Genomic DNA, 116,692 nt, shown 5'->3' on the forward strand with positions numbered 1-116,692 from the left:
AGCTGTTAGATGTTGGATTGGTGGTATAGAAGACGCTTTTCGGGTATTGTAGCCATAGTCAGGTTGCGTTGGGGAGTCCAAGCTTATCCACATATACTATGGATAATTACTAAGATCAAACTATTGATTTGATTTGATTTGACTATAAATTCTTGGATATACACTGCTATAACAGTCTTTGTTTTCAGTAATTTAAAAGCTGATCTGCAGCTACCCCTGGAATCTAGATTGGCTACATTTTAGTATCTTCAGCACTCGTTTCAGGTTTGCTGCTGAAGTGCTGCCCCATACAATGACTCTGTACCTCAAGTGGGTCTCCATAACGTGTGGAATGCGATTTTTGCTGCTTCTGTGCTATACACTTTTTATTCTTTTTACTACATATGAAGCAGTGTTTAACTTTTACAAAAGGGTGTCAATATGTGGATTCCTAGTAAGTTTAGAGCCTAAAATTAGTCCCTTTCTTCTTCCAAATGTAATCTGTTTTGTCTTCGAGGGGTTTACTGCAATATCGTTCAAAGAGCAGTCCTATCATTCGTGAATGATCATGTATAGCGCTATATAAGCTTTAGTGCTAAGGTTTTTGCACTGTTTCACTATGAAGCAAGAGGTGGTGTCTGGTCTAGCACCGGAAACTAATGTAATGGGAATATCTGGCAATTTCAACAGTGGACTAAATAAAATAGACACTATTGGTTTTTGAACGTATTTATTTTATCATTCGTGAAAAATGTCTGACAACATTTTGGTCCAGATGTAAAGTACGAAAAGCAAAATTACATTCAGCTTGGTTAAGATACAAATAGGCCACACAACTACATCAAAACAACAACACATTGGTCTCTTAGTAGTTACTGATACAAACAAAACAAATAATAGTCAAATTTTAAACAAAACATTTTGGTTTAATATTATTTTTGGAAATTAATTGTTAGAAGAACACCTACTACAAGAAAGTTTAATAGCCTGTATTGCAACAATCCTAAGTTTTGTCTCATAAGAACAATGTTATACCTGAAACCATTTTCCTCTCTTAATTCAGCAAGATCACACTGTGGTACAGCTTACACACATCTAAGTGGCTTATGATTTAGCATTATTCTTATGGGATAAAACAAAGGTGGCAACCAGTACAGTTGGTCCTTGATACACTGACTCCTCCAAGAAAACTGGATTCCTTCGCAAATTCAAAAGCATCTGCTGGCAGCTAAAAGAATGATTACGTAATAAACTACAAATTTTTGTTCTCTATACAATTTTACAGTTTTTACTATTTCAATATAAAATTTTCAACTTTATAACACTACACCTGTTTGAGGCAATGGCGGACCTTATTTACTCTCATATAATGAAATATGGTGTACGGCCTACACCATAATAACTTTCCGGGGATAGAAAGGAAATTATAAAACCAAACCGTTATTTTCCAACCGACGGTATGGTATTACCTTAAAGTTCAGTGGAAGAGATTATTTCACTGAGGGTACATCTTAGTACGGTTTTTTTTGTTCTCTTAGAACAATAAGCTTAGGAATTGCACCTAATCCTATAAGGACCTTTGTGCTGCTTCCGGAGTGACAGGATGTTCTGGATGGGTAAGGTTGGGGGTAGGCACTGCCTCCTATCGAGATTCTTGAGGAAGAAATTAGGGCACTAATCTTAAGTCATGTCCCCTCGGATGAAGGGGAGGTCAGCTCTGAACCAGCCTCTCCGGTCAAAGCAGGCAGGGAGTGGCACACCAATTCCAACAATCATCTCCCGCAGTAGACTAGACCTACCGAATTACCCTTGTACACCAGAATCTCGACATTTGGTGGTCCAGATTTAAGTGATACATCAGTTTTTGCTGTGCCCAGTGTTAGGTTCAACTGGAAGGTATAAACCGGCCAGAAGCGATCCCTGCTGGGTGAATAGTGTCTGTTACCTACAGGTTTATTTTAATCAGCTCCTAGATTAAGTAATATACAATGCGCAAACGCTTTTGTGGATCACTTACATTTTATTAAGAGCTTGGTATTGGATAAAACTGAAATTACAATACGATAATAAGTTTTGAATTGAAGGCCCTATGTTACTACAATTCAGGAATATCAGTGACAAAGACTAAGTCTTTTAATTGTGCAGGTCATGGAACCAGGTCTTCCGACTCTATGAACCTGCAAGAATCCCACAGGATGCAATCCACATCTCCAGCATATTGGAGCCTATTGGAGACACTTCCGCCTTCTTGGTGATTGGATTTCCGTCACATAGATTATTTAATGTTTTTAACATGTTCCTTTTGAAAACAACATTATTGTAATTGATACATAATTTATTTTGATTATTTTATTTAGTTATTTTATTTTTGATTAGTTTATTACTTAAAGTAGAATCCAAGGCAGCTTTATAGACCCTGGTGGTTGCCTTACAGAGAACAAATTGTGCACACACAACTTGTTTAACTTATATTTTGACAAGAGATCATGTCAAATAAACTAGCTTTTATTGCTCAGCACAGTAATATTTGAACAAACCAGTTTTATTGCCTCTTTTTTTCTTGTATTACCAATACTCCCAACAAGAAAAACTATTTATCTGTAGTGTGTTAATCTGTCAATAAAGGAATTTTCGATAAAATGATATTCATAAAGAGAATGAGTTAAGCAATCCAACTTTAGAAATATATGTATTGCTGAATACATTACCATATTATCGTTTAAGATAGGACACACAATAAGCAATAAAAATTCAAAATCACAGACATCTCTTTGTGTATGTGTAAAAACCAATACAAAACTATATTTTACTACACATACAACATATACAAGTACATTATCCAAAATACAGCAATGTAAATTACTTAGAAATATATGATTCTTGCAAGAAGCAACTCAATCTATTACCTAACTCATCACAGTGCATTAATAACGCAACAAAATAACCTAAATTCTTGACTGGAATAACATACTGACTACGGTGTAGATAAAATAAAATCTTTTAATGTCTTATCAAAAATCAACACCTATATCAATATATTTGAAATGTTACCACACAATAACCTAATGACTTTTATGTGTTTACTATCACCCTAAATTAATAACTATTACTTGTAATGCGACAAACTTAAGGTAATTTCTTTATAAACCTAAGTCATGCTATTTTGAAAATGTAAATCTGATAAATTCAACATATGTTGTTCATTATACTGTCTTACATACTATGAGTAAAAATATAGAAATGTTTATGGCAGCATTGTGTTTAAAAATAGTTAAAGTTAAAAAATAATGTCATATGAATTGTTTGAGTAAATTTATAAAATTTTAAAATGTAGTTATTCTGTTATTAGCTACTTTGGAAATTCTTTCCTGAGATGAGCTTTTTAAAAATATAAGGCTCCGTCTAAGTTTATTTCAAGAAATATTGACAAAATAAAATAAAAACAGTAAAAAATAATTTATTTCACAATAATTTCATTCATGTATATGTTAACCCATCGAGAAAAGTACAGTGTTGTGATACCTCATTTATTGATATAGTTTGACTATTTTTTAATGTAATGAATGCTAATTTTATGGTCATATTTTAGTAGTACCAAAAAAGTAAGTGCCAGGAGCAGGGATCAATCGCTTGCTGCTCTTAGCCATTACTCCCCACAACCTTGGGGTAACCTTTAGACCATTTCACTACTCTGACACCGTATCTTAGTTATATAAACTAACACTTGACATATCTGAATTTCAGAGAAAATTTACATCAGTGGTGTTTATAAAAAATTATTTGGATGAGGCTGACTCATACAAATTTGGAATACCTACCCCCAACTGCAACATAAATATCCTAGGATCATTTCCCAGAAAAATGTAAGCTGTTTTTTAAGCATCTTGAGCTGGTTTTTAACTCAAGGGTATATCAATGTTTGCACCTATAAATGTTGCATGTAGGGCAAAAATTAGGCACATTGTCATAAATAATTCAATACATTACAAACCTACAAGTTTAAATCTTCTGAAGTACTTTAATGTTAATCCCTAATATTCAAGCTTTTTGCAAAGTAATTTTGAGATAATTCTTTGAACTGAAATGATCACTGAGTACTCCTGCAATTATAAAGCTAAAGTAATTAAAATCATAACCTTTAATAATTGATGGTTTTTGGTATTAAAATTAAAAAAACTATTGTAAATAACCAATATTTTTAATGGAAATATCAGTTATTGATTGAAATGAGAGTCTGTTAGCAGAAACACTGAGTAGCAAGAGCAAAGTTCACTGTTATAGCTAATTTACAATAAAAACTTCAATAGAAATTTGAATATTTGCTCTTATAAATTTGGAGTAGGGACTTAAAGCCCCTTGAGCTTACTTTATATATAAACCGTTGGTTGATAATTTCATATATGAGATATCACTACAATATAATTCAGAACTTCTTTAAGTCGATAAGAAAATATCAAATAAAAATAATTAGTTAAGCATTGTATTTATCTAGAAAGTTTTAATGAGATAGTAGTTTTCCATTGGTATACCTCAAAATGGTAATACACCCATTTAAGAAGAAAGCAGAAGGTTTTCACTGATATAATAAAATTTAATGATTCAAATAACAGTCTTAATCTTGTGAAAGCTTTAAAGAACATTTCTACTTTTGTAATTTTAATATACATTTATTAATTAGATTAGGTTTTATAGTTAAAAGAGTTCTGAATTAGGAACCCTAATTGCGACTTTTATGGAACTGAAATTTAACAAAATTAAATAGTTTGACAGCACGATATAATATTAATATCAACAATAAATTATTATGAATATTTAATTGGCTACTTTAAAATCTCTTAAAAGAACAACACAGTGTTTAAATATAAACATTGGAACTTATTGCTACATTAACTTTGATAACCGTTAATATTGTTACAATGAGTAAGACTAATAAACCACAATGTTATTTATTCCTTACTTGTCACCAAATGATATGTTTAATTAATCATTATGATAATTGTTGATGATTCATCAGATGACTAATTGAAACAGACATGGCTTCATAAATGCATGACTGCCCTTATGCTAAAATAAAGGGAGATTAAATTTGTGTAATCCGTCATTTCAAATCACAAAATATTACTTATTTTACTATTCTAGTTTGTTAAGTTGTTCAGATTATTAAAACAAACTTTTTGGTATGATTATGTAATAAATGAAATTTTATTAAATGGACAAACTAATGGGTTACACTGTTCTACTCGACATTTTATGCCAATTCAGCTTCTCCTCTGTACCATGAATTTCCAAAGATACGAAAAATATTTTTGTAAAAAGAGAAAATTTTATACACCAAACTTATTATTTCAATCAGGAAAATAGATGAAAAGAAGGAAATACCTGTAGATAAAAAAATATATTACCAGTACATGGGGATTGAAATTTCAAGAATATAAAAATCTACAAACATTAAAAGAAGGAATAACGGAATTTTATAGGAAGATATTTCAAATCATATTATGTGCTAAGTATATATATAAATTTGTTTTATTGAAAAAATATACACCAATTTGAGCTCTCCGATGAGTGGACCCTCTCCAGATCCACCAAAACCACATTGTACGGAACTGATTTTGAAATGTGTGTAAAATTAAATAATTATAGAATTAATTATTCTGTGTATATTTATACTTTCTAAATCCACCAATATTTGTGAAGTAAAATATTTATAAATTAAAATTGGCAGAATTAGTTTTTGATTGTCAATGTATAGCCTATACACTGATAGATTTGAAGGAACTTTAACTTTCCATTCCTGGTGAACTAAGGAGGTTGTCTGGCTGTCGGATTTTGACATTGCATTTCATTTTAGATTTTTCCACTGTAGATCCACTGTTCAGAGATTCCGTTTCAATCTTCATGTAGATAATTTTCAATACGTTATTATTCTAATGACGTATGACTTCCCTTAAATAAAAAAACTTAAAATATGTGGGGTTCTAATAATTAAATGAAGCCTTACATAATTTATTATAATTGAATAAATTACTGAAAAATTATAAATCATCCCTAAGATTATAATGTTTTTGGGTAAGAAATCAAGAATTGAAAGGCTACCCAGGTCATTAATTAAACAGTTCTTGCAATTAATTAACTCCAGAGGTTATGAAATTCATGCAAATTAAAACATTCTCCAGTGAAGCCATGTCGATTTCTTAATCTTCTGATCTGAGCCATTCAATGGATGAAAAATTTACACCTGAAATGATTTCTGCTTTATTAATATGTTATTACACCTTTCAAAGGAACTAAAACTACCTAAATCAAAATTCTTTAAATTTAACAATACAAATATACAAAAATATACAACACTATATACAGCTATACAGACTGTTCACGTGATGAATATTACAAAATACAAATACACAAAAAATTGGTTGTAAACCATAGACAACACACATATGAAACAAGAGAGCGTAATACAGCCACGAGTACAGTTTACATATAACGATCACTCAGTTGTTCAGGAACGAAGAAAGATGTGACAATATAGTACGGAACTTAGGAATCAGGAAACAAATGGTAAGTGGCAAGCTGTGGGGTAGAGTTTACAATGACTTTGGCAAGACCACTTTGTATAAAGGCAAGAGTTGTATCAAATTTGGCATACTACAGTATGACAAAGTTAATTGAAAAACTTAAAGTGAGGAATACAACAAAACTTGTAAAACAAGTGCTTTTATAACACAATAACATAATTCACTAAAAACTTCTAATTTTATTCATTGCTTAAATGATGAACATTGGCTGTGAGCACAGACAGCAGAGGCAGAACGTTCAAATTTCTTGCAGTTAATTCTTTGTAATAATTATATTTTACATCCAAGCACTTTCCAAGGCTTTATAATTACATAACAAGTATAAATTATAATTACATATAATTTTTATACAGTACAAATACATAAAATTACTTTATAAATATATCAAACCCGTATTGGAATGTATACAACTGTACATTATTAGTCCTTCGAAAATGTTACGTTTAGATTCAAGATTTCATTCACTTGTTTAATTAGATCGGTACAGAAAAGTTTGATCAGTTTTGGAATTTCAACTCAGTATTTAGTTGACTGCTTCTGCAATAAGAATCAGTGAACTCAAAATCTGTGAATCTCTTTCTACATTTATTAATGTAGTTTACTATGGTTATAAATTCAACATTGTTAAATTTTCATATACATTTGTATGCACTTTCTGTAAGTAAAATGTGTAAAATAAAAATGTCAGTGAAGAATGTAAATGATCCTAATAATATGATGGAAATGTAAATTTACTTTTCAAAATATTTTAAAGCTCTTGTCAACCAAATATGAGATTGAAGTTATGGAACAATCTTTCTTACGGATTAATATTTTCTATGTTTTAAAACGCTCTGTTTGCCATAATCTAATACAGTACAAATAAACAAGGCAATAGCCAGTACTATAATAAGACTTTTTAATATCTTTAATTTGCAAGGAACCAATCCAATATCTCAGTGCCAATGTGACAGCAGGAACTTTCTCCAATTTCCCTGAAGCCCCATTATTAGAATAGGGTGCTATAAAAAATATAGCAGATGAAAAGAAATGATTGCCTAGATTAGACAAATACAAAAACAACAGTATGTAAATAAATATTTTAAAAAGTTGTCGGAACAATTCCGAAATATCAAATACGGTGGGAGGTTTACAAGTGCTTCTCGTCCATGGCATAATTGATGTCCTCGACCATCTTATCGAGGATCTCCTTGTACTCCGAGTTGCGCTGGAAAACCGCATCCAGAAAATTTGGATTGGTAAAGAACAAGAACACAGAGTCTATTCGCTGTAGCGATTTCTCCTTCAAGTGGTTCTGGACGAGTTGGCGAAGGTTGGCGTGGGCCTCTTGCAGGGCAGATAGAAGATATTGTCGGTCGTACGTGAAATCCACCTCGTGGAAACTAAGAACTGCCATGGCGGCCGCATGGAATTTGTTCTTGAATCTTTCGGCACATGCCATATCGGCGGCATTCAGCTCATCATTCCGGTAGAGCACGCCGATCTTGATCACTGTCTTGATGATGTGCTTCACCAGCTTTTCCGCCTCCTTCTTGTTATCAGTCTGGAACAAGTAAGGATTAATCAAATTGTGTTTCAGGCAAAGAGAATAAGAGATAATTAGACAAATCTATCTAGATTTGTAAAGTGTACAGATTTTTAGGTTATGTTATCAGCTAAGATTCATTTTATTTATTATAAACTCGAAATACAGCGCTTTTGGTTGAACAATAATGGTGGAACGTGTCCAAATAACTAGTGGGACACCTAGATTATTCTTTTGTTGTTGTGTTTCTTATTTATTACTTTATTAATATAAGTGGACTATACTGAACTGCAACTACGATTTAAATAATGACAGAATCCAACTAAGTAAGGCATCCAAAATATGAAAGTACACAACTAAATAATGAAGTGCTACAACCAATTATTCTATTACATCTTGTCACAATAAGACAGGGTAAAAGCTTTTCATGGTAGATTTAATTTTTGAGGGTTAGAGACATCTCAGACTTTGTAAAAGAAATTTTTACAGAGGAAAAATACATATAATTAAAAATAAATTACAAGAAAAAAAAAGAAAACGAAGTGTTTAAGATTCTAACATAAACTCTTTTAAAATTTTATTGTATGAAGGTAAAAATCTCTTGTTTTGATTATATAATAATTAAAAAAGGGTATGCTATTTAAGAAGGGGGTTAATTTTAATAAGTAAAATAACATTATATTATTATATAATTCTGATTTCTTAAAAATATTATTCCACAAAGCAATTTATTATTTACTTTGATACAAATATATTAGTAAATATTTTTAAGCATAAACGGATATTAAAAATTATTTAAGGAACATATTTAACTCTTTTTTAAATTCCAACAGTAAAAAATTATAGATTTTTATTCTATTAAATTCTGTCCATGATAGTTGGCGAGTGAGTTCTTAGAGTTAGTATTAACTGTTCATGACTGCTGGAAGAGGGTGAACAGCTCCTTGTACCTTAAGTTAATTATCTTCACATTTACTTAAAATTAATTTGATCCTAAAACAAATTTAAATTCAAAACACAAAGCGATTCATAACTAAACTATTCACTGCCAGGTCATTGGATGAATTAACAATGACCTTATCTCAGCTTCCAAAGAGGAGAAGATATCAAGTGTGTTTGTTAGTGATGGGCGAGGGGTGAGGGGTGAGGGAGGCGGTAGATTAACTCTAGCTTTACGCCACATTTACTCCACGGTTGGGGTTTGACCTACTGCCTCAGAAACTGGCAACAACCCATTCAGCAACGTAAACGTAGGACCTATCACAGGATTGAAAACTCCTGCAATCAATCATCAAGTCTGACACTTAGATTCTGTTATTAGCTAGATGAGTTTGGTACAGTATTGGGGTGATAAATTGTTGAGAGATTATACTACTCTTACTACCGCTAACTAATTTATAATCAGTCTAATATATAAACTTAAAAATATTTTCCAAGATGATCTTCTGTGCCAAAAAATTGTATACCCTTAAATTAACACACAGGCTTCAACTTTAATTTTAAAACCGACGGAATATTTCTTATTCATTTCAGAAAACTTCCATTTTTAGATTGTATGTATAGCACCAAAAATCAAAATCTACAAAGAACTTCAATATTGAAAAAGCAAACAATTTAAATAGTTTTATATATAAAATTGCAAAAACTTTAAAATTATTGTTTTAACTAATTGTTAACAGCATATATAAATTTTTGAGACTCCATTCACAAGGCAACAATTCTGTAGTCTTCAAAAATTATGAATTAAATATAATAATTATATAAGAAATAATTGAAAAGATGTACTTAATTGCACTTAACCCTAAAAGGACCTTTGAACTTTCTAAATTATTTTAATTTTTAGTGATAATATCCTCTAAACACTGTTATTCTTGTAGTTCTTGAGAAAAACTGATGCTTTTTAAGATGTTCTAAGTTTAAAAGTTTTAATGGCTTTAAGTTTTTAAATTTTCAGTAATTGGCTTTGTTATATAAGTATATAAACATTTGAACTAAATTTGATATAATTGAACTTATTAGTTTTTAATTTTTTTTTCTTCTTCTAAAAGACACATACATACAGACAGATGGGAAACTAAGCATCAGAAACCCATGTTAATGGTGAAATATGTTTGCCTTGACCTGAACAATAACGTGGTATAACTTTGTCCAGAGAGTTAAGGGAGATCCTATATATAAATGACAAAACAATCACTCACTCGCTCATCACTAACTTTCTGATATCCAAGAAAGTTGAAATTTGGCACACGCACACCTCATGACTTAAATAGAAAACTAAAGCATTTTCATAAAGATCAACCACCAATAGGGATTCTCAGACCTACATACTATTTAGTTTCTTGGTTGGGGCAACAATGCAAACGCTACTACAGCACCGAAAACACCTTGGAATGGAAGTAGATTACAATAGCCGGAAGTAGACGCTTTTTGACTAAAGTAGATTTTTTAAACAAACGTAGTTTTCTTGATCGGGACAACAATTCAAAGTTACTAGGGCTGAAGGGATAACTTAGAGAGAAGATTACGAGGGCTGGAAGTAGACACTTTTGGTTAAAGTATTTAGTTTACCTTTTGAACCTCTATACAATGAAATAGTACATACTATAAATATGTCTACTTCAGGTGGTTGTCTACAAAATTATAATAGAGGCCCATCTTACTAAATCAAATATGCTTCCACTAAGATTACTATAGACAGTATCCCTCAATTCTGGCTTCTTATGAAATTCTTGGGAGTTAATGACTTAATATTATGGAATTTGTAGGTAGATTTGTATATGTCATTGGCACTCATAAAATGTTTTCACTCTCCGACTTCAGGGCCCCAAAACATTGCTCTTTGCTCTTTAAACTTTAATTTTGGTTTATCATGAAATTGATCAGAATATGAGAATATCTTCCAGTGACAATTGCTCATTTTCAGGAGAGTTTCTCATGCCTATGACTTACCTGTTATTCAATGGGAAATTGCGTGCAAAGCCACGGGTAATTGCTATTCATTTTCCCATAAGAAACTCTATTTTAAATATAAATTACAAGACGTTGGTAATCGCAAGATACATAATCGTATTTTTAACTCATTAACTTGAGACTAAGATTTAAGTTTCTGAATGAAAAATTTAAAGATTTGAGACAAGTTCCTATTTATAACGCAGTTTTAAAAATTTATCCTCACGTTAAAATCGGAAAGATGCCCGGCCGGCAGATAACTAATCCTCTCCGATAGTATGAATGGACACTACTATTTCATTCATATTTGGCTCAATCTGGTTCTCAATCCTTCATGTCCAATATACTTACATATAACCGAATCATTTTGAATAGGTTGTCCAGGAGGCTGGCAGTGTTGTCGTCAATGAAAATCTTGCGGGTGTTCTTGTTGGCCGCCATACGCCCAAGGATCTTCTTTTGCGCACGAAGCCCGATGTCACGTGCTTTGAAGCTTTCGGACATGACTGAAACATGACAAACCACGCTTATAAGTTTATTTTGAAGAATAAAGTTGTACTATGGTAAAATATATTTGTTTTAAAATTATACCATATAATTTCTTTCAATAAAACTTAATATTTTATAGAGATTTATAGATGTTTTATTACATTTAAATCTTTAGGGTAAATTCAAATCTGTTCATAAAAAAAAACCATCGTCAAGGTGGTCGTTCAGTTCAACGATACTATATGGCGGGGAACAAGTACATTTTTAGTGAATTAATAAATCCAACATCACTACATGCATTTACACACTGAACGTGACTAATTCGAAAAATAGTATTACACTTTGCTGTCATATGGTGAGAAGTCTAATCTCTATATAAAAAAAAAACAGCTCGTATTACAATAGGTTTTGCAAATAAATAATCTTAAAATTGCATTTTAGAATACATGGTTCCTGCAAAAGGATTAAAGATTTTTCATTTGTAGTAACTCTCGAATAGCTATCTTTCTTCATCCCAACCATAAATATAATTATAACAACACCAAAATTGTAATTTAGTTATTTCATGCTGTGCGATTACCTAAATTAAGCTAAATTAAGTTTTTCAGAAAACAATTTTCCTTGCATGTAATTTTTAATCGTGGTATAAATAAAAAAATATTTTACATTTTCACTGTAATGGAAACCAGAGTTTAAAATCTCAATGTCATACGTCAAAAAAGGCACAAGGTGGTCTTAAGTCACATCCAGTTTGAAAAATCCAATTTTCAACTACAATTCGATTATTCTAAATCCAACAGTGGTCTGCAGACATTTAAAAGACTCCAGTTCCGAACGCAAACAAAATCTCTGAATCACACAAATAATTGTGGTGATAAACTTTTTATTCTATTCTCTGATCGCGGCACAGCCACCAACTGTTTATACCACTCAGAATTCAGAAAATTCAAACTGTATTTTATACTCGCTGACGTATTTGTGGGTAAACCTTAAGTAAATCAAGTGACAAAAGCGATTTATCCGAAATTCGTTGTGCTCTCAACCCAACTGACGACACTCACACTCTGCAATATAAAGCAGACAAATGATGAGGCGAAATCCACTAAAGATAAACAGAGAAACTAATTGAAAAAGTCACCGCACAATGGTAACGTAATTTGGCTAAAGTAAAGAAAATAGCCGAGACGACGTCAGTGAATAACAGAAAGTTTACAGAGACGCAGGATGAAAAGCGACAGGCCGCCCGAGCTCCCTCTCATCGCCGGCGGACAATCATGAGAGCGTAAACAGCAATTCCCCGTCCTTCCTGGACTCTCAGTCCGCCGCGTCTTCCTTCACCTTCACCTTCACTTACAACAATAGCCGAGAATATAACGGTAATGCACACGCACACGCTACTTTCACATCAACTGTGTGCAACTCTCGCAGTGAAATGTGGAATTTACAAAATATCAAAATAAAATTTTACAAAATAAATTAAGAGTCGGCTGTACCGAAACGAACTTAGGATGTTCCTCATAACCTCATGCATTTTATGCCCGTATTTTTATCGTTGCATTGTGAGATATCTCATTTTATTAAACACGCATCCAAAAGTTTTTAGTTTTTCTTGAACCGAAAATATATATAAACTAAAACAGAGGTTTAGAGGTGTATTAATTATATCTTAAAATGAGCCATCCCCCATTATTCTACTGCTAAAATTAAGGCCGTAAAAGTCCATGAATTTAAGATTTTTGAATGGAGTTGAAATTATTTCATGCTTTTATTACACTCTAATGTGAGCAATGTCTACAAAATTTATCCCAAATTTCAGGAGAATAATTTTTGTCTACACGTTATAACATTGGGTTTTAGGCGACAAAAATTGACAAAAATTGGGTTTTAGGCGACGTAACCCTTAATACACGAACAATATTTCGTGTAATCACATGATGTGTGCATTTACCACAATGTTACCAAACACATGTGACAGAAGTTCTTTTGTGAGAATATTAGTAGATCGGTCGAGTATTCTTTACTTCGTCTTATTTACTTTACCAATAGGGAGGGATTTTCGGATTTCAAAAATGTAATAACGTAATTATTTAACCAAAGAAAAATCTTATTTTCCGAGTGTAGATCAGTCAACATGGTATTATCTACTCCAATATAAAGTAATTCTACAAATTACCGTTCTCGAAATCCAGCTGTAGACTTTTACGTAAACATTTAAAGAGATTTTCGAGCAAATCGGCATAATAAGCCGTACTATACAATAAACAACTCTTTCATCTACTACAAGTTATTAGTAATTGGCGTAACATTGTAACCTTCCTTAAATAAATGGTAACGAGTTTACTATACTTGTAAGTGTTTTAGTAGGACCAGAGATACAAAAACTGGGACCAAGGTTGATTTTACAGGCAGTGTAGAGAGTGTGTAGAACGAGAGCAAAGTCACTGATAAAGAGCCAGAAGGTTTATGAAGGGTCAGTAGATTTTTGAAGAGCTAGCAGGTTGTTTAAGAACCAGTAGGTTGTTGAAGATCCAGCAGGTTGTTAAAGAACCAGTAGGTTGTTGAAGATCCAGCAGGTTGTTGTACAACCAATAGGTTGTTTAAGAACCAGTACGTCAATGAAGATCCAGCAGGTTGTTAAAGAACCAGTAGGTTGTTGAAGAGTCAGTAGGTTAATGAAGAACCAGTAGGTTATTACATATCTAGCACGTCGTTGAAAAACCAGTAAGTTGCACGGAAGCATCTGACTCTCAACACAGAAAATATCTATTTTGAAGAGTTTTTAACGTTGACGAGGTGAACTATTAGACAGAGTCTTCACAGTTTCAATGGTTTCTCCAGACATATAAGACAATGATGAAGAGGAAGATGATGATCCCATCCAAGAACCTGAGAATGGACCTGAGAAGGTGCTGTCATAGAACTTCGTCGGCAAGGACGTAGCCAGCGAGGGGGTCCAAGGGGTCCAGAACCTAGCCAAATTTTAAATTGCCTTTTTAGTAAACGATTTTTTATTTAAATAATGTCAGTATGACATCTACTGGTGGAAGATCGTTCTCAAAAAAGAAACGGGCCAAGAACTTTTTAAGAAACAAAGTGGGGCCTTACTCTCTCTGTCCACTACGGGAAAATATCAGTTGTCTCGACAACCCCCCCCCCAAATTGTTTCCTGGCTACGTTCTTGTTCGTTGGTATTTGGTAAAAAAAAAATGCCTGCCGTGAGTTACAATGTTCCTAAAAACTAATTCGTAATCCTAATTTAATTTTAATTTCTATTCAGGTTTGGGTTATGTCGATAAAAAAATGTTATAACTATTTAAGAATGTTAATACTGATATAGTACTGACTTCTAACGTAGACTAGATGCTGTAGATTCCTGTAGACTATTACTCCCAAGAGAGCTAGCAAGGGCACGGTAGAACTCGCTTACATACGTCCCCTATCCGCAATCCACCACTCTCACCACTTATTAAACATGTAAACTTTGCTCAATATATCTCATAAGACATATTGAAACTATGCTCATTCTCATTAGACGCAAAACAAAAAAATCCTCTCGTGAATTTAGACGAAAAAATCCGGTGACATTTTTTAGCTTTTTGGAATAAATACGGATTAGGGTATAAAAATCACTACACCGTACAGCCTAGAAGCGGAAGTGGCTGCCACATCCGAAGAGCGTACACAGTGTTCTGACGAGAGGAGGAAAGGTTATGTTAGGTTAGGTATGACGCAGTTGTTATCAATTGCTGTCGCCAGCTGGCGGTCAGCTGATATTTATAGTCCACTTGGCTACAGCTGATTGACTTCACCGTCGAGTGTCAACTGGAGTCAATAGCTTATAGTTCCATTACCATTTCCATGGTCTAGATTGAGACTGATCTCATTCAATACCTTGAGTTTGTGCGAAGGAAGAACTCCAGATCTGATTGGACTGATTTAAAAAGTACGAACTAATGATAAGGCACAAACAGATTTTTTTGTTTACCGGGTAGTTTTTCTTCAATCTCGGTTACTGTTAAATCGTTCTCATTTAAAGTTTCACGACGGGGACAATAAAATGTATTGTTATTTTACAGTGAATTAATTTCTTTTTTTTAGATACCATGCCTAATGTTATGGCTTTCCCTATGCCACGAAATTTATTACATATTATTTCTGTGTAAAAAACTACGCAAATTAAGTAACAATAAAATATTAGTGAGCATTTGGAGTTTAAATTGGGTAAGATATTTGACAGGTCAAAGTTAAATTGGTTTAGGAGGATATGCATTGGGGGAAAACACTAACGACTTTGAAAACATCTAAACGCAATGTAATGAATTGTTAAATTTATATGACTGACGAGTTTCAAAAACGAATAAAACACCGTGATAACACGATGACGTCACAATCTCGATACTGAAGTTCGGCATGTTCGAGCAGGGTTATCACAAGAATGTAATTTTCATCCCACAATGTATCCCTGGCGGCTGGGCGGTGAACGAATTCGCTAATGAGATCTGTGGTTGTCGGGGGAGGGTGACTGATAATGACTTGTGGCGGGGAGGGGAGGGGGAGACAGGCCTAGTGACTGATAAAAAAGTCGGGGGAAGACATTGGGGGGGAGGGGGGCTGGTAAAAACCGCATGATCGATTTGACGTTGCTCCCTGCCTGCACAGGTGTATCTCGTATCACGTTTGTGCCGCCCGTGCCACCCCACGTCCGGCGGGAAAACTGTGGCCTCACACGTGTCACTCGTGCATGCGCACACGCACGCACAAACCGACCGCACGAGAGTGAACGTCTACTGTGGATATACTCGGGCACTCATTTACATTTTACACCCGCTCGGACACCTGCGTGCAATCACTATCTAGCGAACTAGTAACGAGTAAAATACTGTAAATGAATATATTAATTTTATTTCTCTTAATAAAAAAAAACATGGCAATACATACATATATACGGTTGAGAAATTAAACTGGCCACTTTAACGAGTTGTGTGACCAGTGTTGTAAAAAATATAGAAATCACAAAAAAGAATCATTACAGTCTAGTATTATTTTAAAGTCTTTGTATCCGCCCGCTGCAACATCTGATGGTAAATAATGCTGTTTAAAAAGTATAATACACAATTTAAAGTATAGAAAACATAATTGTGTAAAAATGTAAAGATATATGTATAGTATAAAAATATAAACTGTTATGCTAAGAAGCTTATGAGGTAGGCTATGTCCTGTTAAAAATAAAGCCAAGTGATTGCCATCCTGGAAAAAATATTTCTCATTTGTTGCATTTTTTATGTGAAGTTGATTAAACAATTTCGGACCCAAGTACTTCAAGGAATGACGGAAAATGGATTTATTTACTTTGGATAGTTTAAATATTTACTTTCAAAGCTTCTTGTACTGTAAAGATGATTGTAGCATGATATTTTCTGTATTGCCGCTCCGAATAAAAACAATCTCAGGACATTAAAAATGAAAATATGCTGGATCGGTAAAATACGCAAGAAAACGTTTTGAGTAGTTCTTAACTTAGCTATTAATGTTTTGTAAGTACCCCCCCCCCCAGCATGGCAAAGCATACTGTAATTTTGAACTAATTAAAACAAAATAAAGGGTTTCCAAGAGAGATGAATTACAAACATTCTTTAAAAAATAAAATGTTCTTATTTGTGATCTTAATAAATTGTGAGTGTAGGTATGTGAGGTTCAAAAGTACGTTTCTCATCAAGCAAAACTCCCAGATATGTAATAGATTTTACTTTTTCTAAAGGTTGAAAAGTGCATTGGTTATTATTGCAGGTTGATTAATTTAAAATTATACGAGAAGGAATGTCAAAGCCAAAGAAATCAAAATTAATTAATTTGGTTTAACTAACATTTACTTGCATTTTGTTTATTCATCACATTTTTTTAAGTATCAGAAGATCATCGTTAAATGAATTTTGAACAATTAAAATAATGCTTAATTTATGAACAAACACTCCAATAAATGAGAATTTGTTATTTTTGTGAGGCCTTTCGTGTTCAATGAACACATCGTCAGACCACATAACTGAAATCTGGTTAGTTAGTCAGACCCATATTTCAGTTACGTGGGTCTGATGATGTGTTCATCGAACACTAAAGGCCTCACAAAAATAAAAATTTCTCATTTATTGGATTGTTTGTTCATAAATTAAGCATTTGGTTTCCAATAAGAAGAAGCTGGTAAAATGTAATTTAAATAATTGAAATAAAATAGTAACATTTGTTGAGCTTGCAGTACCATTTCTTTACTACCTGATTATTTACGTTTGCAATAAAACAGTTAAAACTGTCAACGTACAAGAATATTTAAATTTGAATCTCAATAATTGTTACAATACTATGAAATACAATTCGCCCTGCCAATACACAGTTACATTCATAACAGACATGCTAATTAATCACTTTGACTCAAACCTGATAAATGGAAATGAAACCATATTACAGAACAGAAACAAAGGAAACGTTAGGGATGTGCGCTATTTGCCAAATACTGTCTGTTGATGAGTCATTATTAACTGTGTACATTACCCTGTTAGCAAATTGAACGTTGTCAGTTTCATTTCACTTTGGAACGAACTAGAACTTTCATCGCCAGGAGCAAGAAATGTTTACACGCTTTAACCTCCTCGCCGCTTAAATAAGTATTTGAGTTGGAAGGGAAGTGGGGGATGGTGAGGTGGGAATAAAACGGAAGATCTTTCTTTTTCGTGGCTTAATTACTGTTTCTTTTTTGCCGTTATGTTTCTTGCACTCACAACGTTTAGCATTAGTATTTGACATGCAAATATGTTTGTATTAACTTTTAAAACTGTCTAGCTTATTTTTCTCTACTGTTCTTTTTAGCAATAGTGTTTTTCTGAATGCACAAATTATTATGAACGCTATATTATATTTTGCCATAACAGTATTGATATGTTTATATTGTATACGTTTAATTAAATACCCTTTAAATGCCATTTTTTTCTTTCCACAACTTGGCGGTTCTGCAGACGTTTTCTTAGCAATTTGAAAACATATATTATTAAAAAAATACTTGATTTTTGTATGGTGATTTCAAGCATCTAAAACTATAATTTTATATATATATATATATATATATATATATATATATATATATATACATTTGGCATCGATCGAAAACTCTTACATCTGCTCAACGGGTTTCCAAATTTCCAACGTTAGTTGTTGCTTTTTTATCTTGTGCCTCAGCTCTTGGCTATGCTGAATTGTCTAGGTCACTTTAGCTGTTATTCCTGTCTGATGAACTTCCCCGGAATTTGAAACCCGTGATCTCTCAATTAGAGAGCCGTGACTATATCCATTAGTCTACGGAGGAGGACAATGTTAGTCTTATGAGAGCATTTTTTGTTGTTTAAAAAAGGTGATTAATGAACCACACTTGTTGTTCAGGCATCAATCTCAAGGGGCGTCCGGGGGCCATATGCTGCGCATGTTAAATTAGTCATTTTAAGGTACACATATCTCTAAAACCTTACAACGTAACCTACTCTATTTTTTTTATTTTGTTATGTATGTCTTTTAGAGTATTTATGGCACAGGAATTTTTAAAATAACTTTATTTAGGTATTTTAACCAATTTTTCTAAAATTTACTTTTTTTATTCGAAAATTTTGACTTTGCAACCATGTAGAATTAGTGTTAGGTTTTAAAACCAAATTTCCTGTGCTGTAAATAAACCCCATGAAATTGTGAACAAAACAAAACAAAAACTATACTAATACCTCGAGTAATTTGGAAGATATGGGTACCGAAGTTTAAAAAAACAAGTTTTTCGGGAATTCCATTTATTCTAGGCTATAACCTAAACAATAGTGACTCATGCACCCTGAGTGCATTCCTGCTGCATAGGCTGGGTTTTCTGGATCCTCCTGCTCATATATATCCTCCAGACGTCTTTTAGCTGCCTCCCGCTTCAGGCGACACTTCTCTTCCACCGCCTTTTGCGCCTTCCTTATGCTCGTCTTGTCGAATCGCTTCATAACCTCAACACAGTTTTTGCCTGGCATTATGCCTACTTTCTTGAGTACTTCACATTTTAACAATGTTTCCTTTGTTGAAAGAGGCACTGACTTCATAAACACCCTGGCATTATGCCTACTTTCTTGAGTACTTCACATTTTAACAATGTTTCCTTTGTTGAAAGAGGCACTGACTTCATAAACACCAAACTCAAGGGTCTTTTTCATAACTAAAGTCGATTTTTGAATACGCAACCACACCACATTGTTTAGCGACTCGCTCGGATTTTGGGTCTGTCCATGAAGACATTTCGCCAGCAGCGTGAGGTTAGCCAAGTCCTTGAAAATTTGTTTAACCTGTTCCATTACTACAGGGGCAATGTGGAAGTGTTCAATGTGGTCATAGGCTTCTTTCTTCTGGATAGCTGGTTGGTATTTGCACCACGTATCAGCAGTTTTCGGACACAAACTGTGCGCTGGTTCTTCATTTGTTGAAATGAGATGGAAATACTCCGCCCAAACAGCCCTCTTCATATTTTCCAGACTGTCAACATTTATTCTAATGGCTAGCCCGTAGTATAATTGAATTTCATTTATAGCCTCAAGAGTCAACCTACCTTTCCCCCTAATAGTTTTATCATCGGGAATTGTAAACAACACAATTAATTCTCAAAGAAAATAACACAGAAACTTTGGTTATAACAGATGACAACAAATGAGAAAGAACCATATGACAGTACAGAACAAACAGTGTTACCAACATAACAAGTATGTGTAGCTTATATTGTTACAACTGTAGTATGTATAAACACACGTCCCTCGCCCTGACGCCCCTGCCAGCGAGAAACACAGTGCAGACCATTACAAATAAATTAATTACAAAAGGTTGCACTCGTCCAAATTGTATGAATGATATGTCAAATTACTCGTAAGATTCCAAAGAATACAAAAATGTCAAAAAATAAAAATTGATATTTTGACCCAAAATGGACCCCGGACGCCCCTTCCACTAACCAACTTAATATCAGCTTATTTCGTTATAGTCCAAGAGCAGAAAGCAAATTTGGATTGTATAAGAACAAAACCTGCTCTTTCTTGAAATCGATAGATAAATTTCCCGTATAAAATAAATCGATCACCAGGCGCTCTAGTTTTGGTGAAGGACGAAGTGTTAGAGCATCAAAAGGGCTAAGAGCATGAAATACCAGATCATATTTTTCTGAGCTTGGTACATTTAAATTAACCGTAAAATAAGTATATAAATTTTAAATCAGCGTCAGCTAAAGTATACGCAGCTTGACGACTTTCAGTCGCTTTACAGATCTGATGTCTGACGATGATATAAGTATTACTATTTATATGTATGACGGTAGACTTTAATTTTATTAAACTAGGACAAATATAACCTGAGACAAAATATTATCGTTTCATACTATTAACCCTCTCGACACCGTCCCATTTACGACCTCTACCAAAATTAGAGCGGTTGATTACCAATGGGATTAATTTCTCTTTAGATTCCATGAAAAACCAATTAGTGTGCTTGTAACACTCGTTTTATTAAAAGGCTAAATTGAAATCCATCATGATATCTTGCTTATAGATTGGTACAAGCTGAACTTTAGATGGCCAAAGTATGTTTAAGTGTAACAACAGGTAAGTACCACAAATATAAATAACCTAATCATTTAAAACCAATAAAAATGTGGATCTTTTTAAGTGTTGACATTTTTTTTCCAACCGATCTATCACTATCCATTAAATCTTAGTACAGACAGAATAAACACCTACATAAAACATATGAAAGGTTAAGCGTAGGCCCAGATACACTGTTACAAAATGGTCTTACATTAACAATACAGATATGTGCTCTTCACTAATAAACGGAACTTATCAATGTAAGAATTGAAAATTAAAACATATGATGGTTTCATTATAGTGGCGGATTAGAAAGTAGTTTTCTTCCTCCCACCCAACCAGATTACTGGAAAAATAATTAATTTAAAAGGAGTAAATTTATACTAATTTCTAATTTTTAATTGTGCATTTCAATCCAACTTAGGTTTGGGAAGAAAGTCCCGGAGATTGTTTTAGTCGCTCCTGTGTTGAGGTCCTTAAAAGAAATTACATATACTTAGTTTACGTTATTACAGTATTGTGCGTTACTACAAGATTTGATTGTATTAGTTATACATGAGAGATCCGGGGGATTATTTTAGTTAGTTCTAAAGTCAGCCGCTAGGGCTGCGCCAGGTAACTTTGATTTTTACCGTTTAAATATAAACTACCTGGGCTAATTGAACCTGTCACTCGACAGAGGGTAGTCCAAGCGCTCACTTTTCTGTGCCTCAATTTATAGCACTGGGTGAGTTATCTTTAGTGTAACTAATACAATCATACCTAAAAGCAATTAATTGGCTAGAAGGATATGTTATGGTAGAAGATATAAACCCATGATTGGATTAAAACCATCTAACCACATTTTCGAGTCCACATTTGGTCAAACACTTTTAAGCATCCTGGGCCTAAACACAAAATTTAAAAATATGGTCAACCCCAACTCATCATGAAATTTAAAAATGTAAAATGGATTTTCCCTCTTTCCAAGCTCAAATTTGGTATATTCCAAGATTAGTTCATGATATAATACAATAACCATTCGAAAATCTATTAATTCTCTATTAACGGATTAACCGTTTTCGTATTAACGAGAACCGCCTGTTATTGCCTTCATCACACCTTAACTAAGATCTAATTCTCCGACTGATCCTCCTCCAAGTTTATCGTTATAAAAGTGAGTCTGTTATATTTCCAATACGCAGTATCTAGGATTGTCCTATGTTATTTTGTACAACTTTTGTTATTTCTGCAAGGTCTATGTGCGTTTAAGACTGATGCAGATAGAGTTTTACGACCCCTACTGATCTCAAACGATCCCTTGAAGTTTTACGACATTTTTAAATCTGCTATTCGGTGCGAAGACGAAGCCAACAAATCAGAGATCATTAAATCCTGTACAGATATTGTTGAGTTTTAAATGGTGTAACTAACCCAACTTTGTTTTATTTATATAGGTAAAAACACGTTCGATTTAATTTCATCACACCAAGGGTGGGGGTGCGGAATAAACCAAAATTTGAATAAATTTGATAGGCGTAATTGTAGATGAAACATTTTATGTTTAAAATAAGTTGGATGCTGTTACACGAATATTTTGTTGTATTTTTAGGTGTCTTGGAAGGGGTTCTAACCTTATCACCCCTCCCCTCCCACCTTAATTAAGCCACGGACAAAAATTGCAATTTCGGTTGTAACTTGTGCGTTGCATTACACTACGCATTTCCGACTCGGACTGAACGTCCGCCTGGCAATTACAGGGACTGTAACTCAGGAAATTACATAGACCACATCGTCCACAATACGGTAACAGTGTGGCTGTCTCCATGTACTGAAATAGCTTGGACCAACACTGCTGTTTATTTTGTGCAATTACTGGTTTAATCGTGACCTCACCAAATACTGCAGTGTTGATTTTCCGGCTTTACCACCGGCTCTAGAGACAATTTGCAGAGGGCAACTAATACCACTTAAACTATTAAGAAATCATAAATCATTTAGTCTGTAAATTGTATATAATTGTATTGTATTGTATTCACAATATAAGTTGTATTGCAATCGTAAAAAGTTTTTCTCAACTCAATAGATTTGTCCCGTCACATATATTCATTCAAATGAGTCGCTCTGACTTCGAATCCAGTACAAAAATCCCAGCGGCTTAACATGAATACATCAACATAGTAAAACGCATTGGACACCAAATGGCGTTTAAGACGGGTTTTAAATTGATTTTGTTTATCAGAATTTCATATAATTGGCCTACCTTTTTTATTTATCCGTTGAATAAGCAAACATTAAGGGTTAGCGAAAGATTCTTATATAACCGAAAAAACACTACTTGATGGTTTTTTATTTTCGGTTACTTCGAGTGAGTAGTATACTGATTCAATGCAGTGCACGGACACGATCTGCACACGGCGCGGCGTGCAGGATCGCCTTGTCCTAGGACTCGTTCGTCCTGGTGACCTCGGGGGCGACAGGAGGAAGAAAGGTGAACTGACGCAGCACAGGGGAAGAAGAAACACGGAATACCAAGTAAGGGAGGACAAGGACATCGCCTTATCTGACGTTATGTGAACTCACAAAGTCAACTTTGCTAGCTGTCGTATAAATGTGATGAAAATGCAATGTTATAACATTCATCAGTCTTGCAATATTATACAAACACTGCAGTAGCGCGGTAAGACTGTAGTAATAATTTTGCACCAGAGTCTAAAGTATACACAATTATATGTACTTCTAAATTGCAAGATTATACATACATTTTAGTTGCGTGGTTAGACTGTCACAAACATTGTGGGCGAGAGTTCACAATGTACAAATCAAGTTCAATTCAATATTCCAGTATTGTACAAACACTGCAGGTGCATGATACGACTGTCGCAATAACTGTACGCCATGGTCTACAGGCTACACAATCATGTTCACTTCAAAATTGCAAGATCATCCAACATTGCAGTTGTGTGGTGCGATAGTCACACGAATTGTGGACGAGAGTTCACAGTGCACACAATTATGTTCATTTCAAAATTGCAAGATCATTCAACATTGCAGTTGCATGGCGAGACTGTCATAAGAATTGTGGACGAGAGTTCACAGTGTACACAATCATGTTCCCTTCAAAGTTGCAAGATCATCCAACACTGCAGTTGAATGGTGAGACTGTCATAAGAATTGTGGGTGAGAGTTCACAGTCTACACAATCATGTTCACTTCAAAATTGCAAGATCATCCAACATTGCAGTTGCATGGTGAGACTGTCACACGAATTGTGGGCGAGAGTTCACAGTGTACACAATTATGTTCACTTCAAAATTGCAAGATCATCCAACATTGCAGTTGTGTGGTGCTATAGTCACATGCATTGTGGGCGAGAGTTCACAGTGTACACTATCAAGTTCCCTTCAAAATTGCAAGATCATCCAACATTGTAGTTGCATGGTGAGACTGTCACACGAATTGTGGACGAGAGTTCACAGTGTACACAATTATGTTCACTTCAAAATTGCAAGATCATCCAACATTGCAGTTTCATGGTGAGACTGTCACAAGAATTGTGGACGAGAGTTCACAGTGTACACAATCATGTTCCCTTCAAAGTTGCAAGATCATCCAACACTGCAGTTGCATGGTGAGACTGTCGCTATAATTTTACTCCAAAGTGTACAGTATAAACAATTATATTCACTTCAAGATTAATCCCAATTTGCATACTATTTAAATGATCTCTAATATCTAGGCCAGACCGTCGTCGGATCGTGTTGTGTTGGATGATAGTGTCATTGAGACTGTTTTCCTCTTCTGTCGACGTAACGATTAATCTATGTAGTAAGAATTATTCCTGGAAGCAAAAATAACTACTGTGTTAGCTTTCCTTTTCAGTTGCACAAATATGCACCGTAATTTACAGTTCGCTTTCAAAAAATTGTCCAGTTTTCCAGTTCTCACTCACAAATTCGAAACGAGACAAATGATGGTAATCTTAAAATTCCGACGTTCCGCTTGAACACCTTCACAAATCAGCTGAGTATCACGGACCTAAGATTGTGAAAGCTCACCTTCCTTCAAATAGGAATTTAAAGTTTTCACCGAGCAAAGAATACTTCTCTACTGAAGAAGCTATCAAAAACTTGCCCCACCTAAGAAACTAGGAACCAATTATTTCCATAGTATATGAACACAACCTAGTTTTTCGTGAAAACAACAGGGGAAATGTTTAAGAAAGATACCGACCGTCAGACGTGTAAGTTTTGATGGAAGTCGAATCAAGGACAGTAAAAATTAAACACAATTATTGGCAATGACATTACTGCGTAGCTAACGATTACGTAGCAAAATTCATATATCGATTTCACGAAACACTAGGTTGTGTTCTTATACAGTGCCAACAATTAATCGACTTTGCATCCAGAATTATAATGCTAAGTAAAAATTGTAACGATTCAAACCATCTTCAGACATATAAATAACATTTTTATCAGAGTCTGATATCGAGATAAAAAGACTAAAGTGACCTAAAAGTCATAGTTTTATGTTGTTCTATGAATTTAGCTGTAAAATAAACTTTACTACCTGTGAAAAAATTTAGCGGGGGTTCAATATGAAATGAGGGGTTTTCCCGGGAAAAATTCAAATTTTAGAAACCTTCAAATTTAAGAAGCGAAATTGTGAATTTCTTACGTTTTTACTTGTTTGAATACGTTGAATTGACGACTGGCATTGTGGAGGCATTGTTTAGGCTGTGCAGGATTAATAATTGAAATTGATCAGGCTTATGTAGTAATGTAATGACAAAAAAGATACCTTCATCGTCTGCAAATCACAGTACATATAAGTAGTATACAAATCCACATTGAGAAATGATAATATGTAAAAGATGTACAAAAAAGTAAAATTATTCCTGATTTTTGAGCCATCTTTTCTAATACTACCTCTTGAAAAACTTTTTTATTATATTTTTCGAAAATTCCTGTTTATAAGGAATAGGCCTATATGTCTATAAGTAACCTAGCACATATTTAACATCGGCAATCCTCTGTCTATTCAATCGATCTATTCAGTAAATGAATATTGAATGTGGGTGTGATTGTGTTAATCTGTGTGGTCCAGCGTGTATTGTGTAAGAAGATCGAGTGTATCGCTACAGAGGACCAGCTGGTATTGTATTGTATTGTATGTAACGATGTCACTAGATACGACAGTGACGTAAGGCGGATCATACCGTATCGTATCGTATTGTACTGTATCAGTAACAATGGCTGGCTGGCTGCCGTAGCCTATCTCTCTCTCTCCCTCTCTCTCTGAGGTATTATCACGCGGTTTCCTCTACATTTCTCTTGTAATACTGGATCCTTTTACTCCATCCTACGCTTCTCCAATGACAGCTGTATAAGCCTTCACTAAGATGAGTTAAAAAAAAAATAAAATAGTCATTCTGGAAGGTGGAATGGATATGACAGATGGTAGTAAAAAGAGAAGATTTTAAAACTTTTGTTCTAGTATCGAAGTCAGGGACGTAGCCAGCGAGGGGATTTTCAAAGAGTCCGAAGCCCCCTCCCAAATTTTCAAATTTTAAATTACTATTTAAATAATTCAGTACTGCTTAAAAATAGTCCTCAACATTGAAACAGGCCAAGAACGTTTTAAGGAACAAAATGGAGAATGAGCGGTTGAATGAACTTGCCTTACCTTCTGCCTGGTAAGCGGGGAAATGTCAGTTTCTCAAGAGCTAGTACTAGAAAAATGGCTCAAAAATCAGGAAGAATTTTACTTTTTTTAACTCTTTTACGTATTATCATTTCTCAATGTAGACTTGTATATTACTTGTATGTACTGTGATTTGCAGACAATTAAGGCATCTTTTTGTCATTACATTACTACATAAGCCTAATCAATTTCAATTATTAATCCTGCCAGCCTACGCAGTGCCTCCAGTCGTCAATTCAAAGAAGTAAAAACGTTGTAAGAAATTAACAATTTTGCTTCTTAAATTTAAAAATTTCTAAAATTTGAATGTTTCCCGGGAAAACCCCTCACTTCGTATTGAACCCCCGCCAAATTTCTTCTTTGCAGGTAGTGAAGTTTATTTTACAGCTAAATTCATAGAACAACATAAAACGGTGACTTTTATGTCACTTTAGTCTTTTTTATCTCGATGTCAGACTCTGATACAAATGTTATTGATATGTCTGAAGATGATTTTGAATCGTTATATTTTTTAATTAGCTTTATAATCCAGGATGGAAAGTTGATTAATTATTGGCACTGTATAAGAACACAAACTAGTTTTTCGTGAAATCAATAGATAAATTTCGCAAAGTAATCGTTAGAAAATGAATAATGACATTGCCGATAGTATTTAATTGTTACTGTCCCTGATTCGACTTCCATCAAAACTGATACGCCTGACGGTCGATTTCTTTCTTTAACATTTCTCCTGTCGTTTTCACGAAAAACTAGGTTGTGTTCATATACCATGGAAATTATTGGCTCCCACTTCCAGGATTAATATAATTTTATTAACGTTGGATAATTTAAGTTTTATTGCAAAAGTTGTACCATTGACGTTACCCGCATTATGAAAATGCAATGATGGTATAATGGAATGACGCCACGATATCCATTTAAAAGAGTTTTATCTAATTACGCATAACAAGAAAACATTCGCACATAACCTAAAAAGGAAAATTGCGCATTCGCCTTAGAAGCATATACTGTATTTGGTCAGCAGTGGATGTGTGCAGCGTCTCAATAAAATTCAAACATTCTGTTTCCTTATATGGAGTTTCAGTCATCTATAATCAATCTACTAATGAAACACCATGCGTATTTCCACTATGAGCGTTTCACCTATTCGCAGCATTCTTTAGTTTTATGGGGAATTTAGTATTTACAGACAAGGAGATTCAACTGACGCAGCAACATCGACCAGAACTTGCTTTACAGAATATGCATCCCTGGTACTTTACAACGATGCATGTATCACTGCAAAGAATGTTCCGATTTTTTGCAAAATCTAACGACTGAATTAATAGTCATATATTTCATTATTATAAGGATACCACTTGCATTGAACATTTCTTTCCAGTTGTGTCCAGGAGGGCTGCTTAAGGAGCAATTGGGATTTGGCAGGGTTAATCTTAAGTCTTAGCCCTAACCTAAGCAACTCATCTGAACTCACGAACATAGAATTGTTTTGCCAATTCCACGAGAAATTGTGGACATTCACATAGTAATTTGGATTATCTTGGAATGAAATTTATAAACACACCGAGGAAGAAAATTGTATGTATTTGTAGAGTATACATACGAAATGTTACGAAAGAGGGGATGACGTATTTTATGTATAAATTATTTAATTTACGCTAGTATTGTTTTACCAAAACACATCTCATTTCTCAAATAATACTTCAATTAAAAAGGTATTTCCTTGAGTCGTAATTCTTGAAGACGAATTCTTGAAAGACGTTTCCATGCTCATAAACTTTTAGTGAAGCGAGGACTTCGGCGAAGGCGGTCGCCACACTGTAGATTAGGCAATCATTTTGTTTATCAAATATATCTAAAAATGCACGTTTTATTAAAGTCTTAAAGTGTTTTCATAAATAGAACTTCTGTAAAATAAATACAATACATATTTTTCGGTGAGCTATTGTACTCACTTGGGATGCTGAAAAATTCATTTCTGTTAGCACGATATATCGAGGACGAACTGACCTATAGACTTGAAATCTTGCATGAACTTTCATTTCCGTCAATTTCGCTATGATGATGTGCATGCCCTTTTGGCTGAGCGTTAGCAAAACATTTAGACGATCTTATTGATAATCATGACGGCAAATAGAAAATCGCACGATAAATACATTTGTAAACAAACTGAGTACAATCATATGACATTTTAATATGTGACGCGTTACATTATCCGCAAGAGAACATTATTTCGAGAAAAGCTCGCTTTGCTCAAACTGCTAATAAGATACATTAGAAATTTGCATTCTAAATTCTTCTGAGAAATGGTGGATTCAGGAATGAAATTAATACCTTGAATTTTAATCTCGTTCTATCACATGTTCATAAAACTTCAAAATGCTATCTTTTAGCCTCTACTCACTAAATTTATTTGCTGAAGGCGCCAAAACAACCGCGCACAGCGAGCCGGGGTATCCCCAAGTATCTTGTTTACTACAACTGATCATAATAATTAAACGTTCTTCCACACTCGTCCTCTGTTCTCCACTTAAAAAGTAATAATAACGTTGATGTCCTATTATTCCAACCTAAATGCTCGCTCTCAGTATCGATTTCTCACGGAAATTCGCAGCCCCATTGACACAAAACTAAGCAGTACAAACATATAGAGGGTGTTCAGTAAAGGTGTGGCAATACTTTGGGATTTTGTTATACACATAAACATGAGCAAAAAAGTTCACATGGAGGTATGTCCTAAAACCTTTAGTTTTCCGTCTACCTGTCTGTCCTGTATTGTTTATAAAACAATATCTTTTCAACCAGTTAAGATAAAGTTATGAAACTTGTAAATTATTCAATTAAAATAACTCAATCACGATTAACGCCTGTCATTTTGAAAAGTGTAAAAGGATTTTGTTTCAAAAACGTCTAACAAATGTTAATACAATTCTTAAGTTTCATAACCTTATTTTAATTAGTTCAAAAGATATAATGTTTTTGATAAAAAAAGACAGACAAAATAGAAGGAAAATTAAAGGTTTTAGGACATACCTTCATACGAACTTTTTTGCTGATTTTTATGTGTTGAACACAATCCCAAAGTATTGGAACACTTTTACTGAACATCCTGTATATTATAGATATTATTCATAAGAAGCTTTAAACGCGCGATAAACTTTTTGCTTGCACTGAAGAGCAGGCTATGTTTACTCTCAGTCGAATAACGATGAGTCACCGATGAGACATTGATTGACTCTAATGAGACGACTCTTAGATCACTCATCGTTGACAGAGATAATCCTGATGCATTTTAATTCTTGAACCAGTCAGATCCAGTTTTAATTTACTCGATTGTCCGGCCACAGTCAGTACGGTCGAGTTGGCATTTACCATTGAGGTTATCGCACGTCAACTTTAGCTCTTAAAGTTTTAATCTGTCGACACTTTTACTGCATCCATGCTTGCGTTTAAACTAGATAAAAGAGTTTTACACAACTAATTACATTATTGGTTTGAAACACCCATTTTTGTTCTCGCATACTTAAAAATATATCCGGATCAATTAAACGCTGTAATAAATTAAATATATCGTGTACTAAATTGAGTTGGATTTCTTTAGTTAACTAAATCTCGAGTTATGTAGATTACTTATTTATGTAGTTCTGGAAAGCTGTCTTCTAGCAGATTTGCCAAAAAGATTGAAGGTATGTGGAATTAATTCAAGGTCTATGGTGAAAAAAAATGTTTGATCAGAAGTACACTAATACCCACTTTGGTGTCTTTGAGTTGGGAATTGGATCAGATTTATAGATGTTAAAAACTTTAGTACTCATGTAACAAAATTCGTAGCCTTGGCCAATGTCGCTATAAATTTGGACCGTCGGCAGGAAACCTCAGAAACCTATCTTAAACCGCAAAAGATAACGTGAGCTTTTCAAGCCTTATGTGTTTGAACGTTGATAGTTGAGTTATTTTGCTGGAGTGAACAGTGAATTATAAAATAAAGATGGCGGATCAGCACACTGCAACACGCCTAACGAAAATATGCAGAACAATGTTTTTGAAGGGAATTGTTTGGCGTGATTTGTATTAAAATTTTAGTAAATCATACATGGTCCATATTGGGGACAAATGTAGTGTGCCCAAAATGGACCAGCGGGAACAGAATCAAAACAGGGAAAAGGTTGCAAAAGGTACCCGTACATCCACGATTTCAATAGGAAATGTCAGCTATGCCAAAATAAACAACTTTCTACTGAATAATAATCGGAGTTGGTTAATTATCGGTTTAAAGACATTAAAAAAACAGGAAGAACATTTTAAACACTGTAGTTATTCTATAAAAACGTTTTTTGTACAAAGTATAACTTGTTGAGTAAGTACTAATGGAATCGTTATGTTGACAGAGATGAACGTAGAATTTGTGAAGATTAGAGTAACGCCCTTCTTTTCTCAACACTGGTTTAGACCACACTTTTCAATTTTCCCGTAACGCATATAGTTCTTTACGTGTTTTATTTGTATTATTATGTTAGGAAACATAACACATAAACTGCTTATAACATGTTATGGCGAGTTAAATAAAGTCACAATCTGCCGAAATGAGCATTCTACTTTAACTACTAAACTTGAATCCATTGAAATTTCTGCTCCTTTGTGGGACTATAGAATGATTAATCGTTAAGGAATTTTAAGATTACTTATCGTGTGTTTAGCTGCAAAATAGATTTCCTCAGGTTGTGGTCTGAACTTTGAAACATGAGAAGTGGAATATTTCAGCTTCATTGCGTTTGTAGGCTTTTAAATGAACAATTTGTATAGCCTTCAACATAATTTAAGTTTGAAAGGAATAAACCCATAATGAAGGAACTGATTATTTAGCCCTTATCTTCAACTCCTTCAAAATTAAAAATAGAATGACTGCTCTGTGTACGTGGTTTTGAGTTTTCTTACTTATATAAGCCAGCGCTCGTTAAGCACGGACCCAAATATGTAATCATAACTTTGTAACACAATTATGATTAAACTTTTACGTTTTGAATCTTTGTTCTATTCGGGGGGTGTATGTTTGTTTTCAGCGCTATATGGCGACCCTTACACTTGATCGTATAAAGGTTTGATGGGCTGTAGTAGCAAATGTGCGCTTATTCTTCATTGAATTTTACTTTGAATCAGATAACTTTTGTTATTAATCGGTCCAAACACGATAACACAGAGGCTGATCTATTCTTGTATGCTTTACTTTTATACCTTGCTTCGTATTGTTAGAGTTCTTTCAAATTAAAAAACTGAGAAAACGCTAGTGGAAAAACATACTTAATGATTAACTAATTTAACTACCCCAGGCCAATTTGAACAATATACGTCTCTAATTTATAAATAAACAATGGTAGAAATTACGCCAAACCACGTGTCGCGTACATGCCTGGCTGAGGTTGCTTGCAAAGTTTCACGATCTATAGCTCATTTCACTCTTGAGGACAGATATACAATTATACAGAGAGAGAAACGTTTACTGACCCCTGTCCCTCGGCAGGCAACTAAAGATAAATTTGTCAGCCTACTGAGTAATAGGCTTCAGCCATACGTTATAGATGGAGATGCACCATCATAGAACCCATGTTGGACTACATAAAAATTAAAAGTTTCATGCAAAATTTACAGTATACAGGCAAACACCTATCTTGAGACATTTTTCCAAAACGATATATTCATATTTTGTGTTTTTTAAGTTGGGTTTCATAGGAATATCTAAATAATAAAAGTCTACACACCAAGTGATGATGGTGTAGCCACGTGTTGGGGTAGATAGATTACATGTGTTAATGTGACATAATTACAACCTCATGTGATGTGTAACTCAGTTTGTTTACAAATTTATTAATGAATTTTGACAATTTTCTCATTGCCATCACGGTTTTAACAGTAAGACCAATGTAACAGTATTGGCTAACGCTCAGCCAAATGCCATAGACTGACTTGCACCTTGATCACACTCGGTGTATCATCTAACATAAATGAAGCTTGATGGAATATTTCAAGTCTATAGGTCAGTGTCTTCTCGTGATTATTGCGCGGACGTACAGACAGAAATGCCATGGACTGACTTGCACCATGATTACACTCGGTGTATCATCTACATAAATGAAGCTTGATGGGGAATAGTTTCAAGTCTATAGGTCCAGGTGTCTTCTCGTGATATTGCGCGGACGTACAGACAGAAATGGCCATGGACTGACTTGCACCATGAATACACTCGGTGTATCATCTACATAAATGAAGCTTGATGGAATATTTCAAGTCTATAGGTCAGTGTCTTCTCGTGATATTGCGCGGATCGTACAGACAGAAATGCCATGGACTGACTTGCACCATGATCCACACTCGGTGTATCATCTAACATAAATGAAGCTTGATGGAATTATTTCAAGTCTATAGGTCTCAGTGTCTTCTCGTGATATTGCGCGACGTACAGACAGAAAATGCCATGGACTGACTTGCACCATGATCACACTCGGTGTATCATCTACATAAATGAAGCTTGATGGAATATTTCAAAGTCTATAGGGTCCAGTGTCTTCTCGTGATATTGCGCGGACGTACAGACAGAAATGCCCATGGACTGACTTTGCACCATGATCACACTCGGTGTTTATCTACATAAATGAAGCTTGATGGAATATTTCAAGTCTATAGGTCAGTGTCTTCTCGTGATATTGCGCGGACGTACAGACAGAAAATGCATGATAGGACTGACTTGCTCCATGATCACAACTGGGGGGGGGGGGGGGGGGGGGTATGATCTACATAAATGGATGCTTGGGGGGATGGTAGGGGGGGTGGGGGGGGTTTCAAGTCTATAGGTCAGTGTCTTTTTTTGGGGAGGGTGGGGTGATATTTCGTGATGGGGAAGGACGTACAGACATGAATATTGCCATGGACTAGGGATAGATGTGCATCCTATAGAGGGGGGATCACATCGAGTTTTGTTGAGGGTTGGTTGTGGGAATTGAGTTGTGGATGGGAGGAGAAGGGGTTTTGAAGCTTGTAATTATTTTGGGAATGGTGGTAGGGAATATTTTGATGTAGAGGGGGGGATGATATGTCTTGGGTTCAGGGTGTATTGCGTGATTGGGCCATGTGCGATGGAGGAAAGGAGAGGGGAAATGCCATGGGACTGGACTATGTACCATGATGGTAGGTAGGATCACACTCGGTAGATATAGAGGGGGGTGATTATTATGAAAATGGCTTGTTAAGGATGGGTTGGATTTCAAGTGTCTAATGGGGGGCGATGGTCAGTGTCTTCCTCGTGATATTGCGCGGACGTACAGACGGAAATGCTCCCATTGGACTGGACTTGCACCATGATACAACTCGCGGAGATGATCTCGTGTCATCTACATAAATGAAGCTTGATGGAATATTTCAAGTCTATAGGTCTCAGTGTCTTCTCGTGATATTAGCCGCGGACGTATACAGACAGAAATGCCATGGACTGACTGGCACCATATCAACTACTCGGTGTTCATCTACATTAAATGAGAGAGTCTTGATGGAAATATTATTTCAAGTCTATAGGTCAGTGTCTGTTCTCGTGATATTGCGCGTGACGTAACAGACAGATGCCATGGACTGACTTGCACCATTGATCTCCAGCCGTGTTTCGAGTGATAAGCTCATCAAATCTCGATGGAATATTTAGTAAAGTGGCGACGAAAACTCAATTTTAGCGTGAAATTGGCGAAACAATCATACAATCAAATCAACAATTGCCATGTTATATTACAAGCGTGTTTCTTCAGTACATACAACTGAAGTTTTGCAAGAGAACAACTGTCAAGTCATAGGATTAATGGCTCTTATATACTATAAATATAACAAAATGGCGGACTTGTGATTAAAACTAAAAGGAACAAACATTGGATTATACTAAATACATGATATCAAACCTTATATAACCACTACAACTTAACAGATGAATACGTGTATTTTCAACACATATGTAGATCAAGTGTCCTTAAGATATTGCGCGGAATTTTTGTTACAAAAAAGAAATTGCTAACTGTGATTGCTTATGGCCATGATCTAAGGGGGAAGGTCATTTTCAACTACATAAATCGAGGGCCGAGAAATATCGAAAATTCAGTGTCCTCCTCGGTGATTCAATGCCTGACTTTTGCGAAAGTCTAAAGAAGGTAGCCATGGCGGGATTGCACCATGACTGACTCGTTGCGAGGACCCCCATGATCCGGGAAGCACAAGAATATTTCCAACAGATCCCCTCGATAGGTTACAGTGTACATTCTCGTGATCATGGTGTGATAGGACATTGTGGACAATACGACAAGGTCAAAATCCTGCCAGACGGACTCCACTAAGGTTAGACTAGGCTGACTGGCAGCATCTGCATCTACAAAGATGAGGGGTCACGTGATGAAAAAAGTTTCAAAGTTGATAAATGAAATACGCAACTGAAGAGTTTTGCGACAGTACAGTCGTCCTGAATACGTTATATCCGTCCCCCGCGATGTTGCTGTTACCCATAGGCTGGATAGCAGTAGTATAATGGACCCGGAAAATACTCCTATCGACATGCATAGGTTGCATAGTGGTCTTCCTCGTGATATTGCGCGGCAACGATTACAGACGATATGCCACAGAATCCTGTACTTGTCTGTAACCATGATCAGACTCTGAGAGTTGAATACATATGACATAAGCTTGATGTAATATTTAAAGTCTATAGTAAGTTGTCTTCACGTGATATTGCGCGACGTACAAGACAGAAATGCATGGACTCGGACTATGCCGGCATGATGCAGACACGGTGTTTTTTTTCACCCTGTCTACACAAGGTCAAATGAATATTTTCCAGATCAATGAGCCAATCCCCACCAACCACTGTCTGTCAAAGTGGGCCGTATTGCGCGGGACGAACAGACTAATGAAGGGATCAGTGACTTGGCTATATGAGTGTTTCATCTATCATAACCAGATGTATTCATACTGAATATGTTCAAGCTATCAGGTCAGTGCATCTTGCCGTATATGCAGCGGACCCATGTACAGACCATGAAAGCCATGGAATATGCCTTGCTACCAAATGATCACACTGGCAGTATCCAACTACATAAATGAGCATCAGTGGAATATTGTAATAGTCTAGGTCAGTGTCTTGGGAGTCGATGATCATTGAACGGCGGACAGATCAACAGACCAGAAAAGACATGGACTGACTTCACCCATGAGGATCACACTCGTGGTGGTTTATTACTCTACATAAAATGAAGCTTGATGTATATTTCAAGTCTATAGGTCAGTTGTCTTCCGTGATATCGCGCGGACGTACAGACTTCAGATAATATGCGAATTTTCTCCAAAGCCTACGATGATACAGTGCATCACATCCATAACTATTTTTGGCGAAAACTAATTTAGATCTAAATGAACACATCAATAATAAACATCAATTGCCTTTGTACAAGTTTCCTCCTTTTGTACATACACTGTTTTGCATTTTAGAACTTCAATCAAATCATTAATTGCTAGGCATTAAATACTAAATAACAAAGACTTTGATTAAAAGCTAAATCGCTATAGGAACAACATTGGTCTATACTAAATACTAAAGAGCCATGATTATACACTACGCATCAACTTGAACAAGTTATTTAGCAACACAATAAGAGTCCCTTACAATATTTTGGACATCCTTACTAAAATCGAATTGGTCTAAGTTGATTGCCTATAAGGCTAAGGTGAGTCATGTACAACCTCTCAAGGTGCCGAACCTACCACATACGGAAAACACTTCTCCTTTCCAGCGACTTTTCATGCCTTCCCAGACGACTTTTCTCGAAAAGGCTCTCAAGAATGACACCATGTGCCTTGGTACTGCCTTTTGCCGAGACCCCCTCCGATTACAACAACCGCTGACGCTCAGTACTGCGGTTCCCTGTGCTGATTGAGGACCCTTGTAGTGGACCAATGACAAGTCAAAAGACCGCAGACGGCACCACCACTGGTAACAGGCTGGCAGTTGAAAGGGGACACGCGTGATCAAAACCGTTTCAAGTCTTGAAAATGAAACTGCACAATCAAGCTATCTGTTGAAAAGAATCATCTGAATACGTTCTACGATCCCCCCGCGAGATGCTGTTACCATACGGCAGGATAGCAGTTAGTATAATGTCCGGAAGCACAGACCATCGACCTGTGCATAGGCTGAAGTCTTATCGCAAATTCCATGGCTCAGTTAGAGATCGAAGACTTATAGACCTTTAATCTGCCAAGCACGTTGTTGGACATAAGTGACGTGTTCAAAGTAAATGTTAATCGCTATCATCAGGTTCATGAATGCTGAGCCGGTTTCACCGTCACACAGGGTCAAAACTCCCAGTTCCAAGAGGTCTGGACTTCCCCCACACCACGTCTGTCAAGGCCTGTATTTGGGTCGTGTGGGGTAGTTATGTAATGGACAGTGCCTTGCCTACATTGAGCTTTAACCATTGTCCTACAGACCTTTTGTGACTGCCGTTTTCAAGATCAAGTTATACTCATTTCATCAAAGTGCCACCTGAACTGGTATATTCCTAGGGTGCTTATGGACCAAAATTGTTCAACTGGCATGTCATCATCTGATATGAGCGTATTTTGCACTATTCGCTGCCCGCTTTAAATACACTTTGGGAGTCTGAGTTGTAACAGGTTAAACCAGTACAGGACAAAGACCAACTTCCCTTGAGTGCACACCTCGCATCCCTACTGTAGAGAGGCAGATGTCTCGCCCTCATTACCCTTGCGTACCCCTGGTCTCTTCCTTCAAGATAAGAACTTTCACCGTGCACACAATTACGTTTTTTCTCGCTAAAGCAGTAATATTGCATCTATGACGCCATCCTTCAACAACATATCTGTGACTAATTTATGAGTCAAATTATGCCTGCGAATCCAACAGTTAACAATGTAGTAGTATTTTCCTACTACAGTATTCTCTAGAGTTCAATCAAATGCTGAAAAATTAGTTCTTTCAAGTGTCGGTTACGTGCAAGTACTATGATTATTCTTCAGTGAACCAGATGTCTTTTAGGATAAGAATGTTTTCCACTTATCACATGTACTTCAAATTCCATGCTTAGTAACAAATTCGTGCTCCAATGATTTGGACATCGCTAGTAAAATCGACATCTGGCCAATTAGTTTGGACCTAACACTATGCGTGTGGCGGCTGGGTAACCACACCTAAGGTGATGGAACAAACTTTCTTTTCCATCTTTGTGGAATACCTCCCAAGGTTCAGACAAGGACTTCCGCTAGAGTATATCGCTCGAAATGTGTGAATGACACCTAGAGTCATATATGGACAAATTAGGGGCGTTTAATCTCTGAATATTAAATTTCATCGCTTGCCCGCTGCTTCATGGTTTGTTGAAATTTCATTCATTGCTGATTTCATGTCCTTGTCAGTGATCTGCATGGAAGTTAAAATTAACGGCATCATTATTTTATCTTGTTCGATTGAATAAATTCACTTTTTTTCTTGCTACGCTCAATGTGCACTAGCCCATCTCAACAAAGTATCAGTTTAATAAAATCTCTGTAGATAATCATTTTAGGCAAACAGTGTAGTTGGTAGAATTTCCAACTACAATTACAGTTTCTTTAGGCGCCACAGTCCAGTGCAATCTTTTGGCTACTTGAAGCATGATCAATATGCTTATTCCAGTGAAATATGCTCTTTTTTGCTACCATATACATTAGTTCAAGTTGTAGTATGACGTGCCTCTTTGTACAGTCCCATTAGTTTATGTGGTCTGGCTTCCAACTAAAATTTCTATGCAGTACTAACTTAATTTTTGCATTCTGTAGATTCATTTCATCATTTCCTTAAGGAGCGTATTGTTTAGACACTTTTATTTAGTTCAAACACGAGGGGCGGTTCATCCAAATACCTTAGTTAATATTAGTCTTTGATAATAAATTGTTAATAGTTACTCTAAAATCCCCCTAATTGCGAAAATTTGTCACTAGTTACCCGTGTAACATTAGCGATTGTTTCCATTTAGCTACAGGCCATTTCTTCATTGAAATGTTAAAAGAGTAGTTCCAGTAATTTTTTAATTCGAAGTGTACCTAACGTGAGCGGTATTCTTTGTAGTTTTAATTAGGAACTTTAATCGTCCTGCAATAAAAAAGCCTGTGATTTTTTTCCTGATTTGGCAATTTTATGCCTTCTATTGTACAATAATACTAGGTGCGATCTATGAACTTTTGTCCTCTTTGATATGTCAGCCGTACCTGTCCACGATCTATGAGTATTCTTTCAAGGTGGCTTGAAAGTTGCAAGTAACTCTTGTTGTTATATTTAGTAGCCACAGTTACCGTAATGCGTTGATTCATTCAATAGTCGGCTAGTAAAACATTTAGCCTTCAGTGATTTCTTTGAGTAATAAATTATACTTTTAAAAATCCCCGAAACACATTGGATTTATATAGTACTTGTGTTTACTTCCATAGCCTGAGTAATACAAATAGTTAGGAGAGTGTATGTAAGAGTCTGACATCGAAGTGTACCTTTTTGGGCTACGCCTGTCTCTGCACCTAGAACCAACCTCACCCCTTCCACTTTGGTGTATCTAATATTAGTGCAGTAGTGTTTTCAACTCCAGGGCCCACATCCGCTAGTAATAAATAGTCGCTCAAAGAAACTGTCTGCAATGTTTACACAGTTGAAGAGCCACATACGGAAAATGATAGTCCTTAATTAATATTAAAAACGAAAGTGCTTATTTTTTGTAAATTTATTTAGCATAAACATTCTTAGTGCATAACGTCAACCTGGTAGATAAATATAGGACATATTGTTTATTTGAAAAGTACTCAATCACTGTTGGGCTACAGCCCCACTATCTCAAGAAAATTAAAGTCCCCACTTGGTATCTAAAAGTGCAAAATACTTTTATCTGAAAACCCTAGCTAAAATGGAAACGCACAGTGCTATGTTTACACAGTACTGTGAATTGTAAAATGAAAGCAGACAATATGCTACTATTACTTAAACACTATCTTTTTTAAAATTTGTACATTAATAGAGTTTCGAAAGCATAACGTAACCTAGGAGTATTAACATTATCTAGTTATTATCAAACTTGTTCTTTGCAATCACTGTTGAGTTCAGTATTACAGAAAATCTAAGTCTTAATACAGTAGGTATACTTTTTAACTGTACATTTTAGCATTGTAAGTATTATGTTCTTGCCAGTACTGTGATGGGAGAAGATAAAAGACAAAGATACAATCTAACCTACTATACAATCACTACGTACTAATCTAATATATCTACCTAATTATTTACTCGTTACTATAAATTTAAAGAGTGCTAGTATAACCAATCTCAGTTACATCGTTATCTTTTGACATAAGTAGTTTCTCAAACCTGTATATGTACATATAAGTATTCTTTATCGTAGAAACAAGGCAAAATCAACTATGGAACAGAAAATAATAAGACCGGAATAAATTAAAATGCTCATAAATATACACTTTTTCGAATTTTCCTTGGTCGTAGCAAACAACGCAACTCCGTTGTTGGCCGTTGGATATATAATTTCACTCGAACATACGAAGTCGCTCATACACAGCAAAGCCTTACGAAACTAAGTAGAATTACAAAGCAATATCACAAGGTACTGAATGAAAATGTTTTAATTACATAAAATCGTCAAAGGAAGTGGAATACATTTTTCATTCCACTGCATTATATCATAAATGTCTTCAATACGAAAGCTAAGAACTACGACTTTAGGGTTTCGTCATATTAGTATAAAATAGTTCCACCGTTACTGACATAGATGGAATGTTAGATGCAATGAAATAGACGGAATGCAAGATGCAATGCAATGCAGAGGAATTGCGGGCGAATCCGCAGGTAAATGCAGGTACGTAATAACATTCTTTGACACTGCAGTAAAGCAAACTGATCCATCTAAAATTGGACACATTAGGGGCTTTATAATACTTAAAGTTAATTATACGTAATTTTATCCCTGCATTACAATAATTTGCATTGCATTACCGCCGAGCCTAATTAAATAATGATACGCGCTTGAAAAACCAAATTACCCCAGGATAGTCATTAGGGGATGAACTTTCTTAATCCTGGGCGGCTGGAATCCAACCCCACTCCGCCCAGCGGTGGCATTTCCTAATGCAGCCAATTCACTTAATTTTACTGGTCGGAAATTTCCCTACGGCGGGCGGACGGTAATTGACTTACCTTGGATTCTGCTTTGAACGAGTCACAACAGGGCGAGATAACGTTATTACACGGAATTCAGTTTCGGACAATTAACAATTTTTGCGTCCAATTTACTGTACAGGAATTGAGTGACTGACCATCGTGATTTAAAATCAATACAAAATCGTTTTAGGCGAAGCACTTAACCGTAAGCACATTTCGCTCAAAAAACTGCTATGTAAAATCCAACTTAATATATTTTAGAAAATAAGTATTCGAGAACTTTTGGAATTTCAAATGTTGTGATTGTCAATTCGACAATAAACTGATACCTTAGAGCATCGAAAGGTGCGACAGAAATAAGGTAAAGGGTTAGCGCACAGATGGTTGGGCAGACTACCATTTGACGTTTTGGTCCAAAAATCAATAACGGTACTGTACAAAGTTTTGATTAGCACGTTCCTAACGCTAGAAGTTATGGCTTCCGGTCGTTTAATTTAGAGATGAAGATGTTACTCTGAGTATGTACATGAGCAGGACTAAATTAGCCAAGTAAGGGAATACATTTGGTTCTTAAGCATTAAATTTAGGAACGTAGATGAGTAGCTATGATGAACTGAAGGTCAATTTAATAATTTGTGTTTGACATATATAATTTGAGACCTCACCTAAAATTATTTCAAATTGAAATCGGAAGGGCAGATTGTAGCGGTTAATCCCACTTACTACGTTTACCACAGCGTAGACTTCTGGACTTCTTAGAACTAAAAGTGAAGCAGCTTCACATGTCGACTTCTTCAATGAGACTGTCGCATCATTCAGAAGAAAAGTGGCTTCCTTGTAAGGACCTAACTAGCAGCTTACCTCACACACAAACACGAGCACGCACGTCACTCTAGCATGTATGTAGCAAATCTAGTAATGTAATCACCAGTGTTCATGTTTATTTGTATGTATTTATTTAAATACATACAATATAATATGTACAATACATACATACACACAATATATATTTAAGAATGTTGTTGGTTGTTTTTTCCTATGTTTACGCATGTTTATGATTATTTATATTTTCTTGCATGTATTTTTCTTATTTTTGCATATGGTGTTTGTTACATCTTTTATTCTATTATTTTACATCACTTTGTTCTTATTTACTTCTTCACACATCCAAAATTGTATTGGTATTGCTCATTTTTATAATTTATTACTGTCCGGTTTTTTTAAAGGACAGTTCTGATAACTTTTTAAACTTTAAAGCTATAGTGATGCAATTTTTGGGGTAACCCTTGTTAGACTATAGTTTTATTTGTGTTACTTTTTGGAAATACAAGTATATTAATAGTATAATTCTTTTTAACTGCGGAGTCTTTATGTAATGTGTCAAGTTTTATGGTGCAAACTTTGATTATATTTAAATGCTGGTAATTTCCATTTACTATAAATTACATAAGCCGCTATAGAGATATAAGAAACATCGACAAACTTGGTTCTCCAGTAGAAAAAATATTAAATAAAAAATCAAGCTCCCAAAAATTTAAAATACTTGTAAATCCCCTTTTCCATTTCTGTAGTGGCAAAGAACCTTTGAAGTCCAAGTGAATGTAAAAAAATCATTGTTCAATATTATATTCCATATTGTAGTAAACTATTCGTGAAGAAACCCTCTTATAAATGATTGGCCTTACTGTTTTGCCGGGTTTCAACTCAGAGGGTTTCAATGAGAATGATCGATCAAAATCATCGCACGGGCTTCCAGTCACGCGCCATAAGTACATTAGCGTGATGAATGCAGCGAAGCGCCCATATCAGTCTGTTATCAGCCGTCAGTCAATAGTGTGAATGGCGAGGGAAGAAAGCCCTTTGTGGCTTAACAGAGACCGGAGACGGAAGTGCTTTCAGCGCTCGTTCTTTGTCCACCGCCAGCCAGTCGATGAGTGATAGCATCGCATTGCTTGTACAGATTTATCCTTCCCAGTTTTCAAACGAAATAGTCAGGAAGGAAGTGAATGGGTGACTTCTTGCACAATACGATCGCCCCATTTGATTACGCTGTCTGGCCCACTACGATATCGGTTAAGTTGATAAAGATCGATTTTCTATTGAATGCTTTCATACGTTGAAGATGAAGAAATCAGAGAACTATTTTTGATAAGGTCATTCTAAACCACCAAATACACACGTGGTTGTGTATGTGAAGGCTTGGCAAACAATTTGTGGTTTACACATAATATGTGCAAGAACTGATTGTAGAAAGGCATATTCTGCGTATAATTTGACTAATTTCTTGAATGTATAAATGTCAAGCTTTCTTAAACATTACTTAAAATGTAATTTAATCGTCGCAGCTTGTATTATTCCTGCAAAGTTCAATTGTAATTATACATTATTTTACTTTTTTCTAACTGTAATCAAACAATTCTGATTAATTTCTTGAATATATGAAAAAAACTTTTAAAAATGTTCCATTAAAGTGATAAAACATTATTTTGTTCTGAAAAAATTAATACTATAAAAAGTTTGAAACTCAAAATTAATCCAGTGCCTAGTTTATGGATTATTGTATCTGTTGTGTCTTTCTGCGTCCAAGGACTCTCTCCGCACATTGAACACCTTTACCATTGTACTTTTCAACCGAACCTTTCACTAAAAGTTAAAAATGACTTATTAGTCATTAGTGATACAAATACAAAACGCGCCGTATGTTTCTATCGGCATATGTCGTGGAATTTCTGGAAACGATTGACAACTTAGTATAATAGTTGTAATGTACTATCGGACGTTTTGCTACTTCGATCGTGAAATTTCTGGAAATGATTGACAACTCAATATTAATAATATTACTATAAGAAGTTTTGTCGTGACATTTTAGGAAATTATTGACAACTTAATATTAATAAGATTACTACTAATATTACTATCTGAAGTTTTGCTAGTTTTATCGTGAATTTTCTGGAAATGATTAACAACCTGTTGCAATATTAATACGAGTAGTAATGTACTATCAGAGGTTTGGCTGGTTTGATCGTGACATTTCTGGAAATGATTAACAACCTGTTGAGAAATTAACAGTAATGCAGTATCAAAAGTTTTGCTGAAACTAGGAATTAGAAACAACATGATTAAACATACAAGTGTGTTACAATGCGGTACAGTAAGTGAATACTGTAACTAGACCGGATCCACAGCCAACCAGTCATGTAACGGTTGGGTAACACGTCCCATTGTATTTCACAAGGTACTAGCTACTAAAGTTTATAAATAAATTCCAAGGCATTCAAATTCCGCTTTCAGCGCAGGACAACACGCGAGGTTTACAGAATCACTAAAGTGCTGGAAAGTTTTCAGTCGGAGCACCTTTGTTAAGGTGATTCAAAGGAAAGGTAAAGGTAAACCAGTTATAGAAGTACCCTTATAAACTCTAGAAGCCTCTCGTCCTTTCGGCTCTATAAAATCTGTAAAGTACGTTACGGAATCTTCAGCTCGGCTTCTTTCTATTTTAACAGTTTGCAACTTCTCTACTCCGGTCGAACGGGTCAAATTTATAACAACGAATCTTGGAGCTGTAAATTAAAAATAAATGAATAATAATAACTATTATTTCAAATTAAATAAGAAAACAATTGTTACTTACCTGAAGACATCAAAGGCCCAATCGAGAGAATGAAAAACGTCAGCAGAAAAAAGAACAGAAACCTGACAAAAAAGAAAACAAATAAGTATAATACAAAGTGAAAACAAATTAAAACCAAACAAACTTTAAACATATAATGTTCAACAACATAAATTAAAATACTGATTAAAAGTGAACCATAATATAAATAAAGTAAAATAATATGTACCTATTTTGTAATAAGTAATCAATCAAAAAAACACATATGCTGTAGTAACACTTGGGTGCAGCCTATGTAAGATAACACTATAATTTCAGGAAAAATAGCGTCTACTCCATAGTATACTATCGGAACTTGCTGACAATAATTTAATTAGAATTCGGTACTAAATTTTATCTTTTATAATTTCGCAAAATGTAACACTTTGTATTCAACAATAACCGAATGGAAACGAGAGCAAATTAATAAGGCAGTATATGAAAACAAAACCAATTTTGCGTGAAATACATAGAGGAATTGTTCCAACAAAATGAATTTGCTCATCAGTCACACATAGTTGAGTGGATATCGAAATAGTCAGTTTTCAGTAGGCGTTTCCAGCCAACTAATTACACTCAAAACCAAGGCATATCCAGACCCATGAGGACTGGCGAAGCGGCTTCTTCCTCCGTCAATTTCATCGGGAATTCTTCTTTCAGGACGGATGCTATTGGTTTCCTGAGAGACTGGAAGTGATGCGTGGTGCATTAGCTACGTAGTCTCTGTTTTACAATTAATTCCTATATGTTAAAATACATTGATATTGTTTTGTTTGATTGTATACTTATTATATATTGTTGGTTTCATTCGGATCTACTTGTAATATTTGTAAAATTGGTGTTATACCGTTGAAATAAATAAATAAATAAAATAGCAAGAGTAGAAAAGGGGTTAAAGTATCAAATGATAAATTTTCCATAACCGATATTTTTTGCTTGATAAACAGCCATCAGACATTTATTTAAATAACAACTCTAATCACCTCAGCCGACTCATGTATATTAAGAGAATGAAAATTGACTTTTCATCTTGGCAGACGCTGACCTCGCATGTATTGCACGTATCTGACAGTTAGTTTTAGCTACAAAATACAATCTGAAAAAGTATTATCTGGTATTTTACTCACATCCCATTTTAAACCCGAACAAAAGCAGCGTGACTGATGATCGCACCTTATTTAGAGGATATTCCCTTATAGATTTTACGAAAAACTAGGTTATGTTTCCACAAAGTCCAAATCGGGTCTCGACTATCGGATTATTACTAAACACTAATTTCTCTACTGCATCATACTAAACCGCTAATGGTGTGTTAGTTCAGTATTGTAGGATCTCCAAACGTTACTTAATTAGAATGTTTATAAGAATGTAAGCAAATAGTAGTTAGTTTAGGTCCTAAATCAATCCAGGGTAACTGTGCCCAAATGAGGTAAAAACAATACAACGTGGAAGAAATGAAAACTTATCAATCGAGGAGTTATAATATCGATTGGATAAGTTAATATGGGTACTCAGCAAGCGTCCTATTCAGCGTACACACGCTATTCCAGTTCCTTTCCCCTGACAATTAATTCTTAATCACCAACGAATAAAGAATAAAGTACTCACGACTAAGTAAAGATTAACTTTATTAATTTTATAATAATTAGTTATCAAATTTCAATAACTCGTAAAAAATAAAAATAAAATGACACACGAGCTAATTTAAATTTAGAAATCATTGTTTCTGTTCTCAAATCAAGATAAACTTAAAGCTAGACTATCATACAACGTTTCAAGATGGAGAACGGTTGAAATGTTTAAACTTAACGTAAACTAATACGATTATAACATTTTCAAAGGATAAAAATAAATTTTGCTCAATTTAGTTAAAGAATGCTAACACATAGTCCATGAAAATCAGTGAATACTGTGGATGTAAGGTTTTACATGTAATGTGCGGTGGACACAATCCTAAAACCGTTAGATAATTTGAGTTGCATTGGCGGTGTTGATACCGTACACATGTAAACCACAAAAATTGCAGTTTTTTTACAACAAATAAAACCTAATAAACATATACATACGGCAAACTAAGCATTTCCAACTTAGGCTTATATTATATTTTGTTTGCCTTTGTTCCAAGAACTAAATTGTTTATTTAGTTATAGAAAAAAAGGATCAGCGGAGAGTTCGTAAATACCACGTATTTAAAGTTCCTATTAATTCTGAAATCTATATATTATTAATTCATGTATTTGCCTTTAAATAACCTTTTTGCGCTTATTTATTTAACAGTTTTGTCAGAAACAGTTGACAACTCAAAATTAATGGCACTGTGACGACGAAGCGACGAAACAACGCGGAGCGGAAAGTGGGTAATGTTGCATAATCAATCTGGAACGGAATCCACAGCCCTTGTTTTCCACGTAGTTAACCGTGTTTTTTGCGGAGAAATTCTTTTATAAATCACCTGCGGAGAAATTACTTGAATGAAAACAAACTGAAAAGTTTAAGCGCGCAGTAGTGAGGGAGGAAGGTGGTGGGTCGGCAGTGATGCATGTGCTATTTGAAAATAAACGGGCTACAACTAACGTCCATCATATATACAGGGTGTAAGAAAAGTCCCGCACCGACTTGATAATTCCCGAACGATTACAGGTAAAGCACTAAAACTTGGTACATCATTACTGCACCTATAAATTTACTTATTGAAGTAACTATCATATGTTTGTCATGTCAGGGAGATGGCCCGCAAGGAGTCAGAAGGAAATCTTTAAATGAGAGCATAGGTCGAGTAGTGCATCAAATTAAAGGTCTTTATTGGTACTTCCAACCTGGTTTAATGTTTGAAACATTTACAATGAGGTTCTGTTCTAGACGGTTTTCCATATATTAATTGTCTTGGCTCAAGTTATGAAAGTTAAACTTAGTAAATGAATGCTGGGCTTAAGAAATAGTTTTTAAGGTAGTTAGTGACTCTTCACATCCAATGGAGGATGGTCTACAAGAAGTTTAGCAATAACATTTAACGTAAGCATAGCTCAAGATCTAGATTGATTTTAAGTATAATGTAGGATGTACATCAAGTGAAGTCCAAAGCCCAACCTAAAAATAAGAATTTTCTATTATATTAAACTCATACCAGGTTTTCCCTCTTAGTATTGTCTCTGTTAAACAACCCTTTTATAAAGATGTACATCTTGAGCTAAGCTTTACGGTAAAAACTCGTTGTAGACCATTTTCCACTGGATGTCTACTACCTTAAAAACTATTTCTTAAATTATTTAAGGTAAAAAAATAATCACCTAATTCATCCAGTGTGTCAGCAACCCTCCCCCTCTCCTCCCCTGTGTGTGTGTGTTCATGTCTTGTGTATGCAGATTGATGTTCTTTAATTTGTTTATGTCACCCTCAAAAACAAAATTGGGTCAATTACCGACGTGTACACACACAACGAGTTATGGCCATTTCTATTATGTCACTACCCGAATGTTGGAAACTCAGATGCTCAAAGTAAACTTCCATTTCGGTGTTTGAACGAATTAAAAATGCCCACAACGTGTTGTAGCCATACGAATTTGTCCACAACGCGTTATTATTTCGATTTGGCTCAAAGACCGAACACGTGATCAAAGCGCGTGGACAAGAATTGTTTGCTTTTTGTTTTGTTTGTTTTTGACGTCGCTCTTGTAACCAACGCTGATCGCCTGTACACCACAATCGGATTGTTATTTTATACATGTATAAATCTACACTACACCATTCCTTAACGTTTGATGTGTTTTTAAGAAGTACTTTACTGTACAACAATAATTGACTCATAAATAAGTAATAATAACATTACAAACATCTTCTTGAATTATATATATGAATCATGTTATGTGTAAATTATTTTTTTTAACGTGTGTCATTCATTTTGAGAACTTTTCATTTTAATAACGATAACAAGACTTATTGAGGAATAAGTAAAAAATTAAAACATAACATATTGCATTTAATAAAGTTAATTAAACGTAATTAAAAGGGGCCTAATTCCAGGCCAAATGTTAATTAATATTTTTAACTCTAAAAGTCACATATAGGCTACAATATAAATTATACGGAAAAAGTTCGTTTACATGAAATATTTTTGGTAACGTAATTAGATAAATAAAATATAAAAAAGTGTATGATTTTTCTACCTGACAGCGAATACGTTACCTAGCAAAGAACAATGTTACTATAAAATGAAGATATTTGGGAGAGAAGAGAGGAGAAAGAGCGACCACGCCCATGCAAACAAGTCTTGGAGCTCCGCAAATTTGCTTTATTGGTACGCGGACAGACGTATGCTAATGGGGGCTTGTCGTGGTAGGGCTTACAGTCCCTACTTTACCGTACAGGCAGCGTACACACACCTGTACTCGGGGCGGGGAACTGGCAGCTAGCTTCTTACTGGCGAGGCCAAACTGGGCTACCTCGGAGCAGCACCGAAATAATCGTATATAATAATAATGTACCGATGTTAGTGTAAATAAAATAATTTTACTCATATGCATCAAATTCAATTTAGTATACAAATCTGTATTCTAAATTAAAATCTATTCAAAATTAAAGGAAAAATAGGAAAGTATTTTTGTCTATAGCTTCTTTGAGGTTATTTTAAAATAAAAATAATATTTGTTCAAACTAAAATCGGTTGCAACACGCAATCATCATTAAACTTAAAGGTACGTTCATTATAATATCTTTATTTTGTCTTTATAACAGTGAAAATAAATTATTGTGAACATTGAAAAGGCTATAAGTACTGCTATAAAAAAATTTTAAGATCGTATATACAACTAAACAATCTACAATTTAACTTTAGTTCATTAATTTCATCAGAGTAGAACACAAAAGATTACTTCTCAAGAGGTTTTCAGTGTAGTATATAAGCAATACTCACAAGGGAGGTTGTGTTTAGGGATCCATTGGTAGATGAGCCAGGCCTCCAGCTCGTTAAGAGCCGCTTGACCGGAGACTAGCAGCGAGTTGGCCAGTTTGGAATCTGAAACAACACAAGATCCTGTTACATCTAGTACTTATTAAGCTATTATTATAAGGCAGGTTGTGTTTAGGCCTCCAGCTCGTTAAGAGCCGCTTGACCGGAGACTAGCAGCGAGTTGGCCAGTTTGGAATCTGAAACAACACAAGATCCTGTTACATCTAGTACTTATTAAGCTATTATTACAAGGCAGGTTGTGTTTAGGGATCTATTGGTAGATGAGCCAGGCCTCCAGCTCGTTAAGAGCCGTTTGACCGGAGACTAGCAGCGAGTTGGCCAGTTTGAAATCTGAAACAACACAAGATCCTGTTACATCTAGTACTTATTAAGCTATTATTATAAGGCAGGTTGTGTTTAGGCCTCCAGCTCGTTAAGAGCCGCTTGACCGGAGACTAGCAGCGAGTTGGCCAGTTTGGAATCTGAAACAACACAAGATCCTGTTACATCTAGTACTTATTAAGCTATTATTATAAGGCAGGTTGTGTTTAGGCCTCCAGCTCGTTAAGAGCCGCTTGACCGGAGACTAGCAGCGAGTTGGCCAGTTTGGAATCTGAAACAACACAAGATCCTGTTACATCTAGTACTTATTAAGCTATTATTACAAGGCAGGTTGTGTTTAGGGATCCATTGGTAGATGAGCCAGGCCTCCAGCTCGTTAAGAGCCGCTTGACCGGAGACTAGCAGTGAGTTGGCCAGTTTGGAATCTGAAACAACACAAGATCCTGTTACATCTAGTACTTATTAAGCTATTATTACAAGGCAGGTTGTGTTTAGGGATCCATTGGTAGATGAGCCAGGCCTCCAGCTCGTTAAGAGCCGCTTGACCGGAGACTAGCAGCGAGTTGGCCAGTCTGGAATCTGTAACAACACTTTCATTGTTACATCTAGTACTTAAAACATAAACTAAATATTTTTTACAGTCCTAGTATACCTAATATGTGAACACACACCACATTTCTAAAGCCATTGATCCATATATTCATTGATTAGGTAAATCATAGGAAACCACTGTAAAGTCAAATAATTGTTACATAACTTATTCTGTTCTGTGTCTACACCGTGCAAATTTTAAATACTACAGACAAAATTGTTCTCGGGTTATCTTGAAACGTGTTTCACATTTATTCATTAGGCTAGGTTTAAATAACGATAATCTGCACACCAAGTCTACTCAATACCATAATACTACTTCACATATGATTATAATCAGTTTTTAGAAATTTATTAATTCTACGATTTTTTTGCTGCCATCGTGGATACCAATAATAGGCTGCAGTGATGTTGCATGACAAAGTTCAAATCTACAAAAGCTCATTTCATTTACGAGATATCCTCCGGACAGAAAGAGAAACAATATTACAAAAAAGAAGTTAACACGAAATTGACGTACCGTGGAACTCATTTTTGTAGAAATGAAGTTTTATAAAACATGTAAACTCTACATATGAAATATTTCTCGAAATATCTTGCCACATAATAAATTCAGGTTTTTTAAATTCAATTTGTTTTAAATATTAAAAGTTTCCACCACGAGTCACTATAACATTAAGTTGTAAGTGTAGGGATGATTATACTACATGTGTAATCTCTTGTACTGAGTTTAAAAATTTATTAATTCTGCAATTTTCTAGTTAATATCGTGGTTAGCCATATTATGACCAATGTAAAAATGTTCGCTAACGCTCAACCAATACCCATGGAGTGACATGCGCCGTCATCGAACTCGATGTTGCTTATATAGAAATGTGGGTTATGCCAAATTTCAAGGCTATAAGTCAATTCATTCTCGGGAAATCGTGCGGACAAACAGACGATGCGGAATTTCCGCTAACGCTAAGACAAATAAAAACTAATAGAAAAGTTTGGCGATGAACTTGCCACTGTCAAAAATAACAACGAGACAGATGTACATGAATAACCAAGCATTTACTCATACCTGTGTAAATTTGGACTGTTGAGCTCCAATCGTCGAACGATTAATGACAACCGCTTCCAACTTTACAACTAATTTCTACCACAGGCAATCTAATAAAAACGTAAACACTTAGCTCTACGACAACGGCTTTGAATGACAATTCGCTAAACAGTGTTTCAGTTTGAGCGGCGATAAAGTCACGTCGAAGTGGTTGATAACGAAATTACCGGCACTTAACCTCGTGCAGTTCACAACTGATTGTGCAACGTGCTCGATCGAACCCGTGATCGATGTTTTTATCGTGCGTCAATGCGACAATTGACTGTTACAGAGCACTGTTTCAATGGCACTCGATAATAAGCCATTGTTCTTTCACTTCCACGATTTCATTCAGATTTTAGTGTTTCAAAGGAATTGTGTGAAAAGATGATTTTCGTTGAAGAGCCATTAAATTTGTGCAAGCAATGTTGGGTTTTAACTACAATTTTGATGTGAGTGCTGAGTTTAGCTCCAGTTCATCTTTCTCTTTCTTCAGCGTGTACCGAATGGACGAAACACACAGGGTTCGAGATCTCTGAGGTCGATTTGCAAAGGTTACTTATAAGTTTAATCGTGGAAAATAAAATAATGTCTTAAATGACATTTACTCAGTGAATAATCAAATAATGAACTTAAATTATATCTTGGGGGATGGGTCTAATGGTTCTAATGTTCTATGGATGTTTGCCTACGAACTTAATCAGTTAATAGAACTTTGAAATTGACTTCTCTTCACGTCCATGTTGACTCACATACACTGCGGAGTCAGCATATTGGCTTGACTTTGCAGCTGTAGTCACAACAAGAAAGATTAGAATACTATGAGTCTAGAAAACGAATACTAGAAGTACTCGAAGTTGAACAAGAACGAACTTCGTACTTGGTAGTTGAACCAAGTACTTGGTACTTGGTCTCGCCTAAAACAAAATCGCGACGGCATTAGCCATTTATTGAGACAACTTATAATCACGACAACCGTGGTTTCGTTAGAAGGACGTTACCACAATATTATATCTGTATTAATCTAGCAAATAAAAAATCATCATACGTAAGTTACTTTACTATTTACAAATTCACTTTCAAAATAGATGTCTCGCAAGAAAGGGCTAATTTAAACTACGAAAAATGTAAATTTTACTTACGGACAAGGCGCGCGAGGGGTTCCTCGGCAGCAAGGATCTTCAGCTACAAAGTTCAAGAGAGAAAAAATACTACGGTTGCCAATTATGTTATAATTCCTCCAAGAATTTAGTTCCAAGAACATCGAAGATAAATTATAATAACCAGTAACGAGAAAATGGGTTGCGAAAATGTATACACTCATATATATAATTTAATTAAATAACGGTACAAGCGTCTAGAATTTGACGCTGCCACAGACTTGAAAAATAAAAATGAACTCCTTACATCGTTTCGATTGCGTAATTTCGGGTTTAGTAAAGAAGCATAATAATTTAAGATGTTCAGAATAAATTTAATTTTTACTCAAATATAAGCAATAGTGCAAAAAAATAATTAAAACCTCCATGGAAGAAAAATATTTTGTTACTCATGATTAATCTGTAATCAATTAGAACACAACATAAAGTCAAATGAATATCACAATTAATTCTCAGGTAAATTAAATTCACATAAACCAAATGCCAAAGCATATAACTAAACTCTAATGCTGTAAAGAGTTATTACGGATACGAATACTAACCTTGTTACATCTTGGAACTTTTAACACAAGCAATTCAGTCAACTGTTCATGGTATACGTTTAAGCATGAATATGGATATTTTAAAGCTGCAATATTTAAACAAACTGTACCGTTGTGACTACAGTTTATAAATGTTTGAGCCTTTACAGAACCAGTTCATATTGCAACTTGTCACAAACAGAATTTTCCAAAGATTTCAATAAAATTCTTAGGCACACCAAACACCAATGTGTATTCATTGTTACATTTTGAATACATTTAAACTGATACGTGTAATGGTCACCGTATTGAATTCGGTCATCAACGAAATTAAAGGATTAATACACAATTCTCTTTGGTTTTTAGAAATAGCTACTGGATTTTACATTGTCTACCTATGGGAAATAAAATGTTTAAAATTTCTCTTTCGTAGTGATTCCAGTATTATAGGTTCTCTAATTAACACAAAATTCTATCTTTGTCATGTTAAGCGGTGCAGTGAGTATAAGGATTTAAAGTTCAACCTGTGAATTCATATTCATAATGATACAATTTTCGTTAATTGAATCTAAGTGTCTGACATTCAACAGTTTCTTCACCACAATTAACCTCAAAAATGTAAAAGGCATCTGCAAGCATGGCCAAGGCTGTTAGCCACACGTACTCAATCAGAGCACAATAACCTAAGTACGAAGAGCAAGTACACCGACCTCACGAGAGGCAGTTGCGTGAGAAATCTTTTCCTTTCGTTCCCGTAATCCCTAGATTCCTGGCTTGTGTGTCTCTCATTTTAGTGTCGACTAATTCCTTGATGACACGCAAATGAAAAACTCTGCTTCCAGCTGTGAGGACATTTGCATAATATTTATCCTCAGTGCATCGTGCAAATGCCTTGTACAGATAATGAGTTCTCTCTGCAAAGGTGGGCTCTTAAGAACGCAGGAATGTACACTGATAAATATTTTTGTAACCAAATTTTCAACTTTTTTACAGGTGGTTTTTTTCTATACATGCAACAAGTAGTAATGTATATTCTTTATCTAGATGGCGGCTTTATTTTCAGAACAGGTTCTGAGTCGATGTCAGGATAAAATAACGGCAGAATAAATATTTTAAGAAATGTATTCTTAAACGGAAATATAAGCTTAAACATTTGCAAGAACGGTGTTAAAAATATTTCGAGTATTAAACCAATTACCCGTACTATCAAAGACAATACATAAACCTGGACTATTTAATATCTACGCTTTAATCTCGATACGATGAGAAGCAACAAATAATAATAATATTCTTTTTTGCGTGAAAAAATTACAATGGCATGCGTCAATGTAGCTATATAAAATACATAACTACAAATGATGGTCGTCAAGGTAAATACTTACAATGCAATACCATTCTTGTATGTATCAGAGCCGGGGATTTCGTGGTTGTCGTTAATTTCAAACATTTGCATCCCAGCGGCCCATCATGAACTCATCAGTCGAGTAAAATGCCTTTTACATAAGATAATGTTTTAGTCGGGTTTTGAATTTTATTTGTTTCATTGAGTTGTTTGATGCCCTCATGGAGCCTATTTATTAGTTCGACTCTAACTTGTGATGGCAAGTGTTCGAAAGTTGCCGTTCTGTGCTGTTCGACTCCAAAGTTATCCCTCCCTCTAGCCCCGTATTGGTGGACATCCCTGCCCCGTACCAACTCACATTTAAGTCGGCACGGCAGTACAGGGCCACCTCGAGAGTAAAGCCCCCCACACACTATCGAACATGTTGGTCGAGCAGTTGGGAACCCAACGTCTTGTCGAACATATTCGAGAGTGTGTGGGCTCCAACCCAACATGCGCGATGGTTTTGTTGGGTTGGATGCTGGGTACGACAGCACCACCCAACTCCAACCGCGTTGGCCTAAGAGATAGGACAGGGTCAGCAATCCAAGCTCCCTAAAGGCATCTTTGCTCGACACTCTGGGGTTTAATTTTGAAACAATTCTTACGGCTTTCTTTTCAGGTGTGAAAACACTTTCAAATCTGTATTTGGAATAGCTTCCACACAATCTCAAGCCATATGTCAAATGTGGATGTATCAGACCGAAATAGGCCACTTTTACATCCACCGAACAAAATTTTGCAAGATTGCGGAGGACATAAATTCCCGAAAGCAACCTTAGAGCACACGTTTTCAATGTGATCGTCCCATGACAGCCCCCGATAGAGGTACATTCCAAGGAACTCAATGGAATCTGCTTCATCTGAAATCATCCACCATCACCGCGGGTCGAAGCTCTCGCTCTTGTTGTTGCCGAAGGCAAAAGGTTGTCGTTTTATTTTGAACTGTTTGTTTTCAAATTGATTCTGGTGAAATATTCTATGGATTAATTCAATTTAATGAATGACTCCACTCGAAGTTTTGTTTTTGTTTTTTTGTTTTGTTTTTTGTTTTGTTTTTTTTCTGATGCAGAGGTCGCATTGTCAGCATATTGAATCATGTTTCCATTCTGGATCGCTGAGTTCAATCTGTTGACGTAAATTTAAAAAAAAAGACTGACCCTAATATTGATCCCTGTGGGACATCGTAGGGCATTTTAACTTTGTCTGACAAGACATTCGCAGTCTTCACGCACTGCTCTCTATCTTAGAAATAAGACGAGATCCAATCGTGCGGCAGTCCCAACTGGGTTGTTACACAACTGGTGCAACAGTGTTGCATGATGCACGCAGTCAAAAGCTTTATGAGAAGTCAGGGAATATGCTCAGCACCTGCTTCGCCTCTCCATGCCCTCGACAACATTGTAAATGAGAGTCGTTACGGCATCGATTGTCGACTTGTTTTTACTGAACCCAAATTGTTTGGGACATAGAACCTCGTGACGATCAAAGAAATTGTTCAGATTGTTTGAGAAAAACTTTTTTCAAAATTTTGCTGAAAACTATGAGGATAGAAATTGGACGATAGTTGGAATGCAAGGATCGTCCTTTTTGAACATTGGAATGACTTTGGAAATCTTCGATGCCGACGGATGATTGGAGTCAAAAGTTATTTGAAGGACCCCTTGAAAAACCACACATACATGCCATTGATGTCACTGGATTTTTTTATTTTTTTACTTAAATAGACCAAGTAACAACACTGCTAGATAACAGAAACAATAGACAATAAGATAGCCTACTGTTCACTGTTCACACATTGCCCACAGTGATAACTCATGTACACACAATAGAGAACGCATCTACAGAAGCAGGTCTCCGGCAAAACAATTGATAGTCTTGTAACACTAGAGGACTAACACTAGACGATCAACTCAAATCTGCCCATGTTGTGGTCTCAGTCTAGTATGCAATTTAAATGATCCCCTTTCACTCCCCCAACCCGCACTTACAATTCTGTCCATGTGTTAGAATGGCGTTACCACAGTGCACACAGTAGAGTATTATATACTGCAGGAAGCTTCTGGTGGAACTAATAACAAGACTAGAGGATCAACTTTAATCTGCCGATGTTGAGGTCTCAATCTATTATGCAATTCAGATGAGCCCCTCCCATTCCCTCCCCCTAAACTAACTACCCTCAGGCTTATAGCCACGTGTTACACTACTGTATGTTTACCATAGAACATACACTATTATAGAACCGGTATAAGCCACGTAATATTATAACATTTGGTAGTATTGATTATATATCTACTGATAAATGATTTTGTGAATAAAGGAATCACAGAATTATTGGTTGAACCTTTTAAATACCTAGAGAACTCAGTCGCTCGTTCAAAAATTATGTTTTTGATGATGGAAAATTAGAAAGGATAACAGGATTCAGAAATATGCCATCGTTATGTTACAAAACAGTAAACTAAATTTCGAGGACAGATTGCAATCTCTGAAATGTAATGTTATTTTTTGTAACATAATACCATATAAATGTCCGAAATCATATTATCCTGTAGTCAAGTTTTGTTAGATTGTTAAAGTTTATTAAATGACGAGTTACATAGAAGGTATTGGAGTCTGTTTAACTATTTTAACATCCTTTGGTTGAATATGGAAATGATTACGGACAGTTTAATATGATCTCTACAGCACGCGGAAATACACCGTGTTTTTTCTTGTAAGGATAACAAGATTACAGACAGTTGAATACGATCCTCTACAACACGCGGAAATACTTCAGGATTTTACTTGTAAGGATAAAAAGATTACAGCCAGTTGAATGCGGTTCTCAAGTGCACGCGGAAATACTTTAAGATTTTACTTGTAAGGATAACAAGACAACAGACAGAACACAGCAGAAAACAAACAGACGTAGTCGTTGCAACACATAACGATGACTGAGTCATAAATCCTGTCATTCTTAAATCCTTCATCGTCAAAATGAGCTTTAAAGAATTTTAATCGTTAACCGGAAAAACGCAGAAGATGTGGCACCGCCGGCTTAAGCATAAGAACTAAGATTATTAAATCATTCCTGGTTCATATTCCTGGTGATAAAACTGTTATATCTCGTAGATCCAATTACAAAAGCTCTGGAAGAACATTAACCAGCTTTCGTGCAATTTAATTTTGTTAAAACGAATCTTGTTTAATCTTTCGACGAAAACAAGACAGTTTAATCTGATGGACAACTAGAAGAATGGTAAAAGATGAAACGAGGTCCGTTATATTTGGGCCATCATCGTACATTAAACCAGCAACAAGCAGCAGTAACATTCACTCTTCACTGCGGCAATAAGAAACATGCAGATAATTAACTAAACGTAACCATGGCAACGCCATCGCTAAACAATATTGTATTTCGCTCGAATAAAATGCAATGTTTACGCGGAACTCTACGATTGATGAAAGCATTATTAAAAAGGGATTCTCCCTATATTGTTCCATATTTACTAGTATTCAATCTGTATAACACTGTGTAACAAATATCCGAACACGTGACAAAAAAAACGACACAAATTTTATATTTAATTAAATTCTGTTTTTCTGTTCTGTGTTAAAAGTTACAGTTAATATTTAAATAACACACATTTTAAATTTAACTACAGTAAATTCTTTTCTGTGTTGTCTAATTATTAAAACAGATAATTTATAAACAAATGTATTGATTATTAGCGTACTTTTTTAATTAAAACTTTGACAGGCTGCCAATTTGTACTAGATTGAGATAAATACCTCTGGTATTGTTCTTCTTTTACAAGTGCCTGTAAAACGAGAAATAGGTTTGAATTTTAAAAGTTTTACTTGATTCCCGAAATTCCATTTATGGTTAGGAATTGAAATTATTCAAAACCCAGTGGATTTTATTCTTATAAAGACCCCCCTCCCAATATAGATTGGTTGATATATTTCTGTTCAAATGGGAGGAATGCTTTTGAACCTCGTATAATATTATAAGTTATATATATATATATATATATATATATATATATATATATATATATATATATATATACAGGGTTTTCATAAATGAATGGTGCAATTTTGAATGCTTATAAACAATTTGCTATGCAAGGTAGAAAAATATGGTTGGCACCTCTGAATTCTTCAGCTCAATTAGTTTTATTGCTCTGTGTTAGAAAAAAAGCTGTTTCATTGTTGTTGGTTAAATTGTGCAATAACTTCAAACATTTGATTCTGATCTAGAAACATGTTTTCTGATCAAGAAAAAGCCAAGTGTGTGCTATTGTTTAGTGAATTAAGGTCTTCTGTTTTAGTGCAAAGGGCTTTTAGAAGATTATTTAACAAAGATCCACCTCATAGAAACAACATTACGCGTTGGAGTAAACAATTCGAAGAAACTGGATCGGTACAAAAACGGAAGTCTTCTGGGATACCGACTGTATCAGAGTAACAATTCAAAACGTTAGAAAATCTTGTCTTAGATGTCCACAAAAATCTCTCCCACGTCGGAGTCTGGAGCTTGACATCCCAGTGACAACTCTGCATAAATTTTGCATAAAAGGCTGCATTTTTATGCCTATAAAGTTCAACTGTTGCATGGGATCAAACCGAATGATAAAAATAAACGTGTGGAGTATGCAACTTACATCTTAAATCAGATTGAAGAAAATGAATCATTTTTAAATGATGTTATGTTTACAGATGAGGCAACTTTTCATGTTAACGGGTGTGTTACTAGACACAACGTTCGAATTTGGGGTTCTGAACATCCTCAAGAGATCATAGAAATAATCCGAGACACACCAAAAGTAAACGTCTGGTGTGGACTGACTAAAAACAAAGTAATTGGACCTTTTTTCTTTGCCGAGAAAAGTCTTAATGGTAATGTGTATCTGGACATGCTAGAGAATTTTTGTTTTCCTCAAATTGACGAGTTTTATAATGTCAATATGGTGTATTTTCAACAAGATGGTGCGCCACCCCATTATAAGGACTTTGTTCGTGATGCTTTGAATGACAAGTTTGGACAAAGATGGATAGGTCGAGGTGGCCCAATAGCATGGCCTCCTAGAAGCCTGGATTTTGACTCCATGCGATTTTGTTTGTGGGGATACGTGAAAAACATTGTTTATTCTCAGAAGATCCGTGATTTAGCTCATTTAAAGGAAAGGATTTATGAGGCAGTATCATCGGTTACAAGAGACATGCTGCACAGTGTATGGGCCGAGTTCGACCATAGATTAGATGTCTGCAGAGCTATCGGTGGTGGACACATTAAAATGTACTAAATGTATCAGTATAACATTGTTTTTAACGAGGATTCTAATGAAATAAATATTTTTAATGTACTTCGTACGGTTCTCTTTTTATTTTATGTCTAAATTGCACCATTCATTTATGAAAACCCTGTATATATATTATATTCCAGAGTACTATATTGTGTTCTCATAAACAGTTCTTCCAAAAAATCCCTAACTAATGTTTTGTAAACGTTTGTTGTAACGCCCTAACTCGTCTCTTATAATACATTAATAAAGTAGGTCCAAATGTTCTTCAGGGATGTTATTCTATTTTAATTAAATAATGGAATATGGCGATCAACACAATTGGGCACCGCAATGATCCCACTACTAAAACGTTCTACATTCTTCTCTAGAGCAAATACCTTTATCTCCCAGATGTTCAAAATCGAGGTTAAAAATTTCAAAAAGATTTTTATGGGCTCTAGACATGAATAACGTGATGACATTGTGCACACCTCTATGTAGCTAGCATCTGTCAATTATATCAGTGAATGTTTCAGGACACATTATCGAAGTAATGACAAAGATAAAAAGATATATATATATATATATATATATATATATATATATATATATATATATGTAGAAAAAGGCCAACATATTAATATTAATTAACTATATTTCACATTACGCTTCTTCAGGTCAAAACAACATAACGAAACACATAAAATAATTAAAAACATACATGTAAACAGATAAATAAATTAATAAGCATAATATTCTTGAAATGATAAACATATGTTCAAACTGTGGGTGTAAAAAAGATGTTATGAGTGTTCAGATGATTTAAATTTATCGAAGATTTAATCCATAGGGATATTTAGATTTTGTGACAATTTGACATGCTTGTTCTAAATTTCTTAATTTTGATATATTTGAATTATTTTTTATTGATCGTATTGGTTTTACTGTATATAAATTTTCAAAAGTTTCTTTGTGTATTTTACTATGAATGACTAATGGTTTTGATTCATCACTATGCTTAAAATCATAACGGTGAACTGTCATTCTTATTCTTAAATTATTTGTTGTTGAGCCAATGTAGTCTTTAGGACATTGTTTACACTGAATTTGATATATACTACATTTTTTGTATCACATGTCAAATTGCCAATAATTTTATATTACATTTTTAGTTGAACTGCTTTCGAATTTTGATGACTCTTGCATTTGATTGCACATCTATATATATATATATATATATATATATATATATATATATATATATATATATATATATATATATATATATATATATATAGATAGATAGATAGATATATTTACAATGCAACAACTATAAATTTGTTTTAACAATATTCTATGAATTGTTTTCTGTGATTTCCAAATCAATGACAGATCCTGCACAAGCATGTCATTATTGACGTTTTTGGCTGCATTGAGAGAACGATTATGGATAATATAATAATATATCACTCTATACAATGGAAAAAGATGCAACACTAGACGCAAATCTCACTGCATACGAGGCATTTTACATGCAATATTGCACAGAATAGGGGTACAGAAGAAACGCCCCTACAGTACAGGTTAACTAACAGTAGTAGGTTACCTAGTTGAATCAGTGTTTGTTTAAGGGGTGAAAGCCACTTTTCCAAAATCGAGGTTTATTCAATTTCATGTTTTCAGCAGCGATGAACGTCTTAGAATAACATTCCATCAACATTAATAATTGACGAGAACACTTTTATGACAACGCAAGTAACATGTCTGATATTTAATCCAGCGTAAAAGCTCGTATTAAAGAAGTAAATCCCTTTGCTTGCGTGTACCTCCACGTATGTTTGTCCACACGTTATCTCGATAACCGTTCGACGTAAAGTGAAGAGATTTAGCACCAATGTGCCTATCTTGAATTAAAGCACAGGCTAAAAGCATTGGCACTTAACAATACTTTTTTAATACTGCTATAAAATGTTATAAAACAATACTACCATAGTTGGTAATTTGTGTTACAAGTTATAAAAATGATTTTATAATTTATTTGTCGCCTTAAGGTGTTTGCATTTCGTTTTACTATTCCAGTTCCAGTATTTAAATGTATTTAACGTAACATTATTATTTCCTAACCCCAGAGAATTGAAACCTGTGATCTCTAAATTAGCGATACACTTATTTCCTAGGATATGGAGGAGATCTAATCAGCTGTTTACTGAATTCAGGGAAACAGGTAATTTTACACACGCCACCAGACCCGTGGGGATGCCAGGCCATATATTATCTAGGTTATATTCACAGGACTATTCGTACCTACTATTTAGGCTACAGTACAATATAGGTAAGTATGAACGTATTAGCACAATAGATTACAATATTTCTATTTTGCATTGATGCATGGTTAAGGTATAAATATTTACAAGAGCTACCTGCTTTCTTTTAACATGAATAGGGTAATTATATATGGTAGTGCTATTAATTTTCAATTCAAATAAATTATAAAAAAAATCAAAATTAGTGTATGGCTGTGCTCGGGTGGTCGTGTCCCCATGAAATGGGACGACAGGTTTATTGATTCCTCACACTGGAACCGTACACACGCACAAAGTGGCCTGCCCATCAAACTTACTAAAATAGCTCAAGTTACACAGTAGAAGTTCGGCGGTCCCGAAAGGGTTAAAATATCAAACGATAATGCTTTCTCATATTTTGTTTTTCCTAGTTGATACACTTAACCCAAGCGTCAGACGCGTAAATAAGTGTTAAATTCGCGTAGTTAACCATGTACAAACCGACTATTTGGTAGGCAGAAATTGGGGAATTTCAGTGTCTTTATCTAGTTTTCTTACGATACCCTGAGAATAAAAATTAACCGCAATACGATTTCATCTGTTTTTTCCCTCCTTAAAATTAAAACTATAACATCACGTGCTGCAAAACTGAAGCAGGTTTCTTACTAATATCTTTCTTGGGATAGGAATCTTAAAAATCGTGTTCTTTAGCTATACGTTATGAAATAATAATACACAACAATCGAAGACGACTGTTGCAACAAAATCTTTGACAGTCCCAGATATTATAGCATTAAAAATTCATAGAAATCGTCAACTGTAATAAGGTTATATATAATATTTTAAGGCTTTTATATCAATAAAAGATATACCCGCTGGAATAGTGCGAAACGTGTAATATTTAAACTTGTACCAAGATTTGCTTATCCCATGTTTTTATCAATTTGACGTTCTAACTACCTAGGAAAAGATAAATGTATACAGTAAACCTAGGTTGGCAGTTTGGACCACTGTGCGGTGTGGCGGTGCACGGATGGTCGCGTCCCCATGAAACAAGACGGGACGACAGGTTTATTGATCCCTCACACTGGGACCGTCCACACGCACAAAGTGGCCTGCCTATCAGGCGTAATAAGATTGTAGGTCGGCGGAAATTCGATGCTTTTCAATATCCGTCAACGTTCACTGTACGTTATTGGCTTGTTCAAACTTACGATTTTGTTCAAATACCCAGTTTTAACAACATTATTTACACTGCGATACGTTGTCTCGAACCAAGGACTTTATACTTCTGCATTGGACTGTGTTATATTACGAGCTTAAGGTCATACTTGTACGCATTACTACGTCTAAAATACGTATTTGTACAAAAAATATTGAACTTAAAGGTTAAAACAAACCAAACTACTGAAACATTGAAAAACAAAATAACAAAATAAAGTACTTGCTCCACCGAGACTCGAACCCGGACCCCTGACTTGCCGGGTGAGTGTGCTACCACTACAATAAAGAGCCCTTACTTTTCACGATTCAATTATGTTGTATTTGGCCGTATCTGTCACATATGTGTTTAAATAACCAAACTAACATATGATCGGAAGATCAACTACCTGTCAAACGATTTTGCGTAGTAGTAGCAGCGCACTCACCCTGCAAGTGAGAGATCCTGGTTCGAGTTCCGGCGGAGCAAGTACTTTTTGTGACATGTTTTATACTTGTCAGAAAGAAAACTCATGGAGTTTGATATCTTATATTTAATATTGGGCTCAACGGTCAAAAATTATTTAAACATTTGAAAAAAATCATTTGCAAATGAATATGTCTTGACACATACCAAAAATCCTTTAGCAGAAAGCCTCATTCCAAGTGCTAAATTTTCAAAATTTCATCTGGAAGATCTCCACCCTCTGTTTTCCTGGGTATTTAATACCACCCCCACCGACATCAGATGATCTCCGGGATTGCTGCAAAATGAACTTCAATTCACTTTTAAGGGGACAGGGACGTCAAAAATATTATTTTTTTCACTTGTTCACATTTTTATTTAGTAAAATACTCCGTTTAATTCTGAACATTTTGATACCACACACAAGCATATTAACTTTATATATATATATATATATATATATATATATATATAATTTAAAAAAATAATAAATGAAATGTTACACTAATTTTTCGTCGAACTATTATCAACTAATGTAGTCAACGATCCAGTAAAACAAGTTTTGTATCGGGTATATATATGTGATGTTTTATAACCTATTATTTTTTGAACATCTATGATCTAGTTACTTTAGGTTTCTATGGTTTTATTTCCTAGCAGAAGTCAGCTGTGTTTCATTGTAGATTGTTTATTATTTTGGCTATTCCTTTCGTTCTGACACTAAGTTTGGTTAGTGACTGTGAAGTTTATTTTGTGTATAGATAATACTAAAGTACAGTGCCTTATAATAATAGTTTAATAAAAGAATAGAATAAAAATAATAATAATTAATCATCAAAATAAATAAATAATAAATAAAATAAATAAATAATTGATAAAATAGAAGAAATAATAAAAGGAAGCTAGAAGATGATGAAGAAGCAGATAACCCATTCCTATGCCTCTGGAGCATTTTAATGTAAGTCTACATTGTCATTTAACATATTATAAGGTATAGTCGTGACGTTTTGTTCGTTTTCCGAAAACCTATTTTTATAGGGGTTAGGTACACTTTTCTCAGCCAAATATAAATGGATTCATCTGAATTTTTTACAGCTTGTTAAGAATACTTCAGGCAACAAAATGATGAAGTAAAACTCCAATATCTTGTTTGGTATTTATTTTATTAAATTTAATCAAACCAAAAATATGTAAAAAATATTAACATTAAAAAAAATGTATTATTTATTTTTTTTTTTTTTAATTAAAATAATACTTCATCAAATTACTTAGAACAATGTGTATTTATACTATAAAAAGTTTCAAAGTCATAGCACTTTTAGTTGTTTTTTAAATGTACCTAAATATTTCATCATTACCAAATATAACAAACAATTCATCGATTTGCTTACAATTGACGTAATTGTAGTAACTTATTTTGTTTATCATTAAATACATTATAAAATGTAACAATTAAAACTTCATATTACACTACAGAAATAACACATTTTTAAAACCCCAATCTCGTTCTTTGTATTCTTCTTAATTTAAAAAATACTTACATTTACAACAACGATATAACTTTTCGTGTGGATAAACTTCATCTGATTTTACAATTAAGTGCGAATTGTAAAGATGATTAATAAAAAAAAGTGAGATCTACCACGGACCAAAATTTGCAGTACGAATTGTTTCTTGTGTAATTTTTTGTTAGTAACGTAGAATAACAGAGGTCAGATGATGCATGTTTTAGTCGAGAAAAAATATATATTTAGTTATTATTATTTATTTAGAATGTTGACTTATACGCATGTTCCAACTTCACAATGCATACATATGACACGATACTAAAGGATCGAAATGGAAAGATAATACCCCTTCAACGCGACCCTAAGGACCCACAGTGACTGCAATAAATATACAATTAAATCAGTAAAAAAAAAAAACAATTTCATTAAACAGTCCACCTCTGTTCTCCCAAAATTATTTAAAGAACGAATATAATTCTTCTAAAACTGTTAAGTAAATTTATAATCAAGCTTACGTTTGTATAGTAAAAATATATTACGGTTTAAATTTAATTATAAATAATGTGCCAAATGTAAGTAAAGATTCGTCTTTGATAAATTGAGCAGCCAATCACACATCCCACGCCACGACAACCTTGAGATATACTTCAGACGAGGTGGGAGTTTGAGAGGCTCATGACAGTCTCGTCTGCCCACACGCCGGCCTACGGACCCCGGTAGAGGCTGAAAGATGCAAGCATCGCTGTTGCAGTTGCAGCGGCTGCCAATCACAACTCGTAAACCATATGCACTATAGTACTATCAAATAGGGATTGCGGCTGGGCCCGGCCAGGTTGACACTGTCATGTCACACACAAGTGGAGGAGATTAGGACCGGCAGTAGTTCCGCCCTACTGCACTTCCTCAATCAAATCCAGATTAGAAGACAATTTAATCCTAAAGTGATTGGTATATATATATATGTGTGTGTGTGTATATATATATAATATATATATATATATATATATATATATACAGATATATCGATAGATACGAAATAAAAAGATATAACATCAATACAATATTATCGCATAAACTTTCAATAAAGGTTACTTGTTATTCTAAAGAAATTGCACGAAAACAGTTCAGCTATATGGGCCCTAAGATCATGAACAAATGCATATCAAATATGGGAAATGAACTAATTTTTTAAACTAAACCAAAATTTTAAATAAAAATAAAAACGTATGTTGTAAATGTAAACAATGAAGCAAATTATAGTTTTTATTGAATGTCTTTATATATATTATGATTTATTTATTGTTAGACATTTATTTTTATATATTTATTGTTTATTATTTGTTTATCTTTTATATTTTTATACATAATTGTTGAGTTTGTTAAAATGTTATTATTGTTATATTTACATAGTTATACCACTTTATATGCTTGTTGATATTGTTATTGTTTTTGTTGAATTTACACCTTTTGAATATGATTGGGGAATTGATATTTGGGAATTAATGTATCATTTACACAACATAAAAATAACTATTTGAAAAGCTCCACGGTAGATGAATATCAAAGAATAAAACAGACTGTGCTATTTTACCAACTGTAAAATTATTTTAACTTTTATGGTAATTTAATATTAGTATGCTAAATATTAAGTCAAACGTGCTCTGTGAGCACCTGATATTGTACGCTTTGTAGATCTTATTGAACTGGTTATTTGTAAACTCTGTAACTATATATATATAAAGATTATAAACACCATAATGAGAGAAGATCATACCTAACGACGTATAATACACTGAAATTGCAGAATATTTTTAGTCACGAATCGGAAAATCTTGTTAAGTCACACTACGTAGTACGAGACTATTATAGTATATAGTACGACAAATTATTGCAAACCTGGGTTTTGACAAATACACTGTTCTTTAATGCACTTAGAATTGAGATATATTGTTTAAACTCAGCGTGAGTATAGAATATTAATAATTTATAAATTCTTTACATTATTATTAAATATTAAAGTCAGGTGGCCAGGCTTTCAATGATATGGCTCGTTTTATAGGATGTGACTGATGGGATGAAAAACGGCAGGTGGGGAGGGGTGGCCTCCCCTTTGCGCTCGTGAGTATGGGAGTGCGTGCGTGCGAAGCGATTACCTGGCCCTTCAACTGCAATCCCTATTTGTTAATGCTATAAAGTCAGGCTAGTACGGCGGAGAGAAGATGGAAGTAAACATAAAAGTCAACATCGGTGAGGATAATGGCAACCTTTATTACATTTCCAGCTTTACAGTTCCCAATAAGAATAGATCAATGGAATTGTACTAGAGTGATCATGCACTTTTATACACATGCACTAAGTACCGAGCACGTTAATTAGCTCAAGGCCAGTACAACGGAAGTGGTCTGAATCATTCCACATCCCGACATATCAGCATCACCCACCACTGCGCTTATCGCGTTGACTCACCGAACAACTATGAAATCATGCTAGCATACTGCTGAACATTATAGACCTCTATTTTGTAAACTAAGCGGATTTGTGGATAAGAGTGCTATTGTACATACACATACCAGAATCTTGATAACGGTTAGCAACCAAGATTTGTTTTTTTTTACTTATCACATTTTATATCCAAAATTATTTCAATCTTTAACTCTATCTAAGATCGTCGTCCATATGGAAAATATCCAAAGCATTCTATCATTGCAAGCTGATTGAAATTAAACATGCAATAAACTAAACTTTTCACTCTTAACAAAATTAAAATTCATTTACAATTACTAAAAAAGGTTTACAGTTTTCAAAACTTTTGTGCTGGCACTTTGTTAGAAACTAAATTTATGGTGTTTGGACAGGTAAGAATTCCCCTATGATTTGACAAATATTCACGTATGTGGCTTAAGTTAAAATCTTACACGTTTAAATAGTTAAGGGAACCAAAACATCGGAAATTAATTAAGAATGCCAATTCTGTTTGGCAACTTTGCCCCCCCCCCCCCCCCAACAAACGTTAAGCTACGCATCTGATCGGCAAAGCCCAATCAACAATCGTGTCCCGCAATCGATGTAACGAACTTGACCGTGTCTAGTCGGCCACGTGGTAACCATGGCGACGGTACAACACTGCGACTGCTGGCTGAAAACACACACGAGCTCCACTTTCCTTCCTGGCTTTGCTCTCGGATTACACATTCGCGTTCTCAACAGGCAATGTTTAGGGTTTGAAATGGGGTAGTTCAGATCTTTCCTTCCTGGCTTTGCTCTACCTCTCGAATTATATATTTGTGCGTTCTCAAAAGGCATAGGGTTTGAAATGGGGTCGCTCAGATCTTTCCTTCCTGGCTTTGCTCTATCTCTCGAATTATATATATGTGCGTTCTCAACACGTAATGTTTAGGGTTTGAAATGGGGTCGCTTATATCTTTCCTTCCTGGCTTTGCTTTATCTCTCGAATTATATATATGTGCGTTCTCAACACGTAACGTTTAGGGTTTGAAATGGGGTCGCTCATATCTTTCCTTCCTGGCTTTGCTCTACCTCTCGAATTATATATGTGCGTTCTCAACACGTAATGAATAGGGTTTGAAATGGAGTCGCTCAGATCTTTCCTTCCTGGCTTTGCTCTATCTCTCGAATTATATATATTATGATGTGCGTTCTCAACACGTAATGATTAGGGTTAGAAATGGGGTCGCTCAAATCTTTCCTTCCTGGCTTTGCTCTATCTCTCGAATTATATATATATTATGATGTGCGTTCTCAACACGTAATGTTTATGGTTTGAAATAGGTTCGCTCATATCTTTCCTTCCTGGCTTTGCTCCACCTCTCGAAATAGATATTTGAGTTCTCAACACGTAATGTTTATGGTTTGAAATGGGGTCGCTCAAATCTTTCCTTCCTGGCTTTGCTCCACCTCTCGAAATATATATTTGAGTTCTCAACACGTAATGTTTATGGTTTGAAATGGGGTCGCTCATATCTTTCCTTCCTGGCTTTGCTCTACCTCTCGAAATATATATTTGCGTTCTCAAAAGGCAATGTTTAGGGTTTGAAATGGGGTCGCTCAGATCTTTCTTTCCTGTTTTGCTTCCCCTCTCGGATTACACGTTTGCGTACTCTAAAGTCAGTGTTTAGAGTTTGGATTGAGGTTTCTCAGAAGATTCCTTCCTGGCTTTGCTCTACCTCTCGAAATATATATTTGCGTTCTCAAAAGGCAATGTTTAGTGTTTGAAATGGGGTCGCTCAGATCTTTCTTTCCTGTTTTGCTTCCCCTCTCGGATTACACGTTTGCGTACTCTAAAGTCAGTGTTTAGAGTTTGGATTGAGGTTGCTCAGAAGATTCCTTCCTGGCTTTGCTCTACCTCTCGAAATATATATTTGCGTTCTCAAAAGGCAATGTTTAGTGTTTGAAATGGGGTCGCTCAGATCTTTCTTTCCTGTTTTGCTTCCCCTCTCGGATTACACGTTTGCGTACTCTAAAGTCAGTGTTTAGAGTTTGGATTGAGGTTGCTCAGAAGATTCCTTCCGGGCTTTGCTCTACCTCTCGAAATATATATTTGCGTTCTCAAAAGGCAATGTTTAGTGTTTGAAATGGGGTCGCTCAGATCTTTCTTTCCTGTTTTGCTTCCCCTCTCGGATTACACGTTTGCGTACTCTAAAGTCAGTGTTTTGAGTTTGGATTGAGGTTGCTCAGAAGATTCCTTCCTGGCTTTGCTCTACCTCTCGAAATATATATTTGCGTTCTCAAAAGGCAATGTTTAGTGTTTGAAATGGGGTCGCTCAGATCTTTCTTTCCTGTTTTGCTTCCCCTCTCGGATTACACGTTTGCGTACTCTAAAGTCAGTGTTTAGAGTTTGGATTGAGGTTGCTCAGAAGATTCCTTCCTGGCTTTGCTCTACCTCTCGAAATATATATTTGCGTTCTCAAAAGGCAATGTTTAGTGTTTGAAATGGGGTCGCTCAGATCTTTCTTTCCTGTTTTGCTTCCCCTCTCGGATTACACGTTTGCGTACTCTAAAGTCAGTGTTTAGAGTTTGGATTGAGGTTGCTCAGAAGATTCCTTCCTGGCTTTGCTCTACCTCTCGAAATATATATTTGCGTTCTCAAAAGGCAATGTTTAGTGTTTGAAATGGGGTCGCTCAGATCTTTCTTTCCTGTTTTGCTTCCCCTCTCGGATTACACGTTTGCGTACTCTAAAGTCAGTGTTTAGAGTTTGGATTGAGGTTTCTCAGAAGATTCCTTCCTGGCTTTGCTCTACCTCTCGAAATATATATTTGCGTTCTCAAAAGGCAATGTTTAGTGTTTGAAATGGGGTCGCTCAGATCTTTCTTTCCTGTTTTGCTTCCCCTCTCGGATTACACGTTTGCGTACTCTAAAGTCAGTGTTTAGAGTTTGGATTGAGGTTTCTCAGAAGATTCCTTCCTGGCTTTGCTCTACCTCTCGAAATATATATTTGCGTTCTCAAAAGGCAATGTTTAGTGTTTGAAATGGGGTCGCTCAGATCTTTCTTTCCTGTTTTGCTTCCCCTCTCGGATTACACGTTTGCGTACTCTAAAGTCAGTGTTTAGAGTTTGGATTGAGGTTGCTCAGACCATTTCTTCCTGGTTTTGTTCTCCCTCTCGGATTACACATTTGGATTCTGAATAGGCCATGTTTAGGATTAATGTGAGTTGTTATGATTTGAAACAAATTATAGGTCTAATATGTAACATACATAATATTTGTTTAAGAATTTATTGTAACAAATAACGGATACAAATTAACACTATCTCTTAAACTTAATACATCCTTTATAAACACTGAAATTTGGATATATTTTAATAAATCAAATCAAATCTCATTTATAAAATAAACACACACACTGAATAAAAATTAGAATAATATTCCTCCACGAATGCTATCTGTGTGGGGACAGAGTTCTAATTATTATTGCTGAATAAAATGTATTAATATTCTCTTATTATAGCCTAATCTAAGCATATATATAATAAACTTTGAAAATTAACTAAATAAATATACGACCATTATAACATCAACCGTTAGAACAGTATTCGCCATAGGGGTTTGTCCGTTTGAAAGAGAAAGTAATCAAGCAGGCAATTATAAATAAATTACATTTTAAATGCATACTTTTTTGATTTCTAATATTATTAATCCAGCACATTAGTCAATGTTACTTTTGTAAATGTAGGATTTAGTGTCCATATTCTTTATGATCTAATTATGATATATTCAAATAAAAAATGTGAAATAAATTGGTGCGCACACAGAAAACATTATTAATCATAATTAGTTCTTTAAAAGTAACGGACTCGTAAACATAGACCATGTAACCTCAACACGAGTTGTGGCATACTCCTACATTGTATTGAAACCTGAAGAAGTGGATGGATCTAAATACTTGAAACGTTTGTTCTATTTTTGTAACATATGGCGATGGCAATGTCCAAAATCCTGTTATCCGTTAATAAACTTTAACAATAAAAATGGTATAGATGATAAGTTTAAATAGTATCCCAAGTTAAACTCGCAAGTTCACACACAAAGTGGTTGCTGTGAAGAGCAACCGGTGACTGACAGAGTGAACTGCGTCTACTGCATTATTAACACTATTGTCACGGTTGACTGATACTGCACCGTGGTTAATTAGAGCAGAACATGCATTATGTAAATCTAAAGAGCTGGGTAATGGTTTGTGGGGGAAATGAGCACGAGATATTGTACAGGATGTTGTGTGATTCAGGGGTGTACATATTGTCTACACGAGAGGCGATATTCTCACGGGCCCATCATTTAAACGATTTTATACAGTTTGTATAATAAATGTTAAGTTGTCATAAATAATTTGACTCTACATTTTGTCCACCAAACAGAACAAATTAACTTTACACAACACAGTACAAGGACAAATATTTTTAGATCCATTTGAATGAAAATGATACAAATGTTTCGTAATTAATTCTTTGTATACAGAAACTATTGACCTTCCGTAATCAATACGTTTTCATCTATCTATAATTAGGTTACATATACAAATGAGATAACAACGAAACTATTAAGCTTCAGTAATTAACAAAATGTTAATTAATGAATAGCTCGGATATTTCCGTAATTAATTAATAAAGCAACACAGGTTTTGACTGGTACTTCAAAAAAATATTCGAAGAAAAGACAAAAAATGTGTTGATGTAATATAATGCTAAATAATAGTTATTCTCTCTATGGTTGAGATTCTGAAATTTCCTCCTTCCCATTTTCTCCACATCTATATCTCACCCAAGCATATAAATATAAAAATATTACATTCACAGCACCGGTGTGTAATTCTTATTGTGTTTGCTTAATATATATATATATATATATATATATATATATATATATATATATATATATATTATATATATATATTCACTTCGGGTGTATAAAAGCAGAATTGCTCTATTATATCAATATTAGACTTCTTGATATAAAGTTCCTTTAATATTTCGGCTTTTACCGTTTTCAAAAAGGTATAATAAAAAATAATAACAACACAGCAACAAAATTTACAAAAGTAAATAAATAAAAATTAACATAAATAAATAAACAGGAATTTTTGAACATGTAATTAACACCAAAGAGAAATAAATAATATCATGAACAGAGAAAGAATGTAGAAAAATTATTTAGAAAAAATAATACATAATAAAAAAAATTTATCATTTCATCTTTTATTCAGACCAAAGGGTACTTTTGATTTTAATATTAACTGATGTGCCTGTTCTAAATTTTCTAAGTCAATTTTGTTTCCATCTTCGGGTACTTTGCAAATACCTTTCAGTGAATAACATTGTTCAAAATTTTTGTTGGTGGCCTAATGCGTGTTGTGAAACCAATTTTTCATCCTGTTTTTTAGACGAACAACGATGATTATTCATTCTTATGTGCAATGGATTTGTTGTCAATCCAACATAATCCATTGCACAATTTTTACATGTTAATTGATAAATTACATTTTTACTTTTGCAATTAATTTCTCCTCTAATAGGGTAAGTTTTCTTTGTATTACTACTGGTAAAAAAATTGGACGATTTTATAATTTTGCAAGTATTACATCGTTTGTCTTTACAGGGTTGACACTTAAAATTTTTCTTCTTTTCTGAATTTTGAATGTCAGTAGGTGGCAATTTGGGCCGTACCAGAAGATTTTTCAGGTTAGTATTTCTATGAAACACTAGCCTGGGTGGTTTTGAAAATAAGTTTTTAGTAATTGGTGAAGATTCAAGAATTTTGTGTGCCGTTCTTAGAATATTGTTTGTTTTATATAAACCAGGAAAATATTTTGTTATAAATTTTACGTCATCATTCTTTTGGATTTTATGAACATTAGAGTGTTTAATTTGATTATTTATAAATTTTGAAGGATATTTTCTTTTGACAAATGCATTTCCAAGTTTTTGTAGATAATTTTGAAAATCTGCACTATCAGTACATAATTTTTTGGCCCTAACTGACAAACCCTTTGGTACTGATTTTTTGACATGTACAGGATGGCAGCTGTTGAAATGTAGATAATCCATTGTGTTACTGTCTTTAATATGAATTTTTGTTTTGAGAAATCCAGATTTAATAAAAACATCTACATCCAAGAATGTTATGATTTCTTTAGAAAATTTCCAGGTAAATTTCAAAATCGAGAATTTGTTCAGATTTTCCAAAAATTCTTTTAAATTTTCAAAGCTATTATTCCAAATCATAAAAATATCGTAATGAATCTCAACCATACAAGAGGTTTGTAGGATTGAGAATTCAAAAAATCTTCTTCTAATTTTGCCATAAATAGATTAGCATACGCTATATAAATAATAATATATATATTAAGCAAACACTAATATATATATATATATATATATATATATATATATATATATAAATGGCAATATGATTTGATTTTGTATTTGTCCTTCCAATCATATGTTAGTTTACTTATTTAAACACATATGTGACAGATACGGTTAAACACAAAATAATTGAATTGTAAAACGTGAGGGCTCTGTGGTGTAGTGGTACCATGCTCGCCCGGCAAGTGAAAGACCCGGGTTCGAGTCCCGCCGGAGCAAGTACATTTTTCGATTCAATTCTCATTGACAAATATGTATATCTTTTATACACATCTAAAATTGTATAATGCCACCCACGCACAAAACAATATTTTAAACAATAACAACCAATCATTGTTTACATTGTGACTCTAGTATCGACATGGGTATTATTGACCTTCCGTTCTAGCAGGCACCGATAATACAAGTAAATGTATTCTAGCAGTGGTACAAAGCAGACAATACAAAGAGCTCCCGGGTTTACAGTGCGATGACGTAGGCTAGAAAGGAAACAATAATTTGTGTTCTCATACACGTTCGTTTGAAAGTACATCCTTGGTGTATTAAAACTAACAAATCTCTCTATGATGAATTTCTAAAAGAAAGCAAACCTGGAAATCAGGCGCGCCAACATACAGACATTCAACATGTAGCAACATGCTTCTGAAGCAATTTACCATCTCCCTTGACGACACTAAAGCGCCAGGAAGTAGTGAAGTGTGATAGCGTTTACACTAAAAGAAGCCGAGTCCGCCATACGAGCAGTTTTAAGTACAGAGCAATCTTCTAAAATGCTTTCCTTTTTAGCTTTGTAAAAGCACATCCAAATCGTTAAACCCTTATGTGTTGTACTATACGGCTTAAAGAAATTCTTCTACAACTAAATGGAATTTTACATTGTCAACCGTTTGTGTTGATTGCTGTCAACAAAATCTCCGCAGTTAGATACTTTGTGAAATGCAAGCAAACAAAACAAGTTTTGATTGGAATTCACTCTTCACAATATTTACTGATCGTGTTTACAGAGTTACGTCGATTCATCGATAATGACACCGGCAGTTCGGGTTGGTGCAGTTTGTAAATTGTCTACGCTGTAAGTTTCCAGGGCACCTATTACACACTTTTACATTATTTTTACTTTTGTCGTGAATGTATATGCCAGTAAATAGACAATATTAAATAAAATCTACAATATATCAATAAAAAATAAAAAAATTCTTGTCTTTATAAGATTCTAATCTTAATCCTAACCCTAATAATATTATAACAGCGAAAGTGCCTTTATTTGTTTGTTTTGTTTTCACAAATAAACTATTTAACTTATTGTACTGAAATTGTATATGTACATTCCTAGGCTAGGACGAACATAAGCTTCGTCTTATTTCGTAAATCATTCTGGGCTGCGCCCCAATGCTCGTGAAAGTAGCATATCTAATATGTTCAACTGTTCTGTATAAACATCGTTTATTATTTTCAATTCGTTTACATTTATAGTGAGTAAATTCTATAAATAATAACTATTATTTTCTACGCCTTTTTACATTTCAGCGATTAGGTAAGTATTCACCTACCTTAGAAAATGTACTAAAACATAAGATGATCATAATTTGACTCCGAAGACTCCCGTTAAAGCAATCACAAAGAACTATGCTAGAAGAAAGTTCGCTGGACTGTGCTTTCGAATTAATGTACCAATTTCAGCTGTAAATGTTGTAAAATATTAACAATATTTTCCGGTTTACAAAAACTTGGCGTGTTTATAAAATATTAAGTATTAGATATAAAGGAATATCATACATGGAACAAAACATACTAAGAACAAAGTAAATTATAATTACAATAAATATAAACTTTTTGGCGTATTTTTTTATCGTGGCTCAAAATTGGCGTAGGAAATATAACTCTCTTGAACCAGCGGTGGTCATACACGTACAACGTCTATTAAATTGGGTGCTAAGCAGCGGGTAACTGCCAGCAGTGAGGATATAAAAGATAATGTATTCTAACATTTGATTTATATTTAAAGACTGTTTTGAAACATACATTAGTTGTCTTTTTGACAAAGGTAGGCTTCTCTGAGTTGTGTATGTATATATATTTTCTTGATCGGGAAAGAGGCAAAATCAGCTATGGAACAAAAATACTAAGATCGGAGTAAATTAAAATGATCATAAATATATACGCTTTTTAACATATTTTCTTGATCGTGGCAAGAAGACACACTCAACATTGGCGTCGGAAATATAATTCACTCAAACCAGATGTGCTTAAACATGTGTAAATCCTATTTCATGCGAAGCCGTGGGTAACTGTTAGTAATGCTAAAAATCCGAAAGTACATTTGTTTGTTTTGAATTCACGCGTACACTAACTAACCCATTGAACTAATATTTTACATGGACGTTTTTAGCAAACAGTATTAAGTATTAGTATAAAAAACAAAGTTACTATCTAACTTTTACTATAAATTTAAAGACTTATTTTAACTCATTTTAGTTGTCTTTTGTCACAAGTAGGCTTCTAAAATCTGAGCCGGTATAATCAACTCTAAGAAAGAAAAAAAAAGTCAAAAACACTAAGACTGGAGTAAATTGCAATGGACTAAATAAACACTTTTTGGCAGATTTTCTTGATCGTGATAACAATTCACTGGAACCAAAAGTGCTCATACACGTGCAAAGCCTACGCTTCGCACGCAATTCCTAGTAATATAAGTTATAACTATATTTCAGCTTTCTCTTACCAATCTAAAAATTGGGTTTAGCAGCAATCAATTTTTATCATGATAATTTGAGGATGGTAGATTTGTGAGGGGGTTTCTTTCTACGCCTGTCGCACTTCATCAGTTGTACATTTTTGAAGGAAAACTGCCCAAACCAATAACTAAATTTTATTGACCTATCCGGGAATTGAACCGGTGACCTCTCAGATAGAGAACTGCAATCTTACCTCTACGCTACGGCATAGGCAAAGCTTCATTATTTTACTTTTTTAAGACAACTCGAGCAGTTCTTGAATGGATAACAGAATTTCGGACATTTGCCATCGTTATGGTTACAAAAGGTATAACACAACGTTTCGAAGATTGGAATCTATCTTCTTCGTCAGGTGGGGGAGGTATGAATACATACAAAAATAAACAGCAGAAAGAAGAAAAGAAGGGAAAGAAAAGGGATGATGTGTGATTGTGTTTCTCGTACTTGTGACTTGTGCTCGGAGATTTCCATTCTCTGCAGTTAACACACCTGGACTAGACTTCAAGCAGCTTTTGGGTATGTTAGAACTCTTTTCTTTCCCCCACCCGACGAAGGAATAAGATTCTAATCTTCGAAACGTTGTGTTATACCTTTTGTAACCATAACGATGGCAAATGCCCGAAATTCCGTTATCCTGTGAAACCTTCCATCGTCAATAACAAACTTTAAACAAAGCGGATCTTGTATGTTTTCATGAAATAGTATTAATCAACATTTTAGATGGTAAGAAACCGATTACTAATACTTACATATTTTGGATTGGTAAAGTGAGGCCAAATTGTTTTCTACGTGATCAACACAGCTGAGGGACAACTACTGCACAAAAAATGAATATTCCCCGAGCCATCAGTTAGGCCTATAGTGAAAATGAGGCTATATCAATTACACTTATAATAAAAAAAAAAACATTTCTTGGCAAGAAAACAACCATTTATCAGACAAATCTGCCTTAAAAAAACTGTACATCCAAGCAACGACATGATAAGTTTAAACCTGATTAGTTACGGATGAGCTTTAGACACAACTGTAACTGAATCCGTAAATACGGATTTGTAATTTGCTCATGGGATAATACGATGACTAATTTGCGGGGTCGATACTGCAGATCGCGTGACTGTCGAGTTGCTGTGTAATCTGGTAGCTGAGACAGTCGTCCACAAGACATCGATCGCCCAGACATACTGTCAGCCGGCACTTGAAAATTAGTAAGAGACTAAGAGGACTTTTGAAACTGTTTCGACTCTATTGGACTCAATATCTTTTGAGTACATTATATAAAAACGAACTAAGGCATCGATCGCCGACGCATATTGTCAAGTAGCACAGGAAATTATTAAGAGGACTTGTGAACCTATTTCGACTCTATTGGACTCTTAGTATCTTTTTAATAGGTCGTACAAAAACTGTAATAAGACACCGATCGCTGACGCATATTGTCAAGTAGCACAGGAAATTATTAAGAGGACTTGTGAACCTATTTCGACTCTATTGGACTCTTAGTATCTTTTTAATAGGTCGTACAAAAACTGTAATAAGACACCGATCGCCGACGCATATTGTCAAGTAGCACAGGAAATTATTAAGAGGACTTGTGAACCTATTTCGACTCTATTGGACTTTTAGTATCTTTTTAATAGGTCGTATAAAAACTGTAATAAGACATCGATCGCTGACGCATATTGTCAAGTAGCACAGGAAATTATTAAGAGGACTTGTGAACCTATTTCGACTCTATTGGACTTTTAGTATCTTTTTAATAGGTCGTACAAAAACTGTAATAAGACATCGATCGCTGACGCATATTGTCAAGTAGCACAGGAAATTATTAAGAGGACTTGTGAACCTATTTCGACTCTATTGGACTTTTAGTATCTTTTTAATAGGTCGTATAAAAACTGTAATAAGACATCGATCGCTGACGCATATTGTCAAGTAGCACAGGAAATTATTAAGAGGACTTGTGAACCTATTTCGACTCTATTGGACTCTTAGTATCTTTTTAATAGGTCGTACAAAAACTGTAATAAGACACCGATCGCCGACGCATATTGTCAAGTAGCACAGGAAATTATTAAGAGGACTTGTGAACCTATTTCGACTCTATTGGACTTTTAGTATCTTTTTAATAGGTCGTATAAAAACTGTAATAAGACATCGATCGCTGACGCATATTGTCAAGTAGCACAGGAAATTATTAAGAGGACTTGTGAACCTATTTCGACTCTATTGGACTCTTAGTATCTTTTTAATAGGTCGTACAAAAACTGTAATAAGATATCGAACGCTGACGCATATATTGTCAAGTAGCACAGGAAATTATTAAGTAAGGACTTGTGAACCTATTTGGACTCCTATTGGACTTTTAGTATCTTTTTAATAGGTCGTACAAAAACTGTAATAAGACATCGATCGCTGACGCATATTGTCAAGTAGCACAGGAAATTATTAAGAGGACTTGTGAACCTATTTCGACTCTATTGGACTCTTAGTATCTTTTTAATAGGTCGTACAAAAACTGTAATAAGACATCGATCGCTGACGCATATTGTCAAGTAGCACAGGAAATTATTAAGAGGACTTGTGAACCTATTTCGACTCTATTGGACTCTTAGTATCTTTTTAATAGGTCGTACAAAAACTGTAATAAGACATCGATCGCTGACGCATATAGTCAAGTAGCACTGTAAATTAGTAAGGGGACTTGTGAACCAATTTGGACTCTATTGGACTTTTAGTATCTTTTTAATAGGTCGTACAAAAACTGTAATAAGACATCGATCGCTGACGCATATTGTCAAGTAGCACAGGAAATTATTAAGAGGACTTGTGAACCTATTTCGACTCTATTGGACTCTTAGTATCTTTTTAATAGGTCGTACAAAAACTGTAATAAGACATCGATCGCTGACGCATATTGTCAAGTAGCACAGGAAATTATTAAGAGGACTTGTGAACCTATTTCGACTCTATTGGACTTTTAGTATCTTTTTAATAGGTCGTATAAAAACTGTAATAAGACATCGATCGCTGACGCATATTGTCAAGTAGCACAGGAAATTATTAAGAGGACTTGTGAACCTATTTCGACTCTATTGGACTCTTAGTATCTTTTTAATAGGTCGTACAAAAACTGTAATAAGACATCGATCGCTGACGCATATTGTCAAGTAGCACAGGAAATTATTAAGAGGACTTGTGAACCTATTTCGACTCTATTGGACTCTTAGTATCTTTTTAATAGGTCCTACAAAAACTGTAATAAGACATCGATCGCTGACGCATATTGTCAAGTAGCACAGGAAATTATTAAGAGGACTTGTGAACCTATTTCGACTCCATTGGACTTTTAGTATCTTTTTAATAGGTCGTATAAAAACTGTAATAAGACATCGATCGCTGACGCATATTGTCAAGTAGCACAGGAAATTATTAAGAGGACTTGTGAACCTATTTCGACTCTATTGGACTCTTAGTATCTTTTTAATAGGTCGTACAAAAACTGTAATAAGACATCGAATCGCTGACGCATATTGTCAAGTAGCACAGGAAATTATTAAGGGGACTTGTGAACCAATTTCGACTCTATTGGACTTTTAGTATCTTTTTAATAGGTCGTACAAAAACTGTAATAAGACATCGATCGCTGACGCATATTGTCAAGTAGCACAGGAAATTATTAAGAGGACTTGTGAACCTATTTCGACTCTATTGGACTCTTAGTATCTTTTTAATAGGTCGTACAAAAACTGTAATAAGACATCGATCGCTGACGCATATTGTCAAGTAGCACAGGAAATTATTAAGAGGACTTGTGAACCTATTTCGACTCTATTGGACTCTTAGTATCTTTTTAATAGGTCGTACAAAAACTGTAATAAGACATCGATCGCTGACGCATATTGTCAAGTAGCACAGGAAATTATTAAGAGGACTTGTGAACCTATTTCGACTCTATTGGACTCTTAGTATCTTTTTAATAGGTCGTACAAAAACTGTAATAAGACATCGATCGCTGACGCATATTGTCAAGTAGCACAGGAAATTATTAAGAGGACTTGTGAACCTATTTCGACTCTATTGGACTCTTAGTATCTTTTTAATAGGTCGTACAAAAACTGTAATAAGACATCGATCGCTGACGCATATTGTCAAGTAGCACAGGAAATTATTAAGAGGACTTGTGAACCTATTTCGACTCTATTGGACTCTTAGTATCTTTTTAATAGGTCGTACAAAAACTGTAATAAGACATCGATCGCTGACGCATATTGTCAAGTAGCACAGGAAATTATTAAGAGGACTTGTGAACCTATTTCGACTCTATTGGACTCTTAGTATCTTTTTAATAGGTCGTACAAAAACTGTAATAAGACATCGATCGCTGACGCATATTGTCAAGTAGCACAGGAAATTATTAAGAGGACTTGTGAACCTATTTCGACTCTATTGGACTCTTAGTATCTTTTTAATAGGTCGTACAAAAACTGTAATAAGACATCGATCGCTGACGCATATTGTCAAGTAGCACAGGAAATTATTAAGAGGACTTGTGAACCTATTTCGACTCTATTGGACTCTTAGTATCTTTTTAATAGGTCGTACAAAAACTGTTGTAATAAGACATCGATCGCTGACGCATATTGTCAAGTAGCACAGGAAATTATTAAGAGGACTTGTGAACCTATTTCGACTCTATTGGACTCTTTAGTATCTTTTTAAATAGGTCGTACAAAAACTGTAATAAGACATCGATCGCTGACGCATATTGTCAAGTAGCACAGGAAATTATTAAGAGGACTTGTGAACCTATTTCGACTCTATTGGACTCTTAGTATCTTTTTAATAGGTCGTACAAAAACTGTAATAAGACATCGATCGCTGACGCATATTGTCAAGTAGCACAGGAAATTATTAAGAGGACTTGTGAACCTATTTCGACTCTATTGGACTCTTAGTATCTTTTTAATAGGTCGTACAAAAACTGTAATAAGACATCGATCGCTGACGCATATTGTCAAGTAGCACAGGAAATTTATTAAGAGGACTATGTGAACCTATTTTCGACTCTATTGGACTCTTAGTATCTTTTTAATAGGTCGTACAAAAACTGTAATAAGACACCGATCGCTGACGCATATTGTCAAGTAGCACAGGAAATTATTAAGAGGACTTGTGAACCTATTTCGACTCTATTGGACTACTCTTAGTATCTTTTTTAATAGGTCGTACAAAAACTGTAATAAGACATCGATCGCTGACGCATATTGTCAAGTAGCACAGGAAATTATTAAGAGGACTTGTGAACCTATTTCGACTCTATTGGACTCTTAGTATCTTTTTAATAGGTCGTACAAAAACTGTAATAAGACATCGATCGCTGACGCATATTGTCAAAGTAGCACAGGAAATTATTTAAGAGGACTTGTGAACCTATTTCGACTCTATTGGACTCTTAGTATCTTTTTTAATAGGTCGTACAAAAACTGTAATAAGACATCGATCGCTGACGCATATTGTCAAGTAGCACAGGAAATTATTAAGAGGACTTGTGAACCTATTTCGACTCTATTGGACTCTTAGTATCTTTTTAATAGGTCGTACAAAAAAACTGTAATAAGACATCGATCGCTGACGCATATTGTCAAGTAGCACAGGAAATTATTAAGAGGACTTGTGAACCTATTTCGACTCTATTGGACTCTTAGTATCTTTTTAATTAGGTCGTACAAAAACTGTAATAAGACACCGATCGCTGACGCATATTGTCAAGTAGCACAGGAAATTATTAAGAGGACTTGTGAACCTATTTCGACTCTATTGGACTCTTAGTATCTTTTTAATAGGTCGTACAAAAACTGTAATAAGACATCGATCGCTGACGCATATTGTCAAGTAGCACCAGGAAATTATTAAGAGGACTTGTGAAACCTATTTCGACTCTATTGGACTCTTAGTATCTTTTTATTAGGTCGTACAAAAACTGTAATAAGACATCGATCGCTGACGCATATTGGTCAAGTAGCACAGGAAATTATGAAGTGGACTTTGTGAACCTATTTCGACTCAATTGGACTCTTAGTATCTTTTTAATATACAAAAACTGTAATAAGACATCTGATCGCTGACGCATATGGTCAAGTAGCCACAGGAAATTCTTAGAGACTTGTGAACCTATTTCGACTCTCGACTCTTAGTATCTTTTTGTAGGTCGTGCAAAAAACTGTCATCGACGCTGACGCATATAGTCAAGTAGCAAAAACTGTAACGCATATTGTAAGGAATTATTGGACTTGTGAACCAATTTGGACTCTATTGGACTTTTAGTAGCCTAAATTTTTTTTATGTAGATCATATAAAAACGTACTAAGACATCAATGTCTGAGGCCAATTGTCAGCCGGCACTTAGACCAATTTTGATTAATTGAACAACTGTTTTTAGTAGGTAGGTCATATAAAAATGTAATGTGTCAGAAAGATACACGATGGTCAAATGGGTAAAAAAGTATAGTAATTTACAATTATGGTTGGAAGTTTCGAGAAAAAATACCAAGTATGTGGCGTTTATAATTTTATTATTTTTTTACTTGAACTTTATAATGTTCTAAGACTCAGCTGTGATAAAACGGCTGTAATAAGAACAATGTTCAAGGTCAAACATGTTTAGACCCTTATTATTTAAGTAAGAGTTTGATGGCAGATATCTAATTTTAAAGATACATGTATAATAAATACGCATATGAAAGCTTTATATTTATTTTCTACTGGTTTTTTTAAGTTAAAGGTAGAAGTACCGAAACATGTGAATTAATTCTTCTGAGCAGCTAATAAAACTTTTAGGAAAAATAAGAAGAATGTTTGTATGTGTTTTTTTGATATCTTTAATTGAAACATCGCCCGTAATTCTACGATTAAAAATAAGATTATAAAAGTGTTTGGAAGTTTAACATTGTTCTTTGGGATTAAAATCAATATGGGTGCCAATTTACAGTTTTTAATGTACAATTTCAACTATCTAAACTAGTTTGTCTTGCATTGCACGTGCATACTTTATAGTGAGAATATAATATAAATACTACTAGTAACAATAATAAACAATCAGTAAAAATAATGTTAGCAGTACGAAAAAATACTTATTCACAGTAACGCGCGCGCAATATTGAAGTTTTTGCCCGGTTTTACCATAAGAGACAATTGATGGAGTACATTTATAAACTGTTTAAGCAACATTTGAACTAATTAAGAGGAGTTTTTAATGACTGTAAAAATGGTTGAAAATAATACATGCAAAAAACAAATTTAAATACATTACGATAGCCCTATCTGTAAGAACACTTAACCTAGTTCCCCTAACATTTTCTAGGTCACATATCTTACATTTAGCAGTAGCCACGAACAAATAAATCCGGACTTCATTCCAGAAATCACACATTTATACATTATATTCTGTGGTGTAAATATTATACGACAAGGGGTTAAAATGAATTCAAAGATCGCCAATATTTGAGACAATTCTAGATATACAATCTGAACACAAGTAGGCCTAGTGAACTACAAAAATAATAATTATGAAAAGACCTCGTCAATTTGTCGAAAATAGTGAAATTTATCTCCGTTAAAATACTGTTTAAGACAAGCTAGAACTGCCAGCTTCAAACCCTCCGAAATCAAAAGTGAGGTATATCCCAAGGGGCATGCAAGAAGTAGCTATATCCCTTATCGACACCAGATCATATTGACATTTTCCCAACCACCCGCTGCAAACCGTTACTGTCAATGTCAAACATCTCCCGGCTACAAGAGCCTTATCAGTGTGGAACATATATCCCTGTTATCAGCCAGCATACAACATATCGGCAGCATAATGGTGCCTCCATGTTTGTCGCGGTAGCCTTGGCTCCTGTATACGGCGAGAGGCTCGGGAGTCCCCAGGGATCTGCTATGTTACACACAAAATACCTCTCCTTGTAGTTAAACCACATTCATTTTCAAATTTTCTGAACATCACGTGCAACAAAGCTGGAAATGTGTTGCGACTTGTTCTTGAAGCGTTTTTGCAAGGCAAAACATCACCATTAAGGATAATACTAGGAGATACAAATGACCCCCAAACGTAAAAAATTGAATTTTTTTTCTCGTCAAAAATTGAAAAATCGTAAATATGTTGCTACACAACACCTTTTTGAAGACCATAAACACCTAAGAAAGGACGGATTAAAATGCAAGAAATTGTTTTCAAGGCTATATTTAAGCTTAAACCTATGATTAATCACATTGTTTTGAAAATCACTGTTCGGGATAGTGAAAAAATGAACAATAAAATAACTCTTATGCTAAAATTGTGAAACTTTACTTAATTACAAAAGTGAAAAATAAATAATTAGGTGATTTTAGAGATACCTTGAAGTTACAACGCAATGTTACGCATTACGATGAGTGTTATAGTTAGAGACTAGTACTTGCAATCTCTGTAATAAGCCTTAATAGATTGCTTGTAGTACAGGATTACGCAAGCACGCTTTTAAGTTTTCTAAGCGTATACTTATGTAATGTTTAAACGATTAGGTAACATGTCTCAGATTTATTTTCTGAATAATCAATTGAAAACACACAAAAAAGTGTTTAGGTACGTATTAATTATATTTTTTTAATGATACACCTTCCAAATTCCTGTATTCTAAAATAAGGTTGTAAAGCATTTGAGGTTCAGGACTAAAATCAGGATAGTTGTCAGTACAGTCAATTCGCAATAATAGAAATTCCCCTGGCTTATAAATATACCTTTTACTTCAGTCTCTTTCCTCCTTCCAAGGAGCAGACCATTGCTCTTACGAAATTCACGAAAATTAATTGGATTCGCACCAATGCCTAGGGACATTTGTAGCGCTCAATGGGTTCTTTTCATCATCCAGAATCCCAAATTAATTAATTACATCCAATCTATTTCTGAAATTCGAAATTTGATTCTAAAACTTATGGACGTTTTTCTAAAAACGTGGTTTTCACCATTTGACAAAATTTCAAAACAGGTCTGGATAACAGCTAAAATAGCCTTAGCGTTAGATCTGTCCATAACTGTAGTAGCAGAGTAGGCGAGAGACCAGCTGCCGGGCCAGGGCGTCAGCCAATTTAAAACAATAACATTTAATGAGCGGCATTAAGTTGTGGTAAATCAAGGATAGTACTGTCGAGTCCCCAGGCTTTCCCTCTCGTCATAGGTTACACAGAGAAACGACAATGTGCTTGACATTTGGAGATCTTCAAGAAAACTAATTTTTTTTAACTAATTTTTTTTTAAGTTGAACAAATTTTCTTCAACTTTAATTCAAATTAACTTTAGTTATTCCGTATAGTCTTGCAGAATAATGCTGTGTTGCAATCATATTATAGTTTGTGTACGCTGGTTGCGATAAGTTGATTGCCCTCCAAGGACAACCAGCTGATGTACCTTGCATCTTGGACTTTTCAGCAATTAGTTTTTAAATTGATCGAGGTAGTATTTACCTTCCTCGTAAGATCCTACTTTACTCGTAGTTCCTACCCTCCTCGTAGTTCTTATTCTCCTCGTACTTCCTACACTCCTCCTAGTTCCTATCCTCCTAGAACTTCCTAACACCTCGTAGTTCCTATCCTCCTCGTACTTCCTACACTCCTACTAGTTCCTATCCTCCTAGAACTTCCTACCCCCTCGTAGTTCCTATCCTCCTCGTACTTCCTACACTCCTCCTAGTTCCTATCCTCCTAGAACTTCCTAACCCCTCGTAGTTCCTATTCTCCTCGTGCTTCCTACACTCCTCCTAGTTCCTATCCTCCTAGAACTTCCTACCCCCTCGTAGTTCCTATCCTCCTCGTACTTCCTACACTCCTACTAGTTCCTATCCTCCTAGAACTTCCTAACCCCTCGTAGTTCCTATCCTCCTCGTACTTCCTACACTCCTCCTAGTTCCTATCCTCCTAGAACTTCCTAACCCCTCGTAGTTCCTATCCTCCTCGTACTTCCTACACTCCTCCTAGTTCCTATCCTCCTAGAACTTCCTAACCTCTCGTAGTGCCTATCCTCCTCGTACTTCCTACACTCCTACTAGTTCCTATCCTCCTAATACTTCCTACCCCCTCGCGGTTCCTATCCTCCTCGTACTTCCTACCCTCCTCGTAGTTCCTATCCTCCTCGTAGTTCCTATCCTCCTCGTAGTTCCTACCCTCCTCATAATTCCTACACTCGTTGTAGTTCCTATCCTCCTCGTACTTCCTACACTCCTCCTTGTTCCTATCCTCCTCGTAGTTCCTACCCCCTCGTAATACTTACCCTCCTCATATTTCCTACCCTCCTCGTAGTTCCTACCCTCCTCATAACTCCTACACTCGTTATAGTTCCTATCCTCCTCGTACTTCCTGTACCCTCCTAACTCCTATCCTCCTAATACTTCCTACCCCCTCGCAGTTCCTACCTTCCTCGTATTTCCTACCCCTCTCGTATTTGATGGGTTAGCTTTTATCTTGGGTTCCTTGGGTTCAACTAGGCAGTATAACAAATATTTCTGTATTTACTAGAGGCAAATTTGTATCAAATGCAGTGAAATCTGACAGACACGTCGTACTTATATACACAGATATATGCAGATAAACAAAAATGGAAATATGTCACTTCACATCGAGCATTGTGTTTCACTCCGTTCAGCCAATTACAAAACATTGATAATTTAAAAGACAGATGAAATTCATCTAAGACGTGCTACTCATCACGTTGCCCTCTAAATTACAATTGCGTGTTTAATACGAGGATCTCACTCACGTGACAGTCTTGCAACAATAAGGTACAATCCAGCAAGCACTAGAATATCTGCGTATAAAATACGGATGTGCCAGAAGCAAATCTGACGACAATGACGATAAGCTCCAGGCGGGCGATAACCAGATATCCTGGCAAAATCGTCTTCAAAACTACATACTCCTGTACCTATTCAGCACATTTCTTTAGTTGCATTGTGACTGATGTTTAATAGAGTTTTTACTTTTACAAACTAAGCCTTGTTATTGATTTATTCTGAATACGGTTGTAAAACTATGAATAATTATGGACTGTTATAATTTATCGCTGCCATTTCATTTTACCCTGCACTTAAAAGGGAAGGTGATTATTTTACAAATTTGAAAAATGGTTGACCCTTGATGACCATCCAAGGTTTGCCAAAGCCTTTAAAACGCCGCTTACCCTATGTAATTCGGGCACCAATACAACTATGATGTTTCAGGTATGGAAGACAAAAAGGACCTAATCAATTAGCCAATTAAACCAAACCAATAAGTAAGTGGTTCGGAATCCATGTTAAATTGTAGTCACTTAGCAAGACTACACAGGTCGCCCACACTCATTCTACACAATAAGAACTAAACCCATTGAATAAAAATAAAATAAATAACACAATGAAATTCATTTTTACTACAATTTTCCCAACGTAAAGCGAAGAATTAATGTGATTACTTTTGTGTAAGTTGCATAGCAATATATAGGATATTGCTTGTAATATAAATTAAATTGACTAATTCTTAAGGGGCAAAATACATGGGACTAATTAGGTTAGAGAATAGTGCTCGGACTTAACAGACAGAACCCAGATCTCAGGGCCGGGGAAATATATCGCCTCTAAGTGCAACTCGACCATTAGTTCCACAAATGGGCAATGATCCGTCTCTAACTCTATCCCTGCCTCAGGCTTCACACATTTCCCCGCCTCTGTGGATATTGGAAGCACTGAGAAAAATCAAATTTCTGGGCTTAACCGTTTCTTTACATCGATTTGAGTTACACCAATGGACTAAAACAATTATATGTCGATTTATTAGTTTTATACAATGCACGTACTAAATCATTACATTTGTCACAACTCACAGTCCAATCAAATTTCTTCAACCAATGAGAAGCTTGACTCAGTAGATTCGACTATTCTCCCTCCCAGAGTACATAAATAAAAAATGAGATTCTTGTTTGATGACGCTTCTCATTTGCAAGACTGACCTTCGAGGATATCGATTCCGAGTATCTACACCGAAAGGACTCGATTGATACGGTATAGTAATCGATATTAAATTAATCGATATTCACATTGCTGAATAACATCACATCGGGAAAGAAATGAATTTTCGACGCTCCACTACTGAATCCAATATCACTAAGTACTGTTTATAACTTGGGCTTTCTCTTTCAAGGACTAAACGAAACTGAAAGTGACGCACGAGGCCGACTTGTTTGATTAGTTTCTTGTTCAAAAACTCAATTTAAGTAACAGCCGTCTGTCCGTCTGTCGGGTCAATACGGTAGCTTCTTACGGCAAATTTTCTACTATACCGATTTAAGGTCGAGGTCGAGTTATATTTCTTTGCATATGGGACTTTTAGTAATTTATTATCAAACATCTCTGTAGGCAAATACTTAAAGATTTCCATAAAAATAGAACCTTTGAAACAAAATTACCGCACTCACCGAAGTTTACCATTAATACAAATACGGTAATTGGTTAAGTTCCAACAAACTAAGTTTTATGAATTATTTATTGATCTAATTTAGTTTTTACAATCGAAAGATATTCAAAACAAGATTCTAAATGGCATATATTAAAAAAAAAAAAAAAAAAAAAAAAAAAAAAAAAAAAAAGCAATTGAAGTCAACCTCAAATTGAAAAGTTAATGTCGTTAGTACACGTCAACGCATTGTTAACGTATTTATTATACTGTGAATGTTGAGTTAAGCTCTAGTTCACCTTCCTCTGGATCTGAAGTCGTGTTCGTGAAGAGATCCAAAAAGGTCGACATCGAAAAAGCTCAAAACAACCTCTTTACATCGTTTCGGCATCAGAGATGACTACAAAAATCAAGGTGAAGAGGTATTCTCATTGCGTCATCAGGTGCACAATTGAGTCCCCTACGATGTTTTACACATGATCCTAAAGCACGGTGGAGCAACCGAGTTTTCTGATCATCTGTGATGGAAAGGGTTGGTTCAATGCGAATGTTGAGTCCAGTTCACCTTCCTCCTGTGTCATCTCTTAGCGTCATATTCCAGGAGCTGCACTAAGAGGAAGGTGAACTGGAGCTAAACTCAACATTCACATCGAATCAACCTTGCCCACCATAGCTAAGATTTAGTACAATGTTGATATATTATGAGCTTACTGTCGAGATCCATCTTCAGGAAAGAGAATGCCAAACAGGTTAAACCGGCGATGAACGTCTGTGTTATTGCGTTAGCAATGTTTTAACGCAGTGTGAGCTGAACAACTTTAATGTATTCATGACACGACCGCGTAAGCCTACGAACTAACTAATAAGGAAGATTATTTCCTTATTGTTGGCAGCAGAGTTAGTAAGTTGCGTCTCATTTCAAGGTAAAATTTAGTCGAATCTTACATTACTTTTAATTTTATGTAGGTAGTGTGTCCACAATTAATTGTTGTGATAACATTGCTTACGGATTGTTATGTTGAATTCCCAATAGAAGTATGAAAAAACGACTGAAAAAATCACATTAAATCTTTGTTTAAAGTTTACTATTGAAAATGGAAGGTTTGAAAGGATAATGGGATTTCGGATGTTTGCCAACTTTATATATTACAAAATGTATAACACAACGTTTCGAGGATTGAAATCTAAACTCTTCGTCAGGTGAAAAATAGTCAGTCCATTACAATAGAAAGAAAATAAAGAAAAAAAGAAAAATAAAATGTGTCAAACAAATCCGAAATCTGCTTGGATTCCAAACTGGAGAAAATGGATCCAGAAGTAAAACGAATTTCGTAACGGAGTAACATTTTTTCACCCGATGAAGAGGGTAGATATCAACTCTCGAAACGTTGTGTTATACATTTTGTAATATATAACAATGGAAAATCTTCCAAAACCCATATATATATATATATATATATATATATTATATATATATATATATGTGTGTGTAGCACATTCACCCGGCAAGTGAGAGATCCGGGTTCGACTCCCGGCGGAGCAAGTACTTTTTGCGATTCAATGTTTATTGAAATTATATATATATATTTGGTACTGTTGGAAAACATCAAAGATGGTCATCAGTGTACAATGCACCCAAGTAGCCTACTATTTTAGTAGATTAGTTGACAAGGCTTGAGCGTTTGCCTTGAGTTACTGAAACCTACTTAAGGAACAGGACAAAGGAAATGACTGATGAGGCCCTAGACGTATTGCACTCTCACGTACTATTCTGGGCTTGTCTGACGTAGCGTGACAGGGGATTGGGCACGAAGCAAAAGCGGGACATATCGAACTCTATATCTGTATACATAAAGCACCTCACCCCAGTACAGTATTGTTATGACCCTAGAGGTCTATACACACATTTATTTTAAAATACCGTTGTTATTAGTTGTGCATCAGACAATTTCTCAATATCGTATTTACACTAATGATAAAGTATCATAGTGACAAAAAAAGTCCGCTTCCGCTACTAATTTTGAAAACTGCAGATAGAAACATAAATTTGAGAGGACATGTTTTGAAAATCAACGGGAGCTACTTTTTGGGTCCGTCTTAAAAGATTTCAAGGGAATGACCCTCCCACGGTGAAGTATTACCAACTCAATTTTCAAATGGCAACATTCATTTCCTTGTAATACATTAAATATGAGAAATCCCAAAAAGTAAATTGTTAAAACCGGGAAGACGTGTGCGAACTTGGTAAAAAGGAAGAAATTACGTCCTATTTAAACTCCAAAAAGGAGATATACGAGTAATGTAAATAAAAGAGGTTTGGCATCTCTTTCTTGGCAATTAAAAATTTGTGATGGATACTTACCTGTTTTTATCTCCAATTTCATTCCTAATACATTATTTTTTAAATTATATTTCACCTTTCTTGGATGTTTAAATGTGTCTTTCAAACTGTTTAAATTTGTAAAATTTAAATATTGAACATCTATTTTCTATTAATTGATGAAAGAAAAGTCAAAATTATCCAATAATTTTATTTTTATGCACGAGGCCTTTCAGCATCAAAGATGCCATCGTGTGTGCACTCCACTTTTTATGTAGTATGGTTTCAGTTACAGGCGCAAACTAAAATAAAAATAGTAAAATGATAAAATTATATTTATTAGAAAAAAGACTACAGCAAGCCAATTCATATTTGAACAAACGCTTAAAACAGACAGTTTCATATACAATTAAAAATTATACAAAACAATATACATATTTTGAATTACGTTGAAAATCAGCTTTATTATGAAATGATCATTTAATATACAAAGTGAAGGCGTGTTTATTAAACCAATAACACGTTGAAGATAAAGCGAACTTGGGGGGGGGGGGTGTAAAGTTTGTAATAACGTAATAAACTTTAGTGAAAGTAAATAATGGTCCAGCACGTTGATGATTCATACAGGGTTTGCAGATGGCGCTGAATGGCTTAAACCTCTACTGTTGCATCATCCACCTGGAAAATATGACTTTCTGTATTCATGAAGTATATTTTTTTCAACTCAACTCAAAATTATGATCTGCACCGAAGAAAATACAACACGAAGCAGCCTTACTAGAACACAAAGTTCACAACGTCATCTGACGACCAGACCTAGTACTACCATTTATGAGACGTAGCTCAACAGTAGCGTATTCTGTTGATTAGGCTTAGTTATTAGCCTCGGTGAGATGTCTGAGTTTGGATTGACTTCTAAGAGTAATGATGAGTGAACTCTGTATTCGTGATAAAAGCCATTTTAAATCAAGGAATTAGAAATGTTCGCGAAGAAGACGTTTAATAAAGGTACAAAATTCAAACTTTGCCAAAGTTCTAGTCTAGGTACATTATTTTGGTTTCAAAAGGCTCAGAAAAATATCAAATCGAATTCCAAAATGGCGGTCGTACAAAATTATCAAATCGTAACAACTAAACAACGAGATTTTTATGAACAAGATAATAGTAAAATATGGATTACTTTTTAAGGGCATTTTAATGACGGTTATATTTTGCTACGACAAATAATAATGAAGTGTTACTGGTTTTCTGAGCTCTCTTAAAATACAATAATTGAGTTATTAATGTGTTTAACTAATGAATACGATTGTTATGAGAGTACACGTTCATTTATCTCTGGGAAAATTATTTAATTACTATTTATGTTGTATATTATTGTTTGTTGTGAGTGTTAAAGCGCGATGAATTAGTCATGTAAAGTCAGTGTGTTAGTGCAGTTTCAATTGCGAACATTCCTTGGTTTGGTATACCCAGTTTATTTTTTAGGTTAAGGACTAGTTTGTTTCTTTATCTTTCTTCCATTGTGGAACAGAACGCTCATGAACATGAACATGTTCTTCTTTTAGGAAGAACTCTAACGTATTAGAATCAAACCAGTTCAAATCATCGGGTGGTTACGTTTCTGATATAGAATGAGATAATTGGCAAACAGTCAAGTCTAGAAACATTTGGATGGAGTGTTATCCTGGAACTACCTTTTAGTTTCTTGAATTAATCACGTTAATGTTAAAAATGGTTAACATCTAACTTAATTTTAATTTTTAATGTTGTATTTAATTATTGTTCTTCTCAAATTAAATAGATTCAAAATAAATTAAATGTTGATAATAAATTACTAACTAATAATCAGCTGATTGTTACGATTGACAGCTGAAATTACATTGTGGTTGTTTTTAGAATCACTATCTTATCGAATTATAACGATGGCTCTAGGTGGCCGTGTAGATACAGCAGGCAGTGGTTCCAATAAACTCCTTTGAAGTTTGCGTGAGCGCGTCTGTCTGTGTGTTCAATCGATGTGTCATTTATTATAACAACCTCCCCCCCCTCACCGCCAACCTATAACACCTTTCGCCACCTCTCTTTACACCTAAGGTAATGATGTCTTTGGAGATTTTTCCAGTATAGAGGTGCAAATTCAAAAATACATATTTTATGTGCTCATCTTCTTCACGCGTTCTTGTTATATTTACATTAGATCTGCGTTCGTTTTCCAAATAGAGTCCAATATCTACACAAAGCTTTTAAATTACACATTTCAAATTTTCTAGTTTAATTTATTAATCACCAGCAATAAATATCAACTGTATATTGATTTTAATTCTATTACCCCTTACCCCATTAAAAAAAACAATAATTTAATATCTACATAACACTTAACTATATGCTTTTAATATTTTACTGAAATAATTATATCGCTTATATACAATAACTTTTTTTACATCTCATGGGACATATTCCCTCCGGAAAATACTTAGCCTACGTGCAAATATTAATAAATCTCTATTTAATTAATATCATTATATTCTAAATTGTCTTCTGTCCCTTTCTCAAAATATTTCGAAATGCAGTACAAAATACAAGTTATACATCCAGCAAGTACCAACTTCCTATTTCATTATTGGAACATTTAAATCAGAACTATTTCATGCCACTTTTTGAAAGAATCCACAAGTCAAACAGCAGATGGAGATTGAGCATTAACTGGGCACCATCCCATAATTACGAGTAGCATTAAATAGTACCTTTAAGTAGCATAACATAATTAAAATTGAGGTAACACAACTTTGATGTAACACGATTAAAATATTAAATATTCAATTTCCCTGACCAAAGCATTACCTCCTTTGAAGCAACAAGACTTTTTCTTTGTGAAAGGAACTTTTTCGAATCACATCTCCATTTTGAACTCGACAACTACTGGCCTTAAGGACAACTCTAATTCTAATTTAATATTTTAGAACGATTTTAAAATCAAATTTTAATAATGTGACTGAACTTTTAATTTAATAAAGTATTACTGCATTAGTTATCAATTCAAATACTACAGACCTAACACAAAATCTCTGTCTTAGAACTTCTTTTTGAACGTTTCATTTCAAACTTCAATATATTTTCATGGCCGTTTTGAGAATAAATTTTTATGAAATACTGGAATTTAAGTTTGATGGTATGCTACAGATAAGTTTCTCTTACTCAATTTGTATTGATCACCCTCACAAACTACCACTCCCTGAAAACTTCATTGCTCTGTGTATATCAAACTTCGGCCTCTCATTGTTTTTTTTATCTCTTATTAATATTCAAATATGGTTTTACATTTCTAAACAATTGTAAACTATCAACATTTTTAATGCGTCATTAAAAAAAAAAAATAACACAAGTTATTTGTAATACATTTATGTATATATTTAGGAGTACGTCTATCTCTGCATTTCTCAATATCGCATAACTATAAAAATGTAAAAATATTTTATTCTAAGAACAGACTCACCCAGTCAGAACAGCTGTTGCTGTTTCTACTCCCCCCCCCCCCCCAACTACAGCAATAACGAACAGCTGCCGCCAGGTGATCGCGGTCTCGGCCCAACGGAACCGACATGACCGTTAAAGTTTCTTTCTAATCGGCTAATCCAAGGACACGGTACATTTGCCTCTTTCTTTCTCTGAACGTCTTTCTGTCTTAAATGTAGTTAAATTCAATAAAAATAGTAAAAGAAATCCAATAATTAAAAAATCACAGCGCTTTTTTGTAACTGTGAAATCTTTACGTCAAAACGTCAGAACATTACACATTGTTATTTAAATTAACAGTTAACGCCACAATAAATATTACATGTACTGACAATAGTTTCAGTCAAATGTTTCGAGTTTTAACCTGCAAGCAGCGTTGGATGTGCAGATAAAAAGGTGCGCTTTGCAGAAATGTCTTCCCGACAATCAACGTTTAACTCTCGCTCGGTAAATTTAGTAACACGTATGCAAATAGGTAGTTTACATACCCTTTACTAACCCTTGAACTTTTAATACACCACCTCTTCAATCTCATCGCTGTAAGCCATTTGACAACTATAAAAATTCAAATTCAACAGTTCTTTATTGGAGTTTGACAATTTTCCTTCATTCCACAGATTTAGAAACGCGACTCCCAAGCACTCAACCCAATCACGATTCAGTAACAGAGGTGGAGAAGAATTCAATTTACTGATCCCAGCGGTTTGCCATGAATTCACCAACAGAATAAAATCTCTCGACCCTAGAAGACCTCTTAATCGAGGTTTAAAATGATTCTCACTTATGTGTTTTGTAATGCACTCCAGGAATTTATTAATTAACTTGACACCAATGACGGAGTTGCTCGAAAGCAGAAGTTCTATGAGGCTCAGTTCACATATTGTTCTTGTCCCTAGTATTGTATGCATGGGACGGTACTGCACTGAGTCAACACGAAGTTGCATCGATAATTAAGGGCGACTTCCAGAATGTAGAGGCAGGGTGAATACCGAACTCCTAAAAGCATATCTACATGTCTCTCTGAAAGTTAGCTTGGCTATGATTCTGACTGCCTTGTTTTTGAGCCTAAATTCCACAAATACGCGGGACCAAAATATACCATTTCACATCTAATGAGCAAAACTTTACCAAGTTATGCAAGGACTATATATTATCCAGCATACATTTGGCATTACTGGTATACTGTTTTTGGCACATTATCAAGGCAGGATAAACAAACTTGTTAATCAGGATGTGGTTTGAAGAAATTGTGTGCTTAAAATAAACTTTCTTGAAAACCACTAGAGCCTACAATAAGATACGCTAAAGTTAGCCTTTCTCACTTGTAGAATCTCTTAAGAGAGAGAGGGAGAGGCAGCGTTACAAAAGAGATGTAAATTCTCATTAGCAAAGTTCATTGTGGGTTTGTGTGATCGAAACATAATATTTTCAGAAGAGGCGAGTGTAGTTAAACTGTGGCAGTGGGGGGGGGGAGGTTTACAATAGCTTGTTTATGGTAATAACCATACAAAGTTCACCTTCCTATTAGGTCGATTACTGAACTCACAAATTCTGGAATATAATTGGATATTCTAATTTTATGTGTTTTTTCTGAAGTTACTTCAAGTGTTACGAAGTTTTTACATACAACATAATTTTATAACATAATCAACTTATATTAAATATAAAAATTTCAATAACACAGCCTATGTCAAACACAAAATGCTCAATGTGTAAATATTGTTCACTATGTAATTTCAATTTTAATATTCAGGTAACTTTAATACTTAAATCGCGATACGGCTTTTATCAAAACTAAACGACAATAATTAGAGTTTTCGCCAGCCTATTGATATTCAGTTATATAAAAACTCAATTGCAACGTAACGCTTTAAATAATTAAATTTAAATTTGCATATGGTTTACTTAACTTTTGAATTTAAAACGCAATACGATTTGCTTCTTAGAAACTAAGAAATATCTAGAGTTTCTATTATTTACATAAAATTCTATGATAATCCAAAGAACCATAGGTCTATGAAAATCTGCTGAATATTTAAAGGTTTTAGAAACTTTATTTTAAATTTCTGTCTTTTTTGAATTTACACAACGATACGGTTTTCATACAACCCTAAGTATTTAGGAGGTTTAATTTCGCCTACACAAAATACATGGACTCAACAAATCCAACATTCTAACTGTTTTGGAAACCTAACATTGGAACTAGAAATTTATTAATACCCATATAAGGTGTTGCGTTTTTATTTTATGATAACAACTTCTATGGAACTAGAACTAATGCATTATGTGCTAAATATTTACTCGCGTCTTGTGATGTAGGCCGGGAATATTCCCAGTGGGAGGGAACATACAAAGTGGGAACATTACCGGAATATCTTTTGTCCGGAAAAATTCCAGAAAATTGGTAATTTATGAAATTTTTTTTATTTTGAATATTTTAATTACTTAATAACAGTTAAAGAACCTTAAAACTATGTTAATTAAATAAATTCATACATTTTAATCCAAGAATTATCATTTCATGCATTAATTTCCTTTATTAAACACAATATCCTGGGAATAGGTCGAGCAATATCTATTTCTATAAAAATTGATTTTTATTCCTAAACCATTATTAAAAACTCAAGCATTTAAAAACCAACAAAATTATGTTTTCCTTGGAACACATGTTGAGGTCTGTATCCAAAAACTAATTATTTTTATAAATTTACTGTTTCTTTATGTTTTCTTTTCTTCAAAAAAGAAAAGAACCCGTCTTTCGTCTGAGCGAACAGGGAAACTAAAATTTATTTCTTACAACTGGAAGCTCATGAATGCTCCACCTCCAAAAGAACAGAAAAAAGAAACAAGCAGCAAGCAAGTAGAAGAAAACCCAGAGGAAACAGGAGGACAAGAAGTTGACGAAGAAATCCTTGAGATTAAAGAAGATGATGAGATCGAGTCAAGTAACAATGACAATGATTTTTTTCCGATTTGGAAATGTAGAAGAAGAGGAGAAGGATCAAGAAGATTTAATGGACATGGAGAGTGGCAGTGACTAGGGGACTTGAAAAAAAAGATTGACTATTGAAAGATGCTGTATGACCCATTAAACCTTTTATCTTTTTTATTACTTTTAATTTGAATTTACATGGAATCTACATTATTATTATCCCGGGAATTTATGAACTTTGGGAATATTACCGGTAATATTCCCTGAGAAAATAACCTCAATTTTAAATGCCCGAGAACTTTACATCACTATCCGCGTAGAATTTAATAGTTATAAATGATTGAGTAAATCAAAGTGAATTAGTTTAAAATTTAGTATAAGTTCTCTCCGAACATCGTGAGTCTTACTATAAAGGGGCGTCTGCAGGAGAGTATCCTTTCCAAGATATTTGCATGTTAGAAGGGGAGAGCCGCTGGATCCGGTTTTGTGTCGAAGGACGAAGGAGGGGACAGCAAAAGGGTTGAAACGAGGGAATTTGCGTTTCGAAATAAGACAGCAACATGAATTCTTCGGGTTGTTTTGAGGATCTCGAAATATATTACGGAATTAATATTGCAAATGATTATCCACTGGGAAATTCTCAAAAAGGTAATATCATAAAATATTCCTCAACAACTTTTACTACATCAATGACAGCCATAGACATCCTGTTTTTGACATAAACATCTATTGCCGACTCTCTTGCAACAGCCTCAGGGCACCATTATAAATACACAAACTTAAGCAACGTATAATGACGATAAAAGGCAAGAAAACGCGTTAAATAATATTATCTCGATACATAAATTGATCCTAATAATACTGTAAACGCGAAAGCGCCTTTGTTTGTTTGTTTTGCTTTCCCTCGTAACCTATTCTACCGAGTGTACTGAAATTATACATGGATATATTAATTCGAAAATCCCTCCGGGGTATTCTTTTTTTTACGCCCCACTGGTCTTTAAAGTTGCAAAAAATCCCATCTTGGTCTCTAGAGTAATGCAATATTCATTAAAGGAGTCGTTTAATGTAATAAAGCAATGTTTATTATTTTCAATTTGTTTACATTTATATTTAGGAATTCCCACTATTTTCCATGCCTTTTTAAGTTTCAGCGCTTAGGTAAGTACTCATCTACCATAGACAATGTCCTAAAACATAAAACAGTCAAAATTTGACTCCGAAGACTTCCTTTGAAGCAGTCAGCAAGAACTGTGCTAGATGAAAGTTCGCTTGGCTGTACTTTTAAACTATTGCACCCTAGCTCTAAATGTTCTAAAATATTAACAATATTTTTCAGTTTACAAAGAAACAAACGCCTAGCGTCATTGTTAATACATAACTGTAAATTATATCAAACATTAAGTATTAGTTCTCAAAGACAATGTTACTATCTAACTTTTACTATGACTTTAAAGACTGGCATAAAAACCATTTTAGTTAACTTTTGACAGAAGTAGGCTTCTCTGATCTGTGATACATACTCGTATTTACTCGATACGATAATTGGGAAATAAGGCAAAATCAAGTATGGAACATAACATACTAAGAACAAAGTAAATTAACAATGGCCATAAATATACAATTTTTAAAAGTATTTTCTTGTTCGTGGCAACAAGGCAAACTATACATTGGCGTCGAAAATATAATTCACTCGAGCAAGCACTGGTCATACACATGCAGTGTCTACGAAATTGCGCGCGAAACAGCGATTAACTGCTGCTAGCAGTGCAGATATAAAAGACAATGTAGTCTAACTTTAACTATACATTTAAAGACTGTTATGAAACCTAAAATAGTTTTCTTTTGACAAAAGTAGGATTCTTAGAGCTGTGTACATGTATATATTTCCCCATTTAACCATAAAATAATAATATTATCTTTTATTTTTTCTAGAGGAATAAAACCTACCCAAAAAGTGTTCTACTGCTCTATTACAGAAGTGGCAAACATTACATAATTATACCTTTAAAGGAAAAAATATTTTGAGAATATCCGCGTTAAAAAAACAGTATGAACGATTTGTAGCAATCATGTTAGAAGATTACACTTATAAGATTACTCTTGTAAATAAGATTACACTGATTATAGGAGGTACCACAGAAGATAACTAATTGCTTAAACAATAAATCTGTGTATGGTAGTAGTTAACAAAGTGACTAATTAGGCTAAGACACCAGTATACGAGTCATATCAAATTATGAAACCTAAAATAGTTTTCTTTTGACAAAAGTAGGATTCTTAGAGCTGTGTACGTGTATATATTTCCCCATTTAACCATAAAGTAATAATATATCATTTTATTTTTTCTAGAGGAATAAAACCTACTTAAAAGGTGTTCTATTGCTCTATTAAAGAAGTGGCAAACATTACATAATTGTAGCTTTAAAGGAATTTTGAGAATATTCGCGTTAAAAAAAACAGTATGAACGATTTGTCGCAATCATATTAGAAGATTACACTTATAAGATTACTCTTGTAAATAAGATTACACTGATTATAGGAGGTACTACAGAAGATAACTAATTGCTTAAACAATAAATCTGTGTCTATGGTAGTAGTTAACAATGTGAATAATTAGGCTAAGACACCAGTATACGAGTCATATCAAATTAAACAGATGTTTTGTCCGTAAATTGACACCTACACCACTTCTGTTCACTGCTGACAAGCAGCAGACTGTGTAGAAACAAGTTTATGCAAATTGTACTGATAAACATGACAGCAACAATGTGTGTAACTGACTCGATATTTATTATCCAGTTGGCGTTGTCAACACGTGATAAGCGAACTGTTATCCAGGACAGACTCGATCAGCTGATCAGCTGTGCGTTACTAGAAAGCGTTTCGCTGATCACAGCTGACGAGGGAATTCCGCACTGATTGTGGTGAAATTTCACCATAGAGGAATGAGCTCATGGGCAAATCATCAGCCGTGACTCGCTGAGCGTAAATAAGATAATGACTAGTGGGAAAGCAAATTATCTACATAAACACTGATTAATTATAATACACGGAGTGCAACAAACTTTAATATCTCAAAATTAGTGGAAGCATGTAATACGTAGTAAATGCTCGCTCAGGAGGTATCAACGAACATTATGTCCATATCCACAGTGTTTGACTGTATAATTTGAACAGGTTGCTTCATCTATCCTAATAATATTGTAAATACGAAAGTGCCTTTGTTGGTTTGTTTTGCTTTCACTTGTAAACTAATCAACAGATTGTACTGAAATTTTACATAAACACGCTAGAGTCCATGGTATAGTGGTATGTATATATGCCTATTCTTATTTCGAAAGTCCTTCCGGCCTACGCCCCACTAGTCTCTAAAGTAGCGAAATTCCCATTTTAGTCTCTAAAATTGCGAAATATTATTGAAAGAGCCTGCTAAATGCAATCAATTGTTATGTATGAACATTGTTTCGTGACAGCAGAATTATATGTTTAATTATTTTAACAAATATTTTCAATTTGTTTAAATTTAGAGCGTAAAAGCATTGAGTAAGCTTGATAGTAACATCGCTTCTTATTTAAAACCCGTTCTCCAACCGCTGTTGAGCACAGAGTAAGACATATCCAGATAAGAAAATTAAAAGTTTTAGTAAAAATATACATTTAGCTACTCATTTTTTGCAATAATTCAGTGTTAGATATATAAAAACAATGCTATCTAACTTTAACTATAAATTTAAAACCGATCTTAGTTACCTTTGAACAGCAGAAGGCATCTCAAACCTTTGTATATATATTCCTGATCGGAAAATAAGGCAAAATCAACTATGGAACAAAACATACTAAGAACAGAGTAAACTACAATGGTCATAATATACATTTTTGGCAGATTTTCTTGATTGTGGTAACAAGCAAACTCAGTGTTGGCGTCGGAAATATAACTCACTCGAACCAGACGTGCTTATGCACATGCAAAGCCTAAAAAACTGTAAGTGAATCCACGGGTAACTCCTGGTACGTAATAAATGATCTAATTGTATTTACTTCATGTTACATAAGACTATTAAGACTGTGGTCAAAATCCAGACACGTTATTGTATTCAGTTAGAACCTACGTCAAGGAATGCAGTTTAATTTTTTATAATGGACCCGAGAGGTCTTTCTTAAAACCGTGTGTTTTGTCTGTATGTCTATATGTGCAAAGATTTATGATAGAACAGTTCTAGAGACTTGTAAATAGATTCCTCTTGGTCCAAGGAAGAACTCTGCTGACTTAAAACCGTGTCGTTTATGTCTATGTGTGCGAAGATTTATGATAGAACAGTTCTAGAGACTTGTAAATAGATTCCTCTTGGTCCAAGGAAGAACTCTACTGACTTAAAACCGTGTCGTTTATGTCTGTGTGCGAAGATTTATGATAGAACAGTTCTAGAGACTTGTAAATAGATTCCTCTTGGTCCAAGGAAGAACTCTACTGACTTAAAACCGTGTCGTTTATGTCTATGTGTGCGAAGATTTATGATAGAACAGTTCTAGAGACTTGTAAATAGATTCCTCTTGGTCCAAGGAAGAACTCTACTCCAGACTTAAAACCGTGTCGTGTCGTTGTGTGCGAAGATTTATGATAGAACAATTCTAGAGACTTGTAAATAGATTCCTCTTGGTCCAAGGAAGAACTCTACTGACTTAAAACCGTGTCGTTTATGTCTATGTGTGCGAAGATTTATGATAGAACAGTTCTAGAGACTTGTAAATAGATTCCTCTTGGTCCAAGGAAGAACTCTACTGACTTAAAACCGTGTCGTTTATTTCTATGTGTGCGAAGATTTATGATAGAACAGTTCTAGAGACTTGTAAATAGATTCCTCTTGGTCCAAGGAAGAACTCTCCAGACTTAAAACCGTGTCGTTGTGTGCGAAGATTTATGATAGAACAATTCTAGAGACTTGTAAATAGATTCCTCTTGGTCCAAGGAAGAACTCTACTGACTTAAAACGGTGTCGTTTATGTCTATGTGTGCGAAGATTTATGATAGAACAGTTCTAGAGACTTGTTGGGGACCAAAGGTGAAAGGAAAGCGAATTTGCAAGGAACTCCGTAAAGAAATGTCGCGAAGAATACAAGTGCCTCATTACGTCATGTCGGTCCTCCAATACTCCACTCCGTCGAATCAATTTATTCTTCCAATAACTTACATACATTTTGATCATTACTTTAATTTAAACAGTAAGTTATACTTAATAAACATTGGTTTTGAATTTGTGTATTCTTTTTATTTTACGTCGTGACAGCTTATTGCAAGTACATACGCGAACACAACACGGAAACCACAAGATAAGATAAGTAATAAACGTCAGCGACTCATTGTGATCGTATATAATTTTATTTCAAACAGAAACTTTCGTCAATCGGTTCACGCACGGGGCAAAACAAACCAAAAGAAATAGTGTAGTCAATAACCTAACCAAGCCAAGACATATTTAAACCGGGAGATTTGTCATATACTATATCGACTTTATATGGTTCCGGTCGGATTATGATTACTTCTGTTTACTATCATCAAGTTAATAATGCAAGTTGACAAGTTAATTATTAAGTTCCAAACTATCATTCAAAACAGAAGCTGCAAGACTAGCGCAATCGTGCACATTTACGCAATCTATTAATGAAAACCCGAATTCTTCAATAAAACTCGTGTATGTCTACAAAGCATATTTTGTACTGAACACACAATTAAAAGTTGTTTAATTGGCCCCTGTTGTTTCTTACAATGGAATGAAAACAAGGAGCTGGAGAGTTGTACCACGTGGAGAGGTCGCTACGCTCGAGTGGTTGTTGGCTGGCCGCCTCTTGCACCCCGGGCGCTACAAGTGGTCCGCTAAATCATCTCCATCTCAGTCTGCGCTACCCGCCAATTTTCTCCGGAATTATTCATCCTGCTCGCTACCAGTCTTGCGCTCCGGGCGCCCACGTAATTATACCTGTGACGACGCATGCGCCGTTTGATGAATATTTATCCCGTGTCAGATCACGATCTGCCCGTCTTACGACCGCGGGAGAGCTTCTCGGACGACGTTATCTGCTCGTTCGCGAACCTACGCTGGAAAAGACAAGTTCTGATTAGACTGTCATGGTCAGAACGTCGAGTAGACCCAAGAAACTGATATAATGTATAAGGTATGATGTTCCATGTTAAGGAGATATGTAATATTATAAAGTATTATCTTTTTTTCGCTAATATTATTAGGTTTCCGAAATACGTACAGATCATTTCCAAAATTCAAAACAATATAAACCTTGCAAATTTCAGCGGCGTCTAATTCCTACTCTGTACAGTCGTCAGTTATTTGTTAAATTTATTATGTTTGGTGTACCACAGGGATCTGATTTGCGATCTCACTATTCCTTTTCTTTTTCAATCTACCCTCATGTGTCCGTGTTTGAAATGGAAAATGTATATAGTTTGGTGTACCACAAGGATTTGGCTTGAGATCTCACTATTCATTTTCTTTTTCAATCTATCCTCTTGCGTGCGGGCTTGAAAATGCATATTATCATAAGATACAATTCGTTTTCACCAAGAGATTTCAGCGTGTATTGAGATAGTTTAAACCTTCCAGTGGTTTTCATTTAGTTATCATTAGATAACTTTACATAACAGAAATGAAACCATTTATATTTTATGAGACAGTCTGTCGAGTATACGGACTTAGGAGTCTCATGTTTGGGAAGTCAGGCCACAATCATAGCCTCTGTAGCAAGCATTTTCTTGTTCCATAAGGTCTGCCTTTTTTCCAAATATCTGACACACCCTTAGCCAATCGATATAGCCGTATTAGTTATTTTACTGCGTCTCAAAATATACGATAAATCACTAAGAACCCTCCTCCCCGTTTTTGGGAATAGCTAAAACACCCACTCGTATGCAGTCATGGACTGCAAAGTATTCCAGCTTTATGTGCAAAGTGACTCGAGCTTTATTCCTCCTGCAAGCTGTTCAGACCAATATTCGGAAACACGTTAAATCCTGCTGCGTTATTTCCAAAAATCTGAATATAGAGAGCCCTTGGAGGACGTGAAGCGACTTTTGGGTCCCATGAAGTTTGAGGACCGGATCTATGCAGTGAATTAGTATACAACTGTACGATCACACCGACTCCAAAGTTTTTCTAAATATGTACAGTTCAATATGTCTGGAATATATTATTTCATATAGTACAGTGCTTAAAATTAACTTTTTAAACGGCTAATTCAGACGGTTTAAATAAGAACATGTACATAGATAAACATGGAGAAATGTAAAAAACAAAAGGAATCTAACACTTTAACTTTAAAGAACCAATTTTCATTCTTTAACTTACAAAAGATATAAATCTGTTGGAATACAACCATGCTTAAATGTTGAACATTGAAAACTTGATTATAGCAGTAATTGTGAGAGCGGTCTTTAACCCCTGGTATAGAGGAATTATCTCGTCTTGTCGCGTCATGTTGAGAAATGCAGCACCCTCACGCGCAGGTCATACAGCAATGGCCACGATGTGTAATATTATTTTTAATTTCTTAATAGTTAATACGCCACAAAACATTATTATTGCCATTGTCTTGATAAAATTATGCTTCAATAAATGATACTTACTCGGATAATATTTTAAACACGTCTACGAAATCTCCTGTTTAAAAGTAAGTTCGAACCAAAATACCGTTTATAAATTTGGTAAATTATTTCAGTACACAGTAAATGTAACTTATGATTGGATGTCCATTAATCGGCTCTTAATAACAAATCAATCGACATTATATTATAATAATGTCCAGTACGTGATTCACATGTACTATGCAACACTCGTAAAGGATAGGTATAACACATATTATTTACATTCACTTTGCCATTGATGCATTAAAAGACCATAAACACAGAGTAATAAGGTATATACCTTATTACTCTGTGCCATAAATGTTGTGTTTATTTCGAGATTGTCTGGCAGAATGTTTTTGTAAGCGTTGTGTTCGGTGATAGCGCTCTAAATCTTGTGTTTAGAATTGTAATCAATTTTAATCTGGAAGTGATATCCTCATTTTTATGAGTTACATTTAAATCGTTGGGTATAATATTACATGTTTAATACTTTCCTGTAATGCATTTACCTTTCGTTTGCGACCCGTTACCGTGAAACCACAACGCTTTAATTACCAAGAAATTTTGACATTGAATGCAACATCTTCGCATAGACTGAGTAATAACCAAATCCGTACATAGCAATAAACTACTACACCGACAATACCATAGAGGAGTCATGTAATGTTGTTCCTCTGTGTCAGGGGTGAAACAACGTGAGCTCCGCGGACGGTTTTTGCGGCGATCGACGATAATAAATTGTAATGCCATAAAAACGTAATTCTACAATAACCACGTTAAAATAACCAATATACTTTTTATTATATATTTATTTAGTGCTAATTTTTCATTCAAATCATTGATTGTTACGGCATTCATTTATAATGAAAAAGCGTACTTATTCCAGTAGTACTGTATTTAATTTTGGCTTGACTTTTGCCCCGTGTATATAATCAGTATATTTATTGAAATCCTTTCCTAAACGTGTTTTTTCTCTCTGAATATGCGGCCCTCACGCTCAAACAAATATCTTAAATGGCTCTTGACTTTAAAAAGTTGCCGACCTCTGTTCTATGCTATCACCATTCAATTTCATAAAAAATCCATAAGGTGTGTTATACTAATATTACCCAGTTAGTTACAGTTTTATTTTACAAACCACACTTAAATACAGCCTCCTCCACGGGTGTAAGGGCGAGGGCCTCAAACAGACAGGTCGCGGGATCGAGTTTAGTGGAGATCACAATATGTGTATTTAATATATGACCCGTCTTCCCATGAAACCTTTTCGAGGAAGGTGTTACTTTGTCACTTACAGGAGGCCTAGCCGTGGGCTGCAATCCTGTTGGTTAACAATACAACTTTACCGTGCTATACAAACAACCGCTCCTCCCCAATTTATAATGTTAACAAAACATTCACATTTTAAGAATGTATTCTGGATTACAATACATTGTAAATATCACTGATTCCTACCATAAACTAAATTGTTTATAAATACTTGTTTCCGTTTTACATAACAGTAACACAATTGATACACTTTACTCTCCTCTGAGACAGAGTTACTTCTCCCTTAAGAGTAAAGTGAACGTTTACTACTTGTTTAGAGGAGAATAAGCTACTTTTCATAGCAGATGGGAGAAAATGTGTATTAACATCATACTACATTGAAACGAGTGTATTTCACATCCGTAAAATTGCTCACGTTTGACTTTTGTACTAGTTTAAAACAAAACAGCTCTTTCAAAAAGGTTTTTTGTAGTAGTTTTCAGTATGTACAAGGTAAAAATAATAATATTCTTTTGATGAATTTAATACGTACAGTTTTTAGCTACTATTTGCAGTATAACGAAAAGTATGGTTCATTAGGGTTATTGACTTGTCCAACATTCTGTTTTGGTACGATCTTCGGCGCATACGTAACACTTGGATCTCGTATCGTATGTAATATTTTACACATTATCTTATTTCATTTCAGACTTCGTCGGAGGATGTCTTTTTCGGATGAGAGTAGGTATGGAAGTTATTTTCCAAGTTAAAATAATATTATCAAGGAGGAACGACCTGGTGTTTTCCCGGACACAGTTACTAACTGCATGTTTAGACAGTGCAAGTGTTTCTTTTTATTGCACTTTGAATCACCTGATCTCACAGTTTGCTTTTCTGAAGATCACTGACGGAGCCGGGTCCCGGCGACCTCTCTCACACGTTCTTCAAGAGAACGTTCTTCACACGTACAACAAATGCTGTATAAGATTTTTTTAAACTGTCATTACTTTAAAGATGAGTAGAAAGTTAAAATTTTCAACAGAAAACGTGTTTTTCTCCATATTTTTGGTTATCACAATCCACAATAACACACAAATATTTTTCTTTTACTCGAATACATGGGTGAATACTACACAAACACCAAAATAATATTTCCGAGGTAATATAGGTGTATATTTTAGTGTGGTGGACATTTGAAGTGAGATGTTTATCGTGTGACAGAGGTCGCCGGGACCCGGCTTCGTCAGGGACCTTCTTAAAAAAAATAAACACTATAGTTAATACTATGCAACTATAATTTGAACTAGTGAAACTCTGTACGGTAGTATCGTTCGTACTACACAAATTCGCATTATAGCACGCTGGTAAAGGTCACTCACTAAACTATATTATACTATACTTACAATTTCCTGAATAAATATTATTAATGGTATTTTAAGAGTCTGTTCTACTACAGTATAGTATATTCACACACGTCTTACGTATCAATGGAAAAAACAGTGTCAAGCCTGTCAAATGCTTACTTACGGATGAGGCAATGAAAAATTGCCCATCCGATTTGGGCTGTTTTCGTACTATTAATATTATGCTAATGTTAGAACAGCAACTTCTCGAAGAAACGAATGTTAGTAAGAAACGATGTTATGTGATAAATTAACATTAATATATTCAACTATTAATAGCATTCCCCTTTCCAATGCATGTTGTCTACGAATGAGAGTTTTACGGCCGACATCAAGCAGTGGCATAAAATTAACCTTGTAAATGACAAAAACAGAATCAAGACCCGGAGATCGTCGCCTGTTGTTGGCTTGTGGGATAATGGGTGAGGTTTTTACATTCTGTTCCGGGACGACCATTAACAGATGTTTCAATTAAGAGGCAGGAAACTGACACTCATTTTAATAGCCTTTTTATTGACTTCTAAACAATCAATTTTAAACGATGTGGGTGTGACATTAATAATAATACTTTTTATATATGCCTCCATTTTGGTATTAAGTGTGTACGTTCCTTAATTTTCAGACTGTGTTACTTTAAAAACAAGTACTGAAACGAAAATTTAAAATTCTAAAAAGACATGCATGGTAAGTTTTTAATATCGAACCTAAATATTATAAAATATAATCTATGGTTTAATTGTACGAATTGGTATAGATCTTATAAATTTAAAGCAATTTAGCTTTCCACCTGAAGGAACAACCATGCTACTTTTCTTTTTTTTAATAGTATTTATTCAAACGTATAGTTTGAAACTTTCACGCTTCAACCATTATTCCACTACCTACTTAGTTTTGTTATAGAACTGTTGCAAACTAATTGTAAAATCTTCGGATTAACTTAATCACGGAAGCTTATTCAGATTTTGATTGTTAACATCTCAAGATTACATGGAAAGCTGTTTCATAATTTGCTCCTTGGGAGAGGCTTCCCCTAATATAATAACCGCCGATGATGAAGAGAACTTTTTTGTTAATTAAGTGTATAAATTAATATGTACGTATGTTTGTAGGAAATTCATCACATCTGTGGTTTTAATGAAAGCATAATTTATCTCATTATGAGCTTGAGATTAAAATCTTGGAATGCTCTATTCCAATCACTAAGTGAAGTACCCTGCATCTTCTTACATTTCTAAATACTTTCGGTTTTGAAATTTATTTTGTTGCCACATTATTTTGTTTATCTAGACCTTAGCTCTTGACAAAATGGTCAATATTAAACCTTAGGACAAGATACAATCTTTCTTTACAATATACTGTACTCCAAAAACACATTAAATGTATGTACGAAAAGCAGGTTTGGTATTAACTACACTGCTCATATATATCCTTAATTACATATTAACTTTATTTCTTGGTTATATTCCTGATAACTTAAGTTAGATTTTTTAAAGTTGGGACAAACAATATATACATGCATTGTAACGAATCTTTACAAATTTATATATTAAATTATATTTAGTTTAATTACATATTAAATGATTAATATAAATGGGATATCAATTCTTGGAATACTGTTTTACCAAAATGTAATTTATTGTCCAAGAATTAAGTACGTTAAAATTGTTATGCACTTTATGGACATGTATGTAGTTTATCAACTCTGATACTGCGATTAGAATTATTTGTCTGGTACTCATATTACAGTTTTCTTAACTATAACAACATCTGACACATCTTCAAAATACCAATCATAAAGTTTGCTTTAAACTGAAAACTTTCCGATCTTGACAGTTGACAAGCGAAATGTCAATCACCTGCGAGGAATGCTGGACTGTTAGTAGTAATCATACTGGCTTACCTTGAAATGCAACCACAGATTTTACTGATTGCCGCGGTGGAATCAATATTTCCAACACTTTTTCACTCAACACGAAACCTGGTGTTTGAATTTACACAAAATACACAAGTCCACGTGAAAATTTCGGCAGAACCTAACCTAACCTAGCCACAACATGGAACGGTACTGGAATGACTGAACGCAAACTTGGAATACCACCTAATCCGCTCTACAGCTGTAGAGTGCAGTGCAGTCCTGCTCCAGCGAGGTAGACGTGGCCTTGAGCCATACAAGTGCATTCACTGCTACCTAGCGGTGATCAGCCTAACTAGCTCGATGTTTGAACTAATTAACGAACTTTGAATGGAAACAGAACGCAACATATTATTATAATGTGTGATGACGACGACGAAGAACTTTTTATAAACATTTGTTACTATCCTTTGAATTAATCCTACTTTTAATTCTTTGACGCCAGTAATTTGACATCCTCATCTTCAGAGAAGCGCCAAGATATAATTGGTAGGATTTGCAGGCAAACCAATAACTTCTATAATTGTAAACAAACACTGATGGCTATAAGTATATAATTTTTTATTTAATTTGTAACAAATTAAGTTTTAAAAATTATATAATAAAATATGTTAATAGCAAATATATAACCTCTAAAATTGACAAAGAAAATCAATTGTAAACAAATAAAATTTTCAAATTTGCTTCTGAAATTTTGAGTTAGTAAAATTAGGCAATAAAAATTATATGAATGGAAAATATTTTATAAAAGTTACAGCTCATTTTTACAGCTCATTTATAATTATAAAACTAATTATAAACAAGCAGATAAAATAATAAAGTTATAAATAAGTGATTTTATAAAAGCGAAAATTTAGTTTTTTTACCATACGTATATGTTCATTTTATACAATTTTATAAATTTGTTTAAAATGCAAAATATTTTTTTTAAAGTTTTATTTCTCACATATTTTAACATAAAGATTGTACAGAAAGCAAACCACCATTGGTTTGCATGGTTTACTCTTACAAATGTATTGTTATAAAAATATTTAAAGATTATGGCAATTCAATGATTTCAAATGACTAGTTAGGTACGTATATCTAGAAGCCGAGAGCCAAATTTCTTTGTATAAGCCCACAACCTGATTTTTTCACGAAATCTACAGAGAAATTTTTCCTAAGAAAGAAATATACTTCTTGGTGAAGGCCAAAATGGGAGGGTATCAAAAGGGTTAAAAATATGAAATGATATGTTTTTATCAGATATATTTTTCCTAGTTTGATAGACTTAAAACGGACTGTCAGACACATAAATCTCACTCTCTGTAGTCTCTCTCATCGTCAGCCAACTAGATAAACAGACTATATGTTTCCATTTTAAGGATCTCTATACCTAGTGCTATTTTACATTTATTTACCTGCCTGACAGTTAATTCTAAGTATGTCGAGCTAAGAACAATTAAGGGGATGAAATCAAAGTGTCTGTCATGAAAATGTGATATTTCAGTATGAATGAAAGAATATGAATATGAAGAATCCAGATATAATACTCTTAAGTGGATAGTGTAATGTATGTATTAACTATTATTCAAACAAATAATAGTTCTCTAAGGGGTTGAAAACTGAGAACACTTTTATTCTAAGCTGTTTAAAATTTTTTTCAAGAAAAACAGAAATAAAGGTCTAAATAACTAATGAAACTGCACGTTATAATGTACAAAACATTACTCTTAAGCACAAGATAAAAGAACAAGTCTTCAAGAAGTTGCAGCTGTTGACTCTGCCATGTCTCATATTAGAAACAACTTTGTTTTATAATAACAAATGTGCTATAACCAGAGCCCAAGACATACATATGATTGAGACACGTGGCAGAGTAAACTACCGAACTGGTAGACACAGAACAGTGGTTTATGAATGCCTGCCCTCACAAGCGGGTGTTCAATTCCTCAATAGACTGCCCAATTCAATCAAAGATGCTCCAAAGGCATTTAAGACTCACCTAAAACGCTTCTTGGTGTCTCAGGCATTTTATAATGCAGGTGAGTTTTTGGCTTTCAACTGGGAGGCTGCCCAATTAGAAGACTGACCCCGCTGTTCGAAGAAGGTTGCATTGGCGATGAATGAAAGAGGTGTTATTGTAAGGATTGTATGTATGCTTATTATACTATGAATGACAGAAATTTTAGGCTATCCTTATTAACTGATGTTTGCCATACACTGTAATTATTGTCACATTAATAAAACAGATTGGATTTGAACACTTTTAGTTTTAAAGGTTTACTCCATTCCATTTTTTTAAATTTCTTTTTCTTCTTGTCCTTCATCCCTGCTCAACCTTGTCTTCAGATAACAATCCACTACCTGGTATATCATGTGGGCTTCTACATTCCTAAACGACACCACCTTCGGGATGCTCTCAAGGATGAACTTCAGCAATTCCATCATGCTTTTAAAAAAAAGCTTTACATTCTTGTTGTAAAGCGGAGCCTGATACTCTGGTAATGATGTCCATCTCAGGTCCAGTGCTAAAAGTTTTGTTTCATAAACGATGAGTTTGTATTGTACAAGTATTTCAAAATAATTCCCCTTGCTATACCACAACCATTGTATCTCTAATTTACTTTTTATTTTGTTCTTCTTTTTCTTTTTGTAGCACTTCTAAGTTCCTCCCTGGTCATCTTCTTCACCAAAATATTATTCTTATTTGTTGCTTGGACCAAACATTTATTCCAGCCCTCAGGTACATAAATAGTTTTTCCTTTTGGCAGCAGTTTTTATTAAACCAAAATCAGCATCATTAGGTAAATAAGAATAACCGCAGTCATGAACTAGTTGTCAATGATGTGAAAATTGCCTTCTTGCACAAGCTTCAGAAGAGAGAGAGCAACTTTTATATTATTATTCTGTCCAGTGGAAATGTCACTAGGTAGAACATGCCTCTTGGTGTCACAATTTTATTTAATATTATGCTTCATTAGGCAAGACGATATTTTCTCAGAACTTCTAGAATACATCCCATACAGATGTGATCTCTTGTTTTGACCAAGATTGTATACACCTAGATTATAAAAATACATCTTACATCTGTAATAGGGTTATGATACTGTTAACTTAGGAAATGATAGCTTGCACAAATCAAAATACAATGCACAAAAACCAGTACTAACATTTGAGTAATAGGTATCGTTTTGTGGGGCAGTGCTTACCTTTCCTGCCTGTTGTAGAATTGTTATATTTGACATGCACTATTAAAATCTACTTCTATTTGTTAATCAATTTCTAAGTTTGATAATTGCAAGTATTCGTTACATTTCTTTCATGTGCTTTTATGTAGCACATGAAAAGACAATTTGAATTTCACATAAAAATTATGTCAATATAATTAAAGCAGGAATGTGCACATATTTTTGAATTTCTCAATGTACATTCCTCTTGCTTACGTACAGGTCTGAAGGATGAAATTTTCTGTTGGTGTTATTTTTTGGGAGTAATAACTTTGGTATACCAGAAAGCTTTAATATGACCAATTACACAATTCTTTACCTCACCTTATTTTCTTCAAAGTGCTTACCTCTTAAGTCTTCATCTTCCTTTCTTTTCTGTAATTTTCTATTTACTCCAACATTACTCAAAACAAACGTATTAAGAAAACATTTCTTACAGACATTAACAGTGCTTCTAAATGTTTTATGTGGTACTTGTAGTTACATAATCTTACCTTTACTATTGTTTCTAAGCCTACTTTGAAGTTCAGTATTTTAGTGGACTAAGCCACACAAATCTGGCTAGACTGTTACTCTAAACTGTTGTCTGGATGTTGTTATATTCTGTTACTCTAAGCGTCCAATAGAGTTAAAATTGTCAAATTGTGCTTCTCTCTCATTTTCATGTTACTATACTGTTAAATCATACAATAAATAATACATATCTACTACATCTAAAGGTGAATAGTTGTTCTTCTCTCCATCATTGCATCAATCTAAGTTTATAAGGCATCAAATATATCAATACTTTCTTTTACAGGTAAACATGTATATCACAACAGCTGAGACTAAGATATCAGTTGAGGCTTAAGTGCATGGCAGTAGGCCGCCCCATAGAAGAATAAGATATCAGTTAGACTTAGACCACACTTACTTTAATCATATCTAGGTTTCAGTGAGACAGAAAGAGGTACTGTTATCTCTTTAGAACTACATGAACTAGGACTTATTCCAGTCTATTCTCAAATAGGACTAATCAAGGAGAAACTGAAAACATGTATAAATCATTTTTAGAAAAATTCTGACCTATACCACTTTAACAATCTCATATGATTGGAGAAAAAATATTACTTCATATTCTTAACTCTTTTGATACCCTCCCATTTCAATATCCATCAAAACTAGTGTGATTAAGGACCAATTTCTTCTATAGAGGCCTTGGCCTAGAATGCATACGAGAGGTGCCGCACGAGGTGATTCATATGTATTCAAATATCATTGTCTACTGTGCAGTGTTAGAGTGGCTCTCCCACCCCTTAATATTTAATTCAATTCTTAAATCCGAGATTATCGAGAGACGTATCTCCATACAAAAGAAGACGATAATCGTTAAAATTGTATGATCTCTAAACAACTGATGAATTTGAATGTCATAGTCTACAGCTTGGCGATAAAGTAGTTCTCCTACCACTCTCTTTATGTTATGTTGTAATTTGGTTTTAAAATTATAAACAAGAAATATTTGACAAGGAAATTCTATTGTCTCGTAGATTAATTGTAAGAGCATTCAACTGGAAATTGAGTAAGGTGGACTCGAGCTCCACCGCACAGAAGAATCGTTTCATCACCAAATAAATTTATATGATTCATTTTCTATTAAGTTCTGAAGTCCGAGATTTTCAAAAATTATCTTACCATATGAACAACAGTAATCGTTCAAAGCGACTGGTTGGGAGGCAACCGAGAAATTCTAATATCAGACTAAACCACAGCAATAAAGTGGTTCTCCCATGGCAACGTCATCCTGGGTAGTCTGGTGGTTTGCGTGTTCAAACAAACAGGAACTAAACCTGTTCAATTAAATGTTAAAAGTTAAATGTTTTAAATAGTGGTTTACAAAATTATATGGTCAAGATACTGCTTTTAAGAGCTCCATCACAGGCCAATATCAAACTTCTGTACTGCCTGTTGAAGAATATAAGCTAAGATGGTAAGTTTAATAGCAACTTTTTTTCATATACAGTAATTAAAAAATTCTTAAACTACATACTCAACAACGATACACTTGTACCTATCTTGTGGTCTTAACTAGATCACAAGTTTCTGAGCTACAAATTTTTAAAGTTGCAATTTGATTGAAAAGGACCAAAATCCATAACTTTTTTGTTCTTATCGACAAAAAAAGTGTACATTATAGTTTTTAAAGTTTTTGACACGTGTATAAACGCAGAGATAAACAGGCTAAATTTTAATGTAACTTTCATTATTGTATCTCTGTTGATTAGTTTGTGTTCAACTTTAAACCTCGTGTACAGGGGCGCACCCAGAATTTTGGTTTGGGGGGGGCTTCGGCTTCCCAAGTTATAAAATGTACGCCTATAGTTTTCCATTACATGACCTTCAATGACCAGTAATATATAATTAGTTGGCCTATAACATATCGAACTACAATAATGTAACATTTGGTACATCACTGTATTACATGATCATTAGATAATTGAGTAAGCTAAAAACCAACTGTCCTGTGGCCTGTTTCATAATCAACTACAAGTTAATCTTATTAGAGAAAAATTTAAGTTAATAAGGCTACTATTACATTAAACCAGCTTTTAGCTCAATTAAAACCTTATTAAAATTACAAGTTAAAGCTTTATATTGATTTTTATTATGAAATGTCATCCTGGAATAAGTTGGACTGTCATTAATTAGTTTTAAGTTTTCAAGGAAAGAAATAATACATTAAATTACAAATGTAAATTTAATGATTACAAAATGAGATGTAAGTTAAAGTTAAAAATATTTACAAGACAAAATCTAGACGTCTGGTCGATTTTTTGAGAACAGAAACTACCTCTGTATTGGTCACTTCTATTTCACGGTGGAATATTCAAAGCCGCCAGTCCACTCAGTCTGTTAGCACCCATGGTATTCCTTAGATAGGTCTTGAGTCTACGTAATGTTGAGAACGACCTTTCTGCTGTACTCGTAGTTACAGGGATAGTGCACAAT

The 116,692-nt window shown here is 34.6% G+C and overlaps 1 protein-coding gene across 6 annotated transcripts; it reads right to left on the reverse strand.

Annotated features, from left to right (window-relative positions):
* Positions 1-2,651: 2,651 nt before the first annotated feature.
* Positions 2,652-110,702, reverse strand: LOC124366005 (tumor necrosis factor alpha-induced protein 8-like protein). Of its 6 annotated transcripts, none has more exons than XM_046822188.1 (5): positions 110,484-110,702; positions 50,475-50,576; positions 44,693-44,754; positions 11,383-11,537; positions 2,652-8,100 (listed from the first exon to the last, which is right to left on the reverse strand). In XM_046822188.1, the coding sequence occupies exons 3-5, from the start codon at positions 44,700-44,702 to the stop codon at positions 7,687-7,689; spliced, it is 579 nt and encodes a 192-aa protein (XP_046678144.1). In that variant the 5' UTR covers positions 44,703-44,754; positions 50,475-50,576; positions 110,484-110,702; the 3' UTR covers positions 2,652-7,686. The 6 variants fall into 6 exon arrangements, with proteins under 6 accessions (XP_046678144.1, XP_046678145.1, XP_046678149.1 ...); XM_046822189.1 differs by lacking the exon at positions 110,484-110,702 and adding an exon at positions 51,655-51,767; XM_046822193.1 differs by lacking the exons at positions 44,693-44,754; positions 50,475-50,576 and adding an exon at positions 49,620-49,721 and having other exon boundaries at positions 110,484-110,543.
* Between the last annotated feature and the right edge of the window lie 5,990 nt (positions 110,703-116,692).

Source organism: Homalodisca vitripennis, chromosome 7, assembly GCF_021130785.1.
Source record: "Homalodisca vitripennis isolate AUS2020 chromosome 7, UT_GWSS_2.1, whole genome shotgun sequence".
Classification (NCBI taxonomy): domain Eukaryota; kingdom Metazoa; phylum Arthropoda; class Insecta; order Hemiptera; family Cicadellidae; genus Homalodisca; species Homalodisca vitripennis.

Excerpts from the sequence above, each read along its gene's own strand:
- LOC124366005 (XM_046822188.1), bottom strand. Across the intron at positions 8,101-11,382 it reads TCAAAATGATTCGGTTATAT|ACTGATAACAAGAAGGAGGC; the intron begins GTAAGTATATTG and ends TACTTGTTCCAG.